This window comes from Arvicanthis niloticus, chromosome 23, assembly GCF_011762505.2.
Source record: "Arvicanthis niloticus isolate mArvNil1 chromosome 23, mArvNil1.pat.X, whole genome shotgun sequence".
NCBI classification, from domain to species: Eukaryota; Metazoa; Chordata; class Mammalia; order Rodentia; family Muridae; genus Arvicanthis; species Arvicanthis niloticus.
The window spans coordinates 1,525,191-1,669,369 of record NC_133430.1 but is presented as its reverse complement, the minus strand read 5'-3'; the positions used below and the strand labels follow the sequence as shown (position 1 = coordinate 1,669,369).

The 144,179-nt window shown below is 39.8% G+C and overlaps 2 protein-coding genes across 6 annotated transcripts in view; both read right to left on the bottom strand.

Moving 5' to 3' along the window:
- The window catches only part of Dnah11 (dynein axonemal heavy chain 11), a 290,461-nt gene extending 252,696 nt beyond the window's left edge, over positions 1-37,765 (bottom strand). For all 5 annotated transcript variants that reach the window (XM_076920922.1, XM_076920924.1, XM_076920923.1 and 2 more), the window contains exons 1-8: positions 37,352-37,765; positions 35,246-35,389; positions 32,174-32,370; positions 30,055-30,244; positions 28,693-28,792; positions 26,175-26,386; positions 17,515-17,748; positions 15,418-15,585 (exon numbers count right to left, since the gene is read on the bottom strand). In XM_076920922.1, the coding sequence (XP_076777037.1) occupies positions 15,418-15,585; positions 17,515-17,748; positions 26,175-26,386; positions 28,693-28,792; positions 30,055-30,244; positions 32,174-32,370; positions 35,246-35,389; positions 37,352-37,645 (1,539 nt within the window). In that variant the 5' untranslated portion in view covers positions 37,646-37,765. The remainder of the gene's footprint in view (positions 1-15,417; positions 15,586-17,514; positions 17,749-26,174; positions 26,387-28,692; positions 28,793-30,054; positions 30,245-32,173; positions 32,371-35,245; positions 35,390-37,351) is intronic.
- Positions 37,766-74,563: 36,798 nt separating this feature from the next.
- Sp4 (Sp4 transcription factor) lies at positions 74,564-136,958 on the bottom strand. Its single transcript, XM_076920921.1, has 6 exons — positions 136,685-136,958; positions 136,156-136,265; positions 134,097-135,651; positions 96,702-96,930; positions 89,175-89,374; positions 74,564-78,230 (listed from the first exon to the last, which is right to left on the bottom strand). The coding sequence occupies exons 1-6, from the start codon at positions 136,689-136,691 to the stop codon at positions 77,983-77,985; spliced, it is 2,349 nt and encodes a 782-aa protein (XP_076777036.1). The 5' UTR covers positions 136,692-136,958; the 3' UTR covers positions 74,564-77,982.
- Positions 136,959-144,179: the final 7,221 nt, after the last annotated feature.

The window sequence follows — 144,179 nt, the reverse complement described above, 5'->3', positions numbered from 1 at the left end:
TTGTATCTGTTACTTTGTATCCTTTACTAAGAGAGTTAAATTGTAAGTTACAGTATCAGTTTCAAATTCGCACCAAATACTGAACCTGCTTTACACCCCTAGGTCAAATCCCCTTTGGTATGGTCTGTGTAGCGGTTTGACTGTAGATTGAGACAGCCATTGTGGGAACAAGTGCCAGGTTCCTAAATGTGAAAATAGAACAACAACAGAACCCGGTGTTCTTCTGAGTCTACCTTCAACCGAGATAAAATCGCCTCAGTAAGATAGCTGTAGCGAGCTGAGGGCAAGTAACTCACACTCTAGGATAAGCAATTATGTAAGTGGAGGTTAGTACGTGAATGGGCCAATTGATCTCTCTCTCTCTCTCTCTCTCTCTCTCTCTCTCTCTCTCTCTCACACACACACACACACACACACAGAGAGAGAGAGAGAGAGAGAGAGAGAGAGAGAGAGAGAGAATTCATTCAAAAAGGAATGTTAACTCTGCTCAGAAAAAGGAAATGTATCATTTGTCATGACTTAGACACCCCCGGGGGACACCGTGCAAGTAAAATGAGTCAAGCTCAGAAGAAAACTACTGTGTGATCTTGCTGTACTGCATGTGAATGTGAGGTTACGGTGGGAAGGTGGGGGGTGGGAAATTTTGGGAGGTCAGAGGATACAACATCACAGCTACACAAAAGCTCAGATATACAGGGTAAACAAGCCCAGAGCGCTCAAGATGCGAGAGATACACATAGCAAAATCATAGCTGGGATTTTTAAACCAGATCTTAGCTGTTCTTGTCATGCTCAGAATAACTATGTAGGAAGAAAGGAAAGCTAATTTATTTTACTGGATGAGCTTTAGACGATCTGTGTCTTATAAGGCTTTGGTGCAAACTGTACGTATAGTTTTATATTTACAAATAAAAATAAGACTACAATCATAAAGAATAACTCCTTCTATGGACTTAGAGAATCTTTTCGATGAAAATGTGATGTGTATATTTATGACAAAGAGCACACTGTGTGAATTCACTGAGTTCAGGCACTGGGTAGTGCACAGCAACTCCCTTGGGACCCGAGAAATGGTTCCCTTTCCTCTGCTCAGGGCAGACTCTACAGATTCCATTCTGGTTTGGGTGGGTACTCTCTACGATCTTTAGATGTCTACAACTCTGTAGCCATCATTTTTTTTTTATTTCTACTAATGCTAACTTTCCTTTGTATTATTTGAAGATATTTTAGAGAACGTTGCCTTTTCAACACACCACATTTTGGCGTCACCCACTTCTCCTTGCTTTGGTGCTCTTCCTCCAGCTGCTCCTTGGGTTTCCAGTGAAGTTGTACCCTAATAAGCTAACCATTCATTTAAAAGCTGAAGTAAAACGGTTTTAAGACACCCCGGGGTACACCGTGTGCTGGTCACTGCCCTTGCTGCTGACAGAAACCATGGCCGATGTACTGCTCAGAAACATGAGAGTGAAACTTGGGACACACAGCTAGCCTGGGAGAAGGACAAAGTTCAAAATGTGATGCATACCTACTGAGTGCCTGTTGATTTCTCCACATTAGAAGGTCAAAAATTGAGCTGAGCTGAGTGGTGTGGCTTACAGTACCCCAATACTCACAAAGTAAAGGCCGGATGATGAGGAGTTCAAACATCAGCTCCAAGACCCTATCTTATGCATACATAATCCCCCCCCCCACACACACAATGCATACCATAGCACACACACATAATACATACACACCATAAATAATGTACACCATACATAATACACACATACCATACATACCATACCACATACACAAATATAAACATACACTATACATATAACACTATATATACATATACCACATATACATACCATATATACCATATCACACATACACACTAAAATACACACACACATATACACACATACTACACAAACACCATATACACCACACCACACACACAAATACACACATACAAAACTACATACCATACATACCATACCACATCCCTCACTCCTCTCCAAACCCATACATATCCATACCATACCCATACATCCATACATAGCACATACACACACACAATAAGTTGAAACATGTCAAGGTTTTTGGTGACTGCTGTTCCTATTGTATTTTTGCAAAAAAAAAAAAAAAAAAAAAAAAAAAAGGAGCGAGGCAGTGGTGGTTCACAAGAGGCAGGGGTAGGTTGATCTCTGTGAGTTCAAGTCCAGCCTGGTCTACAGATGAGTTCCATGACTGCCAGAATGACAAAGAGATACCCCTGTCTCAAAAACAAGCAAGCAAACAAACAGGTTCTTTTTCTAGAGCCTACCACCACCCCTTCTCATTCTGATCCTTTCACTGAGGAGTGGCCATATTGCTCAGTGACAGAGCCCTGCATAGATTCCCTCTTGAATTCAGGGGACTCTGTCTTCCTGCTTTCCTCTTACTGCTGTCAAAGATATGCCTATCTGATTTTAATTCCTTTAGGAGAGCTTGGTGGTTCCTGTTCCATGAGACCTAGAGCAGCTGTTACCACTGTAGCTCTCAGTTGGTGCTAATCTAGCCCTTCACAACCTTGTTTTCTGTTTCTCAGCTATGGAGAGGGCGGGGTGGGGGTGGGGCACTAGGTAAGCTTTCCAGCTCTGCAACTTTGGGTCACTGTTTTGCTTCTCTGCAGCTTGGAGCATGTGCTTAGCATTCCTGTTTCCTCAGTCAGATTGATGCCTTGTCAGGAAGAAACCCCTCTTCTGCAATTTTCCTTGCTGTGAAGTTCACTTTACTGGATACTGTTGTAGTCCTTACTAATTTCCTTTGATTAATGTTTGCATCATATACCTAATAACTTATAATAGGCTTGCATGGTTGTATTTGGGGGGTGGGAGAGCATGCACTAGGTCCCATGTTTTAACTCCCCCATCAATCTGTCTTTGAATTGGTATATTTAAAACACTTGCATCTAATATGATTATTTGTATACTAGGGCCTGCTATTTTTTTTCCAGTTTGTGCTCTATGTTTCCCTGCCTCTTTATAATTATTTGTGCATTTAAAAATTATATTGGGTATATTTATACAGTTTCAAGTGTATTGTTTTGCCACTCTCCTGGTGTTCTACTATAGAGATGTTATTACACATAAAGCAATTTTCACTGTGTAATACAACTTCACAAGTCCAGAGAAATACAAAAGCTTACTTCCTGTGAAAAAAACATCATGAAAAACTCACAAGAGAAATTAATAATGTCATATGCCTTTAATCCCAGCACTTAGGAGATAGAGCCAGGCATTTCTCTGTGAGTTTGAGGTCAGCCTGGTCTGCAGAGCAAGTTCTAGAACAGCCAGGGCTACACAGAGTAGCCCTGTCTTGAGAAAGGAGGAGGAAGAGGAGGAAGAAGATGAAGAGGAGAAGAGGAAGGGTGAGGAGGAGGAGGAAGACAGACTGACTGGCTGACTAGTGGCAGAGATAAACTTCCAACATGATCTAACTCAGAACATGTAATAGATGTGCTAAAATGGATTTTTAAAGCTACAGATACCTTAAAAAATGTTAAAAAATTCAAATGGTTATTCCATTTCCACATCTCAGGATAATAAAGATCAAAGCAGACATGAAAATCAACACAGATTAATCAAGAAAATGAAATGCTGATTCTTTAAAATACAGTTTAGTTACATTAAATAAAAATTATCTAAATACACTAATTCAAAAAATTGACAATTTTTTTTGCCATATTGTCATGCAAATTCATGGTAGGTAAACAGAAAAGAACTATTTCATGCCTCTTATCTAGAAAATGAAAAGACCACGAGATAGGTTATTTAAAATATAGGTTGTACATGGAGTATGCCGTTAGGCATGGTTGCTCACGTGTCTAGCCTCAGCCAACACTTGAGAGGTAAAGGCAGGTAAATCTCTTTGAGTTTGAGGTCAGCCTGGTCTATAAAATGAGACCCTGTCTCAAAAAAAAGTCAATTTGTCAGTCAATCAATCAAGCAACCAATCAATTTCCCAACAAACAAAAGCTCAGGTACAAGTAGTTTTACTAGTGATTCTATGAGTATTTGAAGAAGAATTAAGATTAATCCTTCTCAAACTTTTCCAAAATACTTAGGAAGGAGGACTTGTTGACTTGCTCTATGAGGGAAGCATTGCTCTGATAACAAAGTCAGGTAAAGATACTTCAAGGAGAGAAAACTTTAGACCGACGTTCCTTATGAATGGTGAGACAACATGCAAACAGAATTCAGAACTATATGAGAATTATTATAAACAGTGGTCAAGGGAAATATTCCATAATATCAGGGTGGTTTCATACACACAAAAGAAAAAAAAAAAAACCCTACAATATACCACATTAACAAAATATCAGTGGGGATTGAACCTCCCATGATCTCAACTAACGCAGAAGGAGCTTAACAGTATTCAATGTTCTCTCATGAGAAAAATATTCATTGAACTAAGAATGGAAGGAACTAAAGATCCAGCATGACAAGGGCCCCCTGTGGTCACTGAGTGGTTAGCCGCCTCTCCAAAGATGAAGGGGTAAGTGCTTCCCTCTCTCACCAGAGCGATTACGCATGCCCATTCACAGGTGACATGATTTTATCTAAAGATTGCATACCTAAGAAATGAGACTAATAAACAAACTTAACAAGGTTGCAGGTAAGAAATCAATACATAAGTCAGCTGTGGGCTGGAGAGAGTGCAGCCAGTACATAGGGTTTTTGGCAGAAGCATTGGGATCAGTGTTCCATCCCTAGAGCCTGAATGAATAGAGTCAATGTGCTGCCACTTGCTTTTAATCCAGGAGGATACTGGGGAACAGCTTTGGAGGTTGATCCTTGACCTCTCTCAATATGGATGTGCTCCTACACAGACAAGACACGTACATGTATGTACCTAGGGAGAAAAAACCCATTTGCATTTGTGTATACTGGCAATGAACATCCCTAAAAAAAGAAAACAATGCCATCTATAATACTATTAAAAAGAATAAAATGCTTTACAATAAGATTGACCTGGAGCTGCTATCCTAGGGGGACCTCCATTCTCCCTGACCTCTGTGCTCACCTTCAGCAGACCTATGGAACCTGAACCATACAGGTAAGCTTCCCTTCCCCCACCCATCTTACAAGCTGGTTGACTGCTCTGGAGCAAGGCAAGCTGCTCTAAGCAGCCTGCTAAACCAGGGGGACCTCCATTCTCCTGCCATCTCTCCACCCACCTTCAACAGACCTGTGGCTCCTAAACCTTACAGACCTGTGGATCTTGAACTATAGATACCTGCAGATACAGAACCATACAACCCAAGGACACCCAACAGAGGCCTGCCATACTAGGACCATCCAGGTTAATTCAGTACTACAAGAACCAAAGACATCCAGATGGCTAAAGGCCCTCAAAAGAACACAATCAACAAAAGCTAGGGCAATATGACACCTTCATAGACAGCTACCCTACTACAGCAAGCCCTGGGTATCCAAACACAACTGAAGCACAAGAAAAATGACCTTAAATCCAATCTTATAAAGATGATAAAGGCCTTTAAATAGGAAATGAATAAGTCTCTTAAAGAAATACAGGAAAATGCAATCCGTCAGGCAGAGGTCTTTAAAGAGGAAACAAATAAATCCCTTGAAGATATAGGAAAATACGATTAAACAGATGAAGGAAATAAATAAAACTGTGCAACACCTGAAAGTAGAAATAGAAGCAATAAAGAAAACACAAACTAAGGGAATCCTGGAGTTAGAAAACCTAGAGGAAAGAACAGGAACAAAAGATGCAAGCAACACCAACAGAATACAGGAGATAGAAGAAAGACTCTCAGGTGTAGAAGATACAATAGGAGACATTGATATCAGTCAAAGAAAATGTTAAATCTAAAAAGTTCCTGGCACAATGCATCCAGGAAATCTGGGATACCATGCATGAAAAGATCTAACCTAAGAATAATAGGAATAGAAAATGGTGTAGAGTCCCAAAGCCCAGAAAATATTCTCAACAAAATCATAGAAAAGAACTTTCCCAATCTAAAGAAAGAGATGCCTATAAACATACAAGAAGCTTATAGAATACCAATTAGGCTGGACCAGAAAAGAAAATTCTCCCACCACATAATAATCAAAACACAAAATCTATAGGAAAAAAAAAAAGAATATTAAAAGCAGCAAGAAAAAAAGGTCAGGTAACATACAAAGGCAGGTCTATCAGAATTACAACTGACTTCTCAACAGAGACTCTAAAAGCTAGAAGGGCCTGGACAGATATCTTGAAACTTCTAAAAAAAAAAAAAAAAAAAAAAAACAAAAAACAAAAACCAAAAAAAAAACAAAAAAAAAAATCCAAAATAAAAGACAAAACAAACAAAAAACCCCACAGATATCAATCTAGACTATTATACACAGCAAAACTCTCAATCACCATTGATGAAGAAAACAAGATATTTCCAGACAAATCCAAATTCAAACAATATTTATCCACAAATCCAGCCCAAGAGAAAATACTAGAAGAAAAACTACAACCCAAGGAGGATACCTATATCCAAGAAAATACAGGAAATAAGTAATTCCATAGCAGCCAAAACAAGGGAAGAGCACGTGCACATGCGCACACACACACACACACACACACACACACCACCAACATCAAAATAACAAGAAATAGCAATCATTAATATCTCTTAACACCAATGGACTCAGTTCCCCCAATAAAAAGCCACAGGCTCACAGAATGGATATGAAAACAGGATCCATCATTCTTCTACATACAAGAAGCATAGCATACCTCAGCAATAAAGATAGACATTACCTCAGAAAAAAAAAAGGCTGGAAAAAAATTTTCCAAGCAAATGGACCCAAGAAACAAGATGAAGTAGCCATTCTAATGTGTAATCAAATAGACTTCCAACCAAAATTAATCAAAAGAGACAGGAAAGAGCATTTCATACTCACCAAAGGAAAAATCTACCAAGATGATATCTCAATTCTGAACATCTATGCCCCAAACACAAAGATACCCACATTTGTAAAAACATATTGCTAAAGCATAAATCTCACATCCAACCCAAAACATTTATAGTGGGAGATTTCAACACCCTACGCTCACCAATTAACTGGTCATCCAGACAAAAACTAAACAGAGAAATAATGAAACTAACAAACATGAAATGAATGGACCTAACAGACATCTTCAGAATATTTCACTTAAACACAAAAGAATATACCTTCTTCTCAGCATCTCATGGATCCTTCTCCAAAATTGACCATATAGTTGGTTACAAATCAATCCTCAATAGATACAAGAAAATTGAAATAATGCCTTGTATATTTTCAGACCACCATGGATTAAAGCTGGCCTTCAACAACAGAAACACCACTAAGCCTACACACCCATGGAAATTGAACAACTCCCTACTCAATGATCACTGTGTCAGAGAAGAAATAAAGAAAGAAATGAAAGACTTTCTAGAATTCAATGAAAATGAAGGCACAACATTCCCAAACTTATGGGACACAATGAAGGCAGGACTAAGAGGAAAGTTCATAGCACTACGTGCCTCCATAATGAAATTAGAAAGTTCTCATACCATCTATTTAAAAGCATACCTGAAAGTTCTAGAGAAGAAGAAGAAGAAGAAGAAGAAGAAGAAGAAGAAGAAGAAGAAGAAGAAGAAGAAGAAGAAGAAGAAGAAGAAGCAGCAGCAGCAGCAGCAATCACACCAAAATGGAGTATAAGTCAGGAAATAATCAAAATCATGACTGAAATCAATGTTAGAAACAAAGAAAATAATACAAAGAATCAATGAAACCAAGAGAAGGTTCTTTGAGAAAATCAAGAAGATAGACAAACCTTTAGCCAAACTAACCAAGAGACATAGACAGTATCCAAATAAACAAAATCAGAAATAAAAAGTGAGATATAACGAACAGACACTGAGGAAATTCAAAGAATCATTAGGTCTTACTTCCAAAGCCTGTTATTCCACAAAATTGGAAAATCTTAATGAAATGGATGGTTTTCTAGACAAATACCACTTACCAAAGTTAAATCAAGATCAGGTAAACTATTTAAACAGCCCTAAAACTCCTAAAGAAATAGAAGCAGTCATTAAAAGTCTCCCAACCAAAAAAAAAAGTCTAGGGCCAGATGGTTTAATGCAGATTTCTACTAGACTTTCAAAGAAAAGCTAATACCAATACTCAAACTACTCCATGAAATAGAATCAGAAGGAACACTACCAAACTCATTCTATGAGGCCAGTCACCCTGATACCTGAACCACCCAAAGATTCAACAAAGAAAGGGAAATTCAGACCGATTTCTCTTATGAACACTGATGCAAAAAAAAAAAAAAAAAAAAAAAAACCAAAAAAACAAAAAAAAAAAAAAACAAACAAAAAAAAACAAAAAAAAAAAAAAAAAAAAAAACTCAACAAAATACTCAACCAAATCCAGGAACACACCAAAAACATCATCCATCATGATCGAATAGGCTTCATCCCAGGGATTCAGGAATGGTTCAATATACAAAAATCCATCAATACAATTCACCATATAAACAAATTGAGAGGGAAAAAACCCACATGATCATTTCATTAGATACTGAAAAGCCTTTGACAAAATCTAACATCTCATCATGTTAAAAGTACTAGAGAGATCAGGTATACAAGGTTCATACCTAAACATAACCAAAGCACTATACAACAAGCCAATAGCCAACATCAAGCTAAATGGAAACTTAAAGCAATTACACTAAAATCAGAGACACAAAAAGGCTGTCCACTTCCTCCCTGTCTATAGTACTTGAAGTTCTAGCCTGAACAATAAAACAACTAAAGGAGATCAAGGGGATACAAATCAAAAAGGAAGAAGTCGAAGTATCACTATTTGTGGATGATATGATAGTATACATAAGAGACCCCAGAAATTCCACCAAATAACCACAGCTCAGGAACAGCTTCAGCAGAGTGCCTGGATACAAAACTAACTCAAAGAAATCAGTGGCTCTTCTTTATACAAATGACAGACTGGCTCAGAAAGAAATTAGGGAAAGAATAACCTTTACAGTAGCCACAAATGATATAAAATATCTTGGTGTAACTCTAACCAAGCAAGTGAAAGATCTTTAAGTCCCTGAAGAAAGAAATTGAATAAGATATCAGAAGATGGAAAGATCTCTCATGCTCATGGATAGGCACAAACGGTCATCTTACCAAAATCAATCTACAGATTCAATGCAATCCACATCAAAATTCCAACACAATTCTTTACAGACCTTGAAAGAGCAATTCTCAACGTCACATGGAAAGACAAAAAACCCAGAATATCAAACAATCTGAACAATAAAAGAACTTAGGGATAAATCACCATCCCTAACCTCAAGCTGGACTACAGAACAATAGTAGTAAAAACTGAATGGTATTGGTATAGTGAAATCAAACAGAAGACCAAAAAATAAACCCACACACTATGGACACTTGAGTTTTTATAAAGAAGCCAAAACCATACAATGGAAAAAAGAAAGCATCTTCAACAAATGGTGCTGGTCTAACTGGAGGTCTACATGTAGAAGAATAAAAATATATCCATATTTATCGCACTGCACACAACTCAAGTCCAAATGGATCAAGAACTTCAACATAAAACCAGATACACAAATCTCATAGAAGAGTAAGTGGGAAATATCCACGAACACATTGGTACAGGAGACAATTTCCCTAACAGAGCACTTGTAAGCTGCTGACCTGACGGCTGACTAAAGGGAGCCACAGATCTGTCGGCTGAGTAAAGCAGTGCCACCGACTCAAAGCGGCTGACAGCGCTGCCTGCTGCTTTGACTCACATTCACACGTGCCAGCCGCTCTGACGCACAAGATGGCGCCTGCTTAGGCTCTGGTAGTAACTACCAGTGCACTGCTCAGGAATTTGGCTCCAGCTCCTCCCAAACGGGGCATGCAAATGAGGTACCACTAGGGTACCACGAACCTGACCAATCACCCCCTCCCAGGCGGGGTATGCTGAGGTGTATGCTAATGAAGCACTGCAAATGGACCAATCGTGCACCTCCATGCGCTTTGCCCTGCCCAGGGCTGAGGGTATATAAACAGCCCATTCTGGGCATTCAAGGTCTCTCCCAGAAATCTAAAAGAGCGCTTCTACAATAAAGGCTGTTGAGAAGGATCCGGTTTGTCACATCTTCCTTGCTGATCTAGTGGGGGCTCAGACTCTAAGATCTGATTAATGGGACCATGATTAATGGGACCTCATGAAACTGCAAATCTTCTATAAGGTGAAGGATACTGTCAATAGCAGCCTTCAGATTGGGAAAGCATCTTCACCAACTCTGCATCTGACAGAAGACCAATATTCAAAACTTATAAAGAACCCAAGAAGTTAAATACCAACAACCTAGATAGCCTTATTTAAAAAATGGGGCACAGAGCAAAACAAAAATTCTCAACAAGGGAATCTCACATGGCTGAGAAGCACTTATAGAAGTGTTCAAAATCCTTAGTCATCAAGGAAATGAAAATCAAAACAACCCTGAGATTCCATCTTACCCCTATCAGAATATCTAAGATCAGAAACTCAAGAGACAGCACATGCTGGTGAGGATGTGGAGCAAAGGGAACACTTCTCCATTGCTGGTGGGATTACAAACTTGCACAACCGCTTTGGAAATCAATTTAGCCATTCCTCAGAAAAATTTAGCCATTCCGCAGAAAAATGGGAATAGTTCTACCTCAAGACCCAGCTATACAACTCCTGGGTATATACCCAAAAGATGCTCTGCCATACCACAAGGACACATGCAAGGACACATGCACACACAAGTTCATAGCAGCTTTATTTGTAATAGCCAGAAACTGGAAACAACCTAGATATCCCTCAACTGAAGAAAATATGGTACATCTACACAATGGAATACCATTCATCTATTAAAAAACAAAGACATCCTGAATGTTGTAGGCAAATGGATGGGTCTTAAGAATATTATCCTGGGTGAGGTAATCTAGTCCCCAAAGGACACGCATGGTATGTACTCAATTATAAATAGATATTATCCATAAAATACAGGATACCAATGCTATACTCCACAGGCCCAAAGAAACTAAACAAGAAGGAAGGTGTTTTCTTCTAGTAATTGTACAGTTTTCATGGATATAACTAAGGCTTTAGTCTACTTCATTTTAAGTGCAAGAAGGGTGGGTCCAAGTTGACCCTTTTACAAATGTTGAATCTTCCTAGAAGCATTTGTTGAATAGACTGTTCTTGCCCTGTTGAATGCTTCCACATCCTTATGGACAATGATTTGATTGTATATATGAGGGTTTATGTCTAGGCTTTCTATGCTATTTCCTTGATCTGTATGTCAGCATTACACTGTTATCAATGTTGTATATTTGCAAATTTTGTCACTAGAAAGTATGAGCCTATTAACTTTGGAAAGATAGAACCATTTGCAAAAGGGTCACTTGAATCCTTTGTGCACTTAAAAAGCAATTCAAAGCAGATTAAAGCCTTAGTTATATCCATGAAAACCATACAATTTCCAGAAGAAAACGCTGGAGAAATGGCCATGACATTGGACTGGGCAGTGCTTCTTAATCTCAACTCTTCCATTTATAGTATAACTGTCTTAAATATTTCCTCTACATACAGTTAGAAATGGTGTTGGGTTCAGTCCACGAGGCCCTGGTTCAATCTCTAGCACACACATGAAACCAAAGCAGTGATCATGTTTTGCTTCCACTCTCAAAAGTAACATAGAAGGCTGAGGAGGAAGAATTCCTATTATAACACACACTATGCCCACCTGTCTACTAGATCCTCTCTGGTATCCAAGGCCCCTTCTTTATCACTTCCTTTCTATGTCAAATTTTTTTCTTTAATCATTTTCTTAAGATCAGCCTACAAATATATTCTTTTAGTTTTTGTGCATCTGATTATCTCTTCTCCCTGAGGGTGGAGAATTCTAGACTTACAGTTTTCTCAGAACCTATTTTGCCCATTAAATTCTGCCATCTGTGGTTTCTGGTAAGAAATCTACCAATCGAATTGTATTTTCCCTGTAGGTAAAAAGTCATTTCTCTCTCGATTTGAATTTTTTAACTTGATTTGAAAGATGGGCACAGTAATACACTCATGTAAGCCCATCACTTGAGGAACCTGGTATCAGAGAGTCACTAGGGCTCAGGACCTTGTAACCACAGTGCAGTCTGATGGGACAGCCCAGAAACTCGAACTCAAAAATAAAGCAGTCATTGTCAGATGGTTCCAATATCCCCATCAGCTCAGTAATGCTCATTTTCTCAGGTGAGACCTCCCCAGATCATGGTACAGTATGTGCTCACCAACTGATATTGAACATTACCAATTGTTCAGATTCTGGACCTCCATTTCTGTCAGACAGACACAGGTCTGGATCCTCCTAATACATAGCCATGCCATGAGATCCAACTCCCTGTGTAGGCCCAGGGAATGCCACATGCTGATATCAGGCTTTGTTACCACTCAGCCATCGTGAAAGTCTTCAGTCTCAACAAGGCTTCCGGAATCTAACACCACCCCTGTAACATGAAGATCTACCAGGTAAGGCAAAAAATTCAGATTTTCATGTGACCTCCGTCACCACTACAGAGAGGAGGGTTCTCTCCTGGCTAGCAGGCATGAAGACTGTGTGGCTTCTTCTTAGCCACCTCTGACACCACCCAGCAGGGGTGAAGGGTGGGACACTAGATTTCCAAGTGAGTAGAAGTTTAAAGTTCTTACCCAGACTTCCTGGCATAGTCATGGTGTGGCATAGCTGTTTCTTTGGTATTTGGCGGAGTATAAATGTACTAACTTTTCTGCCTTGCTGGGGAATCTTCTTGGTCCCTTGGCTAAAATGCAGTCAGGTTTTTAAAGAGGTCCATGGCATGTGCTACTGGCATTTCAAGTTGCTGATATATTTGTTTCCAACTCTGAATTATTTTTCATAATAGAAAAACCCAAGAAATTTACTTCCATATTGTTTCATGGGTTTCTGAAGTTCTTAGCGGGTCTGATTTCTTGTGTGTATGTGCACGTGCATGTAATGACTAGGATCTTAGTTGTTTTTTAACATCAGGATGACTAAAAAGCACACTCAAACCTTTCTACGAGCAGAAATTTCTAGCTAAATTGTTGAATAACTCTACCTACTACTCTAAATAATAGTTTAAAATAACACAAGCTAGTCAATAAATTCTACAATTTGTTGAATAGTGTGCAATGGTGGGAAAAAAATAAAAGCAGAAACATAATTATAACAACACACAAAGAATGCCAAAATACAGTTAGGAGCAAGGTGGTTATGCTGTGCGTGCGTTTAAGGCTCTTTGTGCCAAAACAGGAGCAGAAGGACGAACAACACAGGTGTGTCAGGATTAACACAAATTGTGTCTGGATGAACACAGATTGTGTCAGGATGAATACAGATGTGTGTCAGCATGAATACAGATATGTCAGGCTAAAATTTGTATAAATTAGAAGGCACGGCAGAGTAATAACGGCAAAAGAATAGCTTAATTTCTTGGTTAGTTTTATCTCAACTTGACACAGCTAGAGTAATTTTGAAGGAGAGATCCTCTACAGAGAAAATGCCCCCACCAAACTGACAAGCCTGTGGGCCATTTTCTTGATTGATGATTGATTTGGGAGGGCTTAGCTCACTGCAGTGGGGCCACATCTGAGCTGGTGGCCCCAGGCAATATAAGAAAGCAGGCTGAGCAATCCCTGAGGAGCGAGCCAGGAAACAGTATTCCTCCATGGCTAAAGAAGGTCATGCAGGAGGACCGACTACCACTGAAGGCCTTTTGAAAAGCCATATGGAATTCTACTACCATAGAATCTTCCTACATTATACACATTCTAAAGTATACACATATTTGAAAGGAATTTAAACTGAGTCATCATATGATGAAAAAGACATGCCTGCACATATGTCTGTGCACCGTATGCATGTAGTACATGAAGGCCAGAAAACAGAGTCAGAACCCTTAGGATTAGAACTACAAATGGGCTATGAGTTGCTCTGTGGGCAGTGGGAATCAAGCTTGGGTTCTCTGGAAGAACAAACAGTGCTCTTATCCAGTTGGAATAACTCTCCAGCCTCTTAAAGGATCCTTTAAAGATATAGATAGATAGATAGATAGATAGATAGATAGATAGATAGATAGATAGATAGATGCAATATGGTGAGAAAATAAAACTAATCAAGACACACCTTTAAGAAGGAAAAGAGAAGGGCTGGAGAGACGGCTCAGTGGTTAGGAGCACTGACTGCTCTTCCAAAGGTCCCAAGTTCAGTTCCCAGCAACTACATGATGGCTCACAACTATCTGTAATGGGATCTGATGCCCTCTTCTGGTGTGTCTGAAGACAGCTACCGTGTACTCATCATAAACATTAAATAAATAAATAAAATCTAAAAAAAAGGAAAAGAGGAGCTGGGGAGACATCTCAGTGGTTATGAACACTGGCTGCTCAACCTGAGCTGTTGCTACACAACCTGAGCTGTTGGCTCCCAGGACAGCCCCACATACTGAATGCCTTCCTAGTGCTGCTATTCCCTGGCTCTAGGGATGAGCCTGGATATTTGTTACTATGCTCTTCCTCCTTTCCATAAATTATGCAGAACATTCTAGAGACCACAGAAGTGTCTTGCTCGCATTAACTGCACTTCCTACAAGTTACTAGAACTCATAGGGTTTGCTACATCCTAATGAAGTTGACCTATTGTGCTATATGTTGCAAAGATTGATTTGAACAATATATACAGTCCTTATTTTTTTTAAAGGTAAACTAAACTTTTCTCATTTTTTTAAACTCAGGTTTGTGGGATTTGGCAAACCACACAAAAAGCTCTTTATTCTAGAGTTGGAGAAAGGCTCACAGAAAACACCCTGTCCACCCGTATGCTCAGTGACCGAGACTGAAAGCAGTATAAATCTGAAACTCCCCAATTCCCTGAAGTTCAAAATATGAAGTTATTAATAGTCATAAAATAGAAATTATGAGACAATACGCATGTCAGTGAATGCCGTGATGATGGTGGGGAAACCAGTTGTTTCCACAGACCAAAAGTAATGCAGAAAAGTTCAAGATAAAGCATGTAAGTTACGTGGACATTGGACGAGCAGATCAGTAAGTGTAAATGCAGGAAATTCCATTTTGATATTCACAAGAAACTGGCCTAGACTGAGGCCTGTGGTTGTCTTAGTGCCCTGAACTGAAAGGTCAAATCTCCTCCCTGATTGTCAACCAGGAGCCAGAACTGAGGAAAGTTCCTAACAGCCTTGGGTCCTACAAGGGTCAGCCTGGATAATTCACACTGTCCCTGTGATCTTCCTTCCTTTTAGCTTTGAAAGGATAGGTAGGATCCTACGTGCTAAAAGGAAAATACATAATATTACCATGTCATCACAGTTAGATGGATCATAAACGCTCTGTTGGAAAACTTTGCAGCATTCGATAAATTCCTCACTCATTGAGTGGATTTGTGCATTTAGGACTGCGCCCTTGCTGCCACCAAATTCCAGCCTTTCCAGTTTCTCAAATTCCAGTATGGTGACAAACACATCCTTTAAAAAAAACATAAAACAGTAACGACCTTTTTCTATCATCTTCAGCAAGAAAAGGAGATTTTAAAGATTACAGTCAAAAGATTTTCAAACATTCAGAATCCATGGGCACTTACATCACAGAAAGCTAAATTTCACTGACCAGGGCAAATGCTAGTTTTAAAAACCATACTCCATTTTCAAATTCCAAAAGCTACCTTAGTGGAGACAGCTCCTGGGGTTCTACTTACACATGACCCCTCTGAGTGCCATCCTAATGGTAAAGCAGATAGTTCCCTGGGTGATAGCCTAAGCATAGCCATCTACACTCTGCATCGGCCCAGCTCTGGGACTAGAGGGGATCCCAGGAGACTGTCTACATAGAAGAAGTCACTTGTAAGTGTCTGACAGACTTTAATGGCTCTCAGGCTGACCAGCAATAAGAATTTTCACACAAATCTCTGGCTTCTGTGAAAATATTACATAAACAGTAAAATGAAAAGTCTGTAGAAACCTCTAACAAGGAAAAGAAGGCAGGAGCATCAGTTCAAACATTTTAAGGAAGCCTCTGCTGGTGGACTCATCATAAACATTTGTGCATTCAATTTTTGCATTTTTGATGTTTTTTTAAAAAGCACTTATACACAGGACTGGTGAGAGGGTTCAGTGGTTAAGCATCTTGGCTGCTCTTCTAAAGGATCTTGGGTTAGACTCCCAGCACCCACATGGTGCCTGACAATGGAGGGTAACTCCAGTTCTAAGGGATCTGGTGCCCTCAACAAGAACTGCATGCATGTGATGTATAGCTATAAATACAGACAAAACATCCACAACAGAAAATAATTCAAAATACTGAAACAGAGTAAACTTTTTACATCCTTTTACTTTTATGAATGAGTTTACTAATTCTATAGCATTTTATTATATACTAGTAAATGGTATATGGTATATGGTATTTGGTATGTGGTGTGTGGTATATGATATATGGCATATGGTATTTGGTATATGGTATATGGTATGCAGTGGTATGTGGTATATGGTATATGGTAGTGTAAATGCTGGGCATGAGATGGTAGAGCAGAAGGATCTTGACTCAGAAGCAGCTTGAATTACACAAGTTTAAGGCCAATCTGTGCATATAGTGAGACCCCCAACTCAAAAATAAAGAAGCTTTAAACAGAAAATGACAGTATGATACTTTAAATTACCAAGTGGGTTTTAGGTATGAAATTTCCTTTCGAGTTTTATAAATTTAATTTTCAGCCTTTTTACAGGAAGAGTGAATCCTTTAAAGTTTCCCATTTTGCCGGGCAGTGGTGGCACACGCCTTTAATCCCAGCACTTGGGAGGCAGAGGCAGGCAGATTTCTGAGTTCAAGGCCAGTCTGGTCTACAGAGTGAGTTCCAGGACAGCCAGGGCTACACAGAGAAACCCTGTCTCGAACCCCCCCCCCCCAAAAAAAAAAAAACTTTCCCATTTCACAATTTTCCACAAGCACTTGAGAAATCATGTTTAGTCACTTACAGGTAAAGTACAGGTAAAGAGATTTACTTACTCCCATGTAGTAACAGTTAAAAACCAAACAAACCTTGAAAAAAAAACAGCGGGGTGTGGTGGTACACTCTGTTATTCCAGAACTTCGGAGAGACAGAAGGATAGAGAGTTCAAGAAGAGCCTGAGACACATAGTGGGCCTATCTCAAAAACCAAGGCCAGGGGTGTATGTCAGTGCAGGGGGCTCCCAGGAATGTGCAAGCCTGGGTGTGATCTCCAGCAACACACACACACACACACACACACACACACACACCCCAAGGAGGAGAGGAGAGAGGGAGTAAGGGAGGGAGAAATGGGATAAGGCAAAGCCTCCCTCTTCCTCATAGAACAGCTACCCCACACAAGCCTCTTGACCCCACCCACATATGATTAGATAAAGGTAATAAATAAATACCTCTATTTTTACCAGCCGGTCAAGAAATTTGTTAAATCTGCCAAACACCAGGTGAGACTGGAAATCCCAGGGTCTCTGCTCTGTGTTTCCTGTGAAATAGCTTGCCAACCCTTTTCTATATTTGAAAAAAGAATTGTGGAAGGTCTTTAAGACACCGATGGCCGCCTGCACCTTTTCCAGTGCGTCTTCAATCTCTCCCTTCAGAAGATCTTCAGGTGAGAGGTGTGCTCTGGCCTAGGATTTAATTAAAGGGAACTACGATCAAAAATGCAGTTTTAAAAATTGTAATTATCTGTTTGAGTTAAACATTTTAAATTACAATTTCTAGACAGAACTGAGACAAAAACGCTATTGAGGAAAGATAGCACAAACCAGAAATGCAAACACTCCTGTTTTGATGGCATCCTTTCAGGGGAGAGTAAAGTGCAGGAGAGGCTACCATTTTCAGATTTACATATTCTAATGAAAACATTTTTACTGAATCTCATGTGAATGACAATAAGGACTTTGCACAGATATTCCTACCACCAATATTCTAGACAATCGGATTTTCACACAAAGAAACACATAAGCCAACAAGGCTATCCAACAGAACACAGGTTCTCAGAGGTTGGTCACTCTACTGGTGTTATTAGGTCATTTGTGAAGGTATAAAGAGCTGGTTATGTGTGGTCTATCTCTGGAAACTCTTTCCCATTCATGGATTTATGCTTGAAGCATAAGTGGCATCACAGGACTTATGATTAAGATAAGCTAGGCCACATGAATTTGATTTTTAAGTGGAGATGGGAGAGAGGGGCAAAAGCAATGGGTAAGACTTGTGAGTCTGCAGGGCTTAAAAAGGAAATGGACAAACCCCTGAATGAACACAAAGAGAACAGGAATAAGCTCCAAAGTCGGAGACAACACAAATTTTCCTTCATAAAAATGGGACAAAAGAAATGGTATCCAAACCAATTCCATAGGCCAAACCAGCCCTATAGAAAATACCAGAAGGAACACTTGACACTGAAGAAAGAATAAGCATAGCCAAGAGGTTGAGAGGAAAACAATGAAATCATGATGACATGAAAACAATGAAACAAATGACATCATGCACAAATGACATCATGATAACTGGTGTACAATGACATCATAACTGGTTTACAAATATCATCATAACTGGTGTATAGTGACATCATCAAAATTGGGTACAATGACATCATGATAACTGGTGCACAATGATATCATAATAATTGGTGTACAGTGACATCGTGGCAACTGATATACAAATAACATCATGATAATTAGTATACAATGACGTCATTATAACTGGTATACAAATAACATTATGTCGGGTTTTTTTTAAATCATGTTTAACTTTAACTACCCTGCATAGAGGAATGTTACAGTCCTCAGAAACCATAGACTTTAAAACAAAAAGACCAGTCTTAAGTATGGGATGGCTCCCTGAAAGTTGCTGGTCAAGCGATCAAAACAAGCAAACAAACAAATAAAAAAATAAATAAAACAAGAAAACTTTCAAAACAATAAAGCTCTTGCCCTTGCACTTGGTTGCCCACCAGAGCTTGCTGGAAAGAACCCTACTACTGAGGACACCACATACTTTGATCCTAGGACTTTGGAAAAATCAAACCTGTAATGAGCTGGAGAGGGAGAGGCAGAGGGCAGGCTGCTGGGAGAGAAAGGTACTAAAAGTCATACCCAGCTGTGGATGCTGTGAACTGGTTGCATTAAGGACCTACACGGTGAGACACACCACTGTGCAACAGTGACACAAATGTCTCTGGAGTGACCTCAGCTGTTTCATCAGATATAAGGCCTGCTTGGCAGGAGGGAACTCATGCTTGGTACTGTAAACTTGACCAAGAGCCTGTGGCTAGAGATGCCACAGACCCTGAGGGAGAAACCACTATCATTCTGTTGAAGGAAAATAGCATCAAACAGCTATATCAGTGAAGAGGTGACTGTGGTATACTCATCCTCAAGTGGGACATCATATACATATATATCATATATATCATATATATCATATATATCATATACATCATATACATATACATCATACATGCATACATATACATCATATACACATACATATACATCATATACACCATATACATATACACATATATACATGTCCTCCGCACAAGGCTCATGGAATATTATGAAAGGGGCAGATTCTAAAATCCAGACGTTATAGAGGACAGCTGAAGAACAGTGTCTGCTGGACATGACAGGCAGGTGCATTTGTGAACTCTCAACAGCTGCAGATATTACACAACACCTGCATACCATCAATCTAGTCAATATTCCAGCATGGATCGGGAGGCTCACAGGGCCCCACTCCTAGCTAAGAAGCTACAGTCGGGGGATGGTCTCCAGGAAGAGACCATCTTCCAGCTTTACTCGGGGGTGGGGCTACTGTTGCCCACACTACAGTGGACAGTCCTCTACACACGTCCATGCAGACAGCACTAATGGGACTCAGTGGATTTCACGTGTGTATGATGTGACGGTGTGAGGCCCATGTGGGATGTAGAAAGAGGAGCCTGGGAGAAGTTGGAATGGGAGAGTGAGGCATGGCCATGTATGTCGGAATAAAAGAAAAAAATAAGTGTGTGTCAGTTTGTGGCTGCTTAGAAAGTTGCCCCACACCTCAGTGGGCACTGAAACAAAAGCCATGGTGCTCCATATAATACTTGAGAAGTCTTTTAGCTTCTCTCATGCAGATGCTTGACTTCCCCCCATCTCCCACTAATGCAACCACTCTCCATGCAACACAGACTCTGTTGTTTGCAAAGCAGCAAGAAAACCATCAGTGTGTTATCTATAAATGCCACTGATCATAAACCCACAAGTTCCAGTTCTTGTTGCTTCCTGTTATATTCTCTTGCCTTGCTCAGGCTAGACAGTTAATTTATGTCTGCATGAGAGCTGCTAACACTTCACAGAGAACAAGATAGAAAACTATGAGTATTCGTTTCATGGTGTGAGTTTCGAGACAGTTGCTTTTTGCTATGGTGTACTGTACACTCCAGGCATCTTCTACATGCCTTCTGTAACATTTTGAGAAGCTGAAGAGTCTATGGTGATAATTCAGTTGCCTCACTGTTGCAGCAGCTTCCTGTCACCTAGTTACCAACAGATAAAATGACAAATCACTGGGAAAAGCCATTCCCGAATCCATTTCTATCCATCTTAGCTGGCTCTCATGGAGCTGAGTCCACTGCAGCCAGTTAACTTCCCATCCATGCAGCAGTACCTCCTGAGACAGGTCACTGGTACTTCACATCCCAGACAATCTCCTCGAACTGCACAGAAGAGACTGTCAGGGACAGAGCATGGCGGGAGTCAGCACACATACTTATGATCAAGCTAGGAGCTGCTAATTACTTTTGTGTCATCAGCTAAGCTGTCTCATGGGGTTGATTCCCTTATCTGCTAAATGAGGAGTGTGGCTTAGGGGATGCTCACAAACAACAGGCCCCATATCAGAACTGTCTTAAGTAAAACAGTCAGCCTTGCACATCAACAGGCTCCTTATTCAAAACCATGAATCAAATGCAGTTTTTAAGAGCCCACCTGAGCATCCAGGGGACTCTTTATTATCACTATTCTCTGAGCAAGACATTGGGACAGTGTTGGGAGCCAACTTTTAACAGAAAGCGGCTAGAAAGCAGCTATCCACATGCTAGCCACACCTCCAAGGCTTAAGTCATATCCACATGCCTACAAGGGGCGTGGCAAAAGTGTATAAATACCCCAGATTTCCCTTCAATAAAAGACTAGAGACTTGATCAGAACCACTGTCTTGTCTCCATTCCTTGCGTCTACCCCCACTCTCTCTTCTCTCTCTCTCTCTCTAGACCCTGACCCGGAGCGCAGTTTGAAGCCAGGCAGTGGTGGCATACGCCTTTAATCCCAGCCTTTGAAAGGCCAAGCCAGGCAGAGTAGAGCAGGCCACAACATAGTAACTATTCAGGCATTGTTAAGTCTTTTGTCTCAAGCCAGGTAGAGCAGAGCCCGTTGCAACAGGACAGCTATTTAATACCTCATTTACATTGTATTACAGGGCACTGCGAGCAATTTGGAGATCATTTAAAGTACACGGTATAATATGCATAGATCACACCCAAATACTAGATCACTTTTATATCGAGTTTAGTTTCGTGGCTATGGTAGATCCTACAATGTTAGTATCCATACTATTTGGATATTATTATTATCAGTATTAGTATCAGTATCAGTATTAGTAAAAAGGCACTATAAAAGAGCCAGTGAAATGGTTCAGCAGGTAGAGGTTCTTGATGCTAAGCCTGATGATAAACTAAAAAGTTTATTATCCATAAGTCAATTAATTATCAATTGTCCAATTTATCAACATGCCAGCTTGCTTCTATCTCCCGAATCCCAGTAATTAGTAGCTCCTAGCTTGATCATAAGCATGTGTGCTAACTCCCACCATGTTCTGTCCCTGACAGTCTCTTCTGTGCAGTGCGAGGAGATTGGGATATGAAGTACCAGTGACCTGTCTCAGGAGGTGCTGCTGCATGGAATGGGAAGTTAACCGGCTGCAATGGACTCCGCCCCATGAGAGCCAGCTAAGATGCATAGGAATGGATACAGGGATGGCTTGTCCCAGTGATTTGTCATTTTATCTGTTGGTAATTAGGTGACAGGAAGCTGCTGCAACAGGGAGACAACTGAATTATCACCATAGACTCTTCCCCTTCCTCGTATAGACATATATAGACTCATGCTTTTAGCTATTAACACACCCTTTGTCCAAAACAAACTTTGCCTTCTTAAGAATCTGTGGATTATGTAGATTCTTCTTAAGAATCTACAAGAGAGAACACACTATAGACTAGATAAGGTAGTGAGAGCAAATCAGTGTTAATTCACAATAACAAAGGTGTTTTTCATGGGGCTGGCCTAAAGAATGATGTTAATGGTCACTGTGAGACAAGTCAAAACAAACTAAATAGAAGCAACTGATGAGTGCAGCAGACAGCAGACAGGAACTGCCAGCAATGGAAAGCTCCTAACCCACCTATGGGGGACCTGAGCTTCCAGCAACCAACTATGCCAGTGGGAATGACAAAGACAGTGTAACAATATCTTTGACTTTTCAGTATAGGTTGGTGGAGGCAATTGAAATCCATACAACTTAAGTATCAGTACTGATATTTTTTTTAATTAAAAAGTATTATGCAGGAGTGGCAAGATGGCTCATCAGGTAAAGGCGCGTGCAGTTAAACCTGAAGACCTGAGTTCAAGCCCCCACACCCACATGGTAGGAGAAAAGAACCAGCTCCTGCAACTTAATTTCTCTGACTTCCACATGGACATGAATTAATGAAATAAATGAAATGGAATTTTAAAATGTATTATGTCTGAGCATAACAGTGGGTGCCTTTAATCCCAGTACTCAGGAGACGGAAGTGGATGGATCTCCATGAGTTCTAAGCTAGCCAGAGTACACAGTTAGACCCTGTGGTTTTGGGTTTGTTTGTTTAAAGTCCTGGCATGATACATTGTATACCCTGTGATCCCAGCACTCAAGAAGCCGAAACAGGAAGATCATAAGCTCAAGTCTATCCTAGGCTACATGAGTGTTCTACACAAGCTTGTATGTAGCAAGTGTCTCTGTCTGTCTGTCTGTCTCTTTCTCTCTCTCTCTTTCATATATCTATATATATATATACACAAATATATACACATATACACACACATATATACATATATGCATACATACATATATATGTATTTGGGGGATCAGACAGACACCCTCATACAGACATACACACAACCAAAACACTAATGCAAAAATAATTTTTTTGAAAAGTAAGTACAAAAAAGAAAGTGTAAGTCAGAAAGTTAGCTAGAAAGTCAGCCAGAAAATTAGAAAGTTAGTTAGAAAACAAGTCAGTTAGAAAGTTAGTTAGTAATTGTTAATTAAAAAGTTAGTTTCTGGGACTGGGGTGGTGCTTACCCAGGAAAACACTGGTCACAGAAGCATGAAGACCTAAGTTTGACCTTCAGAACCCACAGAAACTGCAAATGTATAGCCATAGCACAGGGTGGGTAGAGAGATGGGTCCCCAGGGTTCCTGACTATCCCACTGAGCAATCAGTGGCCACCAGGTTCCATGAGGGGTCCTGTCTCAAAGGATACGATGGTGAATGATTCAGGAAGACTCCAGATATCACACATGTGCATGTACACTCACATATGTGTGCCCGTGCCCATGCAAACATGCAAATCAAACACACACACACACACACTTATACAAATCTTGACAAAATAGAGTGTATATGGTGTTTGTCAAACATATAAAATAATAAACAATGGGGAAAGAAGTGGGGAATTACATCTTTAGAGAATCCAGTACCAGAGTTGGATCACTGGTGATCTTAGATTCCTAACATGTTGGGACAGTCTTACTACAAAGTTAGTGATCTGCTACTTTGAGAATCATGGAAATCAGGTCAAGGGAACCTTTGGACAGAAGCCAGAACTAAGGAACAAGAGAAGCCACAGTATTTCCTTGTAAGCTTGGCAGCTCTGACTGTTAACACAGACTGGGAACCAAGGTAATAGTTTGACAGGCTTAATGGTAACTAGGGCTATCTCATGAGCCATAGACAACAGGGCTTTGTGGTGAAATGGTTTTGGTAATTTTCAAACTGAGAAGGTCCTTCAAAAGGAGTCAGGGAAAAGCACTAGCTAAATGTACAAGAAGCTTCTTAGGTTCACTTGGAGATGCAAGGTGCTAGCAGCAGGTACTTGCTTACCCACAGGGCAAGGCAGAGTTGACCCTCAATGAACAGAAACCAGAGGAGATGTTGATAAAACCTAGCAAGGAACTGTCTTGATGCTGTCTATTCCCCATCAATAGCCACAGCCAGCCTGGCAGTCAGTAAACCAGTGAAAGAACAAAGACTTGCCTTGTGTTGAGCTTTTGTTAAGCACCAGGCACTACATTGTAGGGCAGATTCCAGCTGGTCTGTGTCTAAAGCCCTCCCATACATTGCTGCATCAGAAGCACATAGAAGGGGAAATTTAACAAGTCAATGACACACGTTAGCTAGAACAGCAGTTCTCAACCTGTGGGCTGCATATTATATATCCTGCATATCAGATATTTACATCACAACTCACAGCATTAGTAATTAGTTATGAAGTAGTAACGAAATAATCTCATGGTTGGGGGGTCACCACAACATGATGAGCTGTATTAAAAGTCGACTGTATTAGGAAGGTTGAGAACCGCTGGTCTAGAAGCTCTGAAGTTCACACATCTAGAGAGTCTGGCCCCTCACTAACCTTTAAGATTCTACATGGACTTAGGGCTTTTAGCATATAACTAAGATTAAATGATGTTGAAAGAGTGGGCCCCAGCTGGGTATAACATCAGCTCTCAGGAGAGTGAAGCAGGGGGATCAAGAGTTTAAGACCATCCTCATCTACATGGCAAGTTCAAGGCTGGCCTGAGCTATTGCTATTTCTGCTTTTTATGCCTTGTTTTCCAGACGCCATGCTTCTAATCCAACAGGACTGTGGGTTTCAAGGAGGAGAAGCAGGCTGTCTACAGAACAAAGAGCTTTCTCAGCAGAACCTGACCTTAACTTCCCCCTGACTGCAGAGCACGTACTGTGTGAAGAGCTATCTAGGCTGTTTGTTATGTTACTCTGGGTCATTTAGGTATGGCATCCCCAGACAACTAAGAAAGACCTCACTGGATCACATGTTGTCCAAGCATCTCTCAGCCCTCCTTGGGTGTTGTTGTTGCCTGATCTCTCATCATATCCTGTAGCAGGAACAGCAGGGCCACCTCTATGTAAATGCTGGGGACCATGCAGCTGCAAAAGCATCTCCCATAGAAGGACCTAATTGAGGACTACCTGTGACACCATGATTCCTGCAGGAGGACCTAATTGAGGACTACCTGTGACACCATCATTCTTGCAGGAGGATCTAACTGAGGACTGTCTGAGAGAGCAAGGATTGCTGGTGCAAACAATGCCAGCAGGTAGGGTTAGGCAGAGAGCTGTCCAGTGCACAGGCAACCATATCCTTTGTGGATATAAAGATAAAAGTTTACACATAAAGGAGGAGGAGGTGCAGGGTTAGGGAAGGGGAGGAGGGTATACTTCAATCATGTTCCAAGCTAAACAAATATACAGAAACATAAGCAAATTTAAAAACAGTGAACCAGAATTATTTCCATATAATTCCATTACTGTTTTTTCAAGGACACTCGATTTTGAGTAATCTTCTTACTTTACTCTTCAAAGGTCTCCCAGCAGCCAATACTACAAAATACAAAGCACGGCTGTGAGCCTGTTACTGGAAGATGCATTAAATTTGTTTCACCTCTTGGCCTCTTAAATCTGTTTGCTTAAGTAAACAAAACCCAGAAACCGTGTGTTCTTTGACTCATTGTTTCGAGCACTGCTAATGCAATGTGAAGTCACCTGGCCCGTTGCTCACACAAGTCCTGTCTGAAAGCAGAAAGGAAACAGTGTTCTCACTGACATTTGGATTTGCCTGTCAGGTTGTTCATCGTTAGGCTTGTTCATTATTATTGGGTCAATGAAGCCTACTATTTATGTCACTGATTGTTATTATATTCAGTTGTCAGTGCTTCTTACCTGGTCAATGAAGAGGTTGCAAAACTCTTGCAGTAAAACTATAACCCGAGCGGGGGTGTTATAAAACTTGGAGTGACTCCAAATAAGACAGATGGTGTGAAGCAATGGGGCAATCAGTATGCCAGTCTGTGGGAATTCCGCTTCCTGGAGACCTTGAATGTGCCTCCTCAGAGGTCTTAGGTGAAGTTCCACATCCTGGGCTTCAAGAAGAGCTATAAAAGGGAAGAGCCATTAGAGTCCCACAACGTCTTTTTACAAGTCCAAGACAGCCATAGTTTCCCATTCTGTGACATAGCCTACAAGCTGCACGTGTATGAGCCGTCTGGAGGGTTATAGACTAGCCATTTGTAACTCAGCCTCCCTGGAGAGCACTGGACTAGTTACTCACAGACCATAAGTAATTGTAGCTAAAGACCCAGGGGGAAGGAAACCAAACCTCCAAGTCTAAAGAGAGCTGTTTAACCCCTTGGAAACCTTGTGGGAATAAAGCATCTGTGTAGTCATCCCCTCATGGCTGGATGCCAAGCTTCTCTAGAACGCTCAGGACCGTGCAGTGCACCATCTCATCCCAGGCTCCTATGAGTAACTCGTGAGACAAATACTATGTCATTCACTAAGATCTGGTTAAAATCATTACTCGTGCCGATGAAAGCAGTTTGGAAGCAGGCAGGAGGCACAATAATACAATGCCATGGCCGATCTAAATGCCACGAAACCCACACTATATAAGGACTAGTTTTATAGGAACTTTTATTTGAATAAAAACCACGTTAACCAAGTTAAGAGTTGAAGAAAGATTCTCACTTTGATAGCGAAACTGTCTCCAATCCAGAACACGCTATGGGTTGAATACACAGGTGAAGAACAAAGCTAAGCTTTACGTTTTCATGTTCTCTCCAAGGACTCATGTCAAAGACAAATAAGAAAATCCCACTGAGCTTTTCCCCTCATACCCACTGCTGGACTTGAACAGGAACCAGCTCAGACTCCCACCCAGTAATAAAGGCTGGAGAAGAAACAGGATTCAGAGCTGTTTTTTTTTTTTTTCTTCTTCCAGATAAACGAGTGTATTGAGATTGCTATATATATTTATTGGTGTCAATTTAGAAATTTAATAATCACACTACAGTTAACATCCTTCACACGTGCTAAGCAGCTCTGCTTATTTCAGTCTGAAGTATGTCTTTGACATGAATCTTCCATCTCCGGGCGACCATGGGTTTGAGCCTAACATGCTATGCTCTGAATCTTCCGGTTGTGTGCAGATCCCTAGGACTCGTCCCTGAAGCTCTGTCCCCATGAAGTGTTTATCTTATCGTAAAAGAAGAAAGATGCCATTTGCCTTTGTTTACTGAGGACAAAAATGCAATGTGCTCATTGCTACAGGCAGGTATATACAAAACCTCCTCCATCCAGTGGCTCTCAGAGAGGAGAGTTTGCCTCCAGGAGACAACTGGTGATGTCTAAGAGGCACTTCTGTTTATCACATTGAAGTGGGTACAGCGGGCAGCAGTGAAGGGGGCTGCCAACAGGCCGATACCTGGATGACCTGTCAGAATGAAGACTCATGCAGCCTAAGTCATGAGAAGAAACACTACCCTATGTCTCACAGCAAGTCCACAGTGGGGGCGAGGAGTGGGCAGTTGGCTGTTGGGAAAGCAGAATCCTAGCAACTTACAAATGGTTCATAAGCTGACATAGAACTGGAATTCACATCTAACAACAAGCTGCTTTTAGCCACCCCTCCCTATCTCTTCAGATACAATCCTTAGAGGCAAATGTAAAAATAGACACTTCGAGTGGATTTTAATTGCTTCTAAAGGGCACATGGGAGAATAAAAGTGCTCTTTTGTTGGAAACAAGCAAAATGAAAAAAAACCCAATTGTTTGTTTAGCTTTAACTGTAAGATGTATCATTCAGTATATTCAGTAATATATATACCAAATGCATGTATTTGCTTAAACACGGACAAAACAGGGGCGCGCTATCATCTTTCAAAGGGACTAAAGGAGAACACCGAAAACAAGCACGAGGAGAGAATTTTAGCTGGACATCTCTCACAGTTTCTCTGTTACATAGGTCTAATCTTCACCAAAACATCACCGTGAATAAACACTTGTCAACCAAGGAATCAGCAATCGAGCTCATAATAGATTCTGAGTCTATCCCGAGACTATTCACAGCCCAGCTGCTTTCTGGAAACATCTACAAAATGCATTCCTGGGCCCCAGCTAAGAACGGAAGGCCTTCCCCTTCATTATATCCCTCCCAGCTAAACTTAACCCTGGGGTGATTGGCTGGGTAGATAGCACATGAACTGAAAGGGTTTGTGATTGTGATCACCGTGAAGTAGAGAGATGAAGACAAAGCTGCCTTTAGAAGACCCGAGTGCGCTTGCTCAGTGTGCACGCCCTGAGTGGCAGGCAGACCTTAAGGCTGAGTAGGCAAATGAGCGGGAGCCAAGGGCAGATGCCACGCTGATGCCCAGCGTCGAGGGTCTGGGGGTGGGGGGCTTACCATTTTCTACTGTGGTGAAGATGCCCTTCAGAGCAGGAAAGTAGCTGCTTTGTCTTGTTCTCAGTATCTTAACCATCTTGAGGACAATGGGAGCCTGAAGCTAAAGTGGGGGTGGGGGGAGGATACTTCAATAAGAATACAAGCGAGATTGCTAAATAAATCTACTCCCTAATGAAGAATTCACATGGCATTCCACTCACACAACATACACAGCATTTATTATTTATTTATTTTATTTTGGATATACACATATAAGCATGGGGAGGTCAAAGGTTAACTTGTGTCAATCAGGCATGTGTGGAGGTCAGAGGTCAACTTGCTGTGTCTCTGCTCTCCTTTTACAATGTGGGCATTGGGGTCAAACTCAGGACATCAGGCTGAGCACCAAGTGCCCTGCTGAGCCACCTTATGGGTGCTGTGAACAGTGTTTGAGAATCAATGGATGGCATATTGGTTCCAAGATGAAAATAAGTCTAAGTGCATGTTTTCAAAAAGTCTGTATTTTGTTTTGCATTTAGTTTTTCCAAAAGATGTGTTTGCATATTATACATATAAATTACTAATGATCTGTTTCAGAAAATCTCCAATCAAGAGACACATGAGTGAACACTGTAGATCTTAGAATATCATACTGAGTCACTGGGCAGGAAGCACCCAACAAAGAGACGAAAGGTAGTGCCTTCACAGCCAAGCAGTATCCTGCTCCACCCCAAATCAAACTGACCATAGTGATTGTGCTGTCTAGCTGTACGTCAATTCGACACAATCTAAAGTCACTTAAGAGGGAGGACTCTCAATGGAGAAAAATGCCTCCGTAAGATTTGCCTGTAGGCAAGTCTGCAATGCCTTTTCTTAGTGATTGATGGGCAGGGTCTATCTCACTATAGGCAGTGCTTGTGGTACCCAGTGCTATGAAAAGGGAGACTATGAAAGCCCATAAGCAGCTTCCCTCTATGGCCTCTGCCTTACCTCCTGCCTCCAGGTCTGTGCCTTGAGTTCCTGCCATGGCATCCCTGGATAATGGACTACAAACTCTTAAGATAAAATAAACCCCCTTCTCCTCCCAAGTTGTTTTTGGTGATGGTTTTATTACAATAAAAATTCAAACTGGGGCAGTAATTAAACCTTGCCATCTCCAGCCTTCCCACATGGAACCGCCCTTTCTCCTGTTAAATAGTATTTCTAACGATCTCAGATGCTACCAAAATATCCTATAAAGGCAACTCAGTCTCCCATCGTCCTTAACTTAAATATGCATTCCCTGTAGACAGCATTGCAGAGTAAGAAAAGTGCAGACTCCTTAGTCATACTAAACAAAGCCTCTCATTAGATATAGAAATAATCCCAGTGCCTTCTACTTACTTGACGGTATATGCACTTCAGGTTACTATGCCTCGCAGTCCAGAAGTCAAGCTCTGTCTCAGGGGTCGGGTGGAGGCCGCTCAATAGCGGCTGTGCTGAGTCTTTTTCTATGATTTCTTGGATCTGATGTGACCATTTAATGATTACAGATTCAATGGCATGGAGTATTCTCCTCTCATCTGATTGTGGCCTATAAATATTAAATGATTAATAAAAGCATCCAACAGTGACTTTATCCAAATAAAGACAAGATATGAATAGTAATGGTTTTTTATGCATCTATAAACTAGTTTTCTCAATATAAATCCTTTAGAATCCATTATTTTTCATGTTCCTGGCTTGAGTTTGGCAACTTTGTATTCTGTGTTTAGTACATCTCTTAATGTTAAGAAAAACGATACAGTACAGAGAATGGTTGTCTGAGTGTTCAGTGGCAAATGAGGCTTCTTTAGCTTCCCTCTCCTAAGGTTCGGGGACCAACACAGGAGAGAAAGCAGAAGACTGTAAGAGCCAGAGGCTGAGGAGGAGCAGAGCAAAGCTGTATCTTGTGGGCTTGGTAGGCACAGTACACTCGTGAGCTCACAGCGGCCGTGGTGCTTGTACAAGCCCTGTACAAGGTCAAATCAGCCAACACTGTAGCATGGAGGAGAGGGGAGCTCACAAGGTCTTTCCCCTAACTGAGGTACTATTGACAGTAGATGGCTTCTGGGAGGGCTGAGTCAAGTTTTTAAGGGTGTGGCTCCTGGGGGGGTTGATCATCCTCCTGTGGATGGACCCATGCCCATGAGTATATATTGGTAGCATAAACTAGATTGAGTGGGTTACTTAAAAAGAAAAAAATCTAGGACCTGAAGTTGGGAGGGGGCGGGGAAGAGAAAGGAGAGTTAGTGGGAAGAATAGATGTGGTTATAATAAAAAATACATTGTATAAAATTCTGAAAGAATAAAATTACATTAAAAAACTGATAAATGAAAGCTAGAGAGATTGTTCAATGGTTAAAAATCCTTGCTGCTCTTCCAGAAGATCTAAACTTGGTTCCCAGCACCCATGTCACATGGTTTATAACCTTGTGTAACTTCAGGCACTATACCTAAAACACAGATATACAAATATATATAATTTAAAATAGGTAATTATTAATAAAATTAATATAGAATTGCCATAATCTTAAAGACCATTTTTCCCTAAAGGAATATTGCTGAGATTATACGATGATAGTTAGTTTTCCTTAGAAAGTATACTTGTGGGCTGAGGATGCACCCAGGTGGTAGAGTGCTGGCCCAGAATACACAAAGCCCTAGATTTGATAACCAGAACCATAAAACCCAGCTGTGGTGTTCCATGCCTATAATCCTAGCATGAGGATGTGGATGCAGAAGAATTGTGAGTCAAAAGCCATCCTTGGTTACATAGTAAGTTTGAGGGCCACCCTGTGTTGGGAGCTGACTTTTAGCAGAAAGCAGCTATCAACTTTGCAGCCATCTCGAGCCATATACCCTGACAAGAGAATTGTTTTTCAACAGCCTACAACAGCTGAGCACACTCTGATAAACACCTTGTTTATCCCACATATCTTGTTTTGCTGTTTAGTGACCCCAGCTGCAAGGCACACACGTGGTAAAGAGTCTTCAGCTGTGTTCCCCTGCTTGTGCTTATAAATACCCAGGATTTCCTTGCACTATACGGAGACAATAAGGGGAGACAATAAGAGAGAGACAATAAATGAGAAACGAGGCTTGATCACACACCCTGTCTTGTCTCCATTCTTGGAGTCTCTTCCCCTTCCTCCCCTACTCTCTCTCTTGACCAAAGCACTTAGCCCCAAAGTGTGGGGCAGTGCGGTTGTCAACAACCCTGGCTGCATAAAACCCTGTTGCAAAAATATATAAAATATTTTATATTAAAATATTTTATTTATATATATAAGCATTTATTATATTTTATATAAAAATAAAAAATTATATATAAATATATATAAATGTACTTTAAAAGAAATAAAGTACATTTTTAAAATGACATTTTTAAAGTAACTGTTTTGCTAACAGTTTGAGAGACCTGATACTCTGTAGGAATGTTGGCCATCCATTATTATACTATCTAGAGCACATTGTTGCTTACCTGGCCACCAAGTAATGCTGATCCAGGTCAATATTTTCTGCAATAGTAGGAACTGGAAGATGAGTTCTTCTTGACATTTTGCCCCTAAAAATGTGCATCTTATTTTTTATGACTTCTGTGTGATGTTCCACATCTTGTGAAATAAAGCATGACCAGGACTTATGATTGTTCTTATTAGACAGAATTGGGACTAATATCTAGACCAAAAAAAAACCCAAACAAACAAAAAAAAATTTTAAAGGCAGTTAATTAGCAGACAGTGAGTACCTTTAGATTTTTTGTTGTGAAAATTTTTCTGGTCCATAATGACTCCAAAACTACAAGGAGTGGACATCCTGTCAATCTACATGGAGTCTCTGAGCAGTAATAGGTTTTTGTAAAATAGAAAGGAGTTGCTGCTTCCCCTTTCGTTTACCCATTCACCAAGTGTATTTCAATTCACAGTGTAATTCAATAACCCAAAAGATTTATATCAAGTAAAGTTTCCTAATTAAAGTTGAGCGTGTTGGTAGGTGTACTGACAGAAACAATGTTTCTGAATCAGAAACAATGTTTCTGAATCACATGGGGCTAGTAGAAAGCATGTGTTCTCTGGCTCTGAGGCTTCCCAGTGGATCAAAGTTTGTGTAGTAGAGAGGGATTCAACCACAGGGACCTTGTAGAACTCGTCTTTTAAAACGAGGAACATCAGCAAAAACAGCTGCGTGAAAACACTTAACTATTTGCTGTCAGACTAAGGGCATGGGTCCACAGAATAAAGCTCTCGCTGTGCAAGTGTGAAGATGTGAGTTTGAATCCCCCGAACTCATGTATAGTTGGACATGGCAGAGAAGTGGGAAGTGGGACTCCAAATGCCATTATTATCACTATTTACTACACAGTACCCCTAGGTGTCAAGCTTCAGTAAGTTATTTACAGTCTCTGTACTCAATGACCTTGGTGGGTGGGGAAGGCCCTAGAAGTTATGCCCTTCAGCATAATAACTGCAACAACTAGAAGCCCATTCTGGTGACTGTAAAAACGGAGCACATTTCTGCATTTAAAGCAAAGGGTGTTAGAAAACCCTTGCCAGGAAGGTCACTTGACTTGTGTCTTTAAAGGGTCAGAGTACAACAGTTACCAGGATCTGTATAGTGATGCTTTCTCCCAGTACTATGTGGGAATCCTACCCTTTAAATCCACGGCATCAGGAGGCACTGCCATTATCACATGGCTAACTCATTTAACAAATGGGATTGATGCTTAAAAGGGAGTTCATTTGCCCCTTTCATCGTGTGGGTACATGGCTAGAATGGACCCACCTGGAACCAGAAGAAATGGGCCCTACAGGCAAATTCAAACTTGCCAGCAATGTGACCCCCAATTTCTAACCCTCTGGGCTATGAGAAACAAAATCTGTTTTGTACAGGAAACTCGGTCTACCACATTTTGTCACAGCAGCCCCACCTGAGTCACCAAGTACTGTTGGCTTACCATTGCTATGATGAAACACCATGACAAAGCAACTTGGAGAGGAAAGGGTTTATCTGCCTCACACTTCCTTGTCACAGTTCATCACTGAAGGAACTCAGGACAGGAACTCAAACAGGGAAAGATCCTGGAGACAGGAGCCGATGCAGAAGCCATGGAGGGTGTTCCTTGCTGGCTTGCTCATCATGGCTTGCTCAGCCTGCTTTCTTATAGAATCCAGGACCACCAGCCCAGGGATGGCACCACCCACACTCGGCTCAGCCCTCTCTCATCAAATACTAATCAAGACAATGTCCTAGAACTGGGTGGATCTTATAGAGGCCTTTTTCAGTGCACACTCCAGAGGACTTATCTACTACTATGAGGATAACTGTAAGTAAGGTCAGAAGGGGAAGATTCAAGGTCAGAAATTCAACCTTAGCTTGAAATGTTAACTACACAGCTGGTGAAAATTCTAGGCATGTACTCTCTGGAGCACAGAACAGAGAAACTGGCCGCAGATTGATTAGGGGTCCCTAGCACAGCACTGTGAGCCACTGTTCAGCAGTGAGCTATGCAAGCTGCATGTGTGCCCTTAGCCACACCAACGCTTGGGATGTTTGACCTCCAGACCTACACCGTCTTGCTCATTCAGAGCCAGCTATACCACAATTGTGATGTTCTTGCTTTTTTCTCTGCCTAATGCTTATCTCAGACTCTTCCCAACATTAAACTCAAACTGTGTTTAGATTAAAAACTTTAAAAAAAAAAAAAAGGCATGAAAGGAGAAGGGAGATTATTTGAGAAGTGTGACAGAGGAAGGAGAGGGGTTAACAAAGAGTGAGCATGATCCAAGCATATTCTATGCTCTATAGAAAACATCCCAAAGTAACCCAGCTGACTATAATTAATATATTTTAATAAAAATTAACCCCAATTCTCTGGTGGCTTATGCTGTCTTGAATATACACATTTTCATTCAAACCATATTGTAAGAAGTTACAGGAATTCTGGTATGGGACCAACTCAGAGAAACATGGAAAGAGTTTCGAAGGAAGTTTTCTATTGCCTTTTGCAAACCACAGCTCACAGCATGAGAACCCTCCAAGCTCTGCCAACCCCCATCTAAAGGAAGGGAAACTCAAATCGTAAGTTGTTTCAAACTCTGCTGAGTCTTACAGAAAAGGGAATTTGTGAGCAATCGGTGACTTCATTACTGCCTTCTCTTCTCTGACATAGGTGAAACTCCATTTAGTTACTTCCTTGTTAACAGGAATTTGAAAAACAGATGGAAGTGTAAGCTCATTTCTACCCTGACTGTAATACCTTAAACCGATAGCTAACTGACAGAACCTTGTCAGTTCAAGTTGGCAGGGAAATGCTTCCAGCATTGTGAAAGTAGTAAGGGAGGAGTTGGTGAGAGAAAGGGAGGGTTGATCTGACATGGAGCAGGCTAATCAGTATTGGTGAATAGTGAGTTCAGAAAACAAGCTGAATGTAATCGCTTCATACCCCTGCCAAAGACACTTTTCACACTCTTCTATTTAAGTAGACAGAGTGGATCAACCAATGCCAGGTGTCTAGAGTCAAGAAAACACTCATATGTTAGAGACAGATCAGTACCTCCTCGAGGGATGCAGTTACGTGTTCGAGCAATGACCTGGATATTTCTCCAAATAACAAGGTTTGGGAGAAATCACTTTCTCCCGTGTTTCCAGTCACCTTTTTGGCAAAATAAACCAGCTTGTGTTTCACATCTCTTGGAATCTGGAACAAGAGCAAGATAATTAGTTCAAGTTCACTACAGTAGAGTCTCTTTGTTAACAAGCAGGATTTGCTGTATCCCACTTGCAGACAGATTGCCAACAGAAGAAGCAAAACCCTGGCACCTCGCCCATGTTTACAAACAAGGTTGCTCTGTTGCTCTTCTGTGTCCTGGAAAAGGTAGGCTTCTCTTTTTTTTCATATTTTACAATCTCACCTTCAAAGACATGCCCATTACGTTAAACAGCATATACTGTAAGAATCGCATAAACAAAACCAAACATAAGAACATTTGAACATTTCAATCCTAGTGAGGGTTTTAGGGGGGGTGTTTTTTGGGTTTTTTTGTTTTTTAATTTTTGCTTGTTTGAAAATAAGCCAAACTGAAACACAAGGGGTTAATTTTCCATTCCTCTGTCAAGGCAAAGAACAAAAGTGTTTAGCCAAGATAGTTTAACATTCCTGTAACTGTTGAGGGATTTTTGTTTGTTTGTTTTGTTTGTTTGGTAAATGCTACATTGTTTAGCTTCTACGCTCTGAGAGCTTAAGGTTTCTTGACTTGTCTGACATACAAACTTTTTTAAAAAAGTTATTATTAGGAGAACACCAAAACAAAGATAGTCAAACTCACACAGCTGTAATGCAGCCTTCCTGTTACTTGCTAATATTCTGAGGGCTTGCCTCACACCTATCTTAAATGACCAAATCTGGGGTGATGTTACCACTTTGCAACATGAATCCCAGGCCCAGCACTGCTGAAAGATAACCCACTAGGCAAGGGCTCCAAATTCAGAAAGGAAGGAAGGAAAAGAAACCAAAGGAAAGAAAGACAACGTCTATTAAGTTTGAAGCCTGTGCAAATTACAGGACACACACACACACACACACACACACACACACACATCATGGAACTGCCATGAGTTTTAAAGGAAAACATATCCGAGTATAAGACAATTGGACACAAGTTTTCAGAGTTCTATTGATAGGTAACTTTCAGAGGACATCTCTGCTACAAACAAGTATGGAGGTTACTTTACTTGTAATTTATGTTTGTGGGTAGGGTTCCTTTCCCAGCACCCACGTAGTGGTTGTTAACAATAATCTTTAACTCCAGTTCCAAGGAATCCCAACACCCCTCTTCTGACCTCCACGGGGACCAGGTACTCACAAGGTGCACAGTCATACATGCAGGCAAGAATACATATACATAAAAATAAAATGAATACATATAAAAAGGATTTACAATTTAATTGCCAAGATAACGCTTCTTGAAATTACTAATAATCTAATTTATGAAACAAACGTGTTTATTCTGTTCTTTAAACGACCCCACCCAATCTTATTTGGTTGTTACTGTTGTTATTTTTGTTTATATTTGTGTTTGTTTGTGGTCTTAACAGGGTCTTTCGGTGTAGTTCTGGATGTCCTGGAACTCACTGTGTAGACCAGGCTGGTCAGAAACTCACAAAGATCCTCCTGCCTCCTCTACCTCTGCCTCCCAAGTGCCAGCAGTAATGTAGTAAGTGCCACCATAAAGCAGCCTGCCACCTCCCCTCCTTTTTTTTTTTTTTTTTTTTTAGAATTCGATTATTTCTTTCCTGGACAAATGTAGTTGGTAGATACTGGAACAACTCAAGCTATAAGGGTTTTGCCAAACACTTTGCTATCGTTGTTTTAATAGGATATGACTCTGAAGTTCCATGGGGACTGAAACAAGAAATTTGGCCCCAAAAGCTCTCTGGGCACCATAAGCCCAGGCATCACAGGCTGTGCTAGTTTTCTTACATTATTTTATACAACCATCCCTTCATACAACCATCCCTTCCGGCAAGCATCCCTTGCAGAAAACTAACATACAGCGTTTTCTGCAGAGCTGGTGCACACGGGGGTCACGGACTTCTGATGAGTCTTGGAGACAGACTTCAAGTTTAAATCTGGCAGTGGACATCTTAGGTCCCGCCTTACCTCGGGGGAAGCCGAGAGCCGCCCGGCGGCCACAACACCAAACACCAGACTGGCAGGACCAGTGCGCTCCAGAAAGTCTCCTACGGCCTGTCGGTGGTCTTCGCTCTCCAGATACTGGCCCCATGTCTCCTCCGGGAAGCCCAGCGCGTGGCGCAGACGGTCTCCCAGGAAGCGCACTCGCGGGTCTAAGGCAAAGCGTTGCGCTCTCCGCGCAGCTGCCGCCTCCTCATCCTCCTCATCCTCCTCCTCCGAGGGGCTGAGCCGCAGCACAGTCCCTTCCTCCCGTGCTGCCATTTCGTACCTAGCGAGGATTCTCGGGGTCGTGAGCGACCCCCGAGCAATCTCCGAGCCAGCGCCAGCAGCTCTGCCTGCAGAACTGGATGCACTGGAAGTAAAGTAGCTCGGACTGCACCGCGTCCCGTTGCCAGGGAGATGGCGGCCCCGCCCCGGCCCCGGAGTGAGGGAGGAGCGATAGTCTTGGGCGGCTCGCAGCTCCCAGGCTGAGTCTGGGAGATCAATCCAAGGAACTATGGGACTTCTCTGCTTTCCTCTCCTGCACATCTTGGGACTCCCATAAATGTCCCAGGACTAGTTAGTGGCTCTGGATTCAGCAGTACTATCTTAAGCAGACATTCCTGATAAATTTGCCGCCCTGGTTAGTTCATCTAATCCCTAGAAAGCCAGGGCTAAGTGATTAGTGTTTAGCTATGGGTGAAGTATGCCCCCAAAGTAGTTAGGTAGCAGAAACGCTGGGACCTTGTCGTGGGCTTTAAATTCCCCTGAGGACATTGTCCCAGTAAAACAAAGCAAAGCAAAGCAAAACAAACAAACAAACAAACACTCTCTAACTTTCCTAGTTGCCAAAGTTCAAGATTTAGGCATCACAAATCCTGATTCTTACCTTCAGATCCCAAAAGAGACTGCAACAAGCTCTTTATAAAAGACCAAACGCCCCGAACGCAAATGCTAGAGTTGAGGGTAAGGGCTCAGAGGTGGAATGGTGGAACGGTGGCAGAGCAAGACCGAGGCCCTAACTTCCATCCCCAGCGCCCAGAAATCTTATTTTATTCGTCATTCGCTGATATTCTCATTATTAAAGTAGTCAGAATTTTGAAGTGAGACAGCGTCTTTGAACTTACCGGGTTTCACCCATTCCTTTCCTTCCCAACAGGAGTTGCCAAAGGAGTATTGCCTCTGATAATCCATCCATGTTTATAGTAAGGCTTGAACATTCTTATGTTTGCTTTCTTTTGAAAATGTTGCCTCTCATAGCCATCTCTAAGCTTTTCTGGTTATATTATTAGATTCTTGGATTTAAATGTTTCTGAGAAGCCTTCATAAAGATGTCACAGCCATCGTCAAGTCTGCCTTGTGGTCCATGGTGTCTCTTGGGAGTGTCCAGAAGCTAGGTGTGGGAGACTAACCCTGAGTTTATATTCTCTTGACCTTATATTCTAGGTTTGTATCCTCCTAATTCTGGTACCAGAGAGACTGTCTATAAACAAACAAACAAACAAATAAAGGAGATGGCTTATTGCTCCAGAATATTAGCCCTGCAAGCCTGGCTACCAAAATGATATCCCTAGAATTCACATAAAAGCTCAATTTGGTGAGGTGTACCTGTACCCCAGCACTTCTAAGATGAGATGGGAGGCTGAGACAGGAGAATCACCTGTAAGGTCACAGACTAGCTAGCCAGGCTATCAATTGGTGAATGGTGTATTAAATCCACGTGCTACTGCTATGGTGGGTTTAATATGTGACTTTACATCTAGTAGTATTGTTTTTTAACGTTGGGTGTACCCGGGATCAGGCCTTTATGTTTAGAATTGTAGTGTCCTCTTGGTGAAGTTCCTAGAGTCAATATGAAGAATATTTTTTTTTTTCTTACTGTGTTTGAAGTCTGTTTTTGTCAAAAATTGAAAGAGCAACAACTGCTTGTTTCCTGAGTTCATTTGCTGAAACAACTCTTTTTCTGTCCTTTCCCAGGCTTGCAGGGCTAATATTCTGGAGCAATAAGCCATCTCCTCAATTTATTTATTTATGAGGTACTATCTGTCATTTGTGGTAAGGTACATTTCTTGGAGGCTACAATTAGATGGTGCCTGCTGTTCTGTCCGACCTACTAGTCTGTGTGCTTTGCTTTGAGGAATTAAGACCCTTGATAGTCAGAGAAATTATTGAAAGGTATGAATTGATTCTTGCCATTTTGTTGAGTTTGTGGTTGGTTCTTCCCTCTTCCTCTCTTGCTTAAGAATCATTCTAACACAGCCTATTCTTTTCTCTGGCCTTATGGATGGATTTGCTTTTCTCATCAATAAAGATAATCCCTTCAAGTACAAGTATTTTTCTATGGAGCTGGCCATAAATCCCCTTAGTCTGTTTTTTTTTTTTTTTTTCCAGAAAGTTCTTGTAGCTTTGATGGATAGTAGTCAGGATCCTAGGTTGGTTGGCCTTTGTTATCTTCCTGAACTTGAAACACATCCTTCTAAGGCCTTTCTGATCTCTAAGTTTCAGTTGACAAGTCTACAGTCATTCTAATGTGCCTGCCTTTGTATGAGACTTAGACTTTCTCCTTTGCCACTTTCAATATACTTTCTTTGTTCTTTTTTGTTTTGTTTCTTATTTAGTGGTTTGATTCTAATAGGATGGAGGTGGTTCTTTCCTGGTCTTGTCTGTTTAGTGTTCTAAAAGCTTCCTCTATCTGGTTTGACATCTTTAACTAACTCTTAAGAAATACACTGGTATGAATCTTTAGCAGATGATTTCTTTGCCCATAGAGTGAGAATATCTTCCCCCTGCATGCCTGTTATCTGTACTTGGTATTTTCAGTGGCACGTATATCTTAGAATTTCTACTTAATACCCTCGTATTGTTTTATCTGTATTCTTGCTGGATCATTCAGCTCCTCTACCTTGTCAAGTTCAGGCGTTTTGTCCTGTCCTTGACCATTCTGTTGCTTAGAGTTTCCATGATGCTTTTTATTTGACTTACTGTGTTCTTCATTTCTAGTGTTTCAATTTGTTTTCCTTCAGTATTTCCTTCTCTTTGTTGAATTCCCTTTCATAGATTGTATTACCATAATCATTTCTTTCAGCTCTGTGTTTCTAACCAGGAGCTAGCTTATTTTCTTCTTTGATTTCTTTTGAGTTCTCTATCTGGGATCTCATCTAACTCACACTAACTGGGTGCTATTGCTGTAGTATCAGTTAAGTTCTGCAGGAGTTACTTTGCCTTGGTTTTTCATGTTTCTTCATTAGGGTTTGTGTTGTTGTTGCTTGGTCTTTTCTGCTGTATCCTTTCAGCTGAAATAGTTGCAATACTCAAGTTGGACTTGGATATGGTAGAACTGAGGTACATAGTTCATAAAATGCTGCATCTAAGTAACACGTGGGTAATTTTTCCAGAAATTCCTGAGTGCGCTATGGTTGTATCATCTTGAGTATGTAGTAATCATGGGTGAGAGTGCCTGTTTTCTCATCGGTGTGAACAGTTTCCCCCTCCACAGTGAAACCACATATACAGATTGGGTTACACAGGCTATAGAGCTAGGAAGGTGTGGTTCTCATGCCTTCTCAGTTCAGAACATTGAAAATGCCTATTGTGGAATCTATATTATTCTCTGACTAGAATAGTAACTGCAAGAACAAGCACAGTAACTGTGTTAACCAAATAACACCAATAGCCCCTTTGACTTCAATAAACAGTAAAGGGCAATGTGGGGTGGACTTGGATTTTGGTGACTAAGATTATGTAGGGTGGCAGAAAACAGGGACACAGATCGACTTTGAAAAAAAAAAAAAAAAAAAAAAAAAAAAACCAGAAAGTTAGCTGGGAAGAGAAAGCCAGGAAGCAGGTAGAATCCACAAATGTTAAAAATAGTTGAAGCTGCAGACGGATGTGATTAGGGAGTAAAAGGAGAAGGGAGAAGATGGAAAGAAAAAGACTTAACAACAGATGGAAATATATGAGGTGTGAGAGAACGGTATAGTGAAGGCATCTAGAGAACAGTATACTCTGAGTAGAAGGCCTGACTGTAGAACAGATAAAAAAGCAAAAGTGGCCATCCTAGAACATTCCTGGGCAAAGCAGGAACAGGTACAGGCTGCTGCAGTACAGGTACATATATGACAGAGAAAGATTAACAGAGAGTAAGGAACTAAAAGGATACTTATGGAATGAATTAATGGCAGAACTTCACTGAATCCAGAAGTGAAGTTCTCAGATCTCACCGTTGCTCTGGGGTGGTGGAGGAGGAGAGTAGGAGCCCTCAGTCTGTGCAGCTTCTATATTTTGTGTGGTTTCAAGTCCTTTCCTGCTGGTTCACTTGAACGCCTGTGCTTCACCTTGACTCTTTATCCCTCAGGTCTAGTATATGTAAGGACCATCATTCCTCCAGCCATGTTACACTGTTCTTACCCAAGCATCTTGATTCAACCAGTTTGGAGCTGATTTGAGATGACTGGCAGCTGGACCCCAATTCTCAGTGCTCCCACCTGCTTCCCCTGCAGAGATCTCCCTGATTAATGAGTTCATCTGCAGACCTTGTCTCTTGAAGGAAATGAACAGACTGTGTACTGCCTTGGCTGTACTCTTTGACAGGTAATCTGCCATCTCACCGAGGAGTCCCATTCTCTGCTTCTTGACTCCCACTCCAAGTTTTAATGGAGCTCATGGCCACCCAAACTGCACAATTCATTTCCAAGTTTCTCTTGGAACTAATGGGAAGCGAAAGTCATTGAGATGCACATTTGTGCCCGACTCCTTGGCTTTGGCTCCCCTTTCCACTTCTCTTTCCAATCTGCTGGCAAGAATACAGATCTGGAATGCTGAGGCATGTTCAGCCATGCAAGGTACACCAAGCATATGGAAAGATGTTGTGGCTTCCTTATAAAATAAAAAGGCAAATTCAAACTATAGTACAATATGCTATGATTCTTTTTTTTTTTTTAATTTCTTATTAGTTCTTTCAGTTTCACCCAAAGGTTCTTCTCATATTCATCCCCTCCCCCAACATTTCCAATATCCACTTTTGCTGTCTTTACCTCACAGGGCAGTTTTGTGCCCCATTTCCCTTTTAATCTATCAAGACCATTTGTGCAGACCAAATATTCTTGGATGTGTGGTCTTGCACTTGTGCGTGGTTGACTTAACTAGGGCAGCACTCCTACAGAAAAGTGACAATTGGGTTCGGATGACACTTATCCCCAACTTCACCTCTTGTGCTGGATTTGGTCTGAGTTGGGATTGCACGAGTCTTGAACGTGCTGTGGAAACCTCTCTGAGTTTATATGTGCAGCTGCCCTGCGGTATCCAGGAGATACTGTTCCCTCTAGTCACGCAGCACCTCCGGCTCTTATACTCTTCCCACCTTCTCTTCTAGAATGATCCCTCCCTGCCACTTGGGATGAGAGGGCCTGCCACTTGGGATGAGAGGGTCATAAGTTCCATGTAGGGCTAAGCATTCTGCAGTCTCTTGTTCTCTACACCAAGAATAGTTAGTTGTTCGTTTGTGTTAAAGTCCATCTGCTAAAAGAAAGTAGCATCTCAGATAAGGACCAAGAGAAACTCTTAGCTTTATAATTATCCATGTGTTTCTTTGACAGAGTGAGCTTTCATCTAGAAAACTGTATACCATCTCTACATTGCATGCTGTAAAACTGGAACAGCTAAATATGCAACAATGGAGCTTGGTTAAAGTGTGAGATAAGGTGTGTGAGGCATGTAACGGTGGAGTAATATCCAACTGTACAAGGATGAAAGAACAAGGGCTGTGTGGCTTTCTGGGGTGTCTTCTAAAATACCTTTTTGACAGCAAAAATATTGAAAGAGGCAAGTGAGTATAGTAGCTGCCTTCTATGAAAGCAGAAGATTGTAATATAGCATTCGCCTGTATATCGTGTTAACAAACACAGTAGAATAACCCTCAAGCTAGAATACAAAAGTGTTCACACTTGGGACAGGAAGGAGGAAGACATACTTTTTATACATGACTTGGAAGCACATAAGTATACAAAGGTTTAAATTTGAATCAAATTCTATAAGAATCAAAAGTGAACGAAACTAGTGCATTAACTGTGTGTCATCAGTGGGAAATCAGAATAATTTCAAGTGACTTTAAAGTAGTAATTAGATAGTATGTCCCTGATGTAAATCTAACCTAACAGCAAACAGAACTGTACAAAACTCAAATTACATATTATTTTAAAGGGGTTTTCCGTCATTGTTGATCTTGTTGGAAGGTTGCCTGTGTTGTCATGAATACAATGCTGTCATAGGCTGGATTCTCTGACACTTACAGTCATTTTGTAAGGGAATGCTCTTCAGGGACTAAGGACCAGGTAGAGGTAGAAGTTGGACAGACAGTTGCAAGAGGAGCCCTACTCCAGCCCACAAGGAGCTCTTTCAAACGAGACCAGGGAACTACACCTTTAAGTGGTCCACCACCTCAAGTAATGTGAGCTCACCTGGACAGGAAGGTGCACACTGGCTGTCTTAGTTAGGGTTTTACTACTGTGAACAAGCACCATGACCAAGACAAGTCTTATAAAGGACAACATTTAATTGGGCTGGCTTACAGGTTCAGAGGTTCAGTGCATCATCATCAAGGTGGGAGCATGGCAGCGTCTAGGCAGGCATGGTGCAGGAGGAGCTGAGAGTTCTACATCTTCATCTGAAGGCTGTTAGTGGTGACTGACTTCCAGGCAGCTAGGGTGAGGGTCTTAAGCCCATGCCCACAGTAACACACCTACTCCAACAAGACCACACCTCCTAATAGTGCCACTCCCTAGGCCAAGCTTATACAAACCATCACATTGCCCTAGAAAGCCCCCTTTGGGTAGTATCATGGCCCAGGGCAGGCTTCAGCTGTGGCACACAAGCCAGCAACATTTTTTTTTTAACTCAAAACACTTTATTTATCAGTATTTGTATATACATATATACTTATACATGTATACATATATACATACATATATGAACAATAATTAAATAATAAAATCTATTTTAAAAGTATGGGGGGTTGGGAAGAGTGGGAAGAAGGAGAGAAAGGGAAAAATTATGTAAATACAGTGTTCATATATGAAATTCTCAAAAAGAATCCAGTTTTTTAAAAATGTTCAACAGATTAACTAGCATTTTACAATATGAAAATGAATAAAACCTATAATTATGTTGAAGGACATTTTAGCTCACTACAAACTTTGAAGTTTAAAATGAAATTAATAAAAATTATTTTACCCAGCATACTAACAAAAACCACAATAATGTTTTATAATTCAAAGTATTTCTGAGAACAAGAAAGTGGATTGTCAGAAGCTAAGTAAGCAGAGCCAGGGGGACACTATGTGTTATTTCTTTTTTTTCTTTTTTTTTTTATTATCAAATCATAATTTTTACTTTTTAACACAGGGGTTATAAACACGAAAATGCAGGATGTGGGGAAGGGGATGATACAGGAGCATAGGTGTTCAGGGGGAGTACAGATATCTTTCAGAACAGGGTATCAGCTAGGTGAAGGTTCAGGGGACAGGTCACCATGACTCTGCCTATGCTTCACTTGTCCTTATCTAAGTTGATACTATCCACCAAAGCTGCCTATTTACAAGGTCTATGACTACTCAGGCTGGTAAATTTCCTCAAAAGCTGCCTGTTTACAATAGTTTATAGACATCTGTTTCAGTGTTTTTCCATAGAGACCCAAGACTTTGTGTTAGCAGGCATGTATGTCAGGCCTATTGCTGATTTTAGGCTTATGGCTGATTTTAGGCCTTCAGTGTATAAGCAGGGCTGTCCCTGACATCTCCTCCCTTCAACAAGTATAGAAGGGCTGTGGCGATTCTAATCTTGCCAAGGCAGGGATAGAGGCCTGACCTCCAGTAATTAAAGGGGACCTTGTAATGGCTCTGGTCCTCCTGTCGTTGTCCAGTGAGGCATGAGGGCCATACCTGTCCCGATGTCTTTTTCCTGGAGAGGGGATACTTTTGACATCAACCCCTATGCAGTCAGGCTTGTCCCTTAGGGAACCCAGAAACATATTTTTAACTTTTATTTACATTCCCTTGTAGTGCTTAGCCCCGAAGCCTAAGCAAGAATTCAGATCGCCAGACAGAGGGGGTTCTGGGTGGCCCCTCTCTGCTTGGTCTAGGGGCAGAAGTCCCCTCTTTTAGGTTGGGTGGAGATGGGACTTGGGAGTACCCTGGATAGAGTAACATCCTCATCTAGAGTCTCATGGTCCTCCGTAGCTAACTTATGATAATGTATCTGAATAGATTTTGCTATCAGATTATTTATCTGTTGCTTCACAAAGTTAGTCAGCCTATTTAAGGCCCAGGGACCAAAAGAAATAAGCAAAAATAACCTAATTAATGGTCCCAAGATGGAAGGAAGTAGGGTTAACAATCATGGAGAGGTTGAAGACCAATTCTTGTGCAAGCTCTCATTTTTCTCTTTCTCTCTCTGTCTTTTCTCAAGACCTTCTCTGGCCTCTTTCCTGCTCTCTTTAATCATACCTCTTTTGTCTATGTAAAAGCAGCATTCTTCTTTAAGGGCTGTACACAGTCTTTTCTATTGTAAAAGAGAAAATCAAGTACAATAAAGTCCTTTGCAATTTTGGGGAATCGCATCAGACAGAGGGATTTCTTCAGATTAGTGATGTCAGTCTATAGCTGATGTCCTTGTCAAAGGCCCATTGGAGGTCTGAGTAGTATAAGTCAGGAAGCCAGCATCAGGATTAGAACTCCTAACAGCAGACATCATGGGTGATTAATTTTTACCTGGAAAGGAAAAAAGAAGGGAATTCTCAGGGAAATTTCTCTTCCCTGGATGTCAATTGTTATTCATCTTATTTATAATTGGGCCTGGTTTTGTGGGGTTATCTATTTAATTCATTAATCTTTTTGGCAGCCATTTAGCTGTGCCTTCTGTGGTATCAAACAGGCATATCAATCCTCGGCCCCATATAGGAGCTGAGTCCTGGCCATTCCATTTAAGGGTAAAAGGGTCCTTCCACATAGTTGTGGAATTTCTAGCACCTACAAAGCAGCTCACATCTGCCTGCAACTCCAGCTCCAGGTGAACCTATGCCGTCTTTTGGCTTCTAAGGGCACCAGATGTTCACATGGTGCATCAAAAAAACAGGCAAAGCAACAGTATATAAAATAAATAATTTTGGGGCCCAAGCACTGCACCCAACCTCACAAAACCCAGATGAAGCGGGGCTACCAGGAGCTCTAACCAGGGCAGTATCTTAGGTAAGGAGGCAGCAACACTCACACCAAATAGAAAGTAACTGGGACCCACTGGGACCCAGGAATTCACTCTTGGGCAGGTGTACCGGTTCCTTCCTGTCTGGGCCCCGAGCACAGAGCAGATCCCAGGAGGCAGCTCTGTACCCAACCTTGCAAAACCCAAAGGTGGCAGGGCTCCCAGGAGTTCTAACTTGGGCAGTATCTCATGTCAGGAGACAGCAATACTCTACCCAAACAGGGAGTAACCAGGACCCACAGGGACCCAGAGATTCACTCCTGGCCCAGAGCACTAGTTCCTTCCTGTTTCTGCCTGAACACTGAGCAGATCTTGGACCTCAGCTCTAATCCCAGCAGTAACACTCATCCCAAACAGTTCTGACACAACCAAGATAATAGGAAAGACAAGGCTCCAGTTAGAGACAGCTGAGGTAGCACCAATGAGATCCAAATGGCGAAAGGCAAGCCCAAGAACACAAGCACCAGCAACCCAGAGTACTCAGCTTCATCAGAACCTAGTTCTCCCACATTAGAAAGTCCTGAATTACCCATATCACCAGGAAAGCAAGAGTCAGATCTAAAATCACTTCTAATAACAATGATAGAGAACTTTAAGAAGGACATAAATAACACCATCAAAGAAATTGAGGATAACACAGATAAACAGGTGAAAGCACTTAAAGAGGAAACACCAAAAGCCCTTAAAAAATTACAAGAGAACACAACTAAACAGGTGAAGGAATTGAATAGAACCATCCAGGACATAAAAATGGAAGTAGAGACAATCAAGAAATCACAACGTGAGACTACCAGGGACATAGAAAACCTGGGAAAGAAATCAGGAGTCATAGATGCAAGCATCACCAACAGAATACAAGAGATAGAAGAGAGAATCTCAGGTGCAGAAGATACCAAAGAAAATATTAACACACCTGTCAAAGAAAACACAAAATGCAAAAAATTCTTAACACAAAACATCCAGGAAATTCAGGACGCAATGAGAAGACAGAACTTAAGGATAATAGGTATAGAAGAAAGTGAGGATTCCCGTCTTAAAGGGCCAATAAATATCTTCAACAAAATTATAGAAGAAAACTTCCCTAACCTAAAGAATGAGATACCCATAATCATCCAAGAAGCCTACAGAACACCAAATAGACTAGATCAGAAAAGAAATACCTCCCATCACATAATAATCAAAACACAAAATGCACAAAACAAAGAAAGAATTTTAAAAGCAGTAAGGGAAAAAGGCCAAATAACATATAAAGGCAGACCTATCAGAATTACACCAGACTTCTCACCAGAGACTATAAAAGTTAGAAGATCCTGGACTGATATTATACAGAACCTAAGAGAACATAAATGCCAGCCCAGGATACTATACCCAGCAAAACTCTCAATTACCATAGATGGAGAAACCAAGATATTCCATGACAAAACCAAATTTACACAAAATCTTTCCACAAACCCAGCACTACAAAGAATAATAGCAGGAAAGCACTAATACAAGGAGGGCAATTATACCCCAGAAAGAGCACGAAAGTAAGCCTCTTCCAACAAACCCAAAAGAAGATAATCACACAAACAATGCCTCTGCTGTTAACAAAAATAACAGGAAGCAATAATCTCCTCTCCTTAATATCTCTTAAAATCAATGGACTCAATTCCCCAATAAAAAGACAGGCTAACGGGCTGGATACACAAACAGGAAGACAAGGGAAAGCCCACACTCACATGGGAATTGAACAATACTCTACTCAATGATAATGTGGTCAGGGAAGAAATAAGGAAAGAAATTAAAAACTTTTTAGAATTTAATGAAAATGAAGACACATCATACCAAAACCTATGGGACACAACGAAAGTGGTGCTAAGAGGAAAACTCATAGCTCCAAGTGCTTACAAAAAGAAACTGGGGAGGGTATACACTAGCAGTTTGACAACACACCTGAAAGCTCTAGAACAAAAAGAAGCAAATACACCCAAGAGGAGTAGATGGGAGGAAATAATTAAACTCAGGGCTGAAATCAACCAAATAGAAACAAAAAGAACTATACAAAGAATCAATAAAACCAGGAGCTGGTTCTTTGAGAAAATCAACAAGATATATAAACCCTTAGCCAGACTAATCAGAGGGCAGAGAGACAGTATTCAAATTAATAAAATCAGAACTGAAAAGGGGGACATAACAACAGAAACCGGGGAAATCTAAAAAATCATCAGATCCTACTACAAAAGCCTATACTCAACAAAATTGGAAAATCTGGATGAAATGGACAACTTTCTAGACAAATACCAGTTACCAATGTTAAATCAGGAGCAGATAAACCATCTAAACAGTCCCATACCCCTGAAAGAAATAGAAGTAGCCATTAAAAGTCTACCCACAAAAAAAAAAAAAAAAAAAAAAAAAAAAAAAAAAAAAAGTCCAGGACCAGATGGTTTCAGTGCAGAATTCTATCAGACCTTCAAGGAAGACCTAATACCAATTCTTTTCAAACTATTCCACGAAGTAGAAATAGAAGGAACACTACCCAATTCATTCTATGAAGCCACAATCACGCTCATATCTAAACCACACCAAGACCCAACAAAGAAAGAGAACTTCAGACCAATCTCCCTAATGAATATCGATGTAAAAATACTCAATAAAATTCTCAAGAACAGAATCCAAGAACACATCAAAACAATCATCCATTATGATCAAGTAGGCTTTATCCCAGGAATGCAGGGTTGGTTCAATATACAGAAGTCCATCAATATAATTCACTATATAAACAAATTCTCAATTGAGGAATCTCGAATGGTTGAGAAGCACAAAAGAAGTGTTCAACATCCCTAGTCATCAAGGAAATGCAAATGAAAACAACACTGAGATTCCACCTCACACCAGTCAGAATGGCTAAGATTGAAAACACAGGTGACAGCAGATGCTGGTGAGGATGTGGAGAAAGAGGAACACTCCTCCACTGTTGATGGGATTGGTAGTGGGTAGTACACAATGGAGTACTACTCAGCTATTAAAAACAATGAGTTCATGAAATTCTTAGGCAAATGGATGGAGCTTGAGAATATCATCCTAAGTGAGGTAACCCAATTACAAAAGAACATACATGGCATGCACTCACCGATAAATGGATATTAGCTCAAAAGCTCACAATACCTAAGACACAATGCATAGACCACATGAAACTTAAGAGGAGGAAGGAAGACCAAAGTCTGGGTGCTTTGTTTTTTCTTTTTTTTTTTTGAAGGAGTAGCAAAATACTCAACCAGAGCTCCCAGGGTCTAAACCTCCAGCCTAAGAACAGAAAGGGAGGGACTCATGGCTCCACTTGTATAGGTAACTGAGGGTGGCCTCATTAGGCAACAGTGGAAGTGGAGGGCCATGATCCCCGAAAGATTGGATCAATAGTGTTGGGGAATTCGAGAGCAGGGAGGCAGGATTAGGAGAATGGTGGGAGCACACTGTCATAAAAATTGGAAGAGGGGGTATGGGATAAGGGGTCTTGGGGGAGAAAGGAAGAGGAGATAACAGTGAAAGGTAAATATGTAAAATATCCAATAAAAAAACAGATAATGGGTCTGGCATAAAAAAAAATTTAATATTCTCAAGAGAGATGCAAATCCTAATTTCCCTCAACAATTAATTGACAAAAGAGGAGTAACTTTACAAAAAGTAGAAGAAGCTCTTATTAATTGATATATTATATAGATTGATTAATTGTTGGCTGTTTTATAATAGTCATTTAATAAAAGAAATTATTAATAAAGAATTATATTTCTTTAAATAGTGTCTTCATGACTCTCTGAGGGTGGAAGGAGCATGCCTTGTTTACTCTTAACTTTCTAAAACATTTTATTGGTGGGAACACCTTCATATTGCCTGGGGATGGGGAAGCAACTGCTACACAAAAGCAAACTAACTGAAAATTGTAACTGCATTGAGATTCCATCTCATTTCAGTCAGAATATCCAGAATCAAGAAGACAAAGGTAGAGAGATTGCAGTGGACCTGAGTTTGGTACCCAGAACCCACATCCAGTGGCTCACAACTGTCTGAAACTCTAGCTTCAGTTGCAGCCTCTGTGGACACCTGCATGCACCTAGGACACATACAAACGAGCAGGCACACACATATAAATAGAAACAATATTTTTAATGTTTGCAAGGATGGTACTTGGGTGGGGAAGGAGATCTCATATACTGTTGGTGAGAATGTATACAGGTGTAGCCACAATGGATGCCTTAACAAAAATCTAAACTAAAACTATGTCAGGTGTGCTCATACATTACCGTGATCTGAGCGCTAAAGAGGTAGAAATATAAGGATGAGGATTCAAGTCTAGCCTCATCTACTTAACAAGTCTGAGGCCAGTTTAGCTAAAGGAAACTCTGGCTCAAAAACCAAACACCATCACTACTACACATGTGCACACACACACACACACACAAGCACACATACAGACATGTGGATATCTCATACACACGGTACATATACCACATACACACTGAGAAAAGAAATATAATCATACATAAGATATATGTGGCTAAATAAATATAACCTCTGTATACCTGGTTTTGAAATTAAAGTTTCAATATAAACTCATATCACATTTCATCTTTTAAAAAATGATTGCTTAGTTCTGCTTTCTGCGAAGGGCTCAAAACTAGAAACAAATGTGGTGTTGACATGATAATTACTTAAAATACAAGAGTGGGAAGAAGCTGCTGCAACACTTTCAGGAAGTGTCTCTACCCTAATATGGCTTGTTGTACAAATGGTTTGAGGTGCTTTTAAGAAGGCAGTGGTGAGAAAGTCAGGAAAGTGAGGAAAATCTTATTAAGATCTCAGGACGAGGCCTAGAGAGATAGCAGCAGTTCAGATCTCTTGCTGCTCTGTCAGAGGAATGCAGTTCTGTTCCTAGTTATATCAGGATGGCTTACTACCATCTGTAACTCCAGATCCAGGGGACACATGCACGCATGCATGCATGCACACACCAACACACACACAAGCATCTGCGTCCGTGCCCGTACACAAGATAAAATGACGAAACTCAGAATGGAGATCCTTGTAAGGCAGCCGATTATCTGGTAGTCCTGTCATCTGCATCATGAGGGATACAGAAAGCTAGTGAGTGGGTAACTCAGGTAAGTGTTGTGTTTCTAGAGGAATCGCTGGAAGGGCTGCATGGTTTCTTCTCACATACAGTGAAAGGAGCAAGACGAATAAAAGGAAGACAGAAGCCAGCACACGTAGCACACTACTGCCCCATGCTCTGCTGTGAGCCAGCTGTGGCTCTGTGCCTAGGGAAAAGAAGGAGTACATTGTACCTAGGCTGAATGGAGGTGGGGAGCAAGGATACTCTAATGCTTTCGACCACCCCTTCCCCCCCCCCCCAAACTCAACAACACTGTACTATGTCTAATGAACTCTGAGGTTTAACTAGGACATGAGAACTCTCACTCTCATGACCAGTTTTGTGTGACAGGGACAGTGATGGGCAGGAACATGCAAAGATACTCTGAGGATGGAGCAAGAGAACACAGAAAGCCAACAATCAACCAGGCACTGGAAGACTCTATGGTAAAGCAGCCTCAGCATGAGCACAGGCGTTAATGGACTCAGAGGGCAGCTACAGCAGGAATACTCCCCAAACCTAGACCTTATCCTGGTTAGTCTGACCCAGTGACCCTGCTCTCCCCTCAGAGACCTAGAAAAGACACCAAAAATGATGTTCCATTTCCAGGTGGGAAATTATTAAACAGTCTCTGTGGAAGGGATTTGCTGTAAAAGGATCTCTCTTACACACCACACACCACACACACACACACACACACACACACACACACACACACACACACCATACAGACATTCAAACAAAAACACTGCCAGAGACCAGAAGGAAAAAACGCCAACAAAACAACCAACTGAACCAGATTCTAATATACAACCAGATTCTAATAACAAAAAATATCAGGATTCTCAGGAGGAAAATTTAAATAATTGTGAGTAATAGTTTAATGTTTCTGATGAAAAGATCAGAAAGTAATTCGATCAAAGAGATAAAACCATTAAAAAAAAAACTCGTGGAAATGCTGAAACAAAGCACCCACACTGTATAAAGAGTGCTTATGACAAGATCATCAGGAGATTCAACACAGGGTTAGTGAACTTGAAAACAGCTCAACAGAAACTCCCGGAAATGAAACACAAAGAGAAAAAGATGAAGAGAAAGGACTTCATGTCTCTGGGCTACAGGATGATGTCACTCTGCTGGTGGTTTGTATGTGCTTTGCCCAGGGAGTAGCATTATTAGGAGGTGTGGCCTTGTTGGAGGAAGTGTGTCATTGTGTGTGCGTGGGCTTTAAGACCCTCCTCCTAGCTGTCTGGAAGTCAGTCTTCTTGTGGCCTTCAGTGTAAGATGTAGAACTGTCAGCTCCTCCTGTGCCATGCCTGCCTGGATGCTGCCATGCTTCAATCTTGATGATAATGCACTGAACCTCTGAACCTGTAAGCCAGCCCCAATTAAATATTGTCCTTATAAGAGTTGCCTTGGTCAGGGTGTCTGTTCATAGCAGTAAAACCCTAACTAAGTCAGAATTGGAAAAATGGATAGAGAATAGAGAATTAATGAGAAGAAACGTTAAAAAAAAAAGAGAGAGAGAGACATTCTTTTGAAATTAACAAACATCAAACCACAGATTTAAAAACTCCCTGACAACACCGAGCAAATCATGACAAAGTGATAAAAATCCCATCAAACTGCAGAAGACAGACAGACACACAGAGAACACCGCGGGAACAACCAGAGGGGAAGGTCAAAATGGAAATGAAAGAGTTACAACAGATGTCTCTGTGCCAGAGAAGAATGGGGCACATGCTTCAAGGGCTAAAGCATAAACAGACAATGGAAGATTTCTCATGTCACATTTAAGGTTCTCCAGAGGAACAGAACCAGTTGAATAAATATATATTTACAAGGGGACTCATTAGATTGACTTATGGAATGCAGGCTGGGTATCCAACAATGACTATGCACTAGAAATGTTTAGAGCCCAGTAGCTACTTCCTGAAGAGGTGCTTGTCTTCAGTCCACATTGGAAAACCACAGAAGGAAGCTAGGTCTGAGAGTCTGCAAAGAACAATGGCAGTGGCAGCAATGCTGAGATAGACACACCCACTAGTGTGGGAAGCAATGATCCTCACCTCATAAGAGGAGACTGGAGATTCAGAGTAGTGAAAGTTAGCAGTTCATTCACAACCTATCCAAGCCCAGAACTGGCCTGGAGAAAGGGCAGAATGGCTGGTGTGCTAAGCTGGCTCTGTAAGGTGATGCTCACAGTGGCTGTTCCTGCCTTCTCTCCACTGCCCTGTAGGCTGGTACTCCAGAGAGTTGCAGTCTCTCTTACTCATCCAGCTTAGTCTCCATTCGAATTCCCTCATCCTCCTGGGGCTCAAGAGCCTCTTCTCTTTCTTGATACTGCCTATAACTTTTGGGCCAAAAATAAACTAAAATGTGCCCGGGAAAGCGAATGTCAGTAGGGAGGGCAGGCTTAGGGCTGCTGCTTACCTGTGACACATCAAGCTCTAAACACGTGTGCTATTGAAAATAGACACGGAAGGTTTCTTATGCCTGCAGTAAACCAAAGCTGACAAACAACACTACTCTTTCCTCAGATCTCTCTAAATCTGAGTCTCCAGAAGTCCACCATGAGGGAGCCTCCCTCCCCCTCAGTTAACCCTTTCTTGGAAATGTTCTTCCCTTTCCATGTAAAAGTACATTTTTAAAAAATGTGGTTCTAGATTCAATTGAGTTGACAATAAAGATTAATCACCACAAGTCATACCTGTCAACCTGACCTCAGCCACATCTCTTTAGGTCATTTTAAATTCCATATGAAGACAGCAATGACATGAATCTGCTTAACATGGTATAACTATCCCCCACATAACCAAACTGCACCATTCTTCCTGATTATAAAGTCCTCTGGGGAGCACCATGCTGGGTCACTTTTTGTGAAATTGACACAAGCAGAGACAAGGAGCATCAGTTGAGGAGTTGACTCCACCAGGTTAGCCTATAGGTATTTTCTTGAGTAATGACTGAAGGAGAATGGGGCAGTTCACCACAGGTGATGTCACCTTGGGCAGCAGTGGTCCTGGGAGGGATGACTGAAGTAGCTGAATGTGAGACTGGAGAACAAGCCAGTAAGCAGTATTCCTCCATGGCCTCTGCCTCAGATCTTGCCTTAAGTTCCTGCCCTGACTTCCCTTTCTCATAGACTGTAAACTGTAATGTGAAGTCACCCGTTTCCTCCTCAGCTTGCTTTTGGCTGTAGTGTTTATCTTAAGAATAGAAAGCAAACTAGAACAGATGTTTAGCTTTTTAATATCCTATATGTTTTATATAGTTAAACAGTATAGCTTGTCTTTTGCTACTTTGTGGGTCTTCTTTCTTCCACCCTTTCAATCCCCTAACACTAGATAAGAGAGAAAAAAGGATAGAGGAAAGGAAAGAGGTCCCTGAATAAAGTCAGGGACCAGAAAGGGGGTGATTATCAGTATGCTACTTACTGCTGATTGAGGGCATCAAGTTCCTTGAAGGATCTTTGCCTTCAGGGATATCTAATTTCCTCTTGTTTCTGCTTTGCATATGACTACTTAACAAAACAGGATCAACAGCAACCAGCAGCCAACCAACAAGCCACCAACAACCCACACCTCTTGGGGCTCTAGCATTTATATATCCTCTGAAAAGTTCCCAGAATTGCAAGTTTCACACAATCACAGAAAGTATCTGCAGCTGGGAAAAATCTCCTCCCTGTAGAGCACAGGACAAATCTAGTCAGCTGCTGTAGACAATCTGAAGCAGTCCCACATTAAAACAAAAACATATTCTTACAATATCTCTGTGCTTTTTAAAGAAACTAAAATTCCAGAATTCTCACTACAAAATGGATTTTAAAATACTGAACTGTTGATATTATCTCAGGGTTATATTACCTGGTAGAAAAGTGAAAAAAGGCATCAAAAATGTGCTTAGTGTATCTATGTACATGCACAAACGTATTTTTTTCTAGATACATTTGTATTTAGATACAAATATATGTAGAGCCATTATGAAGTTACACTATTGAAACTCATTCACTGAGACATTCTAACTTTATGGTTTATAATCCACATTTAATTAAAGTTTACAGACAAATGAAAATGAAAAAAAAAATCCAGCTGATATTTGATTTCTATTCTGTTTTTTTTTTACCCACGATCCTCTACTTAGATAGATTTTTAACCCTATGAGAAAAAAATACCTAACATTCTGAAGTTCCAACGACATGAAGAAGAGGGATATTTGTTTGTTTGTTTGTTTTTCTGAGAATAAAAATGTTTTCCCAGATAGTGGATTCTTAAGAATGTCCTCCATTCTGTCTGGAGCTATTTAGAACAGTTGTTACTCTTGCAGAGGACTCTGGTTAGATTCCCAGCACCCATATGGTGGTTTACGGTCATCCATAACTCCAGTATCAAGACATCCAACACACTCTTCTGTAAGCACTCTGTAAGTATAAGGCACACATGTAGCATACAGAAATATATGCTGGGAAAATATCCATACACATAAAAATGAATTTAGAAAAGAAGAAGAAAATATGTTTTTCATGTATGCAGCATGCTCATTGAATATCTTTTGACACAAGTGTTGCATGTTTGGTTTGGATAGCACACAGGTTGTTGTCTTCAAAATGGTCAACCAGAGCCAGATGGGGTTGACAAACACCTTTAATCCCAAAGCTTGAGGAGCAGATGCAGGTAGATTTCTGTGAATTCCATTCCAGCTTGGTCTACAGAACAAGTTTTAGGACAGCCAGAGCTACACAAAGAAACTCTGCCTTGAGCACCCGCTTTTAAGAGCTTGCCTCCTACAAAGCACAAATATTGGCATTCTGGAAGCTCAGACCTATTTTGTAGTCCTAAGTAGCTTCTTACACCAGTAACTAGAAGGGAAATGTCTTAGTGTTGTATTGCTATAAAGAGACCATGGCCATGGCAACTCTTATAAAGTATTTAATTGGGGGTTACAGTTTCAGAGGTTTGGTTTATTATGATCATGGCAGGGAGCATAGTGGCATGCAAGTAGACATGGTGCTAGAGAAGTAGCTGAGAGTTCCACATTCAAATCAACGGGCATCAGGAAGAGAGACACTGGGATTGGCTTGGGCTTTTGAAACCTCAATGCCCTCTCCCAGTGATACACTTCCTATTACAACAGGACCACACCTCCTAATCCCTTCTCAAGTAGCGCTACTCCCTGATGTCTAAACATTCAGATATGTAATCCTATGGGGGCCATTCTTATTCAAACCACCACAGGGAGTTTGCTGATCAGAAATTCTGTGGACTTCAGTCAGCATCTAATATCACCTACTGCCAAAGAACCAGGCTTGTTATCATGCAGTTTTCCACCCGACCAGTAGAGGGTGCTCTCTCAGAAGCCGTGTTTATATAAAGTTGTTTCTCAGTGCTTTACTGCGAGGATCTGCTTTGTACAACGTATTGGATAGACACCTGCTCACTTACCTTCCTCATTCTTTGACTGGAACGCACGCACACACACACACACACACACACACACACACAGAGAGAGAGACAGAGAGAGAAAGAGAGAGAGAGAGAGAGAGAGAGAGAGAGAGAGAGAGAGAGAGAGAGAGAGAGAGAGAGAGAAATTGCAGTGAGGTGAGTGGGAACATCACACATATTCTTTACAAAACAAAGCACAAGCACTCATATAATCCTCATTTATGCAGCAGCTGGCCAGGTGGTCTTAGCTGTTATTTATAACTACATTCTTCACTACTCATTCCATAGTTTCCCCACCCTCACCAAGCACCTCAGAAGGTGCTCTTTACCTAAATGAATGGTCCATTCTTGAAAAAAAAATTATCATCCTGCCCAGAGGGTTACTATAGTTTTCCACTGATCTTAATCATAGGACATGGTAAGACCAAGAGATGTCTTAAAGGATATCCTACACTTCAGACACACTCTATGTTCCCTGTGGGTAGAAGAGCAATCCAATTTTCTCCTGGTGTCTGGATCAGTGACCCTTGCCTGTAAAAAAATTATATATTCTGGCTAACCCTTATAAATGACACACAAAAAAATTTTTGGTATTTTATTTGACAATAAATACCTGAAGTAGTCTAACTTACATCCAATCCATAGGCCCCATGTTAATCAATGTTTAAGTCTAATGCCAGCTGTTTCCATTCCATTAGCCTGTCCTTGGGGTCCACTATTCCTGGCCACATCCTTGGGGTCCACTATTCCTGGCCACATGCTCATGATCCATTAGACCTCACAACAGCCTCCTCCTCTCTCTAGCTCCTTCTCTCTGTGGTCTCTCTTGAGACCTCTCACTCAATTCTCAAGTCCTGCCTTTCTCTACCATCCAATCACAGGCTCTGGCCTTTTATTGACCAACAGCTTTAATTCATGGAGCAAGGTTTATATAACAAAGGCCAGTGTACATGAGAATTTACTCATCTGGGGACAACCAGATCTTGGGGTTCAGAATTTAGTATTTGAATACACAGCAGCATCAAACCAACCCAAACACCTCTCTAACATTGTTATTCCCATTGATCAAAGGCATCAAAGGCAAAGTCTTATCTTTCAGTTTACTGTTTGTTGTGTCTCCTGGAAAAAGCTTTCCTTCTTCTGGAAATAAAACTTGTAGGCCAGCCAAGTGAAGGTCACATGAACTGGAATAAAAACTTCTGCTAGTGGGTCACTCTGGATGATGATGAGAGGAACCATTCCCGTCTTTACCCAAGTCCTGAGCTCATGAGTCCTGGCTGTGGGAGAAAGTACCACATTCTGAATGCCAATCCAAAGCATATGCACTATATGGAGACCCTGCTGAAGGCCTCCATGCCATTGCCCCAAGCTGGGATTGTCAATGTATCTTTAAAAGGCCATTTCACCATTCTACCAGGCTAGATGCTTCAGGAAGTTTGGGGTGGGGTGGGGGGAGGTCATAGTAAGCAAATTCCATGACATGGGCCTATTGTCTATTCTTTGGCTGTGAAATGAGTCCCTTGGTCAGAAGTCATGTTGCATGGAGAACTATGACAGATACCACAGCAGAAACAAAGAAGTATAAGGTGAGTGTGCTTACGTGCAGACAACGAGAGACCATGGAGCACTCAGCCCTAAACTGGGTTCTTTATCAACCCCTACCCCTCAATGTTCAGAGATCTATGCGAAGAGGAAGTGGAAAGAGTGTAAGAGCCGGAGGTGACGGATATCTCCAAGGAAACTGTGCAGCAACAGGACTGACACACATATGCACTCACAGAGACTGTGGTAGCACACAAAACTTACCCTGGTTTAAACCAGACAAACCAGCACTAAGAAGGGGAAGTGAGCATAGGGTTCACCCTTAACCAAGAAGCTATTTGCAAACTGATACCTGCTGGGAAAAGGGAAAAATCAGTTGTCTCCAGTGAAGTGTCCCTGGGTATATCAGCCACACTCTAGGGCTAGCCCGACTCCATGTTCTTTCTGTGGGATTTTTGTTGCAGTTTATTGTTTTGTTTTTTGTTTTTGTCTTAGTGTTTGTTTGTTTGTTTTGATCTTCAGGGTTTTGAAGGGGAGGAGATTCAGCAAATATGAAGTCGGGTGGGTAGGAAGGTGGGGAGGATGTAGAAGGAGTTGGAGGAAAGAAAATGATCAAAAACACTTTGCATAAAAAATCTAAAACTAAATAAAATTAAAAAATTAATGGGGGCCAACTGCTAGGGTGGAGTGGACTTCAAGATCAGTGTTAAAGAAAATTTAGCAAAACTAAGGCATTTGAAGGAAATATTATTGAAAGCACTGGCAAATCTTAAAAAATTAGTGCCTAGAGAGAGGGACCAGCAAGAGCTCTGAACCGGAATGGCCCAGCAACAGAATGTGAGGACAAGTTTCACATCATCTTCACGGTATCTCCAGAGATGGTCCCTGTAATCATGTGACAACTGAGGAAGTTGACACTTTAAGAAATCAAATACTTTTCTAAAGTAAGGTAATAACAAGATATCTTCTTCAGAAAAGCAAAATCAAAAAGTACCACATTCTGAATGCCAATCCAAAGCATATGGATTGATCAAATCAAAAGGAAGAGGTCAGACTTAAGCCTTCAGGGCTAGAATTAGAACTAATGGCACATTGTTATTTCCAGTCTCAAATAAGATGAGGTAAATGAGATAGAGCATCTGCTGTGTTCTCTGATGGCAACTGATCCGACTTCTTTTCAAGGCTGACAGGGTATCTTAAAAGAGTAAAACCTGCCTAGAGCTCTGGAGAGGACCAGAGGACAGAAAGTGTTGGGAGCCGACTCCTAGCAGAAAGCGGCTGTCATCTTTGCAGCCATCTTGAGCCATATACCCTGACAAGAGACTTGTTTTCAACAGCCTACAACAGCTGAAGCACACTCTGATAAACATCCTGTTTATCACACATATCTTGTTTTGCTGTTTAGTGACCTCAGCTGCATGGTGCACGTGGTAAAGAGTCTTCAGCTGTGTTCTCTTGCTTGTGCTTATAAATACCCAGGATTTCCTTGCAATAGAAGGAGACAATAAGAGAGAGGAGACAATGAGAGGGAGACAATGAGAGGGAGACAATAAGAGATAGAAGGAGACAATAAGAGAGACAATAAACAAGAAAGGAGACTTGGAATCACACCCTGTCTTGTCTCCATTCTTCGCGTCTCTTGCCCCTCCATTCCCAACTCTCTCTCTTGACCACTTAGCCCCAAGCATGGGGCAGTATGGACAGCAACATAGTGGTCCCCCAAAGCATGGGGCTGTGTGGGCCTCAACAAGAAAGAAGAGCAAAGAGCAAGAAAGCAGAAGCAGAAAATAATCTAATATCGTGTCTACTTCCTGTCAGACAGGAAGCTTTGCTTTCTGCTGCTGCTAACAGAAAACCCAACAGATGGTGCCACACAGTAAAGATGCCTGTATCCCACGAGAGCTCTGAATGTTCAGGATTTATTGGCAGCCTGAGTCGAAGGCTGAGAGATGAGGATGTGTTATTTTCAGTGTTCCCCAAAGACTCAGCAGTCACAGTGTCACAGTTGCTAAGTGGGAGCTGTGCCTTTGTCATTTCACACAGGTGACAGTGCCCTGCCACAAAACAGAGAAGGCCTTCCCAGTCCCTTTGCTGTAGAACACCACAAACCAGCTAGTTTGTAAAGAATAGAAATTGGTTTGGCTCAAGGTTCTAGGGATTGAAGTCAGAGAGTGATGCCAATACTTGGTGAAGGCTCCTGCTGAGTCTCTACATGGAAAGCAAGGTAGGTTTGCTCATGAGAGGGCTAGCTAGATGCATCTGAGCTGCAGCCCATTCCCTTAGTTATTCGAGGGAATAAATTAGTGAAGTCACAAAGTACCTCTCAAGGGACCCACCTCTCAATACTGCACCAATAAGAAATTTTAACTCGTGTGAAGACAATATTCAAACAGCAGCAAGAGAAACCTTTATCTTCAGCAGTGAAAAAGAAAAGATAAAACTCCATGATTACACCCAAAAGACTTCTTCTTCTGTCACAGGGACTAGAATTGTAGAGTGAAAAATTATAAAGACCATTTTATAAAATATATACAGGCTTTTCCTTTACCCCTAGACCTGAGCAAAAAGAATGCAGGTTCCAGAAAGCAGAACTGAGTGTAAGATTTCAGGCCTTCACTGCCCCAGGATACATTCCGGGTCATTATCCCTGAGTCAGAGGACACTTGCTAGATTACATTCCTCAAGCCTCAGGGAAAAGAACCCACCTGTGGGTGGGGAAGGCCCAAAGCAGGAAGACACATTCCTGACCACAAAGAGAAATGCAAGCCATCTTGGTGAGACTGAGAAATAGTTGAGCTAGTGACAGGGCAAGACTACATTTTGAGAATACAGAGTGTTTTCCACATGACCCTGATTCACTTAGGTTGCGTTCCTCTGGAATTCTCCGCTATTTTTATTGTTATATTTCCTTAGCAACCTTTCACCCCCTCCTCACTCTCCAGGTTTGTGGTTTCCTCCTTTAAAAACCCTTCTCAGACTGACTGGCTGGCTTTGTCAAACTCTACTCCTGCCTGGGTGAGCAGTTTGACCATTGGCTGCAAGCTCTCTTCCCTAATAAACCTCTGCTGATTGCATCCAGGTATGGTGTTTTGCGATTTTTGGGTGGCCGTGACTTCCTGAGACTTGAGTAAGGGTCTCCCGAGTTTGGGGGTCTTCAGAATGAATTCTTGCACTGCTGCCCATGGCTTTTAAGGCAAAGCTGGGGTCTGGATGCTTCACAGGCTGTGCTCAGACAACAGCCCAAATGTGACAATTAAAGACATGCTGTGAAGAAAATCATGGGGAGGGGATTTCTACAGAGGGTAACAAAGGAAAATAAACAAATAATTTATTTGTTATTCCCAATTACATCTTCAAGCTACTGTTGTTAGGTTTAACTTTAACAGATGCCAAAATTTATGCACACTTAAGGAGTCCTGGTCAAAATAGGGTTCTAGTTGTACTTCACTAAACCTTCACTGTCTCTGCTCTAGTCCTTCAAGGTGTCAGACAAATTGTGCACTTGGTGATCTGTGCAACTTTGCCTAACCTCAAGATTTACTGTTCCTGGAATATTGTGTAAGTTAAGCAAAAATTTGGAGGACAATGACATATTTTGGCGCCCTCAGCCAAGGTGCCTGGAGAGGTGCCAGGCTTTCCTTGTGCTTTTAGTTCCCTTGTGGGACAAGTCTGGAGTCAACTATATTCCTGTCTTATCTCAGTGACCAAATCCAAATGCTGCATTTCCCCAGAAGAATGTGGTTTCCTTGGTGTGGTGCTTTGAATATGCTCGGCCCCATGGGAGGTGCTACTATTAGTATGTGTGGCCTTGTTAGAGAAAGTGTGTCACTGTGTAAGCAAGCTTTGAGGGCTTAATGCTCAAGCTCCACCTAGTGCAGGAGAGACAGTCTTTCCTGGCTGCAGTCAGATTAAGATGTAGAACTCTCAACTATTTCTCCAGCACCATGTCTACCTGTACATTGTCATGCTTCCTGCCATGATGATAATAGACTGAACCTCTGAAACTGTAATCCATCCCCAATTAAATGTTGTCCTTTATAAGAGTCACCTTGCTCATAGTATCTCTTCATAGCAATAAAACCCTAAGCTGCTAGGACAGGGAAGTAGGCTCAGATATTTTGGTCATCCTGATAAGCCCTTAGAAGTAGTGATCATGGAACTTTGTTTAGTGCCTTGTTTGTTCTTTGTTTAGTGCCTTGTTTGTTCTTTGACTATTTGTGTTTATTGTCTTGCTTGTTCCCTGACTATTTGCATCTATTGTATTGCTAGTTCCTCAACCTAGAACTGACCTTGCATGTAATTAAAATGGTATAAAAGAAAAAAGGAGGAAGGGGAGGTGGAAGAGGGGGCTTGGGAGGGAATGACATCTGAAATGTAAATAAATAAAATATCCAATTAAAAAAATCCTAAGACACTTGTATTGTTTAATTAAGATCCATCCCCAGCCTTCCCTGAGGGGTGTGGAAGGCACTGGAAGGTGCCTGAGCTTATTTCTGGCTCTTTCAGTGAGGAAGAGGGCAGAGCTTCCATTGGTTGTCAACTGAGAAAAGTTTTCACCTCAGACATTCCTCACAGTACTTGACACTAACATGCTTTTCACGAATAATGGGAGGTGGTGGTATTTCACCCTTTTATAACTATATGTGGCTAACACTGAACAATGTTTATTTCAGAGCCACTCTTGACTTTGACTTTGGAAGGCAACGAAAACAATGTGAACCCAAGAAATCCACAGGAACACGAGGGAATGTAACATTTAGCAGTAGCAAGACGGACAAGCTTGCTGCTTTAGGTTGTCAGTAGAGAGCTGTGAATGAGGGTGGAGCCAGACAGGGGCTGTGCGCCAAGGGAGGTGACATGCAGTTTCCTGCCAGGAAAGCTAACTCCCTAGGAAGGTAATTCCAAATGAAAGTACCATAGAAGTCCCCTTTTTTCTCCCACTGCTAGTTTTGACAGAATAATTTAAAAGATAATAAAAAGAGAAAAAGCTCAAACATATTTTCAGACTATAAGCACGAACTTAATAATTAAAGGGGGAAAAGTAACAGAAATCTGATAAGTTTGTGGGTGTGACCAATATTGTTATATCTACAAAAAACACAGCTGAACAATCAGGCCCAAGGAGAAGCCACATAAAACTCACTAGGACTTGGCATGGTATCTTCAGGGACCAGCCATGCTTTCAACTTTACTTTCCTCTTATTTTTATGGCTTGCTTCCCATTAGTAGTAACTGAGCCCTGTGAAGGTAGAGATGTCAGAGGATACCAGAGTTTGGCTGGTATACACAGGGAGTTCAGGTTCTTATGTATCAAACAGGCCATGGAGCTGGGATATCACTGCAGCAGAGGTGATGGTTCATTCAGAGAAGACTTACTTCCAGGGGCATGTGGTTGTTGGCCATTGCAGAGATCCCGCAGTGCTACACAGGCCTGACAAGGCAGACCATGTGGTGGTAAGGCAGTTCTAAGAGTAAGATGGCAAATCATGCAGTGGGCAGCAGGAATTGGGCTGGGTGAATGACCACTGAATTGAATAGGAAGAATTCTCCTGAGTTGGGAACTCTACAAACTTTACTCCTGGGAAACTCAGAGCAACTGGTGCTAGACTACACACAAGGATAAGGAACTCTCCAGCAACATGGCAGAACTGCTTTCATCACACTGTAGATCTCCTGTTTCTCCTCCATTTTCTCTCTGATTTCTCCATTCTTATTCAGTATGGATTTAGAAGCCTTGGCCAGAGCAATATGATAAAAGAAGCAAATAATAGCAATATAAATGGAAAAAACAAGTCTAATTTCCCCTGTTTGAAGATGATGTGAGTGTATTCATAAAAGACCCTGGAGACTCAACTTAAACATGGTAGGATAGAAACAAATACAAAAGCCAGTAGCTTCTTCTATACTAATAAAAAACACGCCAAAGAAGAGATCAGGAAAAATGGTTCCATTCACAATTCCCCAGAAACAAATGAACAAAACCAGAGTCCCTTGAAATAAACTTAACCAAGGAAGTAAAACACCCCTACAGTGAAAACCTTACCATACTGAAGGAGGCACCAGGTACTGACTGAACAAATCAATAATGGGGAAATGCCTCTGTTACAGAAACATTTTACAGACTAATACATACATCCCCATTAAAATTGAAACTCCATTTTTCATAGACCAGTAAAAAAAATCTTAAAACTCATTTGGAGGAAGACCTTGGATAATGAAACAAACCTAATGAGGGTAAAGCTGGAGAAATCACCATACCTGATTCCAAGTCATGCTACAGAGCCGTAGTAACAAAACAGCGTGTACTGGCACAAAATGTAGATCAACTGAATAGAACAGAGGACCCGTGCGTATGACCATATAACTATGGTCACCTGATTTTTTTTTTTTTTTTTTTACTATGCCAATAATACTTACTAGAGAAAAGATTACATCTTTAACAAATAATGATGGGAAAACTGTATGTCTACATAAATATGACCAAAAACAGACCCTTATCTCTTCTTCTACACAAACACCAACTTCAAATTGGTGAAAGACCTCAGTGTAAGTTCCGAGGCTCTGAAACTAGTAGCTGACTGAAAAAGTAGGGCACATACCTAAAGGTGATAGCTCACTGAACAGAACTCAGCTTGTTCAGAAAACAAGGTCCAACGAAGCAACCTCATGAATTTAAAAGCTTTTGCACAGCAAAGGAAACAGTTAGTCAAGTCAAGAGGCAGTCTTCAGACGGGAGGAAACGGTTGCTAACTGTACATCGGATGAGGATCAGTATCTAAAATATACAAAGAACTCCATAACAACAATAAAACCCGAAGAAAGAGAAAACAAGCAACCACATTTTAAAGAGTCAGCTAGGAAACTAAACAGAGAGTTCTCAAAAGAATAAACAGAAATGGCCAGTACACGGTTTTAAAAGTGTTCAACATCCTTAGCTATAAGGAAATGCAAGTTGAAACTGCTTTGAGATTCTGTTCTCACCCATGTTAGGTGCTGGAAAGGGTATGTGAAGAGAAGCTCCCTTCTTTACTGCTGGGTGCAGCTAGTATGGAAGTCACTGTGGAGGTCTTGCAAAAGACCAAAAATTTTGCCACCATATGGCCCAGCGATATCACTCCTAGGCGCATATATATATATATATATATATATATATATATATGTATATATATATATATATAATATTATACATATTATATTATATATAATATATTATATATTATATAATATATAATATAATATATAATAATATATTATATATTATATTATATATTATATATTATATATTATATATTATATTATATAATATATATTATATATATATATATATATATATATATATATATATATATATATAAAATCTCCATATAGAGACACTGGTTTATCCAACTTCACTGCTACTGTATTCACATTAACATGGAAATGGAAGCAGTGTCCATCTTTAGCAAGTCATCAATGCATAACTAAATGTGATATATAATGTATATGTACACTATATATATAAATAGATTTTTATTGAGTACTAAAGACACATAAAACCTGCAGGGAAATAGATGGACCTGGAAACTATATTAAGCCTGATAAACTAGGGCCAAAAAGACAAATGCTGCATGTTTCCTTTCCTTTCCTTTATGAGGAATCTAGATTGTATTTTTTTATGTGTTTTATTTGTGCAGGCATGAGTGTGTATAGATACAGGAAACTAGAGAAGGACCCACGAGAGAAAAAAGAGATGCCTTAAGGGAGGGAAGTAGAGAGCGTAATAGAACACATAGGATTTGAAAGTGGAAAGAAAGCTTCTGGAGGTGGAAGGCATAAATGGGGCTGAGGAATGGGGAGGTGGGAGAGAGCAGGGGATGATGGGATGGGAATGGGGAATGGAGAGATGGGAGAGAGCAGGGGATGATGGACAGGATATCCAAAACTGTGTATGGAAACCCACATGTTAGTTACTGTTCTATTGCTGTGACAAAATACCATGACCAAGGAGCTTATAGAAGGAAAGGTTTATTAGGGGCTTACGGTTCCAGAGGGACTGGAGTCCATCATCAGCACTGCAGAGAACACTGCAGGAGGCAGACAGACATGGTGCTAGAGCAGCAGCCAAGAGCTCACATCCAGCCCACAACACAGAAACAGAGGGCGGACACTGTGAGAATGGCAAAAGTATTTGGAAATCTCAAAGCCTGCCTCCAGTGACACCTCTCCCAAGGCCATGCCTTATAATCCTTCCCAAACAGTTCCACCAACTGGAGACCATGTATTGAAATCACCATATACCATAAAGATCCCTGCACTTTTCTAAGGTAATGAGAGAGAGAGAGAGAGAGAGAGAGAGAGAGAGAGAGAGAGAGAGAGAGAGAGAGAGAGAGAGAAATAAAGTAGTTAAAAGAAGACAAAAAGTAATACACTTCCAAGGGAGGAAGGGGGCTGGAGCAGAGAAAGTTTAGCAGCTTAGACATCAGGGGCCTATGCATGTGTCACATATCTCATTACCATCTGAACTCTCCATGGGTGTGTGCTTTAGTATGACAATGAATCAGATACTGTGAAATGTCAGTGGGCACCAGTAAGTTTCCAGCCTTCCTCTGCCGGTTTCCTCCATATGCTAGTTTTGAAAGCTTTGTGTCAGGCTTTCTGATCTTCCTGTCCACTCTCTTAACACATAGACACCATGACCATGTCTTTTGTTTATTTTCTCATAACCTTCAGCATCTAACATGGATCCTCTAGCAACATTACTGTTCAAATAATTGATAAAATGAATGGACCTGGCAGGTGCCTTTAATCTTAGCACGTGCCTTGGGAGGCAGAGGCAGGCAGATATTGTTGAGTTCTATGCCAGCCTGGTCTACAGAGTGAGTTCTAGGCAAACCAGAGTTACACTGTGAGACCTCGTCTCAACAAACAAGTATCTGCTAAACTGGCAAGGACACCTCAGAGACACTCAGGAGGAATGGACTTGTGAGATCTGAGATGGGTGAAGTTCTGTTGGGAACCAGAGCCTCTGAAGGGGAAGGGTCAAAAGTAACATAAAAAAAAAAAGAGAGAGATTAACAAAATGTCAGAGGCCAGAGCAAAAAAGCAGCTTTTCTTCAGGAACTCTAACTCCAGGGAAGGAACGAGAATAAATCATTCAAATAATGTCAAGGAGCAAAATTACAAGGAGGGTTGGTTTAATTATTCCTGAGTTCTCTTCCCAGTGGTATTAACCATCAACTTTCTATTTCTGTCAGTTACACCTCGACTGGAGACCAGATTAAGAAAATGTACTGAAAGTCAGGTGCTGAGAAGGGTGGGGGTAAGGAAGGATTTGCCATGGTGAAGGCATGGAGGCAGTAAATAGATAACATTTATCTTTACATTTGCTAGAGAAGAACAGTTTACAAAAATCTGTCCTACATGGTTTGTTGTTTAGAGGAGCAGGATTGAAGGAGAACACCTACGTAGTTTTTTTTTTTTTTTTTCTGGCAAACCTTTCTTCTTCTATTTCCTTTGGTTGTGTATCCATTTTTTAAAAATTCACTCTGGTTATGTACATGGGAAGCTTTCTTCAGGAACCGGTCAGTAAGCACTGTTTGCTTTTCTTCTTAAGTATGGATTTTTCTAATATTCTGATGATAAATACAGGATACAGAATATTATATGGCACTGGAATATTTCCAAATTTCCAAGGACAAATATACCCTTATTGATGCCTCAGATTCCACCAGCATAGAATCCCTCATCAACCACCAGAAGCAATTTCTTGTCCATAGAAAAAGCAACTCCCCCACACCCTGCTTGAAGCCTACTCAGAGTTGCTAAGGATGGGAGATGTGAAATTTAAGGCACCGTTTCGCTATGGGACATGGAGAATGTCAACACAGTCACCTCTGTAAACATTAGGCTTGTCCTGAGATGGACAAGATGACAGTCTTATCAGAAGAAGCAAGGGTCATGGGAGTACAAAGTAAATGAACAGAATTTAATATAAATGTAGTTTATGGGTCCTGCAGTGGACATAACACCCCCTCCCCATACTCTCTCAAATTGCTATCTTACATCTGTGGTCTTCCATGAGGTAAGTGTGTTGTCATTCTTCCATCTATACATCTGCAGTAGACCTTGCTTGGAAATGGCTAGTGAGAGGAAATCTTGCAGACCCCAGTGAAGAATCCTGTAAACAAATGTGTTAAGTTTATCAATGTTCTTAATGGCTCAGATGACACTGACAGGTAATTGAGGAATTGTAGCCTATTAGTTATCTATTGTGCTGGGACAGATTACTCCCCTCCCCAAACACGGTGCTTTGAACAATATCCAACAGCTCATACTGGACTAAGAATCTGAGCTGTTGGATATTGGTCAAAGCAGCTATGTCTGATATCCCTGGCCAAGGGTCTCTATGGGCTGAGGCAAGTCATCCTAAGAGTGGACTGGGGTGGTTGTCCTCCCTGGACTCACTTGGGATCCAGAGGTGCTACTTTCTCACCTCCAGGGCCTCTGATGCTATGTAATGGCATCAGGCCTCCCTGGAAGGACAAATAAAGGCAAACAGCTAAGAGAGAGGCCACAGTGATTTTGTATGATTCACTCTCCAAGTGTCTTGTCTGTACATTGTCTATGTATTAGAAGTAAGTCATTAAGTGCAGTCTATACTTACCAGAGGGTGATTAGTCTGCATCTACTAAACACTTGGATATGAACAAATATGGCAACTTAAAAACTACTTCTCAAGAGTGGGCATGGGGGCTCACATCTGTAATCCCAACACTTGAAAATATAGGCAGATCGATCAAGAGTTCAATGTTGTATCAAGTTTCAGGTTAGTCTAGGCTACACAAAAATCTTAAAAAGTAGGGTAATAGGGAGTGGAGGTGGGGGTAAGCTGACATTCAGACCTGGTGTGGTGATGCATGACTGTAGCCCTAGCATTTGAGAGGGATGTAGAAGCAAAGGGCTCGGGCGTTCAAGATCTTCCTTGGCTATATATCAAGTTCAAGACCAGGGTAGACTACAGGAGACTCTATCTCAAAAACAAGGTAAAGAAAACAATAAAAATCTAACACCCAGACAAAACCATGAATGGAAATTTCATCTCTGGTATGAAGGTGCACTTTTATTTGTTCTTCAGTGTATGAGAGTAAGAAATGATGAAATGTCTAGAGAAGCTTTCATAAGTATAAATGGAAATTTTTAGGCAATAGAACACCAAGTTGCAGGATAAAGGATGAGGTTCTCAGCAGTGTATAAAGTAATTGCTCATACCCTACATTCATAAATAGCAAAGAAAACTTTTGGAAGAAATTGATCTTGTTAATCTATTAACAAGATTATTAATCTTATTATAACTGGTTATTAATCTATTAACCAGTTCTCTGATTTACCTTTTTAAATTGCTCAAGGTATGATGATCAAGTTAATTTGTATCCTGTTATACAAGTTTTATGGGAAGTCTTTAGTCAACCCTAATGATTTTGAAGTAAAAGGACTTCTGCCTGTATTTTCATGTTTAAACAAAGTATTACCTAAAGCATGGGCTTTACAAAATTTTTTTTAGCAGTTAAATGGATGTTTGATGAACTGAGTTTTTCCATTCAAATATCAAAAGCAAGGGTATAAACAGAGCTTAATGCCATTTGGGACCATACTGGTTATTAAAATATTGAGAATGTTCCACATACCAGAAGGTAATAGGCACTTTTAGTTTCCAACTCCCCTACAACGACCCTGGATCCAGCAAAGTGAAGCAGAGGAAGAGCTGTTAGTCTGGGAGTTTTCCTCTGTCACTATGTACATCTCCTTTGCTAACTGGACTTTGTGCTTTGGGCTTCATTAAGTACCTTGATGGTCACCCTGGTCTTTGTATGAGCTGCAATAATAAACATACCACAAATTAAGCAGCTTATCAACAACATGAATCTCTCAGGTCTTGGGGCTGGGAGGCCCAAAGTAAAGACTCTTAGATTGTGTCAGGTGATGGCTCACACTCTGGTTCACAGACGGCATCTTCTCTGTGTATATTTACATGGGGGGTCGGGGAGGGGAGGCCAATCTAACTCTCTGGAGCCTTTCACAAGTGTGCCCCTGGGACAGTCCCTTGTAAAATTTCCACTCTTGGCACAATCTCCTTGAAGATTATGTTCTAAAATTAATTTGGAAGTACCAAACCGCAGATATGGAAACAGAGACCTTGTTTTTAAATAATAATTTAAGGGAAATAGACTAAACTTGTAATAGGGTAACTTATCTTTTTATCTAGATATGTAGAACCTCAATTGTCGCTGCCTTTTTAATTTATCACCAACTAGGTAAGATAAATTAAAAAGCACAGCATGAACCTCTGGAACAAGCTACATGGATTTCAGTTCTAGTCTGTGGCAACTTTCCAGCTTAAAACAGAAAAATTACCAGAGAAGAGTTTGTCTGGGGTTTTCTGAAAATCATACTTTGGGATTATTCTGAATGCTAGAATAAAGGCATTTTCTATTTTCCTAAAAGACACAAACATTCAGTTAACAAATCTAATCAAAATTCCATCAGAATAAAGTATATAAGCAGAAGTATTTATTTGTGTTTATTTTCAAGGGGAGGGGATTCTTACCTCATAATGTTAATGCTTTCAAGAATTGCCAAGATCATAGATTCAAATAAGTTTAATTAAATTAATATTTAAACTTCACCTTTATCAGCAAGATAATTCTTTTCCTAAAAATACAGAAAGATGCCCAAGTCTGCAAGACTCCAGGAAATCTGCCAGGTCTGCTTATTTTTTCACTTTTTTCATAAGTAAGTTTTGTTCACAAATGGGATATCAAAGAAAAGTACTTCCAGTTACTTACAGAAGCTGTGGACCAATTTACAGATTTTTAATACAAACTGCCATCTACATTATGAAAAACAAAGCCAAATAAACAACACGAACATCCGCCACCACCTCGGGTTCTTTAGATAAACTAATATATGACCATCAAAATTATTTGATCCTTTCAACAATATTTTTCTGTCCACGAAATCAGAAAGGAATACAGTAACTCATAAACTTCATTCTTACAAAGCATCAAGATATAACACTCCACCAAACACATACACAAAGCAAAAGCTACTGTAAAGATATAATACAGTTACACTAAAGGTGTAACTAATTATTGAATTGGGTATTTTTCTTTTTTGTTAGCTTGCTTACTTTTATGGTATTTTCCTCAGTAGTGGTTTTCCAACTTGTTAGGTGATCAAGTAATTAGAAATCATGATGCCATTTACATAGCACCATGAATTACTCATACCTTTAATTCCGGCATAAAATTATACAAGCTAGAAACAATTTTATCAGCAGAAAATATAACTTTATTATAGCTTCCACATCACAAAAATACTATAAATAAAATATTTATTAGACTGCATTTCATAGCAGGATAATAAATAACACACTTTAAACCAAGCCAACTACCTAGAAAGGTAGGCTGCAAAGATGAACTGTTGCTCGAGGCATCTGTGCAGGTTTATCTCTTCCTGCCTCCCATCCCTTGCTGGTGTCTGATCACTGCAACCAGATGAGCTTTCTCAGCTGTCTCAAAACCTGGGCATCCTTACTTGCCCTGCTTTGGCTCCTCCCAGGAGGCACAATCTCGATATGCTTCAATATCTTCAGTCTTGTTCCCAGTGAATCATGCCACTCCAGAGGGAGAGGGTGCTATCGTGTAATCCTGAGGTACAGTACCTCATACTAGCTCAGCTTGAGAAAAATATGCTTGAAATGGGAAATTCTCACTGCAGTTCCTTTGATGTAATTTAGAGAGCCAGCTTTGCAATATGATGCTCTGTTTCCATGCATTTCACCATTAATCTTGTTGGGAACTATTCAACGCCTCCTGCTGGGTCTGATGGCTTTGTCTCTTCAGATCCCCATGTTGAAATCCAATTACCAACATAGCAGAGGAGGTGGGGGCCTCTTAAGATGCAGTAAGATCATAAAAATGGTATCCTTCTGAAATGGTATTAGTGCTCCATGAAACAAAAAAGGCCCTCAGAAAACCACCTCATCCTACTATGTGAAGGGACCATTTGTTGTCAAGGGACACTGAACTGCGACTTTGGGCTTCTTTCAATTGTCTATAAGCTGTCCAGCGTATGCTGTTTTGGCACAGTATCATGAATAAAGTAACCCCTTCTGGGTTAGCTACTGTGAATGCTACTGCTTACCAGATGTTAGGTGTACTTACTACAGTGTCAATCATAATTGTGCAAATAAGGACACAATGCAGTAAGACTAATAGTTCAACAACAACTAAATCAGGAGCCCCGTCTGAACACTGGCTCCTTTTTTTCCAAGTGCTATCACCATGGAGAGTAACTCCTGCATTACCAACAGCCCTCTGTGCTCTTTCCTTTCCCCCTTCTTTCCTTGCTTCCCACCACCTGAGCTCTTGCTCAGGTATCCGAAAATAAATGATTTCATTGCAACCTGCAACTAATAGAAGCAGAACCCAAGGCTATGCCAACCAGCAAATCTTAGAAAATGCCTTTAAAATCCTGCAATACAATTACATATTATGCACATCACAGCACGGACAACAATCACTGAGGAACCTAAGAATTCCATTTCTTACTGGCATCTGAAGTCTCAGTACCCCTATAACTTACACCTAAACTTTAAATAGAGAAAAGCTGTGTCAAACCTGACTTTTCTGACTTCAAGGTCATCTTTAGCAAGACACTGTCAACCACAACTATTACAACAGTGGGTGTAACCACTGCTTTTAGCTCCACACTCAATAGTTTCATGTGAGCAGTGTGATCATGACTGATCCTACTTTACATTCCAGTCTTGCTCATGTGGTTGAATTCCTAGCTTAGAAACCAGACCCTTACTGGACTTAAAAGTTTCAGGTTTTAAATTTCATTATCTTTTCATGCAGTGTCATCCTGATAAGTACATATGTTAACCTTTCAGGAAATTGAAACATGGATGTGTTTTGGGGAGGTTTAAAAAGTAAAAATTTAATTGGTGCTCACTGGCAAGGAATACATAAAGAGGTTAAAGACTACCCCACCCCAAGTTTATCTTTGGGGTAGCAACATGAGCTTTGGGCTTAAATAAAGAACTCAGGGGAATAAGATTCAGGCATAGTTAAGCAGTTCTGGTTATGATGGGTACCTTTACTTTTGATATGAAAGCTTTTGATAAAGGTGTTACTTGGTAGAGGAGCATAAATTTAACTGCTTCTTGTTTTGATCACTGTTATGCTATGTAGGTATGTGCACTGTAATGGAGCCATGCCCTTACACTGCCATACAAGCTATGCACCCAGACAGTAACCACCCTATCTACTCCATGTTTAAATAAAGCTTGTGGGCAGCTCACTTCCTTTTGTGCCTAACATCCCACAGTTCTCCCCTACAGCTCTGCTGTCTCTGCACACTTAGACATGTGTCCATTCAAGTCATACTGTAATGGACTCTTGTGGCAGTAAGGTTTCTGTGAGACATGCAAGTCTCTCCCAGAAGGAAGACAGCTCTCCCTTACAGACTTTTCCACGCCTACACTGCTTCTAAGTGAACTTAAATATTGATGTGACCTTAAATAGTATTTTAATTTTGTTTTTCATTTTTTAGACCATCAATTTCCTAACATTTATTGATTAAAGTTATTTAAATAAAGTGTCTCTAAATCAAAATTTAATTTCCACAAATGTCTATAGCAATGGTCACAGATTAACATGCAGTTTAAACTGGTGTTCTTTGGTGGTATTTTCAGAGGCATGTTGATCAGATCTTAAAACCAGGATTAAGAAGGGTTGCCAATATATGTTTTAGTGAGAGGATTTTAAATTTTCAGTGTTCACCGTGATGAGAAGGTTGGTAGTTTAAACACTTTATTGCTGCTCTATAGTATACATAATTAAAAGAGGCATGTTCAACCCAAGGGGACTTTAATAGGTTACTTGCAATTGTTACTGCAGGCAACAACTTGTACATGATTTTATTTCCAAATCCACAAAAAACAAATTTTATACAAATCAGCACTGTAAAAATGTCAATTACAGCCCCAGAGGCTTTGCTGGCAGAATAAATTGTCTAAATTCTAGAATATGGGAAAACAGGTTTGTTTTTTTCTGGATTCATCTTTTTTTTTTTTTTTCATTTCCTTTTTTACAAAAAATTTACAAGTGAAATGTTACTACGAAACTTTTTATAAGGAATTTTTGCAAAACATTTACATTTTACCATCAACTATATCTGTTTTAAAATCATTATGTAGATTTAATACCCTACGCTGCACATCAATTTATGTGGGATGACAACTTAGTGACATGCATAAAAAAACACCACAAGGCATTAAAATGGAGACTTAAGTACAAATATTGTTGCAATAAAACAGTTATAAAATTGAAAAATAGGACCTAAACATCATGCTTATCTAAGTTTGACAAATTAACTTTTTCTCCTAGATTACACACTTGTATTACTGCTCTCATGAGTGTGATAAATAATGACTTAACATCAATTTCTAATGTAATCAGCAACACATACACAAACCTAACCAAAGAAAGTATACTGTAAGAGAAAACTATTCTAACACTGGAGTTCTACCATGGTAAATACAGAGCTTCGCACTGATAATTTTACAAAGAAAAGCTTCATAATGGTGTCAAGAGAGTAAGCAGAGAAATGCCCTTCACAAGACTGTACTGCGTATCTGTGCCTTACCACAGCTACATCCCACCGAGTCAAACACAGGACACTGAAATCTATGATTGCTGTCAGACAGAAAGAAAGGTGGACTCAGAATGGTATGCAGAACAGACTGCCAAAATAGGTCTGATTTCAGTGGTGAAATGTGCCTGCTGACAGGTTATTTTATATGCTCTAAGGTTATCCAGATTCAGTCTGATACATGTACAATAGACCTCATTGTTGATGAGGACAACTTGCACTTCTGATGAGCGTACGTGGGTTGCATAAAACTGGCTTGTGGAACAGTGATGCAGAGTGCTCATACTTGGTGCAAACAACAGAAAGTATCGCTTGGAGAAAACATGATTAAAACATTAAGAAAGTCTCTTTGCATAAAAAAAATTGATAGCACTGATTGTGTAGCATGATAGATAAAATATATTTGATGTTTCAGCTCCAATATAATAAAATTAAAATTAACATTACCAAATGCTCCTCTGTACCAGACAAAACAACAAACTGATTCTGATGTTTTAAAGCCAGATCCATCAGCTGTTAAGAGTACATTAAATAAAATATACAAAACAATTTACAAAATCCAACTAAAATTTAAAGACTCTGTTACAAGTCTACAAAAGCTTTAAGAAACTTGAAATTTATAACCACAGTGTAAAAATTTTTTCCTTTAATCTCAAAGCTTTTTTATACAAACCGAAAGCACAAAAGACCTTCAGTTTTATATAACGCTACAAAGGGCTGGCCTAAAGTGTACATAGTGTAAACAGTGATCATTACAGTATTTCTCCTTCATCAAAAAATACATGAGACATCACAATTTTGGAAGAGAATTCTCATGAGTAGTACTTTTCCTGAAATAATAAAGAATGCACAAGAAACCATATGTCTATATTCAAACCAATGATGGTAAAAAAGGAAGTAGGTAAAAACTTTAGTTTCCAAATGGTCTGTTTCAATAGTTATGATTCTGTGTAAATACGTTCTAAAAACATGAAGTGTCTTACCAATGTTTAATCTATTAGCATAATCCAATTGTTTTTCATATGAAACGTTTGGCCATTTTTCCTAATAAGACACTGCTCTCTAAGACCCTTGAACAATGAAATATATTTTAAGTCAGTATTTGACTGAAAAGTATTCTGGTTTTCCAAAAATAATTTTTGCTTCATAATATCATATCTATTATACATTTGTTAAGCTGTCTAGACCTTTAGGGAAAATTCTGTTATTGATATAACATAAAGATATCACTGTGATATATGTTCCTAATTAGCCTAACACAATACTAGAAACAAAATGGGATTTGCCAATTTTTAGTAAAGAAAAAAAAAAGATTATAACGTAATTAAAAATAATTTTCTTAGCCAGGCAGTGGTGGTGCATGCCTTTAATCCCAGCACTTGGGAGGCAGAGACAGGTGGATTTCTGAGTTTGAGGCCAGCCTGATCTACAGAGTGAGTTCCAGGACAGCCAGGGCTACACAGAGAAACCCTGTCTCAAAAAACCAAAAAAAAAAAAAAAAAAAAAAAAAAATAAAAATAAAAAAAAAAAACCAAAAAAAAAATTTTATTCTGGCCTTGAAAAGTATGATAATTCTTTCTTTGGCTACCAAAGCATAAAGAATCCTGCATATTGTCAACACAACTCATATTTACAGAATATGAAATTACACAGATCTATAATCTATGCAAGTATTTCCAATATGAACATTTAAAATGAAATTTCGCTATTGAACACAGGGTTAGGCACACAGTCAACCCTAACTTTAAAATATTGTTAAACTGCTTTGCCTTGCCTTTCTGAGGCTATCATCAATTCTGTTCTAACACATTTTCCCCCAGCATTTTCCTAAGGTTTCAATCTAAAATTTAACCTAAGATTTAGCTCTAAGGTCCTCTTGTGTCTCCAAAATGGAGAAAATAATTGGGTTTCACTGATTGTCTGCACACACACTACTATAATGTAGTGTAATAAAGATCTGAGACACAGCTCAGATTACTATTTTGGAACAATGTATCCTAATTCAACTTTTGAAGAATTTTTGATATTTAGAAAAGACGGCCAAAACTATTTTTGAATAGGTATTTCCAAAAACCAAGCTAAAGAAACACAGTATTATCCCTATTGTCAGATAACAATCTGTTTTCTGTGCTAGACAGTAGAAGAAATGTATTTAAGTTATTACTGACTAAAATTTTAACAAAGTTCTTCCAAACAGAGAAAGTCCAATTAAGGCCCAGCCTGCAAATTTTAGTGTGGTCTGTCTCTTTAGACATGTCAACAACACAGGATATTAAAGGAGGGAAGATTCTGTTTAAAAGTTATGTGATGTATTTCCAAAAAACTACAGCAACTTATACCATGGAAGAAATACTTTTCTGTTTCCAGTATATTGGTTTCTTTTCCTATTTTTAAAAAATTCAACACTTTACGTGTTGAACAAAATCCCTGGAATACTTAGAGATGCCAAGGATGCGAACGTGATTTCCTACTCTGTAATCCACTTGACCAGCCCGTTTCCAGATTTTCAAAGGTGTGTAAACTTAAGTGCAGCACTAGAGGTCTTTGTTATAAATAGCGTTTCAGAATTCTTCCATGTTTGTTGAAACATTGGGAGTTGCTGGATTCGAATCTTGAGAAATGGCGGCAACTGTGACAATCCGTGGAGAGCCAAGCACCTCTGTAACGGACGAGTCCAGTTCTCCGGAGGTAACAATGGCAAGAGCTGTCCCACCTCCTTTCTTATTCTGGTGAGTTTTGACGTGCTTGGAGAGGTGATCACTCCGCATAAACCTTTTAGAACATTCTGGACATTCAAATCTCTTTTCACCTGTAAACATAAGAAGTAAACATAATTATATACATTTTACTTAAATGAAATTTTAATTTTTAGTAATTATTCTTCCAAATATATTCTGCTTTAATAAGACATAATATATATAGATATCCCTAGTTTAAGCAGGTATACAATATTTTCTTCTTCTTTCTATGATGGCAGGGGCAAATCCAGAGCCTTGTTCATGATAGGCAAGACCTCTACCACTGAATTATCTCCAGCTTTCTGTTAAAAACAAAACAAACAACAAACAACAAAAAACTATCAAGCAAACGATGTAGAAGAAAAACAGTGTGGCTGAGAATAAAAGACCTTACATGTTTTTGCCCTGAACTAAGGGGTGGGTGTGGGGCATGGGGAAGGTTGGGGACTGAGCCTCAGTTTCCCCATTCACAAAATAAAAGTATTCCTAACAAAAGAACTCTTGACATTCTCTACCAGCTAACAAAAGACAGTGGGCAAGGCCACGTGTGTTGTAGTTAGTTGATAGCTGGCTCTCGCCTTTAAGCTTGAGAGGCATGACATATCTTAGAAACTATTTTAAGCTAAGACTTTAGTAACATGCTGAGGTTCTGTAAGTAAAAATTGGGAGCTGGGAATATATATTACAAATTAAATACAGCTTTAAGCTTCCAGGGAACAATGATAATAGTTTTATCCTTAAACATGTTTTCTACAAAATATAAGACAGTTCTAATTAGGACTACTTCTACTCACTGAAATAAAAACCAAATGTTAACTAAAAAGGAAAAAGAGACCTCCTCTTTTTGAGTAACAGGACAGAACACATGAGACTTGGTAGACTGTACCATCCTGATGTTTACAAATGCTAACACGACTAGCTTTAGTCCTTCCTTCTACAACTGTCCTGCCAGTGAAATGGAATTTTCCTGGTGGAATAACAGAACTCAGATAATATGCAGATCCATTCAGTAGATTTTTTTTTAACCCAGAGAAAATCTATAATTTCAAAATTTTCTACATCAGATATTTATATTGACTGTATTTACAATTCAGAATTTTTCTTTTAAAGGCTAAATAAATGCATTGGACATAATTCTAAGAGGCATTAAAAGTACAGGCAGCAGAGCCTGAATATTATGAATGCTGATACTAAGTGAGGATGGAAATTAAATACATCTGAGAAAGTCTTGAAGTCATTTACCTGCTTTTTTACCATAAAAGAAAGAGCTTTCAGTATACAGCCTTTATTTATGTTTATTTTATATAGCTGACTAACCTGAGGCTCATGAACTCATTAGCTTGCCTGTAAGCCACAGAATTTTTTATGGGCTTTTTATGTTACACCACAGACCACCATTATTTCATAGCCACCAAGTGTGATTTATAGACCAGAGGGTGATGGCTTGAAAAATGGGAGCCTTCTATACATACACAGCTGGAGATAAATCTACACAGTGACAGTTTAGCAAATACTTATTAATTGCAATATTCACAAACTCAGTCACTTTCCAACAGATTCCTGTAGACTATTTGTGCAAGACAATTTCTGACTTCAACTTCTACTCTTAAATTTATGGCCACCATTCAGATCTATCAACCCAGTAAGAATTACTCAGTAAGTAATCCAGATATTCTAGCCTACAGCCACTCTGTGACAAATGGCAAGCAGGAAACAGTGGTGACATGTTCTGTGTGGATTCCCAGCTTGTCCACTCATCCATTTGGTTACTGAATTAACTTCAAGTATATTTTCATGAACAAAATGAGTTCTTTTAGCTCAATGACCAAAGTGTTTTCTGCTATATTGGGTAAGATACCCAATATATTCAACAAATACCATCATGGACTTTACTTCAAGGATATGAAGAATGCTTATATTACCTATAGATCATTCAATTTTATAGTTAAAATTATTTCTACTATTCCAATAATGCTTGGGCTTTCAGAATTCATGATTACCTTTTCTGAATAAAGAATCTAATTAATAAATCAGTTGATACTGGCTACTATCATAGACAACATGGCCCTATAAGGATCACATGTCCCAATTCCTTAAAGTTACATATATGTCAGAGGGTAATGGGGTTTCATGGCTATAACTAAGTAGGTTACATAATTTGATACAGAAAAATTATTCTCAATTGTCAAAGACAGCTATCTGTATTTACAGTTGGAGAGATTAGAAATGTGATGCAGAGAGATTAGAAATGTGATGCAGACCAACGAAAGTTTTGAGAGGGTGCCCTAAAACACATGTGAGAAGAAAAACAGACACCTTACAAGAAGACCAAACACTGGCCAGGGAAGCAGGGACCCAACCTAACACTGAGGCTGAACTGCCTGACTACAATGGGCTTAGAAGTAGGTTGTTTCCCAGAGCCTCATGGAGTGCAGCTCTACACACCCTGACCCCATGCAGGATAGTGGGGCTTCTGACCTAAAGGAGCTAAAGGACAACTGTGCTTTTTTAAGCTGCTAAACTTGTATTGTTCTTTTCAGTTTAGTTTTATGAACTTTTATAAAAATGAACAGAGACTCTTGCCAAATACTCACTATATTATTTAAGCTACTGTCATTTTCTTCTTTCATTATTAATTTGATAAATTATATTGCCTGAATGATTTTCAAATGTTCAGGCTTTCAAGACTAGAATAAACTTTTTAGATCCTGACCCATGGTGTTCTTTCTTGGAAGTTTTTAACGAGATTCAATTTCTTTAATGAACAAGACTTCATGTTATCTATTTTTGGTGGTATTTTTGAGAAGCTACACTCAGGCCTTCAGTGTGCTACATCAAAGCTCTTTCACTAGGCTCTACACCAAGTCCTGTCTATCCCTCCTTGAGCAAATATCAGTTCTGGTGCCTTTTTGAGTGTTATTTTCAAATTTAGGGTAGAGTCATTCATATCATCCATTTAATGCCTACATAGTCTTTAGTGGTATGCATATGTTTTCTTGGTCAGTGTGACTGGGGAAACTTAGATGTTTTATCTTTCCAGCTATCAGATTTTGGGTTGAGTGGTCTGGGTACTATCAGCTCAGGGTAGAACACTTATCTAGCATGTGTGCAAACTTGAGTTCAACCCCTGACATCACAAAAAAACAAGCCTACCCCCACAGCCTGAGTCTGAATGATTTTCTGAACTGTTTTCCTATTTATTTCTCCTCTTCATTATTTTTTAATTTGTCATTTTGGATCTCTTTGGTTTTTTTGTTTCTTAAGGTAAAAATATTAGATTATTGACTGAGAAAGAGGATTTAACATTATAAATTCACTCTTACTGTTTTTTTATTTGCCTCATATATTGCATGATAAAACTTTTCATTCAGTAAAAGCTATTTTCTAATTTCTCTTGAAACCTTCTCTTGGCCCATGGGTAACTCAGAAATACGTGGGTTGATAACTTTATACAAGTTATAAGCCAGCATGGACTACATACTGAATTCAAGGCCAGTTTTTCATTTTTGTTTTCTCCCTTCCTCTCTATATACAGAATATACATATATCTATTTATGTATATACACATAAAATATACATACTACACACACACACACACACACACACACACACACACACACACACACACACACACAGTCTATATAGCTCTAGCTGACCTGAAACTCACTATGTACAATAGATGAGGCTTGGACTAACAGAAACACGCCCAAATCTGCCTCCCTAATGCTGGAATTAAAAGTGTTCACCATCATATCAGGCCCTAACTTAATTTTTTGTTATTATTTGTTCTTGCTTTCCTTCAAGTATTTTTTCCTAGTAATATATATTGTTTTACTATGAAGAACTTTTGGATATGAAAGTATAATACTATGAAGTATTTTTTTCTAGTGCAAATCTGATAGTAAAAATTCTTAGTTTTGTTTCACCTAAAAAAAAAGTCTGTATGGAGAGATGTCTTAACGGGCAGGCATACTTGCTGTGCAGCCATGAGCATCTGAATTTGGATCTTCAGACCCAACATCTGTGTAACAAGTTGAGAGTGGTCTGGCACACATGTGTACCACTAACACTATAGGGAATTGGAGACAGAGGGTCACTTTGGATTGCTGGCAGTCAGTGTATCCCTGTGAACTACAGGTTCAGGGAAAGACACTGCCTCAATGAAATACGACACAGAGTGATGATAAAAGGCAGTATTTGATGTCCTTTTCTGACCATACACACACACATCTGTACATATAAAGTTGCATATAACATCCACACAAAACACATTTTTAAAAAAGGACTCTTAACTTGTAGCCCAGGTTGTTCTAAAATTTATGAGATAGCCCAGGCTGTCTTCCTACTCATACTCTTCCTTCTCAGATTTCTGCGTGTGCATATCATAGGAATATGAGTGGCTAAATGGCCCTATTTTCCTTCCGATAACAAAAGCATCTTCCTCATTCTGTATCTCCTATAATTTTTAGGGGGAATCTGCTATCATTTGAACTTTCATTTCCTCTACACATAAATGTATCATTTTCTTTCATAGTCCGTCAAGATTCTTGTCATCTCCGATTTGCAGCTGACTAATCATGAGACATGTCTAGGCAAGCTTTATTTTAGCACCCATCTAGGGTGTATTGAACTTTTGGATCTCTACTTAATATCTAATAGGAAACCTTGGCTATTTTATGTTCAGTGTTTTCCTGTATCAACCTTTTCCCCTCCCTTCCAATGACACAAACTTTACATCCTTTATTTCTGTCCCATGCAGTCCTGAGGTTCAACTCAATCTCTGCTGTCTCAATCTTTTCCTTTTGCCTTTCAGAATTCATAACTTCTACTGCTCATTTTCAACTGCTATAGCCCCCATTTGGCTACTGAGTATTTAGTCATTTCTAACTTTGAATACTGTACTTTTCTATTGGGTTATAGTCTATAGTTTTAATTTCTCTAATTATAAATGCCTGCTTTTTATTCCTTTCAACCATGTTTGGCTCTAGTCAGTCTATGGATCACGGTTTTAATAGCTGCTTTAAAGTCTGATAAATTCTTAAATTTGGGTTATCTTAGCATCTTATTATAATCTGGACAGTTTAGATATTATGCTGAAGAGATTGTGAGTCCTTTAAAATCTTCTAGAAAACATTTTAGTGTTAGTAGACAATTACTCCATTTAAGTCCATTCAGACTCAAAGTCTCATTCTAAGTTTCAATATTAATTCTTTTTAAAGGCATTGTTCAAGGACCAAGGAGAAGTCATAGTGAGCAACGACAGGACCTGAGTTTGAATTCTAAAAAAACTAAACAAAACAAAACTGGGTATAACCATACAAGCTGTAACCTTAACCTTGTGGAACAGAGACAGGTGAATCCTGGGAGCTTGCCTGTTCCCTAACCATCCTAATCACTAACCTAAATGGTGAGCTGTTGGCTCAGCATGAGATGCTGTCGCAAGGCACTAAGACAGAAATTGGTATCTTCCTTTGTTTTCTGCATGTGTTTACATGGATATATACAACTGTAACTTATGTGCATTCATCCAGTGTGTATACACACACACACACACACCCCTTAGCTGCATATGTAGGAATCAGGTGATGGTTTATAAGGTTTTGTATCATTCTATGTTGAGCCTGTGCTTGCAAAGCTTAGGAATGAGACGACATTTCTTTTGTTCTATGCCCAGAATTAGTGATCACCCTTTTTTGTTTTAAAGATTTATTTTTTATTTATATGAGTGCACTGCAGCTATCATCAGATACACACTAGAAGAGTGCATCGGATCCCATTACAGATGGTTGTAAGCCACCGAATAGTTGTAAGAATTGAACTCAGGACTTCTGGCAGAGCAGTCAGTGCTCTTACCAGCTAAGCCATCTCTCCAGCCCTAGTGATCACCTTTTATCTTTGTTTCAATGTTTTCTCCAGGTTTTCTAACCCCCAAGTGTTTCTGATTTCATCAACCAGAAAGCCTAGTTCTGTGGCCTCTTATAGTAACTATCTGGGGCCACAGTTTAAAACAACATGAGAAAAAAATATTGGTGATTCCACCCACATTGCATGGTAAACATAGGCCCCATTTTCTGGAATCTCTGGCTAGAGATCTGAGTGTGTAAAAACTCTTTTGGTGCCTATGTTGACATTACTGCAATGGCATGTTGATGGGAGACCACTGGCCCCTTTCTGACTTCTCTGGTACATACCTGGAGTTACTCTTATTATTTATTGTCTACACCTGCACATTAACCACATTACCCACAGGTCAACCCTGGGACACAGAGCAGGGAGTACAATGAGTGACTTACCTGCATTGTGTACTTACTTATGTTTGAGTTAGATCTTCAATTGTCTTCTACTGTTCTTCTCATTGTTTAGATAAGAAAACAAGCACAATACCCAGCTCTGAATGTAACCCCTAGTACCAAGAGGCTGAAGAGTCACTGATTCATTCTGGGTGCAAGTCAACTAACAGAAAATAACTTTGGCCATTTTACAAACTAACTGAAGCAGCTGTATAATAATTTCGGGGAAAATTTAATGTATCTATAGAGTGTCTCATCTATTTCATCAATTAATACTTTCCCTTTTGTACATGAAAACCACTGGCATTTCATTACCAACTTTCATTTCCACTTAAGCTTATAATTACATACAGCTTTATATAAAAGTGCATCTAGGGTAAAAGACTATGTCGTATACATTGTGAAACTCTGAAGTCTACTGTAAAGAAAACATTTTAGGAGTATCTCTAAGTTTTCTTAACTGGTACAAAATAACAGATGTAGATGAAGATGAAACCTCCCTGTGACATTACTTACCAGTAATCATCCCTGGATTGACTATTCCTTGTCGCAGGTAAATGAAATATTCTTATAAATGAGTAACATGTCCACAGTAAAATATTCACAGAGGTGAGCTATACTATTACATGATGTATGATATATGTATATCTATATCCTTATTATGTGATAAACAAAGTGAGCTATACTATTACATGATGTATGATATATGTATATCTATATCCTGATTATGTACAATAAACATTTGGTTCTATTCCTGCAATATTTTCTAATTAGTAGGAAAGGTAAATGTCATCCCTTATTATTTAAGATGGCAGCAGGATCATACCTGACTGCCTTCCACTGAGACACCCACTAGGTTATAGTGAAGAAGAAAAGAAGGGGCTTAAACCTATAGCATCAAAAAGAACAGAGAGAATCATTGACAAAACAATGACTGCACTGCCTCTAAAAACTATAAATTTTTTTTCAATAAGGAGATGAACAACTCTAAAAGAGAGTTGTTTGTGCATAATTAAGGTCTATTCATGAAGTTTTTATTTGTTTGTCTTTTGATGTAGGGTCTCACTCTGTATGCCTGGTTGGTGTGAAACTTGCTAGTAAATCAGGATGGCTTAACTAACTCATAGAGAGATATTTGCTCTGCCACATGAACACTGATATTAAAGGAATGAGCCACCAGGCCAGGCATTATTCATGAAATTGATTTGACTGTCATAATCTCAGGCAAAATATTTTAGGATTTATATCTAAAGAGATTTACCCACAGCATCTGTGGCAGTCTTCAGAGAAAAAAAAAAGTAAAATATAGCTCAGGGACTTTATCCTGAGACCAGAGGAGGAGGGGAGGGAGAACCTTGTATACTTATTTTAAGTTTTATATACTTTGCATAGACCATTGCAAACTTTACATTTTTTTTAAAGCAAAGGAAACTGATGCTTACTACTTTCAAAAGGAATTAACAATAATTCACTTACATAATCACAGTCCATCCATGTGTTCCTATTGAGAGTTGTGGTGAAATATTGAACTAAATAAATGTTCTTGCCATGAATGATCAAGGCTTCTAATGGAAACATGTTCGACTTTTAATCAATACTTATTTCAAAAGGTATTTTTGCTTGATATTATTTTCAACAAATTTAATAAGCAGTGGCATGACTATTTGCAACTCTTTAAAAGTCAAGTTTGTAAGCACACCAACACTGGGCTTAGTATTTTTGTCTAAATAGGTTTGTCTTGTTTTGATGCAGTGCTGGGACTAGTACCTCTTGCATGCTAAGCAAGCATTCTACTACCAAACCACAGTCCCAGTCCCCGATATGTTTTATTTATTTTAAAAATTATTTCCCATCATTTAAAAAATATTATTTAAAAATTAACTGCAAGTGTGTCTGTGGAAGCATAAACACACATGAGTGCCAATACGTGCAGAAGCCAGATAATGAAGTTGGATTCCCTGAAGCTGGAGTTAAGGATGGTTGTAAACCGACCTATACTGATGATGGGAACCAAACTTGGGTCCTCTGCAAGAGCAGCACTCTTAATGATGAGCTGTCTCCCCAGCCCCTTTAATATGTATTAATTAAATAAATTTGTGTGGGATAATATATATTCAAAACATTTGTATCAATAAGCATAAAGTAAATTCGACTCTCAGTAAGATAGCAGATGATTATGATTTAGATCATATTAAAAGGAATGAGAAGATGAGGAAGAGGTGGAAAGAGAGAAGCCATGGATGTAACTCAGATGGTAGAGTGCTTAGTGAGCACAAGGGGAGGAGGAGGAAGAAGAAGAGGAGGAAGAAGAAGATGGTAGAGTGCTCAGTGAGCACCAGCCCCTGGGGTTCACACCAAGCATGGCATGACCAGGGCATGATGGTGCACAGCTGTAATCCACACCCTGGAAAGGTAGAGGCAGGTGCATTAGGAAGGTCAGAAGTTCAAGTCATCCTACTACATACAGAGTTTGATGCCAGCCTCAGCTACACAGGACCTTGTCTCAAAAAGGACATGAGGGGAGAGAGAGAGGAAAATGCCATAAATTATTAATATATGATTCTGAAACATTTAAATACATTTTGTGTATCTATGTGAGTATGGATATATAACATAGAAGACTTTAAAACCTATCATTTTTCAAACAAAACAATCCAACCACAATGCCATGTCAAATCAAATAAATGGCAATTTTTTTTTTTTTTGGCTTCTTTAACCTTTCCCCCTGCAAATCTAAGGAACAGATACTCTTATCTTCTCATATAATATTAAAAAATTTAAATTAAACTCTTAAAAACCAAAACTGATAGCCATTACATAAGGCTAACTTCCTGGACAGAGCAACATGCTAATACTCATTTGTGTTGCCAAAGCAGGCCATTCTGTGTTTGTAAATCATTTAACAACTTGTGGTACTGGGGATGGAGCTCGGGGTCTCCATTGCTGACCGTCATCCCTGGCCAGCCGAGATTATTTCCTAGTCTGCAGTATAGAGCAGATTCTACCTCATGGTGCTGCTTTAGCACCAAATGAAGGAACACATTCAAATACCCAAGAAACACCAGCTCACAAAAAAGGCCAGTTCTAGGACTCCTGTGTCTTCAACATACACCTCAGCTTGCCTAAGTTAACTAATAACTCAAAATTCACTCAGTAAGAACCAGGCACACTCTAAGCAGGAGCTAAGTATCTGAATGTGCTTTGACCAGGTGTGGAGATGCTCAATTCATTATCCATGACAAGGAAAAAGAAGAAGACGAGGAGGAGGAAGAGGAACAAAATCACCCTTTTGCATCATCTAAAGGACCAAACTGGAGGCAAAAACAAGAAACAAAGCTGTTTAAAACAACGTTTCAAACAACTTCAACATATCTTAGACTTCAACTTGTTTTTATTACATGACTAAGAAACACTCCAGAAGACAAATGAGAAGTAGCATGACTAAGAAGCAAAATAAACAACACACATAAGAAAAAGCTTGATCTCAGGAATCATCACAAAAATGCCAACTTTAAAAAGAGAAACAGTTTTAGATAGACACAAACTTCTGACGCCTGGCACTATAGTAGTGAGAGCACATGAACACAACTTCTGATCAGCATTAGTCAAGCATTAAGTAGCCACTTTAGAGACTCGACTACCAAACACACATTCTCCATGATCTAATACTCTTGCTCCTTATAATGTCCAATACTTCAGAGAACCAAAGTAGGTGACAGCAAATAACCCTTCAATAACCAACAGTGTGGGAAACGATCAGTGCCATGTGATAATCATGTGACAGAATACTGTACATCTCATAAAAACACATATAAGCACACATGCATAGTGGACTTGACTAAAAGTATGTAGAATGGTATCATACAATATTTTATAGCCTATACAAAATACTACTTCCTATGTATATCCACAGATAATATACATGGGTTTAGAAATATACTAGATACCAAATCATACACAGCTGGTGGCTGATGACTGGTACCGACTTCCTTAGTGGGTTGATTTACTAAAAGTAACAAAAAACATAATTTGAGTGTTAAGCGAACATTTGTTATATTATTCTTGACACTTCCTGGGTTTGAAAAGACAAAATGGAGACTACTCAGAGTCACCAATATCACTGTAGAAATCAGGGCTGGGGAAGCATTCCCTGCCCTGACTTGATGTGGAGGTCCTGAGGCTTGAAGATCTCTATTCTACTGGTGACTTGGTGATATAGGCCACAAAATTCAACCACCCATGCTGTACTTTTTCACCAGCTCACTGCACATGCTCCAAACCCTATAAAACCCCTCCCCTGCACCCAACCCTTTACTGTTTAAGAGGCAGCTGCCATCCTGTGTGATATTTGTTATGTGGTATGGCTTTGTGGTATTCCTTTGCTACCAACTGCCAAGATGCCCTTGTACTGGAAAAACCTTTCAAATCATAATTTAATTCTCTTCTTATATATATTATAAATATATACACTTTAGAATACATATAATATATATAAAACACACACACACACACACACACACACTTACTTTAGAAAAACATGGTATGGATTTAACATCCTAAGAAGCAAAAGGAAAAAATTCTGAGTCATATAAATATGATGATAAAATTTAAGAAGTAAAATAAATGTATGTCAGAAAGAAGGCAACATGTTTTGACCTTCAACGGTGCAATTTCACTAAGGACTTGAAAACTAAGTAGTATCTCGCCAAGGATAAACCAACTAACCTGTGTGGGTCCTTCTGTGTCTCTGAAGCTCATCGCTCCGTGTGAATCTTTTGCCACAAAACATCCAGTTACATATGAAAGGCCTTTCTCCAGTGTGCCAGCGGAGATGTGCTCGGAGGTGAGAGGTCTTGCCATACACTTTCCCACACCCTTCAATGTGGCAAACATGCTGCTTCTTCTTTCCTGGTTCACTGCTGCCCCTAACAGAACAAAACCAACATCATTACACACCAAACTCAGCTTCTATCTGTGCCAAAAATGCAGGCCATCTATATAATTAGAAAATGTTTTTCTGAGTATGTCTGAACACAAAGAAATACGTAAAAAAATTTTTTCATTGAGGAAAAAAAAATCAAATATAGCCAGGTACTATATAAAAAGTTACATGGAAATGTGATAAGCTTTAGAATATATGTATACTACATAGCTCAGACTGCCTGAACCAGCTATACAGTAGAGGTTATCCTCCAATTCACAATCTCTCTGCCCCAGACTTCCTATTGTTGGAATTGTAGGCATGCTATCCACACCTAGAAAAGAAAACAAACCTTTTGAAAATTCTCCTCTAAATATCAAAAAAGATAGTTACCCTCAGCTAAAAATGTAGGATACTAAGATTCACGTCTAGCAGGTCAGTGTGACAAGGAATTCCATAAACCCCCTCCCAGAAAAACTAATAAATTATAAATCTACCTCTCAATCTAGTATTCAAGAATCTCTGGTCACAGTCCTAAAAAAGTGAAATTTAAAGTATGTAACAATGGATCTAAGACTAACTCTTCTCTTCCCTTCCACCTCCATGACAAAGGAGAGTTACAGAACAGTACAGCCATGAACAGGGAGGGCTCCCTCCTCTCCAGCCTCCCAGCTAGCTATCTTCTAGCCTAGGGAAGGGCACAGTGCTTCTCATTCTACTGCCTGTTGCTGAGGCCGAGCTCCAGTTGAGTGTGGGTAAAAGGCACCCAGTGGCCAACCACTTAGCTCTGCAGGAATTGTGACATGATGAAAATGATATGGCCCGGGTGTTTCCTGACCTTCATCAACAGTTCATAAATTAGAGTTACCAAGCTAGAAGAGGAGGCAAGGGTAAGAAAACGTGAGCCTACTGTCCCTGCCTCCAGGCACTCAGCCGTTACATCAGGGCATCGCTCTGCCCCACTTCCCACTTAAGAGCCCCAAATCTAGTCAGAATGAACTCCAATCTCCTCAAAGAAACTGACAATCTGCAAGAAAACTGAAGTTTAACTGAAGGGTTTATTTTTTAAAAGGAAACAACTGTTGCAAAGGCACCCGAGGGAAAGATACAATGTCACTCCAGATAAGGCAAAACCACAGGTTGGTGAATCTGTGGAAGGAAGCAAGGGTAGATAGGAAGAGTGAGCTTTGAGATCAGAAAAATTTCAAACATATTCTCCCAGAAGTCAACAAAATGATAAAGCTTCAGCTAAACTAACCAAGACAAAAAGACTCAATTACCTCCCTCACAAATAAAAGTCATTATCAATCTCAGGAAAATAAAAAGGATCTTAAAGGAGCATTAAATGTTACCAACCACTAGGGCAGACAAGTTACCAAACAGAAAGTTTGAAAAACTGATAAAACAAATAAATACAAATGGTCAATCAAAAAAAAAAAAAAAAAAACTGTAACAAAAAAAAATTAGTCAGAAAAAATATAAATCCTAGAGTCAAATAGCTTTACTAGTGAAATCCCTTTCCTCCATATATAATTTTTTTGCTTGTTTCGAGATAATGTCTCACTATACAGCCCTGACTGTCCTGGAACTCACTAAATACACCATGTTGGCCTAAAACTCTGAAGAGAATTACCTGCCTTTGCTTCTTAGTGTTTGGAATAAAGGTTTGTACTACTATAACTCTCTCTCTCTCTCTCTCTCTCTCTCTCTCTCTCTCTCTCTGTCTCTCTGTCTCTCTGTCTCTCTCTCTCTCTCTGTGTGTGTGTGTGTGTGTGTGTGTGTGTGTGTCTGTGTGTGTGTGTATAAGAACTTTTCAAGCTTTCCAAAGACTTGTTCAAAAAAAGAAAACTGGGCCAGGCAGTGGTGGCGCACTCCTTTAATCCCAGCACTTGGGAGGCAGAGGCAGGCGGATTTCTGAGTTCCAGGCCAGCCTGGTCTACAGAGTGAGTTCCAGGACAGCCAAGGTTACACAGAGAAACCCTGTCTCAAAACAACAACAACAAAAAAACAAAAATCAAAAAAACAAAACAAAACAAACAAACAAACAAACAAAAAAACCCTGCAGGGAATGCAGGGAATACTTTCCAATTCACCTTGAGGCCAATATATAAGAAAAGTAGAGACTAGCACCTCATAAATGCAGATGAAGAGAATCCTGAACATTAGCAAACTAAGCAGTGTGTGTAGCACATGCTCATGGTGCCAGCATTCTCCTGAGGCAGAGACATATAATATAAGAGAGGCTGGCACAGAAAGGGAGGGGAAAGGAGGGGAGAAAGGAGGCAGCAGACAAAATCTCAGTCACCTATAAAGAGAATTATACATAATAACCAGGAGGGTTTTACCATAAATATGTAAAAATTCTTTGACTTGTAACAACTATTCATGTAACAAACTATACAGATTTTTTAAGCTCACAATTATTATAATACAATAAAGTGTTAGGCATAAAAACCCTTTATGATTAAAATGAGGAGAAAAAAAAAAAAAAAAAAAAAAGGAGACGATAGAAGGGAGCTTCCTCAACTTGATCCAGGATTCTAGAGCTAAAGTTATATTTAAACAGTGACAAACTAGAGGATCTGTTCCCCTACCAAAAAAAAAAAAAGAACCAAACAAACAAACAAAAAAACCCAACCCACCAGAAATTCTCCAAAGTGGAATAAGAAGTAAAACCAAAATATTGTATACTATAAATGTATCTCTATAATAATAAGATACTATGACTGTATCTCTATAATATTATACGTATAATACTATGATACAGAAATCTTTTTATTAATTTTTTTCATGCAGGATATTTTGACTATGCTTTCCTCTCCTCTAACACCCCCCCCCCCGAAATTCTCCATCTTCCTATCCAAGCAACTTTATGTTGTTTCTTTTTCAAAAGAAAACTAAACCACAGAAACTGAAGTCAAAATAACCAAGCAAAAGACCAACAAGGCAAAAATTGTCACAAGGCAAAATGAAATAAAAAGCTCCCCTCCCACAGGACATAGAGGGGTTTTTGTTTTTGTTGTTGTTTTTTCCAACTATTCCTGGAGCTGGAGACTGCCCTGGGACATGGTTGATACACCCAGTGACATTTTTGTTAGAGAATACTTGATTTTTTTTCATTGTTAATGGGTATCAATTGCAAGTAGCTTCTTGGTTAGGAACTGGAACCTCATGACAACTTTCTCTCAGTACTGGACCCTGTCCAACTTGAACCTGTGCAAGCCTTAAAGTTTGATGAAGACATCCCATTTAGGACCGAGTGTTCTCAGTCTGCACAATGTCCAGTTATAGATCTCTGGCCTATCTACTGCAAGAAGTTTCTCAGATGAGGACTGAGTGAGACATTAGCCTATGGGTACAGCAGTATGTCATTAGGTTTCATTTCATTCCTATGTTCCTTTAGCAGAGGAAGTAGGTTTTTCTCTAGGTCCAAGACCTAGCTAGTTGCAGGTTCTTGGCTACTTTATCAGCTTCAGTTATGGGTTTCATCTCATGAAGAAGGCCTTGAATCCAAATTGTCAAAGTGGCTAATTGCTCCCATAACATTTGTGCCACTACTGTATCAGAATGTCTTGCAAGCAGGTTGCAGGACTTGTAGCTGGGTTACTTTCTTTTGCACCATGTAGAGTATCTTCCAGGACCATGGATGCTAATTAGTAGGAGTGACGTTTCTTATTAGGTACCAGCCTGACTTTTATGTACTTTGTGACATAAGTATTCTCTTCAGAAATTGCACCTTAGAATTAAGATGTGGAGAGCCTTGGCAATAGTCTGTAATGTTTGCCAGATTCGATGGGACCCCATTGGTTAAGGATTCAACAAGATGTAAGTGTGTGAGCACTGGTATGTACCTATTCTGGCACCAAAGGTTTACTTAGTGGCATAAGATGCCTACTTGAGGCACTGTCTTTTCTGTTATTCAATGGCTCCATTTAAGTTCCTTTCATGCATGTATATACTTAGGAAGCTTCTACAGTGGCAGGTTTCCTTGTGCTTTTTCAAATGGCCTTCATTATCAGTTCTAGCTCTCCATTTTCCCTCCTTCAACTCTTCTCTCCTATCTCTTTCCCTATTTAATCCTATATTAGTTGCCCCTTTAACTCTCATAGCTTGATTTTTATCTCTCCTTCCTTCAAAAATCTTCCCTGAACCAATCCCAGTCTCTTATTAGGTACTTAATCTCCCTGGTTATTCAGATGGTAGCACTTATTTTGAAAGCTTAAAAGCTAACATCCACATATAAGAAAGAACATGTGATACTAGTCTTTGGGATCTGGGTTACCTTACTCAGCATGGTTTTGTTGTTGTTTTGCTTTATTATAGCTCCATTCATTTACCTGCAAATTTTGTTTTTCTTAACAGCTCAACGATATTCCATTGTGTAAATATACCATGGTTTCACTATCCATTCAGCAGTGGATGGACAACTGGCTGCTTCCAATTTCTGGCTATTACAAATCAAGCAGCAATATGCATGCATGGGCAAGTGTCTCTATGGTATGGGGTAGAGTCTTTTGGGTATATACTCAAAAGGTGGTACAGCTGGATCTTGAAGTGGATCAATTCACAGCTTCCAGAGGAATCTCCACACTGTTTTCCGTGTTAGCTGTACAAGTTTTCACTGCCACCAGCAATGAATAGATGTTCCTCTTTCCCTGCATCCTTACCAGTGTGAACTGCGCCATTTATCTTGGCCAAGATAAGATGAAATCTTAGGGTGGTTTTGATTATCTTGATGGCTAAAGCATTCTAAAAAGTGTTTCTTAGCCATTTGAGCTTCAAATCTTTTAAAAATTCTCTGCATAGTTTTGTACCCCACTTTTTAATTGGGTTGTTTTCTTGATGTTCTGACTTTTTGTTTGTGTGTTTGTTTGTTTACTTCTTTATATATTCTAGATATTAAGCCTTTACTGGATTTGTCATTGGTGAATTGTCCAAATGATGGGTGTCCTTTGCAACACAGGTTTGCAGTTTCATGAGGCCCCATTTATTTAATTATTTTATTTGTGTGTTTTGTCTATACATATATCTATATACCTCCTACAAGACAGCTGCCTGTGAAGTCCAGAAGAGGGTACTGGATCCTCTGGAACTAGAATTACAGACAGCTGTAAAATGCTATGTGGGTGCTGAGAATCAAGCCCAAGTCCTCTGGAAGAATAGCCATCTTTCCAACCCAGAAGTCCCACTTATTAATGCTTGGTCTTAGCGCCTGTGCTATCTGTATTCTGTTGAGAAAGTTTTTTCCTGTGCCATTGAGTTAAAGGCTATTCTCTTCTTTCTCTTCTATCAGATTCAGTATATCAGGCCTTATGTTGAGGTTCCTGATCCATTTGGAGTTGAATTTTGTGTAGCATGATGAGTAAGGACCTATTTTCTTTCTTTTACATGCAGCCATTCAGTTTGACCAACACCATCTGTTGAAGATGCAGTCTTTTTTCCCCAATGTATATTTTTGGTTTATAGAAATCTTATTTTTATGCGTGCTTTGCCTGCACAAATGTCTGTGTACCACATCTGTGTAAGTGTCTACAGAGGCTAGAAGAGGGCATCTGATCCCTGGCAATGGTGTTACAGACAAGTGTAAACCATCATGTAGGTGCTAGGACTTGAACCAATATCCTCTGCCAACCAGTGCTCATAATTGCTGAGGTATCTCTCCAGCCCAGTAGACATAAAAATCTTAAGTAATCATGAAAACCACAAGAAGGAATAATCCAGCAATATTCGCCAATGTAATCCTGTACACTTGAAATTGGGGAAGGGGGAGGCTTCATTTATAACATCAAGAAGATTTAACAGGAATACATTTAACAAATACTAAACTCATACCCTTTTAAAAATAACATAAAATACTAATGAAACAAAACATCAAAAATCTAAACAGAAAACAATGCTGGGTGCCCGCTTCCTTCAGACCACATTTAAAAAAAGAAACCATGTATAATCCTATCTAAATCTCAAAATAAAATCTGTAAAACTCAAAAGCAAAACAACTATAAACATTCATTAGATTTGGCAATGGAGTCTTCAATATGACATCAAAAGCAAAAGCAACCAAGGAGAAGAAACAAACAAAAAATTATATGTCAAAAGATTTTGTGCTATGAAAGACACAATCTCAATCTTGACAGTATAGGACCATCCTACACACTAGGAAACAGTATTTCCAAATCATGTACTGGTGAGATCTTATACCCCGAATATATGAAGAACTATTATTCAATGATGAGATTAAACACAGAAAAATTATCTAAATACACATTTCTCCAAAGATACACAATCAAAACCACACAAAAAGATGACTAACATCACTAGTCACTAGAAAAATTTCAATCAAAACCACACTGTGGCAGCACGTTCAGACTTATTATTAAAACTGACTTAAAAACCATAAGCAGTCAGATAATGACAAGAACTAGCAATCTATGGAGAAACTGGAACCTTCTTCATACAGTGCTGACTAGAACACAGAACAGTGCAACCACTTTAAAAAAGTAGTGTGGCAGTTCTTTAAACGGTTAGTCACTAGACAACCTGATAACTCTATTATCAACACACACGCATGTATGCACGCTTGCACTCACAAAGAGAGAAAGAGAAATAAAAACCGAATGTCTGCATAAACACTTATTATATACATGTAAACAGTGACATTACTCATAATGGTCAGTGAGGAAAGAGTTCAGCTGTGTATCCAGTGATGGGATAAACAAGTACTTGTTCTCTCTCTCTCTCTCTCTCTCTCTCTCTCTCTCTCTCTCTCTCCCTCTGTATGTATGTATGTACACACACACACACACACTCTATTCCATACAATGAAATATTATTTGTCCACAGAAGAAATGAAGCATTGATCAGGGGCCATCACAAAAATTCAAATACTGTATGATTCCATTTGTATGAAATGTCCAGGAGAGGAAAACCTATAAATACAGGCATCAGTTGAGTAGAGGTGAGGACTTTGGGGGCCAGGCCTTTCTGATGATGACAAAGTGGCTTAAAAGACTGCGGTGACATCTGTGTGACTGTGAGTATATTCCAAGCTACTGCACTGTACATATGACAAACAGGTAAAGGGCATGGCACAGGAGTCAGTCTGAAATCAAGAGGCGTTCAAAGCTTTTACCTAGCAAGTGAAAGGGGAAATTCATTTACTAAAATATTATGCAACACAAAGCAGAGGACTGTGCCTCAAACAGCCCAACTTAATCTCCTGTGTAACACTGCATTCCAGCTTCTGAGAGAAAAAGCTCAGGAGGCTCCAGTGCTTAGAGGAAGTGGCCATGACTGCTTTAATTCCAGAGAGCCAGGATGAAAACAGCAGTTACCTTCCTTCTCCTTCCCTACAGTTAGGACACGAGCAGGCAACTCTTCGGAGCCTCTTGCCAGGTTGCACCTCTGCATCAGAGGTCTGCTGGCCTTGCTGCAAATGCACTTGTGTGAGTTGGTCAGGACTAACAGCACCTATTGTCGCATTAGCGATCCCTCCAACTGCCACCGTTACAGGAGCTATTGTAGCCTGCTGGACTTTCACTCCATCCTGTCCTTGCTGCTGACCTAAAAAAAAGACAAAAAAACAGAGCATTGTAATGTTTTCTGCTTCTAAAATGATGGTGAAAAAAAAATCAACATGGACATTTTAAAGTTTAAACTGTTAGGGTTTTTTTGTTCGTTTTTGTCTTTTTAACAATACACAAAAATCAAAGGGCTTAATGATACAATATTTACCCAGCTGCTGGGATTCTATATAAACATAACCACCTGACTGAAATCCTGTGAGGACTCTTGAGATTTCTGAAATACTGATCCCTGGGTGATTATACATAAGCATATAAACATAAACCCTCATTACTATTTATTACAATTTCCAATCAACAGCATAGTGCATTTGTCAAGAAAATACATGAACAAAGGTGGTGGTGGTGCACATCTTTAATCTCAGTGCTAGTAAGCAGAGGCAGGCAGATTGCTAAGTTCAAGGCCAGCCTAGTCTATAGATCTAGTTCCAGGACAGCCAGGGCTATACAGAGAAACTCTGTCTCTAAAAAAACCAAATCAAATAAGAAAATACAGGAATAAAAAATAACTAGCAGAAGAATTAAATATTATAGATTATTTCTCATTTAGAAACAACTACGCAAACATGTCCTTACTAATGACAAATTTTATTTTTTAGCATGCAAACAGAATTGAATGGAAACATTCAATTCGAATGATCAATTGAATGGAAACTCACTTTATTGTTTTGAAACAGGACCTTGCTACTATGTATAGGTAGCAAAGGCTGGTCTAGAGCTCACTATATAACTCATCTGGCCTCAAACTCACAATCCTCCTGCCTCAGCATCCTAAGTACTTGGGTTACAGGCAGATAGCATCATCACTCCCGTCCTAAGTGGGTTTAAATGTAAAAATCAACAAATTTACATACACACACACTCACAGTCATTACTGCAAACAGAATGGTATAAAAGTAGGCTGGAGAAAAATAAGCCCACTTCAGCTTCAGAACTGGCTGAAGTCATGTTATAATGTTGTTTAATTGTCTTTTTCTTTTCCATCCTTGCTTCCTTTCTTGAAACCCTCTTGAATGACTGAGCTGGCTTGATCACTCCCCTTTCTTTCTATCTATCACCATATGTTATAATCTACAGATGCTCAAGTCCCTACACAAATGACATAGCTCTGCATAGTACCTACACACAACATCCTCCCACAAACTTAATCATCACTAGTTTACCTATACCATCTAATTCAACCTATGTAAAAAGTTATAATATATTGTTCTTTTTTAAAAAACCCAGGAAGTTAGTGGGTGTGGTAGCATACACCTTTTACCACAGCCCTCAGGGGTGGAGGTAGGTAGATAGATCTCTTTGAATTCAAGGCTAGCCTGGTCTACACAGTGTGTTCCAGGAAAGCTGAGGCTTTAGTGAATCCTTGTAAAAAAACAAAACAAAACAAAACAAAAAACAAAAAACAAAAAAACAAAAACAAACAAAAAACAAAAACAAAAAAAACCCAAAAACAAAAAACCACACAAAAATTTTGGCTGATGAGATGAAGAGATATATTGCACCCACTGCCCAAATACTTCATTGGTGGGTTGGTTAAATCTTAGAATTGCACCTGAAGATGAAGTAGGCTGAATGGAAAATACATATTTTATTAGGAAGGGTTTCAGAAAGTTCAGTGTGTTCACCTTTGAATCAGCACCTATGGTAAGGGAAGTGGCCCAAGTAAGGCCCCATTTGTGAACTCATCACTGAATACTTGAATACTCTGGTTCTTATCGCAAAGCAGTCATCCTGACCTCCCTAAAATTCATGCCTCTTGTCAACTTCAAAAATCATTTCTGTCAAGTACTGTGGTATATACCTTTAATCTCAGCATTAGGAAGGCAGAGCTCTTTGAAACTAGAGGGCAGCCAGGTCTATAAAACAATTTCCAGGCTAGAGAGCATTACAGTGTGTGTCTGTCTGTCTGTCTACATGCCCCCTGCACACACTATTTCTGGGACTGGAGCTGAAGCTCAGTAGTAAAGGGCTTACTTCCCAATGTACAATGACTAACATTTAATCTCCACTTCCGGCCTCCACCCCTCAAAAAGGGGAGGAGGACAAACTTCTAATGATCAAGTTGGTTTTTCATAGGTAAAATCTTATATTGTAAACCAATATACAAAGCATAATTATAAACCAATATACAAAGTATAATTACTATGCCTTAATGTACCCTGTGTATTTACAAGTTTGAAATGTTCCACAAAAGATCCTTTAAGTATGACCTTGACTAAGCAAATTACTCAATCACAGTGACATACACCAAGGAAACAAACAGGACTGGGAACAGAGTTCTGTCTGAACAGACGCTGTACAGAATCCTTACAGCATGGTACCCAATGAAGTGCAGACAGTTCAATAATGGGAAGCATTCTTTACATCCTCTGAAGTCATGAGACATTCTAACCACAAATGTCCAGCTATCATTCACACAACAGGTCACACCTTTTAGGTTATGGTGATATCTAACATGATGTTCATTATCTTAAGAATTGCTTATAGATCCCAGAATCCTTGGAGTCCTTCACCATATCATTCACAAACTCTACAAGCCTCCATATTCTGAATATTTCTATCTGAGGTATATACAACTTGACTGATTATTCTGATGAATAATATAAAGCAAGGCACAGTTGGATTTACAGTTAAGTGTGGTAACGTTCTTCATCTGGAGCTGATTCCCTGAGCTGCCTTCATTTCTACTAGCAGTAGGCTACCAAACTCTACAGCAGGACACGTAAGGCCGTTGTGAGCCAGCATCTCAGACCTCACCTTGTTTGGCTCAGTCTGTTCCTGTAGCAGCATATTTTCCCTGAAAGTTGGGAGGAGCTAAGGTGGAAAGAGCAAGGAGAGGAAGAAGAGAAGGAAGAGGAGGAGCTGGGGAGGCAGAGATGTAGAAGCCATGGATGACCATGCATGTACAGAGAGCAGTCCTGGGTAACAACTTATATCTAGGTTGGTTAATTGGTTAACAGTTCCAATTGTGTGGGCATCTTGATATTTGAACATTACAAATATATAAAGCTATTGGATAATCTTTAATCATTAGAGTCTCATTTCTACCGGGCATTGTATGGATGGTGGGACGGTCTGGGCACAGCCTAGCCTTGTGGAGACAGCATGGAAGATTGGCAGAGCCATCTCCCACGCTGGCGTCTCATGGGTGGCAGGGCCGGTGTCTCTGGCTGCCTGAGCCGGAGGTGTATTCTCAGGCCTAAGCTAGTTGGGAAGATGGTGGCTGATTAAGAACAAGCAAGATTGGGAGCTGCCATTTTAAATATCTCCCTCAACATGTTCCTTATTCTTCTGTCCCAAAACAAATGAGTGTTCTTTACAGGCCTTTTTTACATACCTTCCAGCTCCAGCAAGGTTGCCTTTGCTTTTAGATCTCTGGATGGTTGACTCTTTAGTGACGTTCCAGTTTCAGTTCAAACCTCCTCTCTTTAGAAATGCCATTTTTAATCCTATGTTTGAAATAGTTCCTCTGTCTTAATCATTTCCTAGTTTTGTCCCTGATATTTTTCTATTTCATCCCATTTGTTTTGCATTTAGTGTGTGCACAGAGCACACGAGTGGAAGCCAGAGGAAGACAGAGTGTCGTGCTCTATCACTCTCTACCTCATCTCTGGAGACTATATCTCTCACTGAAACTGGAGCTAAGCTAGCTGGTGGTCAGCAAGCCTTACCTTGCCCTCAGCTTCCTGGGGTTATAGGTATGTATGTAGCCATGGCAGCATTTTATGTGTTTTCTGGGAATGTGAACTCATGTCCTAAAGCCTGAACAGCAAGTAATCTTACCACCTGAGCCCTGGGCCCTCAACACACTTCTGAATGTTCAGTGCCAAAAAAGCAGGTAAATTATACTTATTTTTCCCATCTCTAGCACCAGGAACAGTACCTAACACATAGCCACTCAATCAGATGGCTAATTATTTATAGTATTTAAATAAATAAAGCTTAAGTACCCCATTTTGGTCAATGAGAGTCCTTACATTCATAAGTACAATGCATCATTTTGGGTGCTCCCACTTTTTGATTTCTTGAACTAATCTCACAAGATCACGATCCATCTGCCTCAACCTCTCATCTAAGTACTAGGAATACAGGTGCAGGTCAGCAAGCTCAACTCAGGCTAGTTTCCCCAAAAACCTATGGCATCCAATAACCATGGAGTTAAGGGGTACTACTGTAGGCCGAAGAGATGGGTCAGTGGTTAAGTGTGTGCTATTTCTGTAACTAGAGTTTAGTTCTAAGCACCTATGTCAGTACTCCAGTTCTGTAGGATCCAAATGCTCTGTTCTTGCCTCTGAAGGCACTGCACTCAGGTGAGCAACCCCTGTCCCCCAAGATGATTAAAAATAAAATCTTTACAAATGAGAAGGTGCTGCTGCATAATAACTTTACTATTATCCGGATCATTATTATGATCTTGCTAATTTGTGTCTGCCAGTCTGTGCAGATCCTTCCAGAAGGCAGCGGCGGAGGGTGGGGGAGTAGTAGAATGTAACCAAAAAATGTTCAAAGGGCGCTATTCTGAACACAGAACCTCCATGCTCACTGTCAATGGTTGGTTGCAGTCATGTGCATGTGAAGTACTGCACCACATGGACTTCATTTATGGTCTGCAGACTTTCTTCCATGACAACACATTACCAGGCTGCTCTGCTGCCTGTGCAGCTGCTCATCATCCCGTTCCTGATGCAGTACTTTCTGGACTTCCAACTCGTTAGTCAGAAACGTCTCCCCTCTCTCTTCAGTTTAGCCAGCATTTACACACACATTCTTACAGATTTATCTGTTTTCTTTGTTCTTTATTGGTCGTTTGCTTTTTAAACTATTAGAGTTAGGTATAGGTATGTCTCCCATCACTGCTAAATGTCATGATGGAAGTAACTGAAAACTTATTTGTTAGTAAACCTAAAGATAGTCTTCAACTTAATCTTACCCTCACCCCTGGTCACTTCTCCCAAGTGCTCATGTGCTTTACTGATCTCTCTGCATTCTTACCACCTCACCTCACCTCACCTCACCTCACCTCACCTCACCTCACCTCACCTCACCTCACCTCACCTCACCTCACCTCACCTCCTCACTGTCCTTTCTAGGCTGCTTCTCCTCCCCTTCACAATATAATGCTTCTCTCTAGGATGCTGGCTTTTCAACTTGACTACTTGTGAGGGTGATCTCATCTGCTTTCATACAGTCATGTGTAAGCCAGTGCTTCCCAATTCTATCCCTTGCACTCAGACATCTCCTAGGAGTGTCAGTTTATCACTATCTTATGCCAGGAAGCATTTCCAAATAGATTCCTCAGAGGCAATCTGTCTAAAACCCAGACAAATTAATCTAGCTCTTTTAACTGTCCAAATAAGAAATCTAGAAGTCTTTCCTGACTCCCCTTCATCTTTTCCATCCCACACAACAGAAACTATCATTTAATACCTACTGTGAGGTAAGAAATTTACCAATGTTTTATATACTAACATTCCAATAGACTTATTTTTGCTGTCCCCATGTTAAGATTTGAAAATTAAAGTTTTTAAATGATATGGAAACTATCTAAGTTCACGAAGCAGATGCAGTGAAAAAGCCAACTTCAGAGACCATCTTGATTTTAACATACAAATTCCTTACGTTGGTCTACGGGCCCCCTTGAGAGTACGTCTCCAATTTGTCCACAGTCTCCACCCAATTGCTTGAACATTAGGACAGGCAGGCCCAATCACCTTTCATCAGTTTTGATTCTTGCAACATCCCTATTGCATGTCTAGCTCACCCCTGAAGTCAATGAGCACCACATGGAGTTCACCATGGAGTACGTTTGCCTGATGGCATCTTCTCTTGGGTTCCTCTTCCACTCTGCTCTCATCCCTACATTCAGTGAGATCCTATATCCTTTAGGGACTCTTGCTTCCTTTTCTTTAGGACTTTGACACATTCTCCTAACCCAATATCTCAGTCTTACACTATTCACTACAACTTCAATGTTTATGTTCTCAAATTATAGCACTACAATCAACCATGGCTTAAAGTGAACAACTGAGAAGTTAAATATGATACACTGGGTGATTCCCATATCAGTTATAAGTGACTGGATTAAAGCATTTCAAAGACTTAGACAAGCGCTGTGGCACAGGAGGAGTAAAGCAAACAAAATGGTGTCTGGGGCTTGTCAGTCTCTTGTGTCACAGTGGTAAACACGAGATCACAACTTCCGAGGAACGATTTACTCTGGCTCAGAGTTTTGGAGGCTTCAGTTGATGGTCACCAGTCTGTGTTTCTGGGCCTGTAGTAATGCTGAACGTCACCACAAACAGATGTGGCAGAAAAAAGCCATTCACTAGTGGCAGTTATTAAGATCAAGTTATTAAGGAAGAGGTAAGAATAAGAGATATCTGTCAAAGACTGTTGAGATAGCTGACGGAGTGAAGGTGCTTTCTACCAGTCCTGATAACTTGAGTTCAATCCCCAAGACCCTCATGGTGAAGAGAACTTACTACAGCAAGCTGGCTTCTTGTCTTCATGTGTGCCCTGTGCCACTAAACTAATTACTCAAAAAGACAAAAGCATGCCTTATTACTCTAATTCCCCAGCCAGGCCCCACCCCCAACAGCTCATTCAGGATGAATTCATCATCCTACAAATAAAGTTAGCAACGTGATGATATAAGTTGAGAACCAATCCTTCAATACGGGAGTCCTCTTAGAGCACATTTCATATCCAAGCCCAACAAAAGATCTGGATATCATGCTTCTTAACTACAAAACAACCTTGCATCATGTAAGGTTTCCTTGCAGGTAAACTACAACCTCAGAAAATTAAGGAATAGCCAAGCCACCTCTGTATTTAAGTGAATGAATAACAAAGGACTTCCAGGTCTATTTACAAACGTTGAGTCATGTACAATTTGAAAACCAATAATGAGATACTAAATAATCACAGAGTAATAGTACTTCTAGACTCAACAGTCAACAGTCTTTGGGGCAAACACTCCTCTCTTAGAGTTATAATTCCCTGTACAGTTTCTTCTTTTGAGATCTGGAAAGAAGAATCAACTGAAATAAAGCATATTTATTTAGAATACATAGTACAATGTCTAGAATACAATGAAAACTCCAAAGAAATGTCAACTGTAATAAATGCAAAGCCATAAAGTTCATATAGTACAGAGGTTAATAACAGACATTCTGATTTCTACATCTCTGCATGAGAACAGTTGTAGTTGCATCTAAAATGAGGCCATTGAAGACCCAGCTAAGGGCTTGGTCCCAGCTTGCTGCTGGGAAATGGTGGGAATTCTAAGTGGGACCTAACTAGAGTTTTTAATGGGGCAGGGCTCTGTCCCTGGAAGGAGATTATGGATCTTGGCTTTTCTGTCTATGTCCCTGGGGTAAACAGCTTTGCATAACATGTTCAGTGGAGATGAGCTGTATTCTCTCCACCCCTAAAGGCAAGGGGGTGAAACCTCCACAACTATGACTTACTTTAGTGGTTTTTTTTTTTTGCTTGTTTGTAATTTCATTATTTCAGGCATTTTTACAGTAATGGAAAGCTAATAAACACAAGAATGTAGTATACAAGTAAGAGTTATTCATTCCTGCTTATATTTGATGTCTAATATTTCTAGCAAAATAAAAATAAATAGAATCTAATGTAAAACACTTACCTGTAAAGATAATAAATTCAAACTTCTCACAATGCGCACAATAAAACAATGTACACAATATATCTACACTAGCTACAAGAAAGTCATTCACCATACAGAACAATGAATAGAATATTTAAAAGCATAATCCCAATGCAGAATGCTGCTAGGAATTAAAGTTTTAAAAAGTGAAGAGTTAAGTAGTAAAAAAAAAAAAAAAATCCTCTTAAGAACCCAGCATGGTGGGTGGTACACATCTGTAATCCCAACAGTGGTGAAGCTGAGTCAGGAGGATCATAAATTCAAGGTCACCCTGGCTTACATAGCCATTTCCAGATCAACGAATCACTACATTTCCCTTTAGGGTTGGAGGACAAATAGGAAGAGTCTTAATCAGCTTAAGAGATTTCTAGATTAGAGAAGAGAGACATTGTTAAGTTATGTCACCCTTGCTGGGCGGTGGTGGCGCATGCCTTTAATCCCAGCACTTGGAAGGCAGAGGCAGGCGGATTTCTGAGTTCAAGGCCAGCCTGGTCTACAGAGTGAGTTCCAGGACAGCCAGGGCTACACAGAGAAACCCTGTATCGAAAAAAAAAAAAAAAAAAAAAAAAAAAAGAAAAGAAAAGAAAAAGAAAAAGAAAAAAAAGGTATGTCACCCTTATCCAATCCAGAGAAAAGCTGTCATATAATGTCACTCATGCTTACTGAATTGACTAAATTGGAAGAATGAAACTTATTTTATACTTAGCCCATTGCATTTTCTCTTCTAAAACATAGGGCAGCTATCTAAACTTCTCAAATTTACTCCCCTGAGTAGTAAACACAGATATAAACCCAAATTAGCCTGAATCCAGAAGTGTGCATTCTTTTTAAGATGGGTATATTCTTTCCTTGGGAATTAGGGATATTATTTCAGGTCTGGAGACAAAAAAGATCTATATGCAAATGTATTACTTGTCTATCAAATCAGGTGTCTAAAATGCCCAACACTAACACCTCTGGCATCCACATGAACGTGCACATATGTGTACACACACATACATGCACACACACAAACACAAAGCTTAGTGAAAACAAAGACACGCTCCTTGGAATATCCCTAAACTAGGAAGGAAATCACCCATGTAAAAAGCCAGGCATGGCATCGGCTGCATATGCCTGTACTTCTAGTTTATGTGGTAGGTAGGGGTAAGGAAGCAAGACCACTGGCACTCATTGGCCAGCCAGTGAACTTTGGGTTCAGTGAAACAGTGTCTCAAAAAATAAGGCAAAGAGAGATTGAGAAAAATGTCCAACACTTAACACCTCTGGCAGCCACATGAACATGCACACAAACACAAAGCTTAGTGAAAACAAAGACATTCTGGTGTTTTGTTTTTTTTTACTTCTAACTATTTCTACTTATTTCAATTTCTTAAAACAAGTACAGCCTCCTGTCACCCACTATCCATATTGAGCCATCTAATATATAAATGTGACAACAAATATGCCACATAAATTCCACAGAAAGCTACTTTCAGGACAGATATTTAACCTTGTCCTGTTAAGGGGAGAATTTACATGGCCTGGTCCTTGCTGTCATGCTTATATAAGGAGTACTCTGGCCAGCACAAAGCTACCTTTAATTCCCTAATCACATCATGCTATTATATGAATCCGCCCTTTGACTGTGAATGTCTTTTCTCTATTAATCTGGCTAATTTCAAGCCATGAGCTATTCTTCATCACCTCCTCCAGGAAAGCTTCTTCACAAATTTCAAGGATTACATCCTCACAGGAGGACTCTTAGGTCCTCACAGGAGACGGTTCTTGTATTTAAATGCATTATCACACTATAGCTAGGATATATAACTAGGATTTCAAGCCGCCAACATCCTTCACTGAACATATGTATTCTATATAGGTCTGCCACACCACCTGGCTCCTAACAAGCTCAACTGCTATTTACTAAATGAATAAAAACAATCACTCCAAAGTCAGAATTTCTGTGTCAGTCCCAAGGCATCACCTTCTTTCTGTTTTGAAACTTTTCTGAAGTGTATTCTATACTTATATATCTATCACCCTATTTCAATAGCCGAAGGTTTGGCTTAGCATTCTTAAGCTTTATGGAGAAGAACTGTCCTGCCCAAGTTTCTGTAGTAGTAAAAATGAACCATATAGCTCACAGGATGGCACAAACAATAAGGGAGGACCTTACTGTTTCAATCCCTAGGGTTCAATTCTAGAACCCAGGTATAGATTCCAGGCATGTTAGTGCATGCTTACAGTCCCAGTCCTAGTGAGGTGGAGTCAGGAGGATCACTCTGGGTATGTGAACAAGCACACATACATCTCAGAATACATGCACATATGGCAAGAACAGCGAAAACCCTGAGTGAATGTGTACTGTTATCGACATGAGCATGACGATCATCAGGACTCCAAGGATTCAGACCCATTGGCTTTGGTGAAGTCATTCCCATATGGGTCAGGCTCCTAAAGGCAAATCTGCTCTGGGGTCTAAGTATGAGCTACTGAAGATTGATCGGTGTATCGAAAAATTAACTTCAGCTTCTTCCTCCAGAATGTTTACAGCCCGAGACTGCTGGCCTATAGAGACTTTCTACTGAGACTAGCCAACTCATCTCCCCGTACTGTACTTAATAAATATGCTGAGGTTCCAGGTTGCAGGGATACTTAGCAGGTGTTACTCCATAATGTACATACCCCACCCAAGTAGAGCATTTCTGTACATGTGTCTGAGTAACTGTCCTTTCCTCATTCACTTGCCGTCCCTAACTCGGGCTTCCAGGACCCAAGACAAGAAGAACCAGGCATACATTTAAAAATAAATGAACATGCACTACACCCGTGCTGTCTAATACAGCTATATCTAAAGGCATTGACTATTAGCACTAGAAACAGAGTGCATCAGCCATAATATGAATTATTCTTTTACGTTTTACCTTAACAAACCACATTTAGCTTGGGATACTACACTAAAGAGTGTAGCCATTAGTTCTTAAACATGATCTGTACACAAAACCCAATGATACTCCTTACTCTTCTATACATCCTCTCAATGCTCAATACTGGCTAACTTAGCAGTAGGTATATCATTGTATTTCCCTTCTGCCAGAGAAGCTCCCGGTTTTTTTTTGTTTTGTTTTTGTTTTTTGTGGTTCAGGTTTCTCCTTCTGATTCTCAGAGACGGAATACAGCCCTCACTCAGGGTCTCATTCGTCAGCACTTCCATCTGTGTCCTTCACACTCTACCACCATTTCAATCCATCTCTACAGTGCTCACTTCCAAACCCAGAATGTTGATTCCGTTCCTGTCTCATATCCCGTCTCCACTACTCCAAAGGTTTTAGGAGGACCACAACTCACACTTATTCTATTCTTTTCTTCTTTTTTTCTGAATGCCATTTCTTGAGGTCTTTTTTTTTTTTTTGCATTTATTTATGTGTATGCACATACTTCCAGAACATACAAGATATTTAACCTTAGCTAGTCAGGAAAGACATGCCTGTAAATCCAGCACTCAAGAGACAAAACCAGAAGAGTCTTGAGTTCAGCACTGATTATCCAGCAGAAACTTAATAACAACAAAAGTACTTAAAGGTCTTAACTGTGCTTGCTTTTAATGAGAATATAAGAATAACTCAGATAGGCTTAGTGACAAGAGCCTTTACCTTGTCAGCCCCAAATGTCTGGGCTTTTGCAAATTATTCTTACCAATTTCACTGGCTACAAGTTTAGACTTCTTTTTACTGATATGTATGCTAACTATATGGTCCAGATACTGGTTTATCCCAGGTAGGCTTGATTATATATATATATATATATATAAGCCCTTTCTAAATTAATTTACCTTCCCTTGCCTCTCAGAAAGGATACACATTTACACATCCCTTCTGTGACATGTTGTTTATCCTTATTCTGACATTGTCATTCTAAATCCACATTTCTACCCACACTTCACTTTCTAACATTTCTACCAAAATACATACTCAGTTTGCTGTTCTTTGTACCTGTTGATTCATGCTCATCAGGGTCTCCCTTTATTTAAACATCAGTTCAAGCTTCATGTAATTTTTATTTCTGCCCTGAATCTCAGTGACTACACCCTACTCTTGATTCAGAATCACCACCACTCATCATTCATCTCACTTTACTGTCTAGAATTACAGATTATTCCTACATACTAGAACATAAAATTTCTAGAAGGCAAAGATTTATACTTTTATTGTCTCAGAATTTAACCTTAGCTGGACAGAATAGACACACTTATAAATCCAGCACTCAAGAGATAAAAACAGAAGTGTCTTGAATTCAGCACTGGTTATCCAGCAGAAACTTAGTAACAACAAAAGTACTTAAACGTCTTAACTATGCTTATTTTTAATGAGAATATAAGAATAATCACAAAGCATGTGTCTGAGATTCTGTAAAAGGTAAAACATACCAACCAGGAACACTGACCATCAAAGGGGTAAAACAAGAAGGGAATAGTATTCTGCTATAATCACAGAGAATATGAGTAAAGGCTATCAATTTTATTACAGTAATCATCAACTAACCCTTGGGATTTTGTTGTTGTTGTTTTTCTATGCTCAAAATACACAAGAAAACATGGTTTCTGGCTGTCTATGCCTACGTCTCTAAACACAGACATTAATATTTACTTTAATGAAATCTGTCACACCAAAGGAAGCAGGAAGCTCATATTGATCAGTGTAAGAATTCCTAAAACACCTTGATAGTCTTAACTCCATAGATGTTTATAGCTGATCTTCCCAGCCCCGAAAATACAGAACTGGTACAGTATGCTCTGTCGGTTCTTAGGGTCATCTCTTAAAATAGATGCACAGTTTAAGGCCAAGAGAGGCTAGTCCAACACTTATGCTGTCATGGAGCATAGTCTAACCTCACAGTGATGGCTATTTTAAGATGCATCTCTAAACAGCAAATTGAACAACCAGGAAAACACTTGCTTTCTACTTGCAGGTGTAAAACTGAGACGGATCATTCTTGCCATAAATTCCACCCAGCACACTCTATTATGCAACCCGGACCCATCTTCAATTGCAGGAAGCTCAGCTGTAGCCATTCTCCTTTCATCTCCAATTAGGATGGGAGAGTATGAGCATTTTTGAAAAAAGTATCAGATATCTAGTATTTTTTTTTCTTGGCTGCAAACAACATTTGGCTTATGTTGGAAGGGTCAAAACACAGGCAGAGAAACAGCTTCATTCACTTTCCTGATGAGTTCAAAGTATGAATGTTAAAAAACCCTTTAGCGTAATAAACATGGACAAAAGAATCATTTGTGAACATGATGGATCAGACTAATTTCAATAATATAAAGAGGTGCTCAATGAAAGGAATAAACTTTACTGTAAATCTAACTATTAGCTTAATTTTTCCAACAGATGGCTACATTTCCTCTTCAAAATTGTTGCAAGAACTCAAATTCTAAAGTTTTTAAAAATTCCTTTATTGCAATAAACTTCCAAACCATGGGTCAATGATACTAAAATTACAGTTTTATATTTTATTTGTATGAATGTTTCATATACATTTCATCTAGGCACATGTAAGTGCCTGTGGAAGCCAGAAGAGGGTTCAGATCCTGTGGACCTGAAGATACAAATGGTTGTAAGTCATCATGTACCATGTGGGTGCTAGGAATTAAATCATGGTCCTTTGAAAAAATATTCAGTGAGTACTCTTAACCACTGAGCCATCTCTTCAGCCCCTGTATTATCATTTTTTTTTATATCAATGATTCAGTTCTCTAATTGCTCACTACTCAGGACCATTTTCATATATGCACACTCACCTGAACTCATGAAATGGATAAGAAATACATGATTTAAAGCAAAAGAGTCCATGGCAGATTACAGTCACACCCTTTTCCCTTTTACCATACTGGGGAGATGATTATTTTAGTTTTCTATTGTATTGACTCTAAGAAAAACTCAGGGTGCCTTTCTAGCCTGAGCAGACAATGATCTTGTCATGACCCAGCAGCAGTTTGGCATCCTGACCCTTGAAGATTCTGAATGGAAAGAGATGTGGCAAGCGATAATTCTAGACAAAGTAAATTAAAATTGGGGATTACTTTTCTGAAGTGCTTCGAACTAGAAGTGGTTTTGATTTCATCTGGATTTTTAAATATTTACACATATACAAATAAGGGGCAGGTACCTATACCCAACAATTTTAAGAAGGAAACTCTGTACATTTCCAACATGCCTGCCTGTATTCTACTTGACCCACTATAACGTCAGGTGGGAAATTTCTCACTTAAGAAGTCAACACTCAAAATTTTATTATTTTGGATTCAATCCCTAGTACCACCACTAACACCTTTTTTTTTTTTTTTTAAAGTCTAAGTTTGGAACCCTTGGAGCTTGTATTAAAGATACTTCTTAACCTGTACTATAAATTCATAAAATGGCTTTTAACATACATTTAGTTTAAGAGAACCACATAATTCTCAAAAGAATTACAAATGTGCACTATTTTTTAAATGTGTTCATATTTTAGCCATAAGAGAAATACAGACTAAAACTACTATCAGGTCCCATATCATCCCAGCTGAATGGTTATCATCTAGGGGACAAGTGACAACAAATGCTGGTGAGGATAATGGCAGACTAGATTTTATAACCCTTATGAAAATCGGTATGAAGACTTCTCCAAAAACCAAAAATAGATTTACTACACAACTCAGATATACTATTACTCTGTACATAGCCAAAAAACACCTCTATGTCATACTACAGAGATACTTATACATACATGTTTACTGCAGCTCACTTTACCAAAAAAATGAACAATGACAATGTGGCACATACACACACTGGAATTTTATTCAGACATAAAGAAAACTGAAACTGTTATATTTATATGGAAATAACTAGAACTGGAAAAATGATCATTAAGTGAGATATCTCAGTCTCAGACACTGCATGTTCTCTTCATGTGGATCCTAGTTTCTAATGGACACACACACACACACACACACTCTTAAGTGGGATTAAGTATGGGGAGAAGCCAGAAAACTAGAAAGAGGACCATGAGGTGTCAGAGGAGGATACACTAGGGAGGGAAGAGGGCAACAACACATGATATGAAAGGAGAAGTAAGAAGAGAAGGGAAAACAGGGAGGGAAGCCCAGAAGAATAGGAATGAGGAAGTGGGGATTACATCTGTACTAAATGTATACATATTTCTTATTATTTCATCAGCACTGTATTGAATGTTACATGTATCTAAAACAAAAGAGACACAGAAATCTGAAGTCATTAAGTTCTTTCAGAGGATGTTACCAGATTGATGTTATTTTTTTATAGTTTTAACTACAAAGGACTTTAAAACATCTTGTATGGCAGTCCATGTAAATATATACTGTTTCAGTATGAAAAATGCTAATATTAAAGCACAAGAAAAATGTAATTATGTAATGTAACTTTTATTAGAAGTTACAAAACCCATATTCAGAAAAGCAGATATACATTATTAATAAAAGGTTTTTTATTGTTGTGTATCTGTGTGCTTGTTCATTTGTGTGCATGTGCAGACCAGAGGCCAACCTTAGGTGTTGATCTTCAGGAGCCTTCCACCTTGTTTCTGAAGTCCAGTTCTTTTATGTGCTTGGATCTAACCAGGAGAAATAGGCTGGCTGGCCATCACCCCCTCCCCCCAGGACCCTCCTCTTCTGCTGCCCCATGCTGGTCTCATGACTGGATGCCATCACTTCTGGCTTTAGGTTCTGGGGGTGGCACTCAGATCTTCCTGCAGATGTAAGCACTTTACCCACTCAACTATAGCCTCAGTAAAAGTGTCTCTCACATTACAGATATGTGAGGTAGGAGATTCAAAAAATAAAACACTGAGTTTCCCCCTAACAAAACAAACATACCTAGACTATCATTTCATAATTCAAGGTTGTACTATTAAAATGATAAAAACAACAACAACAAAAACCTTGCTACACACTTTATTCAATACAATTAAAGAAAAAGAAAATCAATGGGGTCAAAGCAGTCTGGCTTCAGCTATAGATTTCCCAGGTCATTAGACCAATGCTAAATGTGCAAATTTTCCTAGATTGTTTATTTAATGTTTTGTTAAAACCTAATTCAAAGAGAGAACGGAAGAAAGGAAGGAAGAGAGGCAGGGGAATAGGGAGGGAGGGAAGATAGGAGGGAGGGGCAAGAACTTTTCTTATTAAGGAAACAAACCAAGATATGGTATAAGCAAGATTTTCACTGGAAAAGATTTAATGCCTTTCTCACTAAGTTAAAACCTATTTAAGCATCAAATGAAGAAGACATCAGTTTAACCTAATCTTACCTTTCAACATAATTACAAATTTTCAGCTATTCAAGGATATGAGCAATCTTAAGTGTCTACATGGAAACCATTTCTTAGGCCTCATTATCTTCATTTATTCCTTGAAATGTAGAAAGCCAACCATAAATCCCCATTTACATAAAGATCCAGCAATATAGCATGTGTAAAGCCCTCCCTCCCCACTGCTCTTGCATATATTTATCTTTTAATATTCTGGGTGCCCCAACCAGAAAAAGCAAAGAACAAAACAATTATACAGCATACACTACTCCCTAATCATTGTGGGGTGTGTGCATGCCTGAGTGTGTTGTGCACATGTGTGTACAATACAAAGGTCCCTGGCTGGTTTCTTTTTCAATCACTCTCCACCTTAACTATTGAGACAGGATTTCTCACTGAACCTGGAGCTTGCTGACTGGCAAGACTGCCTGATTTTGACTATCTTCATTCTCCAGTGCTAGAATTATAGCAGAATGACTATGCCCATGTCCAGAAGAATGGTCATGTCACATGAATGGCAGAGATCCGAACTCAGTTCTCATGTTTGCCAAACAAGCACTTTACCGACCAAGTCATCTCCCAAGAAACTTAACTTTTCATTATAATTCACTGACCTTCCCAACCAACTTTTCCTCCATCTATCTCTATTTATAAGATGATTATTTGACACTAATTTATCAAAAATGCAAATGGAACTGTGGAAATGGCTCAGCAGGTAAAAACTGCTAGTTGTACAAACCCAATGACCCAAGTTCAGTCCCCAGAACCCATGTAAAAAGCAAGATGTGGTGGTGTGCATAAATAAACCCAGCATTCCTAGGGCAAGATAGGAGGTGAAAACAACAGAAGTTTCCTGGTAGCTGCATTGCAGGGTGGTTAATCTGGAATATGCACTGCAGTAGCACAAAAACCCAGAGACTCTGCCTCAACAAAGTAAAAGGGAACAACGTCCCCGGTGTCCTCTGACCTCCCCATGTACACCAGGTTGTGTGCTCGCTCTCCACCCCCAACACAGACACAGAAAGTTTTATACTGGCTTATTGTGGTTACATGTTTCTAAGTTTGCAAATCTACTCCTGAAAACAAAATAAACAAACAAAAAAACCCTATTACAGGTAGCTAAGAGAGATACTGGGTTAAGCTAGTAAATAAAATGTATGAAATAAAATTTAAATGAGCATATTAAAATTTAAGTTTAAATTTAGGGTTTTTTTTTTCTAGAGATTATTCTACATATTAGATCAATTCCTTGACAGCCAAATCACTACTACCAGACACAGAAACAGACATAATTAATTTTAAGACCTTATTTTCTTGAGGAGAAAAGCCAGCAACACTTGCCTATAATTATTATTTTTTTTCCTAACAAAAAGCTTCTAATACCTGAGTATATCTTTAACCCTGAAGGACTTAAAGCTGCATTATTTTGATTCTGCCAGTTGATTTGGGTAAAACACATCCAATATGGGCTTTAGTTTTTGTTGCTATTTTTAAAATAAACAAAAACAGCTGAAACAAGGTGACACGTTAGACTGAATGTGAACCGGTCTCTACAAGCGCATCTACTTAACAAGTGTTAAGTAGACTTGCCAGTTGGTGGCACTGTTCTGAGTTCTGGAAATTCTTGGTGACACTGGTTCCCAGTTCCCATACTCTGTGCTTGTCTACCATGAGGTTAAAGACCTTCTCCTCCATACACTCCTGCAACCATAATGTTCAGTCTGTGGTTGGCTGGCCTCATGCAACCAACATTGGCAAACATCATGGCTGCATGTGCGTAAGTATTCACCTACATATATGGATGGATGGATAATCATACCTCAGCACCAATCTGACTCAGTTCAGATGTCTAAAAAAGAAAAAAAAAAAAACCTTAATTTTCCTTAATACTATTTCTTAGCAGTAAAATGTTTTGGCTAAATATAGCTTTTAAAAACTAATATAAGCAATATTCCTATGATTAAAAATAATGTTTTGGTAGAAAATATCCACTGAAGTTTGTTACTTAAAATTTACAAAAGGAAGAGGCAAACTGTGCCACAGATTTAGGAGGAGACACATGTGGAAGCAATGAGTGACAATCAGGAAGTAGAAGGGAAAGAACTGAGGGAAAGAGCCCTTAGTGTGGTGTCTGCAGGAAGGAGTATGTAGGACACAGTAAGCAAGATTAGATCTAGCAGGCTAATTCACAGGGCTCTAGGACTTGGCTAGCCACCAGGTTTAGTGTATTTGGCCTGAATGACAAGAACATCATAAAAAGAAACTACTCAGCTGGTAAAGTGTTTGCTGCCCAGCATGAGAACTCGAGTTCCATCCCTGGCACCCATGCACATAAAATGCTAGGCATAGTGGCATCTGCTTGCAGTCCAGCACTGGAGAGACAGAGAAAAGAAATTCTAGGGTGCACTGGCTGGCCAGCCTATCTGAATCAGTGAACCCCAAGTGCCCAGATAGTTGTTGCAAGGGGCAGCCCTGCCAGGGCCAGTAAGGCTTCAAAGAGCAAAGCATTATTTTGAGACCTTATCTCAATAAATAAGGTGAAGGGGGCTGCAGATAGCTTAGGTAGAAAACATGCTTGCTATGTAAGTACAAGAATGTGAGATAGGATTCTAGCACCCATGTAAAAAGCAAGGTGTGGCCAGGAGTGTCTGTAACCCCAGTAGTGTGTGTATGTGGTGGGGAGGGTGTAGGAACACTCCAGTTTATTCAATACCAGCATAGGCCCAGCTTTAGTGAGGTACTGTGTTGTAGTAAACATTTATCCCCAATAAGCCCATGTAAAAACGTACAACTCAGTTACAATATTTATAAGCTGTACAGCTAGATTGGGCAGACTTACCACTACACTACTCCATTCTGCTGCTATGAGACCTCTTGTTACTTGTGGCTTCTCTGGGCCATGTGGTTCTGTTCTATCCTCTTTCCACCTACTCTTTCTCTGTAGTCTCTGCCCCCTGACCCCCATTTCCCTACTATTCCCCCACACACCATACATACACATGCACAAAGCAAAACACTCATACATACACACACACACATATTAAAGATAAATGAACCTTTAAACAAGTGGAAGGCCCGTAAGAATTAACTGGTTGAAGCTCAGGCCTCCACATACCCACACAAGCATTTATTCACAAGAAAAAATGAGAAAAAGAGGGATCAAGGTCCAGATTTATTTGTACTAGAAATTTCACTGGCAGAATAACTATCATCACTTCAAACTGGTTAACTATAGAAGAGGCAGTAAAGCCTCAGACAGCAAAGCATCGCAAACATAAAAGACATGCTTAAAACACTGTTATGGGCAAGTAACAAAAATATATTCTTAATGATACTATATATTTTCATTGCAGTTATAGATGTTAAGTTGCTACATAGCAAGGAGTAAGAGGGAAAATACTAAATATATACACAATAATTCAGAAGATGAAAGGCAAAACATAGTGACAAGACATCTATTCATTGCTCTGGCACTTACAGATCATTTTCACATATACTATTTATTGATTCCTCAGAAAAAGTGTCTGCTATGCAGATGTAACCTTCATTTTACAGTTGTTTATAAGGGGATTCAGGTACGCAGTAGAAACCTCCACATGTCAGACTATCACTAGCAAAACAGGACAGTTTAGGTGTTGTACACTGCTATTTTCATTAACACCACAACATCCCTTCAGCTGAACCTAATCTACAGAGTACATACAAGTAAGATTACTACTCACTCCTGAACACCAAAGGCCACTCAATGATCTTAGGGAAACAAGTGTGAATAACCTAATGAAACAGCATGAGATTCTTGATAACTCATTAAACACAAATCTTTACTAGGAGTGGGATACTGAGAGGCTTTTTTTCTTTAAGTTTCGATAACACTAGTGTCCTCACATAACATTTGATACATATAGAAATTTATTTCTCAGTAATCATTGTTAATTATATTGTTTTAAAATGTGTTTTTATAAATTTGGATTAATCTACAAAATTAAGCCCAAGCAAATATAATTATTTAAAACAACTGTTCAGAGTGGGTGTTAAACATACTTGCCACAAAAACAATTAAGGTAATAATGTATTTTTCAAACTAGCTATAATATATTTAACCGCACCACAATATACAAATACTTCAAAACTTCATTTTGTACATGACTAATATAAACTATTTTATCTTCTAATTAGGAATAAGCAAAAAACATAATTTAAAAGTTTTAAGCTAAAAATCTCTGTATTTTATCACTATTTTATTTTTAAAGAGTAATCTCAGGGAGCCATTCTATTCAAGCACCTATTGACTTTAATATAATGCATTTCAAGATGTGTTTTCTTGCCAAGGTACATCCAGAATATAGTATTATATTCTGTTTGTGTGAGCAGTTGTAAAGCCACAGTAACTCTCCTTGCTTTACCTACCTCTAACAGAAAATTATGAAGTTCTAGCAAATGAAGACAGCATCCTCCTCTTATGAGAACATTTGACTATATAAATTTGACTATCAATCAGCCACCACAGTCTTCACCTGCTAGGATAGGAAGTAAAAACCTTTCTCCTTTTAAAATAAGAACTAAGATCCACCTAAGACTTGTGTTTCTAAATTACTATATTTTACAACAACCATGCAGTAAGTTCTTTAGTAGACCTAGTCACGAGCCAAGGAAATAAAGCAGAGAGGATAAGACAGCTACTGAAAACAGAGGCATCAAGAACTACCTTAAACTCCTTGAAACTCCTTGAAGCCCGGGACTGGCTTCTGTAAAGGCTACAAAGCACGTTGGATAAATGACCTCTCTGCAAGGTTACTGTGGCAGTAGTTACTGTCACAGGGATTTGCTGCTTGTAAACCAGAGGGCTCAGATTTAAGCAAGCATCGTCCCTGTTTGAATGCTAGTGCTTGTCGAGGTCATGTACACCTGTTAGAACTACAATGGCTGTGGTAGGAGATTACAAGTTCAAGGCTATCCTGGACTTATAGCAAGTTCAAAGATACATAATAAGACCCTATCCAAAACTAGGGAAATCAAAATAAAAAGATCAGCTGTCACTGAACAGGAATCTTTGATGTATATGATGCCAAAGGCATTGGAGGTTGTAAGATGAGGGCCAGATGACAATCTGAGTGCCCAGGGTTTAGGCACACTCAAATGTGCTGTTCCTTTGGCTGGGTTTGCGTGTATTTACAAGGATGCTAGCAAAGAAATCATTTCCTAAACATTCTGGTAATAGTAATGACTCAAGCCTAGATATGTTCTCTTTAGAGGAGAACATTAGACTTGTGAGATTTGCCAAAAGGAAAAAAAATTGCAATTTCTTGAAATACTACTCATAGGCCTCATTCACAGTTTAAGTTCAGAAAGTAATCAATTTTAAAACTAGCAGTATTAGTGAATGAACATTTGAACCCTGAGTTTTCCTCTTGACCTCCTAAAATTAAGTTTAACCTGGCATATATTTATACTTTAAATTACAGTATTTTAACAATAAGTGAAATATCACCACTATTTAAATTTACAAATACATATAGTATTAACTTAGATGAAAGAACCTCCTCCCCAAACCAAACCACAACAAGCAATTGTATACATAGGTGGTGGCACACACCTGCACCTCTAGCCCTGCTTTGAGTAGAAAGAGGAAGGTCAGGAATCTGGGGCCAGAATAAACACAGGGGTGGGGGAGGGGAGGAAGAGCAGAAAAAACAGAAGGAACAGGAGGGGCAGTGGCTGCTGCTGGTATCAAGATCCCATTCCCGTAAGCACACAATTTAAAGGCAGAGACAACCTACTACTTAGCTCAGAGTCCTTTCCTACACATCAGCTACCTCTGCACATCACAGACTGATTATGAATGAAATGTGTGGTTTCAGTTTGTGCATCAGTTATCACTACCACTGCAGATAACTACCAAAGAAAAAATTCACTGAAAGCCATCTGAATACCTGGGTTTCAATAATCAAGTTTTCTTTGTAGTTTTAAGGTAAGGGTGGGGACGTAAAGTGGTGAGCTGACTTTTTTGTTTGGATTAGTTTGGTTTTGTTTTGAGACAGGGTTTCTCTATGTAGCCTTGGCTGTCCTAGAACTTGCTCTATAGACCAGGCTGGCTTCAAATTCACAGAGATCTGCCTGCTTCTGCATACCAAGTGCTGGGATTAAAGGTATGTACAACTACCATGCAGCTGCTGACCTGATTTTTAATGACTATCCCAAATTGGGTTAATATTTTTAATTATAAGATAAGGTTGGAATGAGGAAGCTTTAAATAAGCATATAACTTAATCTCCTTAAATTTTTCATCAGTGTTTTTATTGACCCAAATTATCATACATAAATATAGGCATATACATAAAGCCAGCAATATACAAAATAAAACATGCACATTAAATTTACTCTGTCTCTCCACACACACACAGTCACACAAAGACATACACACACACACACACACACACACACACACACATGCTTTGATGTATCAATCTCTTTAAAATGTAAATTCATCAATTCTCACTGGTAGTTTATAATCAAGATTGAGAAAAGTCTTTTAAGGTTTTTATGGTAACTACAATTCCACTGGCCTCAAAGACCTCTTAAAAAAGTAACAAGAAAAGTTTTAAAACCAGATAGACTTTTGGTTCTTTTCCCATATCTCCACTCACTAACTCTTTAATAACTGACAAATTATTTAAACTTCTTTAGCCTTAATTTCATCATCTATTAAAAACACTGGATGCTCAGTATTATTAGCTCAGTGGCAGAGAATATGGCAGGTAAGGCCCGATTCAATCTCCACCAACACATACATGCACATATGCATGCACATGCACAGGCACCCAACAAAACCTGGGCCTAGAATAGATGTCAGTAGTAGCGTGCTTGTTGTCTACTGTGTTTGAGACTCTGGGTTTGATCCTCAACACTGCAAAGTAGAACAAAACAAAAACCTACAAATAACCTAAGAATGAGATAAAGCAAAGCTTATGGAGAACAAAATACAGCCCCATGAGTACAGAGCAGCTTCTCCTGCACCAGCTATGGTATCTCATACGTAGTGGCAGACACAAAATACATCTTGTTATTGTAAGAAGCAAGAACATCATCCCTATTACTGAGCTCTCCCAAAAGTGGACATATGGGATTACCTAAAGAATATAAATTCTATGCATATAATTCTTAAAGTCACTGGGTTTTCTTAAAAGTCATTTTTTAAATGTTATTTTCTTCAGGAAATAAACATTTTCATCTTTTAAAAACATGATATGATATTCTAATAAAGAGTGTTATGAAATGTAAAACATTCTTTGGAGTGTTATGTAACTATTAATGAAAATGAAATATAAAACTAATTTCATTTATATTCTTGTAATGTTTTTAGAATGATTCTTAAAATTTACTCAAAGTTTGTGTATGCATGTGAGTGTGTGTAGACAAGAACGTTATTTTTACTAGCCTTAAATTTCTAATCAAAACAGGACTTCAAAGTCATGACATATATTTTGTATTCTAATTCCATGTTTGGTATATACACTTCACCACACTGGGGGCAAAAAGAGCACTCTGCTAAAAACCCAGGGATCCATATCTCACTAATAGACTACAGTATCTCAGTTACAGTAGCACATGTGAAATGCCGCTGCTTAGCTGCAGGGCACAAGCCTGTTTACCTAGCAGTCTTGTAAGGGCTTTTCCCCTGCTTGCTAACTTTTTATTTGTATAGTCTCAGCTATGAGGACTAATCTCTGACAGCTTTGCTTTCTTGCAAGTTCTAGAAAGTGAAGGCCCTATCATCGCCTTCTCTACAGGACTGTGAGATGGGTAAACATGCGTCCTTAAACATGTGAGAGACAATGAGTTAATTCTACAAATAACCACAGGAATCAAACACTGTAATATACAGCCAACACACAGAAAAACAGTCAGTGGTAAAAAACCAAGATTTCTAGAGCCACAGAGCTGAGATTCTGGGTTGGTCATTTACTGTGTGGCCTTGAGCAAGTTATTCCACTCTAGACTTTAGCTTTTACACCTGAGAGGAGGAATGGCAGCAATATTTACCTTCCACTGTGCTCTAAAGATTAAATGAGTTACTGTGTCACTCGCTGCACTATAAACACACAGTAAATGTCAGACAAAATATAAACCAGCTAACGAGTACCTTTTAATACTTTTATTCCTGAAAGAAAATGGAGATTTCCTTCCCCATTAGGGACATTCATAATAGGGAGTTCATAAGGAACACATCAAGCTGCACAGCACTGGTGTATCTATCTGCTGACTGTTATGGTCTTCCACTGAGAAGTACACAAAATGACTAAGTTTACTAAGGGCTGACTAAAACCGTTTACCTGACCTATCATTAAAATCAAGACACACACATTCTAATGAAGACAAAGAGACAGTTTATAGAAACACAGAATGCTTTGTAAAAGTAAAATCAAAAAACATACTGTCATTATTTATAGAATGCCAACTGTTTAAATCTTAAATCAGTTCACATACAGACTAAGATAGCTGGAAAAGCCCATCAGACTTATAAATCACTTGATGTGGGACCCCTAAATCAATCCAGTTAGTACTTAAGAATCATACTCATCTAAATCTTCCCTCTTTTCTCTTCTTCAATTCCCTGGAGTAGGCCTCCTTATCCAAACCTGAACAGAGGTCATCCCTCCAGCCCCACACCAGGTACAGGCAGTCACCACAGCACAGATCACTATCTGTCTCCTATACACCTGTGCATAAGCAGCTCTGCTTCTGTAAACAAAAAGCTATGCTGACTGGACTCAGCATTTATAAAACCATACTGAACCCCTTTGACTGGCTCCATTACTAGGAATCTATGTAATTTCAGAGGGACAGAACATGTTTTCCATTTATTCTAAAACTCTCATCATCAAGAAATTACCAAAGTAGATAAATCATGTGTGTGTGTGTGTGTGTGTGTGTGTGTGTGTGTGTGTGTGCGCGCGCGTGTGCGTATTCCCTTTATTAAGTACTATTCTCTATTATGATCTTGTATTCTCATTCCTTCTGTTCCAAGGACCCCATTCTCCTATGAAATCAAAGTTCTCTCTATCTATGTATTTTCTCTTTGTTCAGTATCAAGATAACAGACACTAAAAACAATGCTTACTGGAGGTCAAAGGTATATTACATACATGTATATAATAAGACAGAACTACAACCTACCTGAAATTCATAATTCTATCCTAAATGTATTATTATTCCTTGATTTATGTATAAATTTTACACATAAAAATTACTACTTGAAGCCAGGTATGGCAGTACATGCCTTTAATGGCAATGGCAGTGGCAGTGGCAGTGGCAATGGCAGAGGCAGAGGCAGAGGTGTTGGAAGCCAACTTTTAGCAGAAAGCGGCTATCAGCTTTGCAGCCATCTTGAGGCATATACCCTGACGTGAGACTTGTTTTTCAACAGCCTACAACAGCTGAAGCTGATATCCCACATATTTTGTTTTGCTGTTTACTGCCTCAAGCTGCAAGGCATGCAGTTCACGTGCTATCCACGTGCTATCCACGCCATACATGCCTGTAAGGCGCACGTGGTAGCCACGCCTGCAAGGCATGCAGTTTGCGTGCTGTCCGAGTGCTATCCATGCCATACATGCCTATAAGATGCACGTACTATCCATGATATAGACGCCTGTAAGGCTTATGTCATATCAACACCTACAAGGCACGTGGCAAAAGTGTAGAAATACCCCAGATTTCCCTTCAATAAACGAGACTAGAGACTTGATCAGAACCTCTGTCTTGTCTCCAATCTTCGTGTCTCTTCCCCTTTATCCCCCCCCCCCCTCTCTCTCTCTCTAGACCCTGACCCACAGACCGAAGCGGCAGCTTGAGCTGGGAAACAGTGGCCGCCAAGCATGGAATGGAGAGGGCCGCTACACAGAGGGAGGCAGAGACAGAGGCAGCAGAGACAGAGGCAGCAGAGGAGGCAGAGGCAGAGAGGCAGAGAGGCAGAAAGGCAGAGAGGCAGAAGGATCCCTGATTTCACGCCAGCCTAATTAATCCACATAAGTTCTAGGGTTATATATACATAGTGAGACCCAGTCTCAAAAGACACACACACACACACACACACACACACACACACACACACACACACACACACACAATCTTAATTGAAATCCCAAACTACATGTGGATGTACAACTAGAAATGCTCTTCTTTCTCCTCCTGACCTGGAAGCTTACCTTTTAGTTGTACCCCCTTCATTCTCACCCAAAATAATGTGAGATTGATTCTTCTTTCTTATGGGTTTCTAGAGCCTTCATTTATTGCTTTTAAAAGTAAGTACTGCATGGTATTATAATTACATATATGTAAGTATATAAAAATCATATATAATATAATTGCAATCTAAATGTTAAAAGTAAAAAAATGTATTTCAATTGGTCTAAGATGCAAGTTACCATAAGAAAATATTCTGCTAACTAAAGTATCAAATGCCTTTGATTATTAAAGTATTTTAATTTGAAAAGATTTTAAATATGAAAACCTAATTCTTATAAGGTTTTCTGCAATAGAGTACATATCCTGTGGTGGGGTGGGGTGTCCAGGGTGGGGAAGCAGTCCCCTCAGCTTCAGGTTCTCAGTGCCCATTACAATGCAAACACACAAAGCAGAAAGAACACCTTAGGTCTTGATTTAATTTTTGCCATTTCTTTCATATCAATAATATTTTTCGTAATAACCATTTACTTCATCGTCGCAGCCTTTGTCACTACATGACTTAGTTACTCTGACAGCATCCTTTTAACTGGCCTCCTGGCTTCTCTGCTATACTTTCTTGTCTGTGATGACTTGGTGCTGGTACTTGTTATCCTAGCTCAGCCTCCTACCTCAACTCTAAGATTATAGGAATGTGCTACCCTACCAGCTACAGGTTTTCTGCTGTAATAAATATATACTCCAATAAATATAATTTGAAACACTAAAATCTTTTAACAACTTCTGAAGTGAGGTGAGGCAGGCTGCTGAGTGCACCCTCAAACTATGCTACAGCAAGCCTATTCTATAGAGTGCACAAAAGAGATCACCATACTTGTGTGTTAGCCATAAATCTCCCTGTGAGGGTTTTATGCCTTTCCAATTTTCAGTCCCAGTTAGCATTCCCAAGTTCAGTGGCTTGACTCTAGATACTTCACCTCTCCACTCCTATAGGCTCAAAGTCCATTTTGCAGTCCAATCATTGAGGCCTGTTTAAAGTCCTATCTCTAGCACAGGATGCTTTACCTATATGCATCTCTTCCCCAAACTCACCAGTCTCTGAACTCTTATGCTATTTTTTACACTTCAAAAACCAGTACTTAAAAGTGTACTTAAACATTTTCAGGCAGTTGCAGATCCATACAAGTGTATCATGTACTTAAGCTGTATGTCCCTAACACCAGCATCCTTTGAAGAAAGGCGTCCAGGGCAAAGCTAAGAAAAAAAGCAGATATTTACTTTTTACTACAAGAAAGTACATGGCTTCTGGTATGCTTGTAGACATACCTATCCCAGAATCCTTGGTTGTACTTTACCAAAGCTTTCTGATCTCTGTTTTACAAATTTCACTCAAGATATATAACTCATAAAAATAAAAATATTGACAACTAAAGTAGTGTTTCCCCACTTGACTATTTTACATTCTTCTAGTGAATGGTACTCCATAGAGATGTTACCATGTTACTTCCTTACACAAATAGTTTTAATTATAATATAAAAGCTCTGCCTAAACATTTTATCTGGTCTCATCTGTAAGTAAAGAAGGGACATGTTTGCCCAGTAACAGCTAATGGAACCATTAATGGAGGTTAGCATCTGAGCAAAATCTAAGTTTTAATTCCTAGTCTTGTTACCTGTGTCTGTAGTAACCAAAAATAAACACACTACAGGAGCCCATGCCTCTCTAATCAAACATATTACCATCCCTGAGGGAAAAGAACCTTCATATACTTGAATTTCCATTCTTCTTTCTTACTCAAAATGCCCTTTGGTCTAAATATTTAAAAATACTTCCCTAGTCAATATTTTGAGCCCATAAAACAACAAACAAAACAAAGAAAAACAGAAACCCCATGCATTCTGGATCTGTATATTCCATCTTTTAAACAAACAAACTTAAAACTGGGAGTGCTTCAAGGAGTTAGGGCTCAATTAGTATCCTGCATTTCCACCTGTTCTAATTCACTTATGAAAGCACAATCACACCATTCATCCTGAAGTGGTAACATCAAACAGCTATAGTTAAAGACTCAAAAGAAACTCAACTACAAACTCAGTATTGGACACTAAAAATGCATATAAAGATATTAATGCTTTCCCACTCATCAAACTAATACTAAAAATTCTAAACGTAACAGAGAGCAGAAACATACTTGTGAACTAAATTAATACACTCATTGAATAATAGAGATGACCTTATATCACTTTTATAATAATAAATGTAATGTCACCCTAACCATCCTCCATTCCTGGTTATATGACCATGTAAGTTTAAGAGTTATGTGCTCTGGCCATGGGCTAAACAGACTTACCCAATATAGAACAAGAAATTCACAAATCCATGCTCTTAGGTTTTAGAATTAGATCAAATCAAACTTTCTACATGGCATGAGCAATTCTTCCATATTCTACAATCTCTAACATATGGGTTATCCAGCCTTTAGTGATAAGAGATAACTACCTAAGAAACAGATCATCCCATTAGTGTACAGCTCTGTCTCATTCCTGCCCCTGCTCTCCTCTGTAAATATGTAACACAAACATACTCTGTTTCCCAGGGTCAAAAACAGAACTATTTCTATTTTAAAGACTAAAGACATCATCATATCTCCTCTTGTTTCTATTTAGCAGTAAAAACCCTCACTCTGATTATTGCTAGTATTAAGTATTTTCTCTTCTTCACCCCAGAATCCTTGCCATGATCACCAGCTTATTATTAACCCAATGAAAATGTGCCACCTAGGACTACACACAGCAGTGCAGCAGCGGTCAGACAAACACAAGGAATACAAACAAAGCTTCAATTTCAACCCACATTAAGCCAGGAAATTCAATTTGCACTAGTCCTGCTGCCAAAGTCAGGCTTTCCATCCTGTGGGTATATAATTCCCCCTACTTTAAGTGGAGTATCTTATCTGCTTTACCCATCTCCCCAGTCATTATTCCAATACTAATGTATTGAGTATACAAAAGAATTTATATAGGTATCTGGAACAATGAATGATGCTCTGTAACCCATTCAAATTATCTGAAGGAGATTCAGGGTTCAAGAGTTAGGAGCCATCCCAAGTGTCATGACAAATATTATTGGAGTAGTGTTACTTTTGAAATTCACAATGATTGTCATTATAATTAGAAAAAAGTTTAAAGACACCTGTAGGATATTTGGCATAATCCTAACACCTCTCTGGATATGTTAACTTTGCATAATGAGATTATGAATTTAAAGAATGCTGCTCTGTTGACCTCTGATACTGCAGATAATCTGATAAAATTATCCATGGCCTGAGCTCAGTATTTCCATTTTGGACAAACCTCAGGAATAGCATATATAGCTTGATCAGGCTAGCCCTTCTTGTTCTGGGAATACTTTTATTCCTGCCCATCCCATCGTGTTAAAGCTTATCTTTAACAACATCAACATGTTGGTAGCCAAAGTACATGGCTTAAATCTGAAAATGGACCCCCTGACAAACTTATTAAATTAACAGGCTGGCAAGCCAAGGACAGGTAAGAGTCTGCACAGAGCCTTACTAACCTAAGACATAAGTGCATTGCCTTTGATAATGCATATTTCATGACTGGTAAGGAAGGCATTCTTGTCAGAATGACCTAAGACAGGCTCAGTCTTGTTAACGAAATAAAAAAGGGGGAGAGGTGGAGAGCCTTTGGGGCTGCTTGGCAAGAAGCTGACATGGGCCAAGGACAAGGAAAGGGGCTGCTTGACAGGAATATGACATTGGCCAAGGACAAGGAAGTAGGAGGCTTCAAGCAGGAATCTGACATTAGACTAGAACAAAGAAGTAATCTCAGGCAGGAATCTAAATATTAGGCCAAAACAAAGAAGTAATTTCAGACAGGATTCTAAATTTTAGACTAGAACAAGGAAGTAGGCTTTAGACATGAAAATGACCTTGGGCAAGGATAGGGAAGTAGGCTCAGATAATTTGGACATCACGATAAGCCTTTAGAAACAGTGATCACAGGAGTGTTCATGTGATTGGGTTTAATGCCTTGCCTTTTCTTTGACTATCTATGTTTATTACATTGCTTGTTCCTCGACTATTTGCATCTATTGTATTACTAGAGCCTCAACCTAGAACTGACCTTATTACATGCATGTAATCAAAATGGTATAAAAGCATAGAGGAAGAAGGGGTATAGAATAGGCGGTTCTAGGGAGGGGAAATGGGGAAAGGGGATGACATCTATATTGTAAATAAATAAAATATCCAATAAAAATATACCTTCTACAATTGGTAAGGCTAAGGAAAACTGTGTAATATAAAGAGAGGACAGAGACAAGACCCCCTTTTTCAGTGGCCTTATCCTTGCAGACTTCTGTCTGTTATTTAGTAGTCCTAGAATCAAACATGACACTAAATTGTCACTCTCCCACTGACTGGCAAAAGATATTCATTCCTAAAGAAATTAAAGATCAGTGAGACAGGTGGTAAGATGGATATAACACCCACCCATAAAACTGTACTGTCTGGCTAATATTATGAACATAAACTCAGCACCTAACACGTGAGGTACAGTAAATGCTTACTTTCTTCCTCCACAGGCAACACTTTTTAAAAATGCCCACATATGATGTACACCACCATGGCATCCCAGTCCAGGAAGGCTTGGTCAAAGTATGATGTCAGCCTGGACATTCTAGTGAGTTTACAGCTAGCCTGGGCTACATAGCAAGATCCTTTTGCCTTTTTTTTTTTTTTTTTTAAAATCCACTTCTAGCTATTGTTTCAAAAAAAAAAAAAAAAAAAAATGTCGTTGGCCCAAGGATCATACACAGAATTTTCTAATATCATTAGATATAAACTTTTTTATTTTTATTTTTTTGATATAGAAACTGTGTAGTCCAAGCCGTGGTGAAATTAATTATGTAGGCTATGCTGGCCTCGAATTCATGGCAACTTTCCTGCCCAAGCCTCTCTTGAATGCTAAGATTATTGGCCTGAGACACCCTATCCACTTAAATTTAGTCTTTCAAGATGAGAAAAATAATACCACCTATGTCCTACCATTAAGTTCAGTAACAACGGACCTAGAGAGCTGTATTTTTCAACAATATTATATTTATTATGCTAGCACTGGATATTCAGGAGAGACAGGGACAGTCTATCCATGAGAAGACAAACAGGATAATTCTAATTCTCTAAGTCCTAAGTTCAGTTTTATTTTCTCACATACTAATAAAAGATTTGGATAAGCTAAAAATAAGGTGGAAAAACAGCCCTAACCTGAGCAGACGTCAAGATGATGGGCTCTGCCCAAGACACATATCATTTAACCCTTCTCAGCTTGTTTGTTCATTTCTAAATTGGGCTAAAGAATGATGGGGAGGAGAGAGGGAGGTTTCTGTATATATGTATACATATACATTCATATATTTGGTTTTTCCAGACAAGGTTTCACTGTGTAACAGAGTCTTGGCTGTCCTGGAACTTGCTTTGTAGATGAGGATGGCTTCAAACTCACAGGGATCCATCCACCTGCCTCTGCTCCCTGAGTGCTGGGATCAAAGGGTGTACACCACCATGCCAAGCTTCAAGTATATCTTAACTTGCCTTAGTAATTTCAGTTTCATTAAGCTTTCCTCTCACCATGCACACCTTCCTCTGACAATGTTTGCTCATTCCCTCAGCAGCACACATTATGTGCATGCCAGATCAGAAAAGCACACATGTCTATGTCAGTGCTTTATGAGTCATACTCAGGTACTCACTGCAGCACTGGAGAGCCTGACCCATATCTCTGTCTTCACTCAGAACAGTAAAATAAACTTTCATAGCAATATGAAAAGGTCACAACTGTAAGCTATTATCTCCAAGGTCTTTTCCAACTAAAAAGGTATCAGTTGGTAAATCTATTTCTTCAAGATCTACCCATGGTATCCTCCCTAGCTTCCTTTCCAATCATGCTTCCTTTTCTATTTTCTTTTCACTCTGTCTTAATGCTTGTCCCAATATTCCTTAAGTATTACTTACATACTCTACAAATTAGAAACTGATCACCAGTCAGAACACTTGAACCTTAGCACCCCTGACAAGTTGGATCACAAGTGCAAGACCACCTGGGCTTAATGTGAATATGAAGCCAGCCTCAAACTCATAGCCAGAGAGACCCAGTCATTTAAAAAGACAAAACAAACAATTTGAAAAGGAGGTAAATGTTCTTCCTTTGCCCTTCAATCCCACCCAAACATGTGTTGTCTTAGGTAGGGTTAGTATTGCTGTGATAAAATACCAGACCAAAAACAACTTGGGGTTTATTTGGCTTATATTTTGAGTCACAATCCACTGAGCAAAGCCGAGGCAGGAACTCAAACTTGAAGGTAGGAACTGATGCAGAGACCACAGAGGAGTGCTGCTTACTGCTTTGTTCCCCATGGCTTGCTCAGCCTGCTTTCTTATGGAACCAGGACCAGTAAACCAGGGATGGCCCAACCACAATGGGCTGAGCTCTCCTACATCAATCACTGACTAAGAAAATGCCCTACAGGCCTGCATACAGCCCAATTTTATGGAGGCATTCTTCTCAATTGAGGTTACCTCCTCTCAGGTGACTAGCCTGTGTCAGGTGAACATAAAGCTAGCCAGCATAGATGTCCTTTAAAAATTAATGTGGCTTTATATGGTACATTTTATCTTCTATGAAAAAAAAAAGTTTCTGAAGGCTAAAGTCAAACTGATAGTTAAGAAACTAAACTTAAGTTCCTTATAATGCAGCCCAATCTATTGACCCAGTATTAGAAGATTTTATTGAAAAGGTAACAGAAATGAATGACTCATCTGAAAAGGAAATAACCAAACACACATGGGAGGATCATATATACAAGTATGGTTTTCAGGTGCCTAAAAAGGGAAATCCACGCCAATATAGCATATACAACAAAGAAAAGCACTATATGGGTTAAATCTCAAGCCAATTTTCTACTTTGAGTAATTCAGAAAAAAAAGGGCAGATGTTAAAAAGTTGATTTGGACTTTTAAATTAAATGTAAGCTTTATGTTCTCTGGTTCCCATTTTTAAAGTCATTAAGAACTGGCACTTCCATTCCTGGCTTCAAACTATATCCCTGGTTTTAGACTTTAATTCCCTATGAAAAGTAAAGGAAATATATATATCTCAAGTTCTTGAATAGCCAGCAACATCTTATCAGGTGTCAACCTTCCCTTTATGGAAAAATTAGCATAAAAATTTAATTTCAACTGAAACTGACAAACAGCCACTTAATCAAGCAGAAGGACTATGTCATGATAGTGTGCACCACTCTTGGTTAATAACTGAGATAGAAACCAAGAGTCCCTACTAACTCTCATTTATAAAGTGATGTAACTCCCGGAGACCAGAGGGCACTGAAGGATACTGGCAGAACTTCTATTCTTACTTAGTTAAATCAAGAGTCCCACCTACCTCTGCCACCTCTGCTTGAGATTAAAGGTACAAACCACCACATCTGCTTGAAATAAAGGTCAATAAACACTGTTGTTATCCATCAAATTCATCTCCCCAACAAGAAAATGAAGATAGCAGAGGGTACAAGTATCTAATTATGACTACACTCCTAAATAATTAGATGATAGATGCTGAGCCTAGAAATCAGGATTTTCAGATGAGACCAGAGCAAAAAAGATACTTTACTGAATATATTACCAAGGGAAAACCAAAAAGATGTCATTTCATAAAAGCATGAAAGCCCCAGCTTCAAAATCTGGGTTCATCTGACTGCCTTTCTAACCCTAACCTCCTCCACTTCCTGAAAAGGTAAAATGAACCTGGACCATAAAAAATTTTTAAGTCTTGTTCATGAGCTAGACATTATTCTGTCAAAGGTAATTAACAATTTTTCCAAGCACTGATATTTTTCATGAGCATATTTTCACTTATATGTAGAAGCTAAAACATTGTTTAAAAAAAATAAGAAAAGAAAAAAAGAGGGGGCCAGGCATGCAGCTCAGCATATATGAAACCCTGAGTTTGATCCCAGTACTCTATAAATCAGGCATGGTGGTGCAGCACTGGGGAAGTAGAATTAGGATTAGGAAAGAGGTTGAGCCCTACCTCAGCTACCTAGTGAATGTGAAGGCCAACCTGGACTGAGTGAAACCCTGTCTGAAAAGGAAAAATGAAAGTAGTGACTAAAACACTGGTTACCAGAATGAAGGAGCAGTTGGGAAGAAGGGAAGTGGATATGGTTACTTAACCAGGAATAATGTCTAATGCTCAACTACAACAGAGTAGGATAGCTATGGTTGACAGGAATTGAGTAGCAAACAGAATTTTGACTGTTCCCAAAACAAATGACAAATGTCTAAGGTGATGGATGACATAGGCAACTTGACTGTATCATTACAGACTGTGTAGTGTACTGAAATATTACATTGTATCCCACAAGTATGTACATGAATTATGTATCAATTAAAAGTAAAATAACATTCTTAAAAGTTGTGAATATGAACAGTGAATATTTTCCCATAAATTCAACACCACCATACTGGAAGGAAAATATGAGATAACAGAAACTGAGGACCCAAAGTATTAACTCTACACTAGGGCTCATTTATAAAGGGGATGTAGGCATGTTATCTCCCTCATTTTAAGAAAGTACTTAGAATTCAGCTTCTGGTGTATTTTAAATGTAAAACCAAAAGAAATTAATGAAAACAAGGCAATTTCACTAGATTCACTATAACCACTCTGGGGCATTGCTCCCATGTTACAAACCTTCAAAGAATACTATCAAGAGCTTATTTGTTAGATAAAGGTATAAAACTGCTAACAGCTAAGCTTAAATTCGCTGAACTTAAATCAGGGTCTATTTCTACTCTTTATATTACAGTCATCTCTTTTAAGTATCAACAAAATTTTAAATGGTTGGATTTCAGTGGGGAGGAAACTCTTCATATGTAAAGTATTCCTTATACATTTAAGGAGATCTCTTAAACTATGTAAAAAAAAAATGTGCCCATGAAAAATAGAAGAATAACATATCTAGTGGGAGTATCTGGAATAGTCATTGGGGTATGGGCAATGCAGGGACTAAAACGGCATACGTGCCAGTAAAACATGTTCTGGGGCACATATGTACTGGCTTAGCACCCAGTGGCTTCCACATTCTGCCTTCTGATTCACTGTTGATTAGACCCTTGATTCCCAAACTTCATGGAGTTTAAGAATCATCTGGAAAATCTAAAAGGCAAATTATTTTGCTATTCTACTTACTTCTGCCCCCAAATTTTACTCCTAGAACCTGCATCTTACATTATTTATAATTCAACATTCCAGGAGTTGGGGGGGAGGGGTCAGAAAATTGAATTATCTTCAGTTAGTAAGAGGAAACCTCTGGATTGCAAGATATTAATTAGAGAGCAGAAAAACTGACCATTTGTAACCTAGATTATAAATTACTCTATGCTATGAACCACAATTCAGTAACATTTAGAAGCAAGATGAAATGTAAATAATTTCTGCTTTGACAATGCAAACTATGATTCAAACCACCAAAACCAGACACTGTTCGGAAGTCTTCACTTAGCATTAATGTTTAGTATGAGCAGGAACTATGCAGAGTAAGGACTGGAAACACAATCATCACTTACATACTTGGATACTAAAAGTGTTAGTGGAAGAATCACACCCAGTATACTGGCGACGTACACTGTCAACGTAAGAGCCACCAGCTAAATGTGTCTCCTTAAATAAAACTTAAAATTCAATTCCTCAGGCCATTTTCACCATGCTTTATGTGTTTGATCACTCCATAACTAGTGGATAACACCAGATAGGACAGAGACACAACATCTCAAACATCACACAACGTTCTATTGGGTGGTGCTGACCTAGAAGTATTTGAGTTCTCCTGAATGGACGGGCTCTCTACGGATAACAGAATTCTACAAGCACACATTGGCTTGAATTATTAACTGTGAAGAACCTTATCTTAATTTTTCTGCATATTATTTTAAGATAGGACATTCAAAAAGGAAAAGCATAGTCATCTTAAATTCCCAAAATAGAATTTTTTAGTTAACAAAACTTGAAAAGATCAAAGGTTCTAAAATCACAGTCAGTTTTCACTAAGTCAGAATCAATGAAGTCTAAGTATTGGTAAAATATGACTGCTCCCCAAAATATTATACTACTTAATGGAACTACGTTTTTTTTTTTTTAAAGTACTTTAGAAGTTATCTAATTATATTGATAAGAAATAGCAACTGCTTTTATAGCTGGTTTAAAACAACATGGCCACCATTAGTTCAAGTTAATGACATTTTACTACCTACATTTTTAATTGCTTTTCACCAACTTCACACTAGACATGTTCAGATAATACAAGGACAATAAGACTTTTCCTTAAATTTTATATACCAAAAGACCATTAAAGTCACAATCCTGAATGCAACAAAAGACATAAAAACTTAATGAAACAATTTGCAACTTAAATTTCTATCTTAACTACAACAGTATCTAGTTTAAAGCTACTATACATTAAAACAAAATTACCTTAAAGACAAAATGTTGAAATGTAAGAAGGCCCAATTAAAAAAGCCTTATTACACGACGGGATTAACATACTACAAACTCACAACCATATACCAATGCAAGTTAAACCAACTTTCCATCAAAGAGATGAGCTCATCTTCCCAGAGTTCAAGTGTACTCAAATATGATTTCTATAATTATGGCTCTAATCAGAAAATGATGCTTTATTAAATAATTTAATTATTTACCAAACTCAACACACCAAACTGAGTGCTAAAAGCTACAAAAGAGGTCATGGTGGTAACTACATACAGTTACTGGTTGTAAGAGTCCAGTTTTCTACCCCTCTCCAGTTTATGTACATCAGAAGTGTGTCAAACCTAAAAGATAGCCTGGAGCAATAACTCTGTTACTAATCCCTTTTAATAATGGGTTAAAAAGATGTAGCTTACCTGCAACACTTGTGATTGTTACTGGGACTCCCTGAACTTGAACACCCGCAGCACCCAGGTTGGCAACGCTCACTGTCTGAAGGTTAGGCACTGATGCAAGCTGGGCAGTATTCAAAGTTATTGGGGCGCCAGCAACAGCCACAGGAGCAATCTGAGCAAGAGTTGTGCCACCGCTTGAAGACACTGGGGTGATGGTTAACTGCTGGGATAACCCGGCATTCTGAACTTGCAAATTTGAAAGACTTTGAATATTCTGGACCTGGACAGTTTGCCAGCTGATTTGCCCTGAAGGTGTTAAAGTTGGAGCCCTGATAAGCACCTGAGTCGGGTTCACTGCTTGAAGTTGAACATTCTGCAAAGGCTGCTGCTGGATGGTCTGAATCGTCTGCCCTGACTGGAGCTGAAATGACTGTGGCGGGATAGCTTGAATAATCTGCTGCTGAGGCTGCTGGATCTGGATTTGCTGCAGGATAGGCTGGCCTACAATCTGTACTTGCTGAAGAGAATTTGACTGATCCTGTGCATTCTGTATCCCGTTGGACTGAAGCTGACTGGAGCTCTGGGCTTCAGACTCAGTAGCAGCAGGTGTCTGTGGTTCTTCAATGGTGCGTTCAGAACTACTGGCTGATGTGCTTGCATACTGGCCCGTGTCTGCTGAGTTCACTAATGTGTCACTGCTTGTCAGAGATGTTGATGCAGTGGTTGTGCAGGTAGTAGAGGAAGGGGGTGATTCAGGCATAGTACTGGCGGTAGCAGTGCTGGTGGTGGGCGTAGAAACTAACTGATTCCCATTGGAAGTCCCACTATCAGTAGTAGTAGTAGGCTGGCCGACTTGTCCAGTCCCTCCTCCAGCAGTCACGTTATTTATTACTGGCAAAGCTAGAGTCACTCCTCCAATGTTAATTGGTAGGGTTGTTACAACTTGAGCCTGAGTACCAGGAAGGGTCTGCAATTGCAATGGTATTGAAACACCAGGTCTAATTTGTACTGGAACTGTCTGATTTGCCAGGTTTTGAGCAAGGATATTCCCAGAAGCTGTCCTGTTAGCAGCCGTGAGGATAGCTTGATTATTACCTGCAGAAATGAGCTGAATTTGACCCTGCAAATCCTGTAGAGATGAACTACTAGTTGGATTGATTTGAATTTGCTGACCTTCCACCGTCTGAAGTTGGGGGATCACTTGGTACTGTACACTACCACTTGGATTCTGTACTTGTATGACTTGAAATTGATTAGGGGTGGAAGGATTACCTGATTTAGTTTTTGTAGGGGAGGAACTCCCGTTATTACTGCTGGAAGAACTAGATGAACTAGAAGCTGGCTGAGAAACGTTATTTTCTTTTGAAGCAGGAGGAGTGGAGGCAACAAGTTGCCAAGCGTTTCCAGCAAGCTGCGTTGTCACCAGTTCTAGCTGCTGTGGTTGATTCTGAAGTTGCACCAATCCTTGGCTTGGATCTATAATAATCTGCTGTTGTCCAGTTGCTTGATTTTCACCAGGAGTCCCTATTTTGCTGCAAGTAGCTGCCAGTAAAGCCAGAGGAGAGGGCTGAGAGTCCTACCCAAAATGGGAGGGGAAAGGAGAGGGAGGGGAAAAAAGTGGGCGGATTTAGTGGAAGCCAGCAGTCGGGAGGGGGTTATTTATTTTGAGAGCTCTAAGTATCAGAACACACTCAATAGGCAGCAGAATTAAAAAGGAAATATGAACAAAAGCAGGTGGTAGAAGCTAATGAATAAAAAGGCAAGTCCTGTTACATAAAGTTTAAATAAAAAGGAATTTTCTGGCAAACTTTCTTCAAGTGTTATTCTTCTAAACTCAAAATGCCCTTGGGGAAATAGATACCGTTTTCTAACAGCATGAATTCCTGATGTAATATAAACATTGTTGTAGCCTCAACTATGAGAAATCTTCACTAATTTACGATATAACTTCCTCACTCAGAAAGATGCTTGAATGGATAAACATTTTTATTCTGCTCTTTACTTCTGGATATTTAAAGGGCATAACTCCCTCTCCTCCCTAAAGCTTTTTGTTGAATTTTCTTTTAATGTTTGCTTTTACCTGGGAGCCTGAGGTTTTGGGTTTTTTATTGTTATTCTCTGGCTCAGAGGTTTTCCCTCCTTCTGTAGCCATCGCCGCTGCCGCCTCCTCCTCCTCCTCCTTCTTCTGATCTGCAACAACCCCCCCACCACCACCAACACACACGACAACAGGTTATTAGGATTATTATTATTCGTTCTCCTCCCTTCATCCCCCTCCCTCCTCCTGAACATTAATCTCCGTAAACCCGCGATCCGTGCACACCGGCAGGGGGTGGGGGAGAAGGAGGGCAGGGAGGAGGGGGCTCTCACGAAACGTGGTTTGAAACCCGACCCATAGGCTCCAGAGCAACACCCAGAAGGAGGTTGTTCTAGCTCAGACATTAAGACAAAACACAACCCTCCTTCCCTCCCCCTGGTTCCCTCCCGCCCTCTCCTCCTCCCCTTCCAGCATCTCCGCGGCCCCGGGGGAGGGGGAAGCGAGCAGGGTCTGGGGAGGGAGGGACGAAGGGAGGCGGTGAAGGAGACCGAGGGGGGTGGAGAATACGTACCGCTCATCCCGCATTAACAGGACAAACCCTCTCAGAGACACTGGGATAGAGGTGGGTGGGGGTGGGGGCGAGGCGGGAGGAGAGGCCGGTCCCGCCCGCCCGCGGTGGCTCGGAGGAGGCTGTAGCTGGCACAGGCTCTGCCTCTTTTTCCGCGAATGGCCGCCGCTGGGCTGTGGCGTAGCAGCTCCTCTCTCCGCCCGAGCCCGGCTGACTCGCCCTTGATTGACAGCGGCGGCGCGCGGCGAGGGCGGCGGCGCGGGCCCGGGGGCGGAGCCAGGGCGGTGCGAGCGCCGCGACTCCCCACCCCCCTCGGCCTGCCTCCGCCGGCCCCGCCGACTCTCCACCCCTTCCCCCAGCGGATTGGCCGCCGACCTGCCGGGGCCGGGGCGCTGGGGCCGCCCTTTCTCCTCCCCTTTGCCCGGCTGGTGCTCGCTTCTGTTCGGCCTCTGCTTTCTCGGCCCGCGGCGCGTGCCCTCTCGGTGAGCTAGCTGCGGTTTGCTGCCGGCAGGCCCTCCATACAGCCAAACTTGTTGTCTCAGGATATCCCGCCCCCTACTCAGTTCCCGGCGCCCTCCACTCAAAAACGCGCCGCAGCATCTTGCGAGGGGCCGCGGAAGAAAGACATGGAACTGGGCTTAAGGGAGAGGAACGGGGCGAGCGCAGAGACGCGTAAGCTCCCTGCGATCCCGAGCGCTGAGTGGACTGCCAGCTGCCCCCTCGGCGTGAGCATGGCTTTCCTAAGGCGCATCCGGACCCGGGCGCCCTTTTTCCCTGGCTAGGCTCTCATTGGATGAGGCCGCTGACGCGCAGTGAGTCGTGGGAGGAGGCAGGCGGGCCTCTGCCGCAAAGGTTTTCGGGACTTGTAGTTTCTGACGACTATCCTATTGAGGCACCGCCTTCCTCCCGCCCCCGAGCGCGGCCTGGCTGCGGAGCCTAGTGCTGCCCGAGGGGGCGGTGGCAGCAGGGCGTGGCCGGGGCCGAGTGGGAGTTGAACCCAGCGGGGGAGGGAGAAATGGGTGTTGTTTGCCTGGGCCTATGGGCCGAGCGGGGCTGCCCGAACCGCCTCTGCCACCGCCCCCTCAGCTGAAAGCCGCTCCCCGCGGGGCGAGCTCACACCCGGAGCGCGCGGCGATTGAGCGTGCGGAGGTGTTGGGAGGCGGGGTCTGCTGTCCTCAGGGTTTGAATGAAGCTGACTTAGGGAACATCCCCTTTGCCCTGCTTTCTTTGCTCACCTAGCTAGCCCGGGCCTCTGGTCCGAGCTCGAGGCCTGTGTTCCCACCGAGCAGGAGCTTCCATATTATTTCTTGTATCTCTGGCTGGCTGCTGGTACAGAACGGTGACTGTCATCTAGGGTAGCCACGAGTGCGCCTTAGAGTCTGCGTTCTTGGCGCGCATCTCGCTCCTAGAGGTCTCACAAGGTTGTCTGGGCAAGGGAAAGCCTGACTGCATGTGGGTCAGCTCTGGTCATGGTTTTAACGTAAGCTTCTAGGCAAGTGGAATTCACAGCTAGCTGCGCAAAGCACTTTGTCAAATGCTCCCGAGCTGGCCTCTAGCTTCTCTGCAAAGACATGGAAGTCAAGATACCAGTGACTGATGAAGTGTACCAAAGCCGGAAATAAGTCCCTAATATGAACCTTGAGACGGACACCATTACACACTAGGCTTAAAGCATTCCACATTTATTGACGTGGACCCCACACTCAGCTTTGGGTATTTTTGTCTGGTGCCTGAGGTCTGACATATTGTAAGGGTGAGTAAGGAGTCTGGTGCTGTACTTGACTAGTGTTTCCTTGCTCAAGTATTTGGGGTGATGACAAAGCTGTAGCAGTAAAACAAAGCAACTGGAGTAAAGAATTACAATGTTGCCTACTCCATTTTATGAGTTGAAGATGGTATAGTAATTTCCTTCCATACACATCCCAATTCACTAGATCTTAGAAAGCTCAGAAGTGCTTGTTATATTTATAGATACACTGTCTCTCTTCAAGCACTGCCCCCATCCAGTTAGCCATAGTGAATGTAGACCAGGCATGAATTGGAGCGGTCCTTGTGGTTCTCTTTAGACAACTTGCCTCAGAGAAGTAATAGCAAAATATAGATTTACAAAATGTCCAAAGGTCCTGCTCCCTGTTGATAACTAGATATACCGGTATCCAGGAAACAGTGACAACCCTAACTTTTCTGAGAACCAAGAGCTGCAAGTTCCTAGCTGAATATTTGTGTCTGCCACACCTAAACTCAGATATTGGGACTCAGATACTGGGATATCTTTGGTATGATGGTGTTTGGAGTCAGTCTTTTGGGCATTATGGTTAGATGAGGTCATGAGTGTGTCACTCTCATGAGTAAAACTTTGTGATCTTACGAGTTCTATGCTTTATTCTGCTGTCCCCCCATGTGAAGTACAATGGCCACAAGACCCTCACTAGAACCTGACTACCATACCTTTATATTGGGCTCCTTCTAAACTGGTTAAAACAAACTGTTGATAAGCTGTGGGTCGTGTTATAGCAGCATGAGCTGATTAAAACACTGGCTGAGTCTTAAGGCCTGGTGACAAATGAACTGCTTCTTAGGAACTCTCATCATATTGTTATCCATGTAACAGGAGGCTTAGCTAGATGAGATAGTGCCAAGAGGACAGCCACTCCCATAGTACCATCCTAATTTAAGCTATGTACTTTATACTGTGACTTACTTAATATTTCTTAATTCTTAATACTTAATATTTCTTTAAACCATTTTGCTTGTTTTTATAACAGTTATTTTAAGAATTCTATGTTAGCTGAGCATGGTGGTTCATTCCTTCAATTCCAGCACTTGGGAGACAGAAGCAAGTGAATCTAGTGAGTTTGAGAATAGCCTAGTCTATATAATGAGTTCCAGGCCAGCCAACCAATATAGTAGGGTGTTTTCCTTAAAAACTGATGAAAGCCAGTTCTGCTGTAGCAATAATAATTTCTAACAAAGACTTCCCTTTGACCAAACTTGAGCCATTCTCCGAATCTTGTTCCTAATTTAGCCTTGTTGCTTTGCTTGCTTAGTCCAGTTTTAGCAAGAAACCTGATGGATCAATTTGGCGACAGCCTTTCACCCTTGGTATCTAACCAAATTCCCTATCACCTGTCCTTGATATCACCCCTCAGTGGTAGTCTTGTCAGTAATTTTCTATCCACTGACCTGCCTGTTCTTGACTGCATATCTCTACTTGCTCCTGTTCTAGACATAGTTGAGCTGGGATTGCAGGCATGTAGCACCATACGTGGTTTATGTGATCAAACCCAGGACTTCATGCATGCTAGGCAACCAGTCTGTCACTGAGTGGCCTCCCCAACTTGAATGGTATGTATAGCTCCTGAAATACCAGCCTCCACTCCTGGAAGCCAACGGCTAGGACTTTGAATCCGCACAATGCTGAGGATACTCAGACAATAAGATTGAAGCAACTCTCCAGGTGGCTTAATTGTACAGGTGGCTTGGTTGAATAATTTAGGATGAGGAACTTTGTTGGGGGCCAACTAATAGCAGAAAGCAGCTATCAGCTTTGCAGCCATCTTGAGCCATATACCCTGACATGAGACTTGGATTACAATAGCCTACAACAGCTGAGCACACTCCGATAATCTTGGTTTAGATACCTTGGGTGTGTGAGATTAAAGGTGTGTGAGATTAAAGGTGTGTGAGATTAAAGGTGTGTAATTTAAGAGTGAGACTTAGAAGTGTAGAGATCAGATTTAGAGACAAGACCTAAGGGCATGATTAAAGGTGTGACCAAAAGGCATGGCTTAGAAGTGAGACACATAAAAGGCAGAGGCAGACAGTAGAGAATCAGGGTCTTTAGATATACTCTTTTGGGACTTGGACCAGGAAGAGAGACTGAAGAATAAACGGGATTAAATCACACTCCGTCTGGTCTCCATTCTTCGAGTCCGTCCTCACTCTCTCTCTTGCTGAACCCCAACCCGCGGACCAGAGCGGCAGCTTGGGCCTGGATACAGCCCGGGCCTCAACATTTTGTTCGGGCCGCAACATTTTTTGGTGCCCGAACGTGGGACTAGTGCAGCTCCCAACAGAACTTGGGCCCAGATATGACATGACTGAGAAAAGTTTCTTTTCTGAGTCTCCTTTAAGGAGACACTTGCTGAAATAACCATTAAACTGCTTCATTTTTCTCTCTAAGCAAAAAGGCTTAGAGAATCCTCAAGCCTAAGACAGTTCCATGCTTACTATCTACTTTTCCACAAAGCAACACTGAATGAGAGTAGTTGACCAAGAAACAAACACCACCTCAAAGGGTATATTTACAAGTGGCCTCATTAGTCCATAAGAGACCATGCATAGCACCATAATAAAAGCCTGGAAAGTGTTCAAAACTATATTTAAAACATAAATTTCTTACCCAATAGTAGCCATTTTTAGATAGCAGAAAAAGTTCAAAGTAATTGACTTGAGTATAGAACATTTGCAAGAAAATAGGTAAAAGTTGACTGTGAATGTGTGGGTTTTATAAAAGTTGTAAATAATGTCTGTAAGTGGCATTGTCAAGTGTAAATGACCAAGTAGCAAATACAGATAAGCACCCAGACAGCCTGTGTATGAGCAGCTAGAATTAATAGCTTGGCCTTTTTTCCTCTCGCGTGCTCAGTTCCTTCATGGAATACTAATGTACAGCTTTAGTTCATGATATTTAGGCAGAGGCAGGAGGTTTGCCAGTGAGTTCCAGGACATACATTGAAGACTATATATAGCAGTACCATGCCAAAAAAAAAAAAAAAAAAAAAATTAAAGCAAGCAAAACCCATTACATTTCATGCTTTTTAACATGTCAAGTTTCTCATGTCCAGTTTTATTTGTTGTTAATTCAAATTAGGATGAAATGAATAGCTCTTGGAAAGCACTGGGGTGTGATATTGATCTATGCATTCAGAGGACTATAATGTAGCCAGCAAATAAAAGATGTTTAGTCATTGTAAAAGTTAAAATATGAACAGAATCATTTTCTTAAGACTATATAAGGTTGGTAATCAAAAAATTTCATCATAAACCTGGCTTCACCGTGCTCATGGTAATCTCTTGTCTGTGCAGCTGAGAGAGACCTGGACTCATAACAACAACAAATCTGAGTTTAAAATGGTAGCTTTCCAAAACGCCAATTATGTTTGGTGTATTTTTTACTGGAAATGAGTTTTTTTTTTTTTTTTACTGGATTTTTACTAGGAGAATATGTCACTGGAAGCAGACTATTTGGATTTACTTTCTAGTCTGTTACCAATAAATGCACAGTCTTGGGCAGGTGATGCTGACCTCTCTTGGTCTCCATCCTTCATGTTGAATAGTAAAGACAAAAACATGAACATCAGCATTGTGTAGGTATTTTAGGAATTAGGTGAGATTAAACTCTCCTAGAATAGTGCTTAGTAACCTCTCCTCGTTAACTCTCTGGCTGAAAGTGTAGCTTTAGTGTGTGTGAGGCCTGGATTCTGTCCTACCAACCAGCAGGAAAAGGTTGGGGAGAGATGACAAAGGAGGAAGTCAGCTAGTTATCATTGTTGTGTTTTATTGTGTTTTGTAGTGCTGGAGATCAGACTTGAATGTGTTCATTCAAGGCAAGCACACTACCTGCTTGCTAATCCCATTGCTATGGCATTATCAAATATAACCACCCATTAACTTGCTATTACTATTATTAAAACAGGTAGTTTTAACAAACCAAACGCAGAAATATGTACAACAGAAGCCTCTCTATTCCATCCAGTTTCTCCTCAAACACTTAACATTATCAGTGTTAACTGTTGATGTATCCTTTGTCACTTTGGCTACCTTTTATACATACTATACATTATACATATGTTTGTTCTTGAGTATGGGATTTTAATATAAGTTATATATACAAGCATACATCCAGTCATATATGTACAAACTGGCCTTTTTAGTGCCTTAGTACATTATAATTATCTAACAGGAAAAATATGAATTAAAATTATCATTTTAATGCAACATGTTCCTTGATACTGGAATATATTTTATTCAATACAAATACTGCTATCGTTAGGACTACTGTGCCTGACTATAAATAATTCATAAAAAACATACTTGTTCCAGTACCAGCAAAGATGATTTTATACTGACACTTCTGCTTTACTGGGATGATTTCAGCTGTGGATTGCCTTCACTAAGACTGGATATTTATACTCTTAATAGCTATAATAAGATTACTGAAAAGGACCTATTTTATTCCATATATTCACCTAGTTAAGTATGACAGTACTCATGTCTCTACAGTTTCACCAACATTGATTATGTCCAGCCTGCTCAGTTATTGGAGCTGGCACAGATAGAATGTATCTACTGGCTGCTGCTGAAGGCCTAGGCACTTGCTTTGTGGCCATGTGCTTTTCCCAACACAAGTTACTTGTCCACCTACTTCTCTCCCCGCCCCCCACACATCCCTTCCCTTCCCTTCCCTTCCCTTCCCTTCCCTTCCCTTCCCTTCCCTTCCCTTCCCTCCCCTCCCCTCCCCTCCCCTCCCCTTCCCTTCCCTTCTCTTTCTCTCTCTCTCACTCCCCCTCCTCCCTCCCTTCCTTCCTCCCTCTCTCTTTCTCTGTCTCTTTCTCACTGGGAGTTGAATGTATATGTATAGCATGATGCCTTGCATATCATTTGTACTCTTTTTTAAAAAAAAAAAAAAGATTTATTTTATGTGTGTGAGTACACTGTTGCTGTCTTCAGACACACCAGAAGAGAGCATCAGATCCCATTCCAGATGGTTTGAGCTTGGGACCTCTGGAAGAGCAGTCAGTGCTCTTAACTGCTGAGCCATCTCTCCAGCCCCCTCATTTGTACTCTTAATGTAGTTTCCCGTTGTATTTTCTTTTGTCCTATATTCTATATGATTAGATTTGAACTCTATTTTTCCTTGGATAATACCAGTCCAAATGAATATTTCCATAGCTAACTAAGACGTAGAGACAGGATTGTTTTTTACTCTGGCCCATGACAAGCATTCAATGTGTACTTAATGAGTCAGCGACATTTCAAGATTTAGTACATGATCAATATAAAGTAACCACTTGAGACTTTTTGTTTTTGAGGTGTTTGGTTTTGGTTTGTTTGTTTGTTTGTTTGTTTTGCTATGTAGCCCAGGATGGCCTCAAGCTGGCCACCTCCTGCCTTAGCCTTTGGAGTGATGAGATTACAGGCATGTGCCCTGGGGTAGCATAAATTAGAACACTGGCTAAAGGGGAGGCTGAAGGCATGTGTCCCTCAGAGAGCAGTGTTAACACTCAGACATTATAACCAGTTATCTACCCCAGCAGCTGCAGGCATTGATTTTTTTTTTTTTTTTTTTAAGGAACGTTATGGATTCTCTGAACTATCCCAAGGGAACTTAGTAATAATAATTCTGGTTATGTTTCCTTATTTATTTTTATTCATAACATTTTTCTTCCTCACAAAGGACCTGTAATATGTCATGCGATAGTAACATAAGGGTTGA

Coding starts and splice junctions, on each gene's coding strand:
- Sp4 (XM_076920921.1), bottom strand. Junction 89,375..96,701: donor TGTAGGGAAGGAGAAGGAAG/GTAACTGCTGTT, acceptor TTGTTCTGTTAG/GGGCAGCAGTGAACCAGGAA. Junction 78,231..89,174: donor ACACAGAAGGACCCACACAG/GTTAGTTGGTTT, acceptor TTATGTTTACAG/GTGAAAAGAGATTTGAATGT.